Source organism: Dipodomys spectabilis, unplaced genomic scaffold (assembly GCF_019054845.1).
Source record: "Dipodomys spectabilis isolate Male_0828 unplaced genomic scaffold, ASM1905484v1 ptg000125l, whole genome shotgun sequence".
Lineage (NCBI taxonomy): Eukaryota > Metazoa > Chordata > Mammalia > Rodentia > Heteromyidae > Dipodomys > Dipodomys spectabilis.
This window is the reverse complement of record NW_024870802.1, coordinates 13,040,987-13,172,474: the sequence shown is the minus strand read 5'-3', so window position 1 is coordinate 13,172,474 and position 131,488 is coordinate 13,040,987. Positions and strand designations below refer to the sequence as shown.

General features: G+C 43.5%; 2 pseudogenes; both read left to right on the top strand.

Annotated features, from left to right (window-relative positions):
• Positions 1 to 11,128: 11,128 nt before the first annotated feature.
• LOC122115843 lies at positions 11,129 to 55,345 on the top strand (annotated as a pseudogene).
• Positions 55,346 to 91,555: 36,210 nt separating this feature from the next.
• Positions 91,556 to 105,161, top strand: LOC122115842 (annotated as a pseudogene).
• Positions 105,162 to 131,488: the final 26,327 nt, after the last annotated feature.

The window sequence follows — 131,488 nt, the reverse complement described above, 5'->3', positions numbered from 1 at the left end:
CATGCAGAAGGCTGGCTCTGCTCTGTTAGCATGGGGCATGTATATCTACTCTTGAGTCCCTGTTGTGGGAGGAATAGGGACTTTCTTCCTGTGCTAAGTGCAAAGAAGCTATAAGGAGCAGCCTGCACAAAGCTAGCCTTGTCTTTTTTTTTTTTTTTTAATTTAATTTAATTTTATTTGTGAACATACTGTACAGAGGAGTTACAGTTACATGGGCAGGATAATGCGTACATTTCTTACCAAGCATTGCAGCCTCCTCCTTTGTTTATCCTTCACATCCCTTCCCAGCCTCCCCCCTCCCCACCTAATCCCAATCCTTCTCCTTCCCCCCCCCCTCCCCGCACCAACGTTGTAAAGCTCGTTTTGGACATGACAACTTGTACTTCTCATTGTTGCAACAGGTCCACCTGTATCCTTAAACAACTGGTTTTTCCCCATCTCCTCCACAAGTTATACTGACATCAAATATAGTGAAAGCAGGGGTTATACTGTGGAGGAAGGACATACAAAGCAACAAAGAGATAATCTTATAAATGTGTTAGAAACACATGCATGAAAGAAAAAAAAACATTAAAATACACATCTAAGGGTTCATTTTCCTGACATCACATTATCTGACCTTTTCTGCTTGACTCATACATATACTAGATATTACAAATAAGGGAAACCATGGGACCTATGTTTCTTTGGGCCTGGCTTACTTCACTTAATATAATTTTTTCCAAGCCTTTCCATTTCCTAACAAATGGGGCAATGTCATTCTTTCTGATGGAGGCATAGAATTCCATTGTGTATATATACCACATTTTCTTGATCCATTCATCTACTGAGGGGCATCTGGGTTGGTTCCATATCTTAGCTATGGTAAATAATGCTGCAATAAACATAGTTGTGCTGGTAGCTTTAGTGTGGTCTTGTTTGTAAACATTAGGGTAAATGCCCAAAAGTGGGATTGCTGGGTCATAGGGGAGCTCTATGTGAAGTCTTTTGAGGAACCTCCATACTGCTTTCCAAAGTGGTTGAACAAGTTTACATTCCCACCAACAATGAAGTAAGGTTCCCTTCTGTCCACATCCCCTCCAGCATCTGTTGTTGTTAGAGTTCTTGATTTTTGCCGTTCTAACTGGAGTGAGGTGATATCTCAATGTTGTTTTGATTTGCATTTCTTTTATGGCTAGGGATGTTGAACATTTCTTCATGTGTCTATTGGCCATCCTTCTTTCTTCTTCAGAGAAGCTTCTCTTTAAGTCTTTAGCCCACTTACTTATTGGGCAGTTGTTTCTTTGAGGATTTGTTGTTGGGTGGTTTAATTTTTTGAGTTCCAAGTATATTTTAGATATGAGACCCTTGTCCGTTGTATGGCTAGTAAAGATCTTCTCCCAGTCCGTGGGCTTTCTATTGATCTTGAGCTAGCCTTGTCTTTGAGTTATTCATCTTATAGAAAAAATCTCATGGAAGATCAGAGTAGGCCTGCTGAACATAAGGTTCAAGGGCACTGAACCACCAGGAATCGGACAAGTAAAGCTGGGTGCTACTTTTTTTGTTGCCTCCAGTATATGTACTCCAGGGAAATGTCCTATGGGTGATTTTCATGATACGGGTCTTGGATGCTTGCTTTATGATATATGAACAATTTTTACAAGCGACTTTCTCTTCTTTCTTTTAATACTATTCACTGGATCTGATCCATGCCACCCAGGTCCCTACATAACAATGGATGAGTAACTCAGGCTGTGTTGTAAGGTGGAATGTTCTGTTTCAGAAAACAACACTATTTTCACAATTCCAAGGGTTAATTCAAATGACACATTACTGAGAAATACTGATCAAGGATACATTTCTTGTCTGTTGTTTTTTGAGACATGGTCTCACTATTGAGCCCAGAGTAGCCTAGAACTCACTATGCAGCAAACATATGAACATGAACAAAGGGTACATGAAAATATACACTGTTCATTCCTTGGGCGGGACTGTTCTTTTCTTTGTATGTAAAGTAGTAGTTGTCTATGACCTAAGAAGAATTCTGGAATATGTGTATTAATATCTTAGTTGTAAACATGAAGTGAAGCTGATTTTTTTTTTGTCGGTCATGGGGCTTGAACTCTGGGCTTGGGTGTTGTCCTTGCACTCTTCAGCTCAAGGGGAGCTCTCTACCACTTGAGCCACAGCGCCACTTCCGGTTTTCTAGTGGTTTATTGGAGATAAGAGTCTCATGGACTTTCCTGCCCAGGCTGGCTTTGAACCGCGATCCTCAGATCTCAGCCTCCTGATTAGCTAGGATTACAGGTGTGAGCCACCGGTGCCCGGCTGAAGCTGATTTTTTACTGTGTCTGGGAGCTTTAGTGCTTTGGTATAATCTCTTGGGACTAATCTCTCTGGCCCACCAGTCTAGTCATGTCCTATCTTTTGAAAAGCTAAAAGAAGAAAAAGGAGGAGCAGGAGGAGGAGGATGGGGAGGAGGAGGAGGAGATGAGGAAGAGGAGGGGGAGGAGGAGGAAGAGGAGGGGGAGGAGGAGGGGGAGGAGGAGGAGGAAGAGGAGGAGGGGGAGGAGGAGAAAAGGCTGCAAGGGAGGTTGAATCATACCCAAATAACCTGTCCTCCACTTCCTAAGGGTAACTTATTAAACCATTAAAGCAGGAAATAAACTTTCTGTGACATTAAATCAAACACAAATACCAGCTGACACCTTGGTCTGGGGAAGTGTCATGTCTCCATGTGTCTTTGGTCAGTGGCCCAAGATAGAGATCCCATAGGAGGCTGAAAACAGAATAAATTGCCTGGGAAAGTTGATCTTTTACCTTGTGGTCCAGAAAAAACCCAGGTTATTACAGGGCAGAAAAAGAAAAAAAGAGGCATCTTGCTTGGAAAGGAATAAAACTATCACTACTTGCATAGAATGCAACATTGCATATAGAAAATTATAAAGGTATCAGCCAAGCTGACATAGACTAGTAATTCAACCACCTACAAGTTTGGGGCAGGCGTATCAAGAAATCAAGGCTAGCCTAGGTTATATATAAATATTATGACTTGGGGGCTGGGAAGGTGGCTCAGTGGTAGAGTGCTTGCCTTGCATACATGAGGCCTTGGGTTCGATTCCTTACCACCACATAAGCAGAAAAAGGCAGAAGTGGTGCTGTGGTGCAAATGGTAGAGCACTAGCCTTGAGCTAAAGAGCTGAGGGACAGTGCCCCACGCCCAGAGTTCAGGCCCCATGACTGACAATAAATAAATAATAAAATATTATGTCTCGAGAGCAAGACAACCCATTGAGGCACGGTTAAAGTTGACAAAAGAATTTTATTTACACTATTTACACCAGAAAAGGGGCCTGCGACTACCTTATCTTGGGCTAGCTACCCAGGACCAAGAGCAGCCTCAACCTCCAAGCCCCTAATGGGCAGCCCCAACCTTTAGTAGTTGGTCTGCAAACCTCAGTCTGCAAACCTCCAAACCCCAGACCTCTAAAAGTCCCAAAGCTCCAAACTACCAAAGGGGGAGCCTTTTCCCTTTCCTTCCTTCTTCCCTTCTCTGCAGGCCTCTCCACCCTCCGCAGGCCTCTTCCCAGGCCTGTCCATAGGCCTGCCCTGCTCTGCTCTGGTAGAAGCTTTTCCACGGGCCTTTCTACTCTGCACCTCTCCACAGGCCTCTCTAGAGGGCTCAGGCCTTTCCACAGGCCTGCTCTGCTCTGCTCTGCTCCAGTAGGCTCCTCTTGCTGTCTTTCTCCCCACTGTCTTTCCACCCCTCTCCCCACTCCTTGGAACACACAGCCTATATATAGACTATGCCCCTCCCCCACTCCAACGACTCAACTGCCACTCATGCCCCTCCCTCAAGCCACCCACTGTCCAACCACTCCTTGACACCTCTTGACAACCACTCCTTGACACCCCATGAGGTGGTGACCAGCCTCAATACTCTGCCCCCTCCAGTGGCCCAGTCCACAGAACAGTGAGGTTTGGCCAATGGAGCTGTGAGGTCAGCCTCAACACCCCACCTTCTCCAGCAGGCCAGGCCACAGGAGGGTGATGTTAGCATGGGGCAGGCTTCAGTCTCGATGGTTATTACTCCCCACTCTTGTTTTCAAGTCCAATCAAATCGTTGATTTTTACATCCTTCCTTTGAGCCAATCCTAAACTCCTCCCCTCCCCACTGAACAGGCTTAAAATGCAAATTGAACAGGTAACAAGGAGGGGTAACCACAGAAGCACACTAATTGACCCTCGTTAACACTTGGTAAGTCTTATCCCTAAAGGATCCCCTGAGTGCCTCTGAACAGTCCATCTTGCAGCCATCTCTGGATATTGTTCCACTGCCTGTTTCACTTGAGAGTGATGGATCCAGTGCTGTTTACCTGCAACTATAATAGCCAACGGTGTAGTTAGCACTGCCAAGTAAGGTTCTTGTCACTTGAGCTCCAATTCAGGAGCATGATGCCTTTCTACCCACACAGCTGTCTAGATGAGAAAGAGTAGGTGGAGTTTTTCTCAGAAGCCTGGGGGGTCTTGGCTAACAAAGGATAGGTATGTAAAAGAACATGTTGCAAAGCCTACAGGGACTGTACAGGATTGTGGTTAGACATTTCTGTTAATATAGCTTCCTCAAGTTTAGGAACCAAAGGGGTAGACCAAAGGGTCTACCATAAATTATTTGGAAGCGAGTAAATCCTCTAATATTAAAGGGGTGCATCTTGGTCAGAGGAGAGCAAAGGGGAGAGGCTTACCCAGTCATGGCCAGTCTGTGTAATTAACTCAAAGTTTCCTTTAAGGTCCTATTCATTCTTTCCACCTGTTCTGAACTCTGAGGTCTATAAATACAATGTAACTTCCAATTATTCCTAGGGCCTTAGCTAATTTCAGTGACTTGGGCCATGAAGGCCAGGCCAATGTCAGACCCCACTGCTAAGGGCAAGCCGAATCGAGGAATTAACTGTTACCTGAGTGTTTTTGGTTTTTGCCAGGAGTGCCTCAGCCCAGCCTGAAGAAGTGCCCACTAGTACTAACCGATGCCAATACCCGTACTTTCCAGGCTTTACCTCCGTGAAGTCCACTCCCCAAAATTCACCAGACAAGGTTCCGCTCATACATGCCCTTTCCACGTGATCCTTCTTTCCAGCATTTACCTGTTGGTAACTTTCTACATACATTACATAGGCTTCACAGCTGAGGCCCCACTGGTTTTCAAGACAGTTTTAGGCAATGGCCTAAAACAATTTGACAGGGCAACAAATAACCAGATATAAACAGACAGAAGCCTTGAGCTTGTAACCAATTTTTGCAAGTGCAGTCTCCACATTTGCACACCTGTTAACCACTGTTTTTCATGTATCTTCCTTTCATCTAAATGACTAATAACTCTAGAGACCCCACTGGTTTTAGGGCAGCCTCCCAAGCTACTTGATCAGCTTGGTTGTTTTCCTGAACCTCAGGGGTCTCTAATTTCTTTAATACTAACACCTGCTTAGTACTCTGATGCTCCATCTGGAGCTTGGAGATGTCTTCCATGTTATTTTGGCTTTTCTATCAAGCTCACTTTCACAATCCCAACCTCCTTCTCAAAGTCCTCCTCATCCTGCAGTGTTCTGCAGGATAGAAGAATGCCTTTGACTGTCCAACTGCTGCTGCTTCTCCCGGCACCTTTGCTTGCTCTTCAGCTCCTCCTTTTAGGTCTCAACGGAGAGACTTTTTCAGCACCTTCACCTCTTCTACTGGGACATGCTGCTTCTGCATTAGAATTTGTATGGTGAGGAACTTGGCAGAGGAACGTCCTCTCGTACCACCTCTTTCTCATTTTTTACTTCAGTGGATTTTTGTAACCGATCTTTCAACTGTTTGTTTCGCTCTTCTGTTTTTCTGCCTAGTGCTCTTTCCATTTCCCGGGCATTCCTCATCAGAGCATGTGTGGCCTCTAACCCTTTCCAAAGAGTGACAATCTCCTTCTCGAGATTTTCCTGTTCACTTTTCTTAGTCTCTTCTTTTCTGACACGACACTTCTGTGTCTGCTCCACTAACTGTTCTTTCAGTTCTTTCTCTGTTGCTATGAATTTCCACTCACACCCTTCAAAGCTGAGATACTGTGTACTTCAGCCTAATACATTCTTGTATCATGCCCAGCTCCTTCTTCTGGGTCTTGATTTCCACATGCAGCATCACGATCTCCTCTTGGCCTTACTTGTAGTCAGCCAGGATGGCAGCATTGGTGTCCTAGCTTCTTTCAGCCTATGACTCATGGCTCCCAGTTTTGCCTCATGCTTACCCAGGTTGATATACTTGGCTTTCATTTGATCTGTTTTCCAGATTCCTTTTGAGGATTTCATTCCCATCTTTGACTTTTACAAGTTCCTGATTTATGTCTTCAAATTTTTTCTTCACATCCGATAATTCTCTCTTCATTTTCTCCAGCGTTCTGGTTAGTGTGCTTAACCTCTTCATGGGTTTTGACTGGCACATGCTGGAAATTCAGAGTCTTTTTCAAGCCAGTGTTTTCAGACAGGAGTATGTGAGTTTTTTCTTCACCACACTTTAAGTTAAGTTCAGAGAGCTGATTTTTAAGTTCAACAAGGTTGAATTTCAGAATGCCCAGCTCCTTTCCATGTTTCCCAAGAGATATGAACACATTTTCCAGGCAGCTAACATGCTTACTTAACCTGTCATTTTCCATCTTTCTCCTCCTTGGACATTCCTTTTTCCAATGTCCGTTTTGCTCGCAATAAGCACATCGGTCTAGTCCTAGAGGTTCCCTACTGCCATTTGCAAATGAGTTAGGCTGTTGCTGAGGGTTTCTTGATCCCTGTCTTAGTGCTGCTACTAAAACTCGAACTGCCTTTTTCCTCGAACTGTTTTTCCTCCAGGGTATCTCTGTTATCAAACACCTGCTAGGAAACTGCTACCAGTTCAGAAAAAACCTTTCCCTCAAAACCTTCTAATCTTTGAAGTCTTTTTCTAATATCTGGGGCCAGCTGGGTAACATAGGCCACATTTAGGACTCTTCGATTCTCTGGGACCTCAGGATCTATGGGTGTATAGGTCCTATAGGCCTCCAAGATCCATTCCAGAAAAGCAGTGGGGGACTCACTGGGGAGCTGGACAGTCTCACTCACCTTAGATAAATTAGTTGGCTTCCTAGCTGCTGCCTGTATCCCTGCTAACAGTATCTGGAAATAACTGGTAAGTGCCTCCTTACCTTGATCACTGTTGTAGTCCCAACTTGGGTGAGTCTGGGGAAAGACTTGCTCCAAATGGACTAGGTCATCAGTAGGAGAACCATCTGGTCCAAGGACTGCCTACCAGGCACTGTGCATGATGTGCTCCCTTTCCTCTCAGGTGAAAAGTACCTGTAAGAGTTGTTGTCAATCATCCCAGGTGGGCTGTGGTGTGAAAAATACTGTCTCCAATAATGAGATGAGTGAGGCCTGCCCTCGACCTGCCCCATACCCAGGAGCAGCACTGGTGGTGCCCGCACCTTTGCTGGTCTGGGTCAGGAACAGTTCCTGGGCCTCCGGAGGTTTTTAGGGCAAAATTACGCTAAAAGTTCTAGCTTAAGTGTTGGCACTTTTGTGGGAAAAATCACTTAAAATTCAGACTTCCATGTATACCCAGTAATTTAAAATTGTGTGAAATATTTTGAATTTGTGACCTCGTAAGTACTGTTTTAATCATTCAGTTTAAGATTTGTAATTGTGGGCTGGGAAGGTGGCTCAGTGGTAGAGTGCTTGCCTTGCATGCATGAGGCCCTGGGTTCGATTCCTCAGCACCACATAAGCAAAAAGAAAAAAGCTAGAAGTGGCGCTGTGGCTCAAGTGGTAGAGCACTAGCCTTGAACTGAAGAGCTGAGGGATAGCGCCCAGGCCCAGAGTACAGGCCCCATGACCGGACAACCCCCCCCAAAAAAAAGAATAAGATTTGTAATTGTTTGAAAATTCTATTGAAGTTTTATTTTCAATATGATGTACCTATAAACCAGGGGTTTTCCCCCTTGTAAAAAAGACATTGTAGATAATTGAATGTTTGATTATAGAAAGGTCAATAGTTTCTCGTTGCACATTTTGTTAGTCTGGTTTTTGCTGTTTTGGGGGTTTAATATTATTCTTGAAAATAGTTGATGTTATGTTATGTATAACTTTTCTAATAATAGTGGTGTTTATAAGCTATAAAAAATAATGAGATGAGCCCTTGGGGTTTTTCAGAAAAGGACAGATTTTGCTGTTTCCATTTGTACAGGTCACCAGTTGTGAAGGAAACATACACTAAAAAGGGGTCTTGCCCACAGTCTCCCCCAGCATCTCTCTCAAGGGTAGTAAGGGAACTGTACCACTTTGTACCACCTCAGCTGGTACAAGAAACCACTTAAAGTATGGGAGGGGGACTTAATGTCAAAGGTGCTCATTAAACAGAATAAGAGGGAGATTACACCAGTGGGTCATCTTCTGGAGGATCCTGTAACACCAGGGAGATTTTTCAGTTACAGTTTTGCTTACAAGAACCTTAGGACATTGTTTTCCCATCCTGGGAAGGAATAAGCAGAGGTATATACAGGATACAGATAGAACTAGTAATAAACAAAAGCAGACAAGTAGGCACAGACACTTAACCTACATGTCCCACGAGTCCCAGAGATGATCTCCCAAGGAGGTCCCAGATGACTTCTCAAAGAAGCCCCAGATGACCTCTCAAGGAAGTCCCAGATTGACTCTTGAGGAGGACCCAGATGATCTCTTCAGGACATCCCAGATGACCTCTCAAGGAGGTCCCAGATGACCTCTTCAGGAGGTCCCAGGAGGCTTCTCAAGGAAGCCTCAGATGACCTCTAGAGGAAGTCCCACATGGCTTCTCAAGGAAGCTCCAGATGGCCTCTTGAGAAGGCCTCAAATGGCCTCTTGAGGGGGTCCCAGATGCAGGCTAGCAGGATTGCCCAGACTCACCCCTAGAGGGTTTCAAAATGACTCCTGTCCACGTTGGTCCTCAGGAAACAGAAACTTAAAGGAAGCTTTGTCCCCTGAGGGTCAAGGCTCTCAACTACAAGGGCATTTCCCGGGAGCCAGATGGATTATCTCGCTGGAACCTCCTAATATTATGACTTGAGAGAAAGACAATTGATTGAGACAGAGTTAAAAATGACAAAAGAATTTTATTTGGGATGGGGGGAGATGGGAGGGCAGGAATGGTAAGGGGAAACAAAGGAGAAGGCAACAATGCTTGATAAGAAATGTACTCATGTAATTGTAACCCCTCTATACGGTATTTTCACAATAAAAACTTATTAATAATAATTAAAAAAGAATTTTATTTACACTATTTATACCAGAAAAGGGGCTTACGACTAACTTGTCCTGGGCTAGCTACCCAGAACCAAACCTCCAAGCCCCCAATGGGCAGCCCTGAACTTTATTAGATGGTCTGCAAACCTCCAAACCCTAGATCTCCAAAACCTCCAAAGCTCCAACCTTCCAAAAGGGAAGGCTTTGCCTTTTCCTTCTTTGCTCCTTCTCTGCAGGCTTCTCCACCATCCAGAGGCCTCTCCCCAGGCCTCTCCACAGGCCTCAGTCATCTCTACAGGCCTCCCCTCCTCCAGTAGAGGCCTCTCCACAAGACTTGCTACTCTGCTCCAGTAGGCTCCTCTTGCTGTGTTTCTCCCCACCATCTCTCTCCACCCACCCACTAGTCAGAACATGCAGCCTATATATAGGCTGTGACCCTCCCCTACTCCAATGGCTCTAACGGTTTCAACCGCCATTTATGCCCCTTCCCAAAGCCACCCACTGTCCAACCACTCCTTGACACCTCTTGACAACCCTCCCCATGGGGCGTTGATGTCAGCCTCCATGCCCCACCCCCTCCAGTGTCCCAGCTTACTGTGCCAGTGAGGCCTGCCCCGATACCCCACCCCCTCCAGCGGGCCAGGCCACAGGGCGATGATATCAGCATGGGGTGGGATTTGGCCCTACTTGTTATTAAAATATATAAATACACTGTCTCAAAAGCAAACAACAAACAAAAATCCAGCCCAGCACAGCAGCTTATGCTATAATTCTAGCTACTCAGGAGGTAGAAGTCAGGAGGATCATAGTTTGAGGCCAGAAGAGGCAAAAAGTTAGTGAGAAATCATCTTATTGAACAAGTTGAGCATGGTGATGTATACCTGCCATCTTAGGTATGAGGCATATGCAAAATTGCAAGACCCTATCTAAAAAATAAGTAAAGCCAAAAAGTGATGAGAGTGTGGCTCAAGTGATAAAGCATCTACCCAGGAAGTCTAAGGCTCTGTCTTTACATCTCAGTACTCAGTATAACAATAACAAGCATCCTAGAGAGAACTCATATATACAAGCAAACTGTGACCTAGTTTCTGTAAGGTCCATGTCTGGATGGCAGGTAGACACCTTCCTCAACTGTGCCACGTCTCTGCACAGTACCTGCGTTACCTAGGTAACTTGTATTCCTGGAGGAAGTCACATCCACATCTGCTGAGGTCACATCCAGATCCCACCCCTTCTCCCACCTGGTCAAACCTCCTCTTACATGGTCCCACCTCCCTATACCTGGCCATAACTTCTCCCCACCCCTACTGTAGATAAGGCATGGGCGGGGTCAGATGCTGCTTTGTCCAGCCATATGGAGTGCCAACATAGCCTGCAGCCAGCCATCTGGTGACTAAACCTATCCCTTTCCTTCCCTAAATTCCACACGTGTGTTGTTCTCCTTACTCTGCAGCCTCTTTAATTTCCTAACAATATCAACATACAAAATTGAATTGTAGCCAGGAGCAGTGGCTCATACTTGTAATCCTCGCTATGTAAGAGGCACAGATTAGGAAGATTATATTTAAGGTCAACCCAGGTCAGGAAGAAAAAGAAAAGAAAAAAGATTGGCATACCCAATCTCAATGAAAAAAACTGGGCATACCAGTACATGTCTATTATCATGGCTACACAAGGGGCATAAACTAGGAGGGCTGCAGTTCAGGCTGGACTCAGAAAAAACAGGGAGACTTTCCTTAAAAAACAACTAAAATACGGAGGGCTGGGAGTATGACTCAAGTGGTAGAACCCCTACATACTCAATGCAAGACCTTGGGTTCATCACCTAGGACTGCCAAAATAAAAATCAGTTGTATTTATCTTAAGTAACAATGAGTAATAGGAAATTTGGAATGGGAAATATTAGTTTTCAGTCTTATGGATGGATGGAAGGATCTAGTGATAATGCCAATAACTACATTTCTCCAGTCAGACATTGCATTTGCAGGCTGGAGGATGCATCATCTCCCTGTGGCATCAGCAGATGCTGTTACTGTTCAAACCTCATTTATGAAGAGCCAGAGAAAGAAGCAGTGAGAGAATGGGTAGTGGTGTAGTGATCAGGCGATAGAACTGTAGCCCTATCTCCTGATATCCTGGGTGTGGAACAAAGGACAAAGTAGTTGAACCAGAATATCTAAATACCTAAGTACATGTGGTGATATCCAGTTACATTGCTGGTGTGACTCTCTTCTCTGGCTGGCAATAGTAGGAAACTGAATTTGTGTCCAGTTAACCTACACAAACATCCTTTGTTCTCAAGAACCCACCTTACTCCTCCTAGAGATTCATCTTAACTTCCAACCACATCTGCTCATGAGGCTCTGCATAGACCATTGAAGCTGATCTGACCTTTCCTGTTTACTTTTCAATCATAGCTACCCTCCTTTAAAGCTCTGAGCTCCTTAAAGCAGCTTTCCCTGTTGGAAATGTCTCCCTGAACTAAATCATCTGTTCTTAGTAAAACGGAAAGATCTGTGTTTAAAGGTCTGTCTCTGCTAAAAACTGTGGTGTCACAGTGAGTGGGAGTCCTGTTCTATAACCTACAGTTAGCTTTCTTTGTGGTAGATTTTTGTACAATGAATTTTGGGAAAATGACTCAGGCAATACTCATAGGCCACAAGGAGCTGACACTATCCTGCAATTGCTAGAGGCAGACAGAACCCTCCTCCTTTGGGTACTCAGATCTGTTCTTTCTCACTGTCCTCCCAAGTTTCTAAACCCAGGCAACGGAGAGTCACAAAAGGGCAGCCTGTGCTGTGTTGACTCATGGAGGTTTTGGATCCAGAAAAGACCCTGCTGAGAAAGGGTAAACAGGTTATTTTACAGAGCCATCTCTCTGGCAGGAGTGAGTAACCAGGCTATAGCAACCTTTATGAATAATTACAGGAAATCAGTGAACAATTAGAAGAAACGTGAGGAATGTGAATGGAAGCAGAAGGCCACCCAGGATTGCTCATGATTCTATTTCTGTTTCTGTTTTAGAGAATTCTGGATGGCCATCTCTCCTTTCAGTTAGTTTCATTCATATATATACATATATATATGTATATATCTATACATACACATACATGCACACATAGATACGAATTTTCTATGCATATATGTGTGTATACATTATATATGTACGGAAAAACGCATTTATTTGCCATTTTATCAAAACTAGGAATGAGATCATCTCAAGCCATTTCTACCTTATTCATTACAGTGTCATGGAAGGAAGAAACAAAAGCCTGGAGATAATCTACCTGCATCAAGGCTCCTGCAGGTAGCCCTTCTTCACACAACAGAGGATTTCCTGGGGCAGTCCTATCTGGAGCCCGTGTTACATGATGACTACCAATTGTTCTCCTGTTCTACAGATTAATCAAAAATAAAATCATACAATATGCCACCTTATCTCTGGATTCTTTCTCTTACATTTTTTGGGGCACTCATGGCACTGCAGCCCAAATCACTACTTTATTGTCTTATCTGCTGATTAAGATCTCACTGCCTGTGTAACTCACAACCAATTTATCCATTCATGAATTGATGTTCACTCACCTTCTGGTGAGTGTGAATATTAACCTTGTGCACAAACCTTCAGCACCAGTTTTAAATTCATTTGGGTGCATAACTAGAGTGGCATTGCTTGGTAAAATGTTTCCACTGTGAAGGGACCTATTTTCCTTTAATTAACAAGAAGAGTTAATTTTGTTTTGTTTTAATGTGCATGCTAGTCCTAGATCTTGAACACAGGGCCTGTGCACTGTCCTTTAGCTCTTTTGCTCAAGACTAGCACTCTATTACTTGAACTACAGCTCCATTTGAGGCTTTCTGCTGGATAATAGAGAAAAGAGTTTCACAGACTGTCCTGTCCCAGCTAGCTTTGAACCACAATCATCAGCAATCAGTAGCTAGGCCTAAGCATCCACTTAAAGGGGGAGTTTTAAAAATGTCATAGAACAGCCAGGCGCTGGTGGCTCACGCCTGTAATCTTAGCTACTCAGGAGGCTGAGATCTGAGGATCGTGGTTCAAAGCCAGCCCAGGCAGGAGAGACCGTGAGACTCCTATCTCCAATAAACCACCAGAAAACTGGAAGTGGCGATGTAGCTCAAGTGGTAGAGCGCTCGCCTTGAGCTGAAGAGCTGAGGGACAGTGCCCAGGCCCAGAGTTCAAGCCCCACGACCGACCAAAAAAAAAAAAAAAAAAAAAAAAAAATTTCATAGAACAAGAAGTCTTCAGTTAGAATGTATTCAAAATTGGTGTGTACAGATGCTAAGAGTTTTGGAGTGTCCTTGAGCTGTTCAACTAACTTCTTTCATTACTCCATTTTGTCATCTTTAGGACAGTGATTATTCTTCTCATAGTAGTGAGACGGCCAGGACATTTCCAAGCATCCACAAGGCCTTTACCAGGTGTCAATCCACAAGGCCTTTACAAGGTGTGTGTGTATGTGTGTATGTGTGTGTGCATGTGTGCATGTGTATGTATAAAACATGCATGTTTTATTTCTGTCAGCTTGGAGAGTGAACAGGAAGATCAAGAGTTCCAGCATAGTCTGGGCTATATGGTAAAGTTCCAGGCCAACCTGGGCTACATAGCAAGGTCTCATTTTGAAAACTAACAAACGACAAATGTTGATGCTGTGCTACTAGGTCAGCCAGCCACACAGCAAAAAAACTTTACTGTTACTCTCCTAAGTCTGGGTGAGAACAGACAGCTTGCTGAAAAACCCCTGTGTTCCAGAAATGCTTCTCCATCTGACCAGTACATGCACCTCACAGTGCAGTACTTTTATTAGTAGGAGGAAGAAAAGGAGGAGGACGAGGAAACTAGTCCTCTGGGAAACAAATAGAGCTAGGGCAAATTCCCAAGTGCATGAGATTCAAAGGCCACAAGATCCCTGGAGTTAGGGTCTGCTGCAAAGCAGACCTGTCATGAACTTTGCTGAAAACAGATTCTGTTTAGCAAATTAAGTGGCATCCTCTACCACACAGACCAGGGCAGACAATAGGTTAGACGTCTAGAAGAACACATTTGTTGTTGCTATTGTTGTTGGTTGTAGGGCTTGAACTCTGGTCCTCAGTGCTGTCTCTGAACTCTTTTCCTCAAGGCAAACACTCTACCAATTTAAGCCACACCCCACTTCCTGTTTTCTAGTGGTTAATTGGAGATAAGTCTCAGGGACATTCCTGCCTGGGCAAGGTTTGAAGTGGGATTCTCATACCTCAGCCTCCTGAGTAGCTAAGATTACAGGAGTGAAAACACAATGTTTTGAAGATTAGGAATTCTACTGTCCTTCTGGTACAGTCATCAATGCAGAAGATTGGCTCTCTTCTGTTAGGACTGGCATGTGTAACACCAAATGTTCTGTCACTCTTGAGCCCAAGTTGTTGAGCAATGCTTTTCTTCCTGTACTAAGTGAAAAGAAGCTATAAGGAACAGCTTGCACTAAGCTAGCCTTATCTTTGAGCTATTCATCTCATACAAATGAATCTCATGGAAGATCAGACTAGGCCTGCTGAACTGTGTATGTACTCCAGAGAAATGTCCTGGGTGATTTTCATGGTACAGGCCTTGGAATGCTTGCTTTATTATATAGAAACAATTTTTTTCAAGCAACTTTCTCTTCTTTGCTTTTAATACTGAATCTGATCCATGCGCTGTGGGAAGCTCAGTAGCTGAGCTATGAGTTTTGAAGTGGCTCAGTAAAGCTCTCAGATCACTGTGGGCTGAAGCCCTGGAAAGATCAAATGGTCTTGGCATAACATAGACTCAGACCTCTAAAAGTCTAGGCTCCTGAGGTAGACTAAGACTTTGTGCAAATTGCTGAAATGTTTACTACTTGCCTCCAATTCCTAAGATAAGGAAACCATTTCTCACAATACAAGTATAGGTCATATGTGGGTGTTTATAACTCCAAAGATATTGGTACCATGTTTCCTGCATGTACCTGTAAACACCCTCCCCTGCACTGTACTAATAAAAAGATTTGTTGAGGGTATCTTGGACTCATATGCTGGTGATGAGCTTTTGAGTCTCCAACTTTCCTATCCTCTTTGATATCTTGGTTCTTTGGCCCCATACCCCATTGTCCTGCTGTTCCAAGGTCAACTAAGATTGAGACATTTGGTGCCCAAAGTGGGGCACACTAAGGGCAGGTAAACCAAAGTGGTAAGAAAGGTTAACCAAAGAACTGAAGGATTGAGACCTGCCTTATTCCCCAGGGTCAAGCAAAGCACCAAGTGCTTGTCAGCAGGAGGGTCATTCTGACCTTGGCCCCCCAGGAGTCAATAGCCCCAACCTCCAGCTACCACTGTGGACCTGGCCAAAGACATCACCCTTAATCTCAAGGAGATTATAGCCCATTTTTTATTCTCTGCTTCCTTGTTAAGCCCTGTATAAGCCCACCCCAAAATCCAGTCCCTTGTGTAATCTCCAATCTTGAGAAGGTGTGTACTCAACACTGTTCATCAATAAACAGTCCTCATTGGGCTGGGAAGGTGGCTCAGTGGTAGAGCGCTTGCCTTGCATGCCTGAGGCCCTGGGTTCGATTCCTCAGCACCACATAAGCAAAAAGAAAAAAGCCAGAAGTGGTGCTGTGGCTCAAGTGATAGAGTGCTAGTCTTGAGCTGAAGAGCTGAGGGACAGCACCCAGGCCCAGAGTTCAGGCCCCACAATTGGACCAAAAAAGGAAAGTTTCTTTACAGCTTTTGAAAATCTATAGTTATAAAGTCAGTGAGACTCTTGTCTCCAATAGACCACTCAGAAAATGGAAGTGGCACGGTGGCTCAAATGGTAGAGCGCTAGCCTTGAGCTGAAGAGCTGAGGGACACCGCCCAGGCCCAGAGTTCAGGGCCCACAACCGGACCCAAAATAAAAAATAAACAGTCCTCACCTGTTGTGATAGAGTAAGCCTATGCCTTTTCCATTTTCCCTACACAAACTAAGAGCAAAAGGACTGAGTGTTTTAAGTCAATAAGAATGTTAATAGCAGCAACCAGAGCAAAAGTCAAGAAAAAAGATTCTAAGAGTTTAGTTACATGAAAAAGTATGGTTGCTAGCTTTCTCCACAGGAAATGCTGAAAATGCAGCAATGGAAGGAGATTTGAGGTCATTAAAAAGGCTCCAAACCTAGCTGCAAAGGTGACTTTGTTTATTGTGTTTGCTTAGCATGCCTGAAACCCTGGGTTCCATTCCCCATTACCACATAAACAGAAACAACAAGAAGTGACACTGTGACACTGTGGCTCAAGTGGCAGAGTGCTAGCCTTGAGCAAAAGAAGCTAAGGGACCGTGCCCAGAGTTCAGGTTTCAAGAAAGGCAAAACAAAAAAAGGCCCAAAATCAAGGGCAAATTGTCCCATTAAAAATTAGATACTTATGTAATTTAATTATAATGGTGTTACAGACTTTCCAAACTCCTCTGTTATCAGAGTGTGTGTCTGTGCAAGGGAAAATCCTCACCTAGCCAGTATCTGTCAGTCAGAATATGGTAAAATGAGGAAGTCCACAGCCAAACTTTAAGAAATCAGCATGCCCACTCCCCTAGCCCCCATACAAACTGGGGCTGATTGACTTAGGTGGCAGGCAGCTTGACTGGGAGTGGATAGACAAGTACTGTACAATTACCAAACAATTAATCAGGTACTAGGTGTATGGGAAAGGGAGATCAGCCAGGATACGTATATTAAAGCTTATAATCATGGCTGTAGCCATAATTGGACTCAAAATAAAAGGTTACAAAATGTTTTAGATGTGGATAAATGGGATACAAAAAAATTGCACAAACAACAACAACAAAAACCAAACTCTAGGGGCTGGGAAGGTGACTCAGTGGTAGAGGGCTTGCCTTGCATGCATGAGGCCCTGGGTTCGATTCCTCAGCACCACATAAGCAAAAAGAAAAAAGCTGGAAGTGGTACGGTGGCTCAAGTGGTAGAGAGCTAGCCTTGAGCTGAAGAGCTGAGGGACAGCGTGCAGACCCAGAGTTCAAGCCCCATGACTAGACCCCCCCCCCCAAAAAAAAACTCTAAGCAAATCCAGAGCCTTGTATAAGTAAAATAACCCTCTTCCTGTAGGATGCAGGGTGATAGACCCATCAACAGATCTCTATTACATTCATAAAATAATTCAGGAAAGATTCCTCCCTTTTCTCAGATTCTCTTTACAGACCCTGAAGACTAAAACTTATCTAAAAGATACTCAGATCAATTCATATGCTAATATGCCTTGCTAACAAAGTTATCTAAACATATTCTGTTCTATGCCATCTAGATCTTAATTATCTGTGAGAAATGCTGTGTATTGTTAGCAAGAGATTTGGGTTTTACATTTTGTCTTCTAATTTGCTTTGTGTTGTCTAACACCAATCAGATGGATCCATCATATTAGGCAAAATAATGTCACTTGCCAATGGAATTCAAAAGAATTTATGTTCAATTTTAATTTTTAAACCTTAGATCACCTTAAAACTTTTGTGGAAATGCATGTATATGTGAAGAAGTTGAAAATAATCTGATATTTTAATACATGAAAACTGTCATCATGGTGTGAAAAAAGTAGTCTTCCCTATCAAACTAAATTGTTCCTGTTTTGTACGGTAATATTTTTGGTACTGATATTTCCTAAAATTATTGGCCTTTTGACTACAAGTGTAACTATTATCTATTAAGGAAGAACCAATCAGGAAATTAGGAAATGTAAAGAAAGAGCAGATTTAGTAAAGAAAGCATTGAAAAGGAAAATTGAGGAAACAAAAAACAATTTCCTTTAGATAAGAAATCAGCTAGAAAGTAAGAATTGTCTTCAATGTTTGTTCCTTCCAAAATAGAAAAAGACAGTAGTTAACACAAATTCAGAAGGTCCAAGTAAGATGAGATGATATGTCTTGAAAGATAGAGCTTATGAGTAAAGCTGGTAAAGTTGATGTATAATTAAGTGGGCTGTGATTTAAAAAGATCAGAACGAATACACTGTAAAACCAACATCTCGTCCAGTATTCCCATTCCATGAAGGTGCTTCTCTTCCTCTTCCCTACACACAGACACTAAAAACCTGACAGTAAGATGGGTAATGTGATTAGTATTCCTAAAAGCTGACCCTTGGAATGCATTAAAAATTGGAAAAGCTTTACAAGGAGGATTGAAAAGGAAAAAAATCTGTGAATTCCCCAGGGTGACAGCCAAACATTCTCCATTCCCCCACACTGAAGGAGTATTGGTCATCAGTGGACACAGAGGAGGCTTAGTCAACATTTAATCCCCGGGGAGGTGGGGGCGGTGGGAGCATGTTGGCACAGAGGGACTGTATGAAAGAAGCAGACTCCTGGTCGGGAAACACTCTTAGGCCATGGCCAGCTGCCCTCTGGCTCTTGCAGCCACACTGTGGTCAGTACAGAGTTATATCAGAGCAAAGCAAGGGTGGTATCCGTGCACATGAGGTAACTGTAAGATGGGGGAGAGGCAGTAGGACACAGCAAAGTAGGTTCAAGTAAGCAGCTAAGGAGGGAAAAAAATCAAAAAGAGAATGGCAGAGGGAGCAGGAATGGGTTAGATCTGTTTCTTGTACCTGAGGGAGAGAGGAAGGCACTGGTCAGGACTCTGGGGGACAGCTAGCAGCTCCTCTGGGTACTCTTAGCCAATGGTACTCTACCACAAAGGCAGCCATTGGGAAAATCCCACTCATCTCCCACATTGGCCTAGAAGCAGAATCAGAGCAAGGACTTCCTTTCTGTTCATTAATTTGTCATTGGAGGCTCAGGACCGGTGTCAGCCTATTCTTCTGTGTGTCTGCCTTTCCATATAAATGCAGGTATGGGGCTGAGTCTCAGTCTGGAGAAGGTCACCTGTAGAACTCCACAGTGGGGGTGAGGGTAGGGGTGGGGTGAGGGAGAGACAGAGAGACAGAGATCAATCTAGAGAGAGCTATCCTTACAGAGTCAAGCCACCACAGAAAGTTCCAGCCCTGCTAGAGCCCTGAGACTTTGGCTCCATGTGTCAGTTTCCCAGGCTATCACACTTATCACACACCCTGCCTGTCACGCTCTGCCCTGTGAGGTGAAGAGTCACAGCCACACCAGCCACACTCACTCTCTGATCTGCAGGACTTCCACCATATCCTCAAGATAGATAGTCATACAATTTGCCTTGTGAAGGCTAAAATGTGTTTGTGACATTAAGTATCACTATTCCACAATACTGTGGAATTTATGTAATCACCTAATCTCAATTTTTTTTTTAAAAAAAGTGAAAGGATGGGTTAGGAGCAATGGGTGACAATGTTGTCAGACAGACACCTTGTACTCATAAACTGTTTTTAGAATGGGAACTTCTTTGTACAACTACTTAAAGATATAATAACAAAAAATGTAAAAATAAAAACATAAAATAAATAAAATGGAATATCTGCGACTAAAATATTTAAAAGATCACAAAAAAAAGTCATAGCCACAGTTGAGACCTCTCCTCTAGACACATACCTGTGCCTGTACACAGGCCTGAGTTCTTTCTCACTCTGCATTTCTCTCTTTCTCTCTGTGTGTCTCTGTCTTTCCCTTTTTCTTTCTCTCTGTGTTGGATACAGGATACACAGGAGGGAAGGGTTGGAGTGAAAGGGAGGTCAGGCTCATTCTGTGCATAGTATGGACAGATACATGTGGGAAACCTAGAGAACTGGCCTGGACAACTGCATTGGCCTCTTCTCCAACAAGGGCCACACAGTGAAGATGGCCAGCGCTGTCTCTCAGGGAGGAACACCATGGAACCGAGGCACCATGGTGGGTGGACCATGGCTTTCCCATTCTTCCCGTGGAACCGTCCCACTGCCCAACCTTCACCATGTTCCCCGGGAATCTCTAGGCTTGGGCCTAACCCTTACTGGACCAGTAGGTCTTCTCTCTTGTACAGAAAGAAATCTTCCTAGTATCTTCTAAGGCCAAAGAGTGCCAGGGAAAGCCCAAGCAGCCCATGGGAATGAAGCCTAGAAGAATTGTGGGAGAAGGAACATAATGGTGGTAATATAGAGAATAGATTGCACTGAGCCAGAGGCAATGTTGGGTAGAGGTGACACTAAGCTCTCTTTGGCAAAATTGATAGAATTTTCTCAGGGCAAGTACAGAGGATGGATAGGTGTTTGTTTGTAACATCTTTAGGCCCCAGCTTAATCCCTGCCTACCTCCACCTTCTCTTATCTCCTTTCTACCACTCTTACCTCTGGTGAGGGATGATTGGACCAGCCTGCTCTGCTCACTTTGCCCTTGTTGGCAGTGGAAGAATTATGTGTGGTATATATAAGACATTGGTTAGTCCTCAGCTGCTATAGCCTTCAAATGCCAAGCTTAGGGAGATACATACACAAAGATGTAGCCTATAGTGCAGAGTGAAGGGCTCTGAGTACAGCACCTAGTTGTGGCACTCCAGCAGGCTCTGGAGAAGCCATCTTCTGTTCTGGCAATACCACACTCCAGGCTGCAGCCTCAGTCCTGGGAAAAGTCTTCCTAGTATCTGAACCAAAATGTTTCTGCCCTGGTGCAAGAGAAGGTAAGTTTCCAAGAAGTGGCTCTGCAGCTATGTTTGAAGCTCCGTTTGGGCTTGTAGCAAAGTAGTTGTTGGGTAAGAGAGTTGAGAACATCTTGGACAACTTTTCATCTCATTAATGTTGTATTGCTTTCTAGGATTTGGGAATCAGAACTCTAATTTGGGAATGTATGTGTACATATTTGTTCTTTATTGACATAAATTAGCAGTAGGAGGATGCCTCATTTTAACAAGTCATATATATATATATGCATATATATATATTGCATATATATATATATATATATGCAATCCTTTTTTCTTTTCTTTCTTTTTTTTTTGCAAGCTGGTCTTGAACTCAGGGACTGGGTGCTGTCCCTGTGTGCTGTTCTTTTGTACTTGATGCTAGTACTCTATAACTTGAGCCACAGGTCCTCTTCCAACTTTTTGGTGGTGAACTGGAAATGAGTCTCACAGACTTTCTTATCCAGGCTGGCTTCAAAATGGAATCCTCACCTCTCAGTCTCCTGAGCAATAAGGATTACAAGTGTGAGCCAGCAGAGCCTGGCTCAACTTACAAATACTATAACTGCAGCAAATTTGTTAAAGATCTAATTGACTTTGTTCATGGAAGGGGTTATCTTCCATTCCTCAAAACAAAAATGAAAGCTCCATTTGAGTAACTGTGTAATCCTGAGTTTTATAAGGTAAGAATAAAGAAACAATTTTAAAAATAACCTGATTGAATAGCACCACAAAAACGTAAGTATACCAGTAGCTGTTTGTACACTGATTTCATTCCTTTTGGATGTATACCTAGAATTGAGATAGCTGGATCCTATGGTGGTTCTATTTGTGGAAAAATTCTACCATTTCCCATAGAAACTGCACTAGCCTACATTATTATCAACATCATAAGAGTTCATTGCTCTCTGTATCCTCCCCAGTATTAATTTTTGGTTAATATTTTGGCTGATAACTTATTTTTATCATAGCTAATATTATTAGGACAAATTAGAATCTCCGTATAGTTTTGATTTGCATCTCTCTAATCTCTAAAGATATTTAGATATTTTTCACATATCTATTGGTCATTTGTACTTTCGAAAAAGTATCCATTTAGAATATGTGAACATTTTTATTGGATTATTTTTTCTTTTGTTGTTAAGGTTTTTGAGCTTCTTACATGTCCTAGCTATTAATCCTCTGACATAATAACAAATAGAAAACGTTTCTCATTCTGTAGGATGTACCATTACGTTGTTGGCCCTTTCTTTTGCTGTATAAAGCTTTTATACTTGAAACAAACTCGTTTGTCAAGTCCTTCTTTTGTTTCTGAGTGGTTTCTGAGTTTGGAATACTATTCAGGAATCTTTGCCTGGACCAATATCTTGAAGTATTTCCTTAATAATCCAGCTCTGAGCCTATTTGTCACTTTGTATAAAAATCAACACAAATCAGGCACTCATGGCCCACACATTAAATCCTCTCTACTCAGGAGGCTGAGATCTGAGGATCATGGCTTAAAGCCATTCTAGCCAGGAAAAGTCTACAAGACTCTTATTTATCTCCAGTTAACTACCGGAAAACAAGAAGTGGCACTATGGTTCAAAGTGATAGATTGGTAGCTTTGAGTGAAAAAGCTCAGGGTCTGAGTTCAAGTGCTGAGATCAAGCTCCATGACTGACAGAGAACACAAAAAACAAACAAACAAAAAAGGTAGAGACAGGAATCTATCTTCAGTCTTTCGAATGTAGATATTCAGCTTTCTCAAAAGAGTTTATTGAAGAAGTTTTCTTCTCTCAATCCTATGCTTTTGGCTGTAGATATCTAAGCTTGTTTCCAGGTCTTCTATCTCATTCATCTAATGTTAACATGGCTCTCCCTCTCCCTTCTCTTCACTTGTATCTGAACAAGTACATTGAAAATGATGGCTCATGAGACTTGAAAGTTTAGATAGAGCTGGTGCTCAGCATGGGCCAGGTCCTGGGTTCAATCCCCAGCATAGGAAAAAAAGTCTCCTGTTGAGGCACAACGAAAGATGGCTGTAGAATAGCAGTAGCTTCTGAAAAGATATTTTTTCCTCGTTGGGGGAGGAAATTCAGGGCTTCATATTCACTAGCACTCTAAAAAGTATTCAAACTGAATTTTCTATTTTTCTTTTTGAATGCTGGTCCTGGGGCTTGAACTCAGGACATTGGCACTGTCCCTGAGCTTTCTTTTGCCAAAAGCTAGTGCTTTTAGTTCTACTTCCAGCTTTTCCTACCTAAACTATTTTGAATCATGAACCTCAGATGTCAGCCTTATGAGCAGCTAAGATGGTAGGCATGAGCCACAGGTTCCTGATTTCTAACAAAAATTTGATTGCCTACTTTTGTTTTTAATAGAGGAGTTGTAGCCCAGGAATGCCTCCAACTCATGATCCTTCTGCTTTAGCCTTATAGTACTCAGATTATATGTATATGCTACCACTCCTATTCTGTAAGTTTTAAATAATAAGTCATTCTGAGTAGTCATTGTCTTATTGTTGCCATTGTAAGGGGCTGGGGAAGTGTCAATGACAAATAGTGAGAACAGGACTTCCATCCAGTGTTTCTAGGTCTTAACACTGTCAGAGAAAGAATCCAGAGACAAAAAAAAAAGGAATTGCAAGAGAGCTTTTATTCAAAGGAAAATCCATGCTCAAAAGAGGTAAGTGTGGAGCTGAGTGCCAGTGGTTCACCCTGGAATGCTAGCTACTCATGAGGCTGAGATCTAAGGCTTGTGGTTTGAAGCCTCCTGGGCAGAAAAGTCTGTGAGACTTTTTTGTTTGTTTTGTTCTGGTTGTGGGTCTTGAACTCTGGGCCTGGGTGCTATCCCTGAGTTTTTTATGCTGATAGCTAGTGGTTTACCACTTGAGTCACAGTGCCACTTCCAGATTTTTCGGTTTATAAAGAATCAAAACCAGGGTTTCATGCATGCTAAGCAAGCACTCTACCACTAAGCCACATTCCCAGTAAGCTATGAGACTCTTATCTCCAACAAACTACCAAAAAGAGCAGGAAGTGGAGCTGTGACTCAAATGATAGAACACTCACCTTGAACAAAAAAGCTAAGAGAGGGCTGGGAAGGTGGCTCAGTGGTAGAGCGCTTGCCTTGCATGCCTGAGGCCCTGGGTTCGATTCCTCAGCACCACATACGCAAAAAGAAAAAAGCCAGAAGTGGCGCTGTGGCTCAAGTGGTAGAGTGCTAGCTGAAGAGCTGAGGCACAGCACCCAGGCCCATAGTTCAGGCCCCACGACCAGACCCCCCCCAAAAAAGAAAAAAAAAAAAAAAGCTAAGAGATAGCACCCAGGCCCTGAGTTCAAGGCCCAGCACTAACAACAACAAAAACAAAAAGAGGTAAATGTAGGTGTTCTCATCCTAAGTTGCACACTTTTGGGTTTTGTTTGCCCCTTTTCTTTTTTCTTTTTTTTGGGGGGGGGGAAGGAGAGGGGGTCCAGTCATGGGGCCTGAACTCTGGGCCTGGGTGCTGTGCCTCAGCTCTTCAGCTAGCACTCTACCACTTGAGCCACAGCGCCACTTCCGGCTTTTTTCTTTTTGCTTATGTGGTGCTGAGGAATTGAACCCAGGGCCTCATGCATGCAAGGCGAGCGCTCTACCACTGAGCCACCTTCCCAGCCCCCACACTTTTGGGTTTTGGACAGCAGATGTTATTGTCAAGCTTAGAGAGGAGGAACAAGGTGGGCTGAGGAGAGGTAGGGAATTCCCAGAATGGGAGTACATAGTTTCCAAAATACAGTCTATTCCATGTTCTGTTCTATAGGGTGTGTTTGCTTATTGTCATTAGATAGAGTTTTCAGATGTGTCATGGTGTCAGAAACAGAATGGAAATTATAATAATGACAATAGGAAATGTTATAATAATAACAATGAGGACAGATAGTGATCTTCCTTACTTATGTTGGTTAAAGCTGGTTTGGGCAAGTTCTTGATTTTCTGTTTCAGTGGTCACATGATGCCCTGTTGAAAGGCAGCTCTTCTGTTTCCGAAGTTGATTGATCAAGGTCCTCCTGCCTATTATTGCATAAATTTAGGGCAAAAGCTGAAGCTCCCAGGGTTCAAGCAGAGTATACCATGACACCTACCCAAACCACCAATCAGAGTCCAGTACTAGAAAAGGGCAGAGAAAGGTAAAGGCAAAGAAAGGATTTTTAATCCATGTAGCAACCTTGGGAAGAAGAGATAAAGGGCTTCAGTGTTACAAAATGTACTGACAAGAACTTTTGAAAGTTTATAGGAGACAAAGGGATGTTTGTGTTGTACACATCTGACAAAGAAGATAATCATAATTAGGTCAATGGTGGGGTGCATCATTATCTTAATTTTGATTTTGCCAGGAGTTTTGGAGAAGCTAGCACCACTGTCATCACTTGAGAAGAGCAATCTTGATGCCATAAGCTGATTATCCCGGTTCTGGTGTGAAGCCTCTGCACCATAGGTAATTGTTCTCATTCAGGGTGATTTCACCCTGAGGTGATTTGTCCTGAGGCTTGCTGCTGCTTGGAGGTAGTTTTGGTTCCTTGCCAAGCAGATGTTGATTCTGCAATCTGTGGTTCCTAGATCCAAGATAACTATGGAAGAGAGTGACTCAAGAGGGAAAGTAAACATGCAAAATAGAGCTAAAGAGAAAAAAAGGAAGTTAGTCTGTCAGTAACTGATACCCTTTTTCACTACTTCATCCTATTTGGAAGAATCTTCCTTTTGCTCAGAATATTCATGCTAGATATGTTACCCATCTGGATGTCATGTGGCAATTATCTTGGTTATCAGATTGCCTATTGTCATGGCACACTGTTTATATATAGGGTTTGATACTAGCGGTAGCTTCAGGCATCTTCTGGGGTCTTGGAGCACATTTCCTGTGGATGAGGAAGTAGAGTAGTGTAATTGCCACTGATGCTACTTTCTGTCAGTCCTAGTCAGATACCTGAGGTCTTCCTACAGGACCCAGTCCTGTGTCTGCCACAATTTCTGCTCTTGATGAGGACTTGTCAGCCACTTGAACACTTAAAAGGTCATATGATCTCTTATACCACAAACTAACCCTTGGCATGAAGCCTGTAGTTCATAGGCTGTGTGTGTGCATATAGATGTGTGCACACACATGCAGATATGAGGTGCTGTGGATTCAACCCAAGGCCTGCCAGGCAAATGCTCTACCTCTGAGCTATATCATATGCATTTTCATGGCAAACTAACTATGGGTGCAAAGCAAAAAACATATATAATGCAGTAAGTGCAAAAATGAACAGAGTTCAACAGAAAGGAACTTACAAGCCTTGAGACTCACTGAGAAGTACAGGGCATCTCAGTGTGACCAACAGCTTTTTCTGTATGCCTCAGCATTTCTTTTTATTTTTTTTTTTTGGGCGGGGGGAGGGAAGGTGTCTGGTCATGGGGCCTGAACTCTGGGCCTGGGCGCTGTCCCTCAGCTCTTCAGCTCAAGGCTAGCGCTCTACCACTTGAGCCACAGCGCCACTTCCGGCTTTTTTCTTTTTGCTTATGTGGTGCTGAGGAATCGAACCCAGGGCCTCAGGCATGCAAGGCAAGCGCTCTACCACTGAGCCACCTTCCCAGCCCCCTCAGCATTTCTTAAATGAAATCACTTCACTATGTTTTTCTGAAGTCGTTTATCTAACAATTTACATAATTTACAACATACTCTCTGTTACACTTTTTATTTTTTTAAAGAATTCATGTTGGAAGTAGTTTCTCCTTGAAAATGTAAATCTAAATTACGCAATGAGTTTATTTGGGTACAGCACAGGGTAACCACTGCTAAATGGAAACCAGAGTAGCCAAAGGAGCAAACTAAACATTAGTACACTTGTAACAAGAACAAATACATAGAACTATACTGAATCCTCTGTGTTTCTGTTGGGACAACAACTATATGAGGTGAGGCAGCATGAGGCCAATGCTGGGTTTGTCCTCAGGGCCTTGCTGGGCGTGTATGCCCCAATGTTCTACCTTTTGATCCATGTGTCCTGATAAGGCTTCTGTTAGATACAAATTGTGTGCCAGGTAGAAATAAGACAGTATCTGAAAGTTATATCACATTGTCCTACAATAAAACATCTAGTTTTTAATTCAATAGAACATCCTATTTTTACTGGCATAAGAGGTTGACAGTGCTATTATGGTATACATTTTTTTTTTTTGTCGGTCATGGAGCTTGAATACTGGCCCTGGGTGCTGTCCCTCAGCTCTTCAGCTCAAGGCTAGCACTCTACCACTTGAGCCACAGTGCTACTTCTGGTTTTCTGGTGGTTTATTGGAGATAAGAGTCTCAAGGACATTCCTGCCCAGGCTGGCTTTGAATCCTGACCCTTGGGAAAGCTTCCAAGATGACAAAGAAAGAGTAGGGAAATACCACAGCTCTCTCTAACCAAATAGTTAAAGTCCCAACACTCAGTTCCCCAAAGAGATCAACAACAGCAAAATTGTGAACAACCAGAGAAATACAAGAACTGAAAAAAGTAATGAAAAAACCTCAGAACCTGCACAAAGATGGAAAAGCATGAAGACCCCTCCCCCACCCCTGGCCAGCAGCATGGCTCCATCCCACCAATCTGCAAAAGCTGGCCTGGGGCTGCCTGGGACCTCAGAAGTAGGGCTGGGAATGCAGCCTAGTAGTAGAGTGGACCAAGAGAACCATTGAGCCCAAATGCAGAAAAGTTCCACAGTACTGGACCTGAACAGTGTAGAGAGACAGAGACCAGAGTAAGGTACTGTGAAACCCAGACCTAAAGTTCCACCACCGCACTGATTATTCCACAATCATTGCAGCAGAGCAGGTTGGTGGCAGCTATTTGCCACAGCACTGCTAGACAGCCCTTAACCAGTTCCAGCACCAGTGAGTACTCCACAGGGGATACCCCTCTCCCCTGCCACAGGAGCCCAGCACTGGCAGTGACTCGCAGAGCTTTACCTGGACGCCTCCCCCTCCCATCTGGACTACTGAAGCTTGGAATTGTGCATGCACACCACCCTCCAGGTTTTGCCAAGAGCAACCCTGGGAGGGAGCTCCAGAAATCTAGGTTGCCAGTCCCTGGCTGAAGTTGGGATCTGAGCAGATCTGAGCATAGGCTTCACAACTGGTGTGACCTGGCCAGGAGCCCAAGCAGCCTGAGCTACTCATCCCTGACTGAAGCCAGGAACTGCGCATGCAGGAGCAACAGGCAGAGTTTCTCCCCACCAGAATTTATCAAGAGTGTGCCCTATGTGGGTCAGCCTAGCAGCCAGAGGACACCCCCTCCCTGACAAAGCAAGCCTGGAAACTGAGACCAGGTAAAGTCCCTATCAGCCAGCCCAGGGCTGAGAGCTGACTTCAGCAACTGACCAGGGAACCAACCCAGATCCAAGCAAAGACAGCCCCATATTGACCAAAAACAGCCAGAGCTCAGCATTTGACTCTGATAATCCCTGAATCCTCATGTGAAAATCACGGCAAAAAAATTACAAGATTCATCAACAGCCAAGGTAGCAAACTATCCCCAAAGGCCAGCAGCCACCCAAGGAATAACTCAGTGAAGGCAAAGAGATGATGAAGGAAATGGCCAAAGATATAAAGCGAGAAATTGGCCAGTAATTCAAAGAACACAGAGAAGAAATATCAAAAGAATTTCAAGATCTAAAAAAGATGCAGTCAAGAATAGACACAGTACACACCTTGTGAAAAGATGAAATTAACACTTTGGGAACCTATATAGAAATAATAAATGGTTCAATTTCCACCATGCAAACCATAATGAAATCCTTGCTTAACAAAATGGATGAGATGGAAAATACAGTATCAGGAACTGAAGACATAACAGAGCAGCTGGAAAAAAAAAAGTCACAGATTTGGGGGAAAAACCCTCAGAATTTACCAAAGGGAAGTCAATTTTTGGCAGACAATGCCAAAAAAATTTAATCTTCCTATAACTGGGATCGATGAAGGAGAGGATTGCCAGAATAGAGGAATGCAACACTTATTCAATAAGATTATCCCTGAACTGCAATCCTCAGATCTTAGCCTCCTGAGTAGCTAGAATTACAGGCATGAGCTACTGGTGCCCAACTATGGCACATATTCTAAAAGGCTTTGTCTTTTACTATTCTGCAATGGTTGGCTTTGCACCTCATGTATATGTAACATTTTGATGACATAAACCTAGGTACACAGACAGTCTGTATTTTGAAGTAACTTGAAGGTTTTCAAATAGGTGAATATTGATGTTAAGGTTTTCATTCATTGGAGCACAAATAAGTGATGCAGGACTACCTAACCATCTATTTCACACCCGACATATTTTAGGTAATTAAGAGTGCTAAAGTCATATCAAGAAAATAGAGATCGATCAAGTAAATAATCTCAGGTTGCAACTAAAACTGCTAAAAAAAAAAAAAAAAAAAAAAAAAAGCATGAAAAAAATTAAACCTAGAGTTACTAGACAGAGTGAGATAACCAAAATAAGAGCTGAAATCAATGAGATAGAGGAAAACTATAAATAAAATTAATAAAGCAAAAAGCTGCTTTTTGAAGAGCAACTATAAAAAGGAGACCCAAATCAATAAGATCAAGGATGCCACCGGAAAAATTACAACAAATACCTAAAACATCCAAACAATTATGAAGAATTATTTCCAGAAACTATACTAAGGAAAGAAAACCTAGTAGAAATGGATAAATTTTTAGAGAAATACAAATTTCCCAAACTGAACCAAGAAGAAATAAATCAATTAAAGAGGAAGCCATCAGAAGTCTTCCAACAAGGAAAAGCCCAGGACTAAATGTATTCACAACGTAATTCTATAAGACCTTTAAAGAGGAACTGATACCCATACTCCTCAGACTCTTCCAAGAAATAGAAACAGAGGGAGCTATCCCAAACTCATTCTACGGTGCCAATATCACACTCATCCCCAAACCAGGCAAAGATCCAACAAAAAAAGAGAACTTCAGACCAATCTCCTTGATGAACACAGATGCAAAGATCCTTAACAAAAATTCTAGCTAACAGAATCCAGAAACACATAAAAAATATCATACATTATGATCAAGTACGCTTCATCCCAGAGATGCAGGGATGGTTTACATATGTAAATCAATAAATGTAATCCATCACATCAACAGATCCAAGGTCAAGAACCACATGATTATCTCCATTGATGCACAAAAGGCTTTTGATACAACATTCATTCATGTTAAAAGCTCTGGAGAAAATAGGAATAAAAGGAACATTTCTTAAAACAATGAAAGCCATATAGGACAGACCAATAGCCAATATTATACTTAATGGGGAAAAACTATAACCAATTCCCCTAAAAACAGGAACAAGGCAAGGATGCCCACTCTCTCCACTCCTCTTCAATATAGTTCTGTGATCCTTAGCCAGAGCAATAAGGCAAGAAAAAGACAATAAAGGGATCTGCATAGGGAAGGAAGAAGTTAAACTATCCCTTTTTGCAGATCATATGATACTATACCTCCATGATCCCAAAAAATCCACCCCCAAACTCTTGGAACTTATAAACCACTTTGACAAAGTAGCAGGATACAAAATTAACACACAAAAATCAGTTGCCTTTCTGTACACCAATAATGTACAAGCAGAAAGGGAAATCAAGGAAACAACCCAATTCACAATAACCAAAAAAAAAATTAGGAATTAACCTAAGCAACGATGTAAAAGAACTATTTAATGAAAACTATAAAAACTTAAAGGAAAAAATTATAGAGGACAACAGGAAATGGAAAGACCTTCCATGTTCTTGGATAGGCAGACTTAATATAGTGAAAATGGCCATACTGCCAAAATTGATATACAAATTCAAGGCAATTCCTATTAAAATACCAATGATGTTCATTACTGAAATACAGAAAAACTCCAAAAATTTATATGGAACAACAAAAGACCTCAAATAGCCAAAACAATTGTAGTCAAAAAAGACAACACAGGAGGGATCTCAATGCCAGACTTCAAACTCTATAATACAGCCATAATAACAAAGACAGCTTGGTACTGGCACAAAAACAGACCTGAAGACCAATGGAATAGAATAGAAGATCCAGAAATAAAACCACACACTTACAGTCAGCTGATATTTGACAAAGGAGCCAAAGACATACATACTACTGGTGCTGGGAAAACTGGGTAACCACATGCAGAAAACTCAAAGTGGACCCCAGCTTGTCATCATGCACCAACATCAACTCAAAATGGATTAAAGACCTTAACATCAAACCTGAAACTCTGAAACTACTGCAGGACAGAGGAGAGACACTTGAACCTTAGGCACAGGCAGGAACTTCCTGAACAGAGTCCGAGGGTCACAACAAATTGGAGACTCAACAAATAGGACTACCTTAAAATAAAAACTTTCTGCACAGCTAAAGCTATAGCAACAAAGCTAGAAAGACAACCAACTAACTGGTTAAAAAAAAAAAAAAAAAATATATATATATATATATATATATATATATATATATATATATCAGACAAGGGGTTAATATCCAGTATATACAGGGAACTCAAGAAACTAATCCCTCCCAAACCCAACAAACCAATTACTAAATAGGCAAGGTAACTAAAGAGAGACCTCTAAGAAGAAGAGATAAAAATGGCAAAGAAACACATGAAGAAATGTTCACCATCACTGGTTGTAAAGGAAATGCAAATAAAGACAACCTTGAGATACCACCTTACCCCAGTCAGAATGGCCCACATCCTAACTTCAGCCAACAAAAAATTCTGGAGGCGGGGCTGGGAAGGTGGCTCAGTGGTAGAGCGCTTGCCTTGCATGCCTGAGGCCCTGGGTTCAATTCCTCAGCACCACATAAGAAAAAAGCCAGAAGTGGCGCTGTGGCTCAAGTGGTAGAGTGCTAGCCTTGAGCTGAAGAGCTGAGGGACAGCGCCCAGGCCCAGAGTTCAGGCCCCACGACCAGACCCCCCCAAAAAAAATTCTGGAGGGGATGTGGAAAAAGAGGAACCCTATTATACTGCTGGTGGGAATGTATATTTATACAACACTTTGGAAAGCAGTCTGGAGGGTTCTCAGAAAGCTAAATATAGACCTCCCCTATGACCCAGCCATATCACCCCTAGGCATCTTCCTGAACAACAGGAACCAGGATACAAAGACTAAATGACCCCATGCTGCTGACCACATATATGGTATATATGTACACATTGAAGGGAAACTAGACACAGAAACAGAGGGAAACAGGGGAAAACATACAACAGCAAGACCCATCAGCTGCACTAGTCATTGATCAAAACAAACTGGGCAACTCAGTGGCAGTGCTAGGAGGGAGGGAATGATTGGGAAAGAGGGCACAGCTGACACTAAGCAAAAGGAAAGAAATGTACTTACCACCCGATGTGAAAGAAATAGCTGTACTGTCAAAACTCATAGAACTCATAAACTTTATAGACCATGATAAAGACAATTTGCCCCATACTCTAAGTGTCACTATCCCACAATACTGTGAAATTTATGTAATCACTTAATCACGATTTAAAAAATGCTAAAAAAAAGTGCTAAAGTGTTTATCAACATTCATTCCAAGTGAAGTAAGTTACTGCATTTGCACATTGTAGGAATTAGCAAACAGCGACTAGTTTTAATACCTGTCATGTTTATAGTTAAAGTCAATGAAAATTGTATTTGGAGCAACTGGAGTGCCTGAGGCAGGAAATCCTTGGGCTTCCAGGAGTTTGTCAGCCTGGGCAGCCTAGACCTTGACTCAAAAAAGACCGCTGGGGTAGAGCCCTTGCTTAGTGTATGCTACTCACCAAACAAAAGGTTGTGTTTTTGGGCTTGGTAGTGTTTAAGTCTTGTCAATCCAGTCAGTTCTTAGACAGAAAAAAAAACATTTCTAGCAGTTATGGTGTGACATTCTCAACTTTCTTTGATAGCACATGTCAGTAAACAACTTGTACTTTCCTGCCTGGTGTTCATCCACTATGCTGATACAGAAGTACCATCAATTAATCTTACATTCATGAACTCTGAAGAGAAGCCTTTGAAATGCAGTTCTCCTAACTGGAATTGGGACAGAGTAGGAGTTTTGGTTCAGTGTCCATGAACTCCTAAGTTGATTTGCTTTTGTAAGCTCCAAATGGGCTGCTTGTGGGCCACTGTTTCTAGGTTAGATGAGGGAATGCTCTTGGCCCCCACACATCATTCATTGAAAGTGGATAAATAAAGTTTTATTCAGGGAACTAGTTCTTAAGGTCTTGCTGAGGGCTGGGAAGGTGGCTCAGTGGTATAGCGCTTGCCTTGCATGCCTGAGGCCCTGGGTTCGATTCCTCAGCACCACATAAGCAAAAGGAAAAAAGCCGGAAGTGGCGATGTGGCTCAAGGGGTAGAGCACTAGCGTTGAGCTGAAGAGCTGAGGGACAGTGCCCAGGCCCAGAGTACAGGCCCCACGACCGGACCCAAAAAAAAAAAAAAAAAAAAAAATGGTCTTGCTGAGAACAGATCTGATAACTTAAGATTATAGCCTTAAGTCAATTTATGCTCAGAAGCAGATTAGCCCAATTATATCAACTTTTATAAGAGTTTAATGGCTATGTTCCATTAAGATATAGATACTAAGCTGGCACTGGTGGCTCAACCTATAATCCTGGCTTCTAAGGAGACTCAGATCTGAGTTTCACAGTTCAAAGCCAATTGGGGAAGCAAAGTCTGTGAGACTCTTATCTCCAATTCACCACTCAAAATTCAGAAGTGGCACTGTGGCTCAAAGTGCTAGCCTTGAGCAAAAAGAGCTAAGGGACAATATTCAAGCCCTAAGTTCAAGCCCATGACTGACCAAAAAAAAAGAAAAAATGATCTTAATCTTTGATACTTGAGGAGGGTATTAGCCTCACAGGGCTCATGTAAATCCATGTATTTCCTTAGGGTTTATTAGGGTGTTTTTTTTTTTTTACCAGTAAGATTTATTGATAAAATCAAAGCATATGCTTCTTGGTGCCATTTTAGGATTGACAGTATTTCCTTAACTTGTTAGAAATTAATGTTTTGATAAGTATTGAAGTAGCTGATCCTTAATCATTGTGTTTTATACTTCACTGTGATGACATTGTAAAGTCTATAATCTAGAACTTTTTTTTTTTTTGTCGGTCATGGGGCTTGAACTCTTGGGCTTGGGCGCTGTCCCTCAGCTCTTCAGCTCAAGGCTAGCACTCTACCACTTGAGCTACAGCGCCACTTCCGGTTTTCTAGTAGTTTATTGGAGATAGGAGTCTCACAGTCTTTCCTGCCTGGGCTGGCTTTGAACCGCAATCCTAGATCTCAGCCTCCTGAGTAGCTAGGATTACAGGTGTGAGCCACCAGCGCCCGGCCATAATAATCTAGAACTTTTACGTGTAGTGAAACTTTAATAAATTCCTTTTGCTATTTAAAAAAATGTGATAGATTAGAGTTAGCTACATCTTTTTAAAAACTCAGCCATAGTAATCAAAACAGCTTGGTATTGGCATAAGAACAGACCTCAGGACCAATGGAATAGAATTGAAAACCCAGAAATGAACCTACAGACCTATAGCCATCTAATCTTCGATAAGGTAGCTAAAACAATAGAATGGAAGAAAGACAGCCTCTTCAGTAAATGGTGCTGGCAAAATTGGTTAACTACTTGTAGAAAACTAAAGCTAGATCCTTATATATCACCCTGCACCAGAATCAACTCCAAATGGATCAAAGACCTCGAAGTCAAAGCAGACACTCTGAAAACATTACAGGATGGAATAGGAGAAACCCTAGGTCTCCTTGGCTCAGGCCGAAATTTTCTGAATAGAGACCCGGAAACACAACAAATCAAAGAAAGGTTGGACAAATGGGATTGCATGAAGTTGCAGAGCTTCTGCATGGCAAAGGACATAGCTAGCAAGATCAATAGAAAGCCCATGGATTGGGAGAAGATCTTCACTAGCCATACAACAGACAAGGGTCTCATATCTAAAATATACTTGGAACTCAAAAAATTAAATGCCCCAACAACAAATCCTCAAAGAAACAACTGCCCAATAAATAAGTGGGCCAAAGACTTAAAGAGAAACTTCTCTGAAGAAAAAAGAAGGATGGCCAATAGACACATGAAGAAATGCTCAACATCCCTAGCCATAAAAGAAATGCAAATCAAAACAACATTGAGATACCACCTCACCCCAGTTAGAATGGCAAAAATCAAGAACTCTAACAACAACAGATGCTGGAGGGGATGTGGACAGAAGGGAACCTTACTTCATTGTTGGTGGGAATGTAAACATGTTCAACCACTTTGGAAAGCAGTATGGAGGTTCCTCAAAAGACTTCACATAGAGCTCCCCTATGACCCAGCAATCCCACTTTTGGGCATTTACCCAAATGTTTACAAACAAGACCACACTAAAGCTACTAGCACAACTATGTTTATTGCAGCATTATTTACCATAGCTAAGATATGGAACCAACCCAGATGCCCCTCAGTAGATGAATGGATCAAGAAAATGTGGTATATATACACAATGGAATTCTATGCCTCCATCAGAAAGAATGACATTGCCCCATTTGTTAGGAAATGGAAAAAATTATATTAAGTGAAGTAAGCCAGGCCCAAAGAAACATAGGTCCCATGGTTTCCCTTATTTGCAATATCTAGTATATGTCTGAGTCAAGCAGAAAAGGTCAGATAATGTGATGTTAGGAAAATGAACCCTTAGATATGTATTCTAATGTTTTTTTCTTCCATGCATTTGTTTCTAACGCATTTATAAGATTATCTCTTTGTTGCTTTCTATGTCCCTCCCCCACAGTATAACCCCTGCTTTCACTATATTTGATGTCAGTATAACTTGTGGAGGAGATGGGGAAAAACAAGTCGTTTAAGGATACAGGTGGACCTGTTGCAACAATGAGAAGTACAAGTTGTCATGTCGAAAATGAGCTTTACAACGTCAGTGGGGGGGGGGGGGAAGCTGGGGAAGGGATGTGAAGGGTAAACAAAGGAGGAGGCTGCAATGCTTGATAACATTATCCTGCCCATGTAATTGTAACCCCTCTGTACAGTACGTTCACAAAAAAAAAATTAAATTAAAAAAAACTCATTAAGAAAAAAATACTCTGGCTTTTTATATGACTTACATAGTAATATTTTTTTGGGGGGGTCCGGTCGTAGGGCCTGAACTCTGGGCCTACAAAATGTCATGTCAAAACCAGCTTTACAATGTCGGAGGGGGGGGAGGGGGGGTATGATTGGGTGGGGGGGAGGGGGGAGGCTGGGAAGGGAGGTGAAGGGTAAACAAAGGAGGAGGCTGCAATGCTTGGTAAGAAATGTATGCATTATCCTGACCATGTAATTGTAACCCCTCTGTACAGTATGTTCTCAAATAAAATAAAATAAAATTAAAAAAAAAATGGTTTATGGGACTGGGGGGTTAGCTCAGCGGAAGAGCACCCACCTGGCGAGCACAAGGCCCTGGGTTCAGTCCTCAGCTCTGGAAAAAAAAATTGGTTTATTATTATTTTTGATATGATGGTCTCATATCAAGATGCTGTAGGATGCTGTTTTGTAAGGCACGGAACTTCTTATTAGGCTAAGGGGAATGCACTGGAACTTCCTCTTTTGTGCAAAACTTTGTGTTTGGAGAATTAGACATTTAGAATCAGACATTTCAAAGGAGTGAATGCTTTTTGGATTTGTATTGTCTCAAGGCTTAGTACAAGAATCTTTGTTCTTTGACAGGGATCCCTAGATTCTAAATTTCCTGACTGAGGGTGACTTGCGCACAGGGAGACAGTTAAGAGTTTCAGAGTACTTGATGTGCTGCCATTTATTAGTGAAGACGTGAGTTGCAGTTTGAGCACCAACTTTTGTTTCACATGGTTTAAAGAAAATGCAGGGAGTCAGTCACTGAGTCTACCCTGAGGCTTTGTCACCATCTACCTGCACAATTTCAAGAGACTTCCTCTTTTAATCATGTCACCTAAAGCACTAGGGCAAGGTCTGTGCCTCTAATGTACCCTAACCACAGTGCAGCACAGAGCCCAGTGCTCCCAGTCACCTACCAGGCATCTGCTCTCTCCTCACACACTATGCTCTCTCCTTGTAGAGCTCTGATTCCTCTACAGCCACCATCACGGCACCTCTTTCTATGGACCTGCAGAATAAAAGAGAGAAGCTGAAGGACCTGGCCCTCCACTTAGTAGAAGACATCCGCCCCGAAATGAAAGAGAACATACATGACCCCACCTACCAGGATGAGGTGGGCCCCGCACCGAAGCTTGAGTATGTGTGGAGAACCATCATCATCATGGCTCTGCTGCACCTGGGAGCCCTCTATGGGATCACCCTGGTTCCTGGCTGCAAGGCCTACACCTGGCTCTGGGGTAAGCAGCTTCCTTCATCGTGAACCAGTGCCCAGGTTTTTCCCTGCTCTTTAATGAGGTGCAGTCCCATATATGACAGTGTCCCCTGTCTGGTTTCCCAGCTATTTCTCTGGTTCCTGGGAGGCTGGCTGAGCCTGATGCAATTGGGATCCACAGAGGACATCATCCCCTCTCAGTCTGGGTTTCCAGCTATTTCTCTTTGCTTCCAGGGAGGCTGACTAGTCTTGAAATGGAGCCTAGTGTCTTCTTTCCAAAAGACAGGAGTAGGAGCAGTCTAGTGTGAGGGGACTCTTATACATCTCGTGGAGGGTGTCCAGGAGGTGCCACCACCACCTAAGTATTCTAGGTGATGGGATCTGATCCCTGGGGTGTGTCCTGGAAAATCTTTCCAGTGCCCTAGAGAAATGCAGCCAATATCACCAATCTTCAGGAAAACAGTTTTCCTGAGTATCAAATGGAAGGTAACAGCACAAATTCAAACTATGTTTCTTCGGGCACCTGGTTTTATCACTGCCACTGAAGCAAACTTCACCTATAGACCAGGATAAGTTAGTTTGTGCTATGGAGAAGATTTCCAGAGGGACAGATGTGTTCTTTTCCATGTGTACTCTAAGAGCTTGAACTGTAGCATCATGAATCCAGAAGAAGAATGGATTTCATTCTCCAACCCTTCTGCTCAGGTTCATCAGCCAGGACACTCCTTATAGGCCTGTCAATTCCTAGTTTGACCAGTCTGTGATTAGCAATCTGTAAAATACACAGGGATCATAATGCCACCCTAATATCAAGCTGATGTCAGCTCTCTTTTTCAGTGTCTTGCTTTTGTGGATATGCTGTGATTTGGACAGAAATTGGTACACAGAGCTAAAATGCTGACCTAGTCTACTCAAGATTTGGAGCCTTTTGATGAGTGAATAGGCTTATATAATGTCTGTGGTGAGATGTGATAGCAAATTTCCTCTATGATTAAAAAAATAAAAACCTGGGTCGAGTCTTAGTCTGGGCTTTTTCTCCTCCCACATGGAGACTTTAGGTGCTTTTCCTATTTTATCCCAAAGGAACCTGAAAATTTTCAGATTTTAAGTGTCCCTGTGTTTTTGGAGCTGCTCAGAAGAGCCCTTCAGGCAGGGCTGAGAAATTTTTTTGTCAATCGTGGGGCTTGAACTCAGGGCCTGGGCACTGTCCCTCAGCTCTTCAGCTCAAGGCTAGTGCTCTACCACTTGAGCCACAGCGCCACTTCTGTATTTTTTTATGTGGTGCTGAAGAGTCGAACCCAGGGCCTCATGCATCCTCATGCATGCGAGGCAAGCACTCTATCCCTGAGCCACCTTCCCAGCCCCCTGAGAAATATTTCTGACATCACTGAAGGTTTGAAAGCTAAAAGCTCTCCAGTCCACTTCTCAGGGAAAATCTACAAGATGTTCCTTTACTATCAGTGTAGGTACTGACAGTCCTTCCTTGATGACAGAGAATGAATACAAGTGACTTCAGCTGGGTACATGATAAATAATGGAAGGGGCACCTAGTGCCTGGGTTCTGGTTCCAATTCCGCTGCTACTGGGATATGCATGTTCTTTCAGAACCAATATGTCTGTAGCATGAAACAAATGTACATGATTTCTTGACTCTGAGCTGAGGGTGTCTGCTCTTCCTGAATCCAGGTCCTTCCTTCTGGATGACTATAGGGCTTGGAACTCACTATACTTTTCCTAATTACATGCATAGTATTGTATGTGGGAAGATGGTATCAGTCACTACATGGCCTGGCCCCATGTCACCTGGTGTCTCAATCCCAGATCTGAAGAACTGTGGCCAAAAATTTTGTTAGCATAGTACTGAAGTAGGCCCTGAGAGGAGACTTGAGCTGGTACAGCTTCTTTCCAAGCTTTGCCTTTGTTTTAGGGATTTTAGAAAAACAAGGTTAACTAGACCTTGGCTCCAACCAGCCCAGTTCCTGGAATGGAAAGAATGCCTCTAGGTCCCCCTCTCCTTAACAACCTAACCCACCTTGATTGTTCAGTTAAGGACTGACCTAAACCAGACAGGATGTAATCTGGTCTAACTGGTAACGTCACAAGCTTACTGTACACTCCACTAATCTCCTCCTTTTGCCGTGCTTACCATAAGCTCTGCCTTACCCGCTGTATTTGTGAATCATTTAAACCAAAAGTGATAGGCTGGTTTAAACAGCCATTATGTGACAAACTATAACCTCATTGGCCACCTGTGTGTAGTCTGGTATGACTGTGCAATCTTTTGTGTGTGTGACAATCTCATTGGTCACCTCATGACCAGACTTGACCTCGTGAATTTTGCCTTTAAAAACCAATGTATGGCCGGGCGCTGGTGGCTCACGCCTGTAATCCTAGCTACTCAGGAGGCTGAAATCTGAGGATCGCAGTTCAAAGCCAGCCCAGGCAGGAGAGACCGTGAGACTCCTATCTCCAATAAAACCACCAGAAAACCGGAAGTGGCGCTGTAGCTCAAGTGGTAGAGTGCTCGCCTTGAGCTGAAGAGCTAAGGGACAGCGCACACGACCGACCAAAAAAAAAAAAAAAAAAACCTATGTATGTGGGCCACTAGGGGTCGTAGTATCAGCTCCCGAGTCTGTGCTGTGGCCTTGACTGATCAGTGTAGGAACCTTCTCAATAAAGTTGCTTCTTGGGACATACAAAGCAACAAAGAAATAATCTTATAAATGCGTTAGAAACAATCACATGAAAGAAAAAAACATTTGAATACATATCTTAGGGTTCATTTCCCTAACATCACCTTATCTGACCTTTTCTGCTTGACTCAGACATATACTAGATATTGCAAATAAGGGAAACCATGGGATCTATGTTTCTTTGGGCTTGGCTTACTTCACAATATAATTTTTTCCAAGTCTTTCCATTTCTAACAAATGGGGCAATGTCATTCTTTCTGATGAAGGCATAGAATTCCATTGTGTATATATACCACATTTTCTTGATCCATTCATCTACTGAGGGGCATCTGGGTTGGTTCCATATCTTAGCTATAGTAGATAATGCTGCAATAAACACAGTTATGCTGGTAGCTTTAGTGTGGTCTTGTTTGTAAACATTTGGGTAAATGCCCAAAAGTGGGATTGCTGGGTCATAGGGGAGCTCTATGTGGAGTCTTTTGAGGAACCTCCATACTACTTTCCAAAGTGGTTGAACAAGTTTACACTCTCACCAACAATGAAGTAAGGTTCCCTTCTGTCCACAGTATAACCCCTGGTTTCACTGTATTTGATGTCGGTATAATTTGTGGAGGGGAAGGGGAAAAACAAGTCGTGTAAATAAGGATACAGGTGGACCCGTTGCAACAATGAGAAGTACAAGTTGTTATGTCAAAAACGAACTTTACAACTTTGGTGGGGGGCGGAGAGGGGCGGGGAGGATTGGGTTGGGGGGCAGGGGTGGATGGGAAGGGATGGGAAGAGGAAACAAAGGAGGAGGCTACAATGCTTGATAAGAAATGTACTCATTATCTTGCCCATGTAATTGTAACGCCTCTGTACAGTATTTTCACAATTAAAAAAAAATAAACATTTTTTTAAAAGTTGCTTCTTGGTTAACAACTTTGTTGCAGTGGGCTTGTCACTCCGGTCGACAAGGTGGGCTTGCCTGCCTGAGTAGGGGGTCTTCCTACTACAATAGCACTCCTGGGGATATGAAGGACAATGTAAGATGAAGGAGATAGGGGACAGGAGAGAAAGCTGTTTAGAAATCTCTTCTTGCTTCAGTAGAACAGGAAAAATTATAAATTGTATGATGACTTTCATGGAGTTCTATAACCACAGACAATCTCTTGTTTCAATCTGTTTTCCCAGCATAAGTTATAAATTGTTAACCAAGGCCTCTCATGCTGTCCTCCTAGTGCTGCTGAACAAAGGGAAAGATAAGTATGGAAAGGAACCCTCCCCGACTAGAGCTCATGTGTGGCACCTCCTGAGCCTGCAACCCTTCAGGATAGCAGGGAAAGCATTCCCGAAGTTCTCTAGAACGAAAGAAGGTGGTTCTGGCATCACAGGAATGCTTGACATACCTTGCCTCGCTGTATTCTCATCAGGTGCTGAGAATTCTACTGTTTGCCTCTAATTATTTAAAATTTCATTGTAAAGGTGATGCACAGAGGGGTTATAGTTACCTAAGTCACATAATGACTCAGATAATTTCCTTTTGGTCAGTGACACCCCTTATTCTCTTCTACTGTTCTATCCTGGCAGCTTTGCTGTGCTATGTAGTCAGTGGCCTGGGCATCACAGCAGGGGCTCATCGCCTGTGGAGCCACCGGACCTACAAAGCACGGCTGCCTCTGAGGCTCTTCCTCATCATTGCCAACACCATGGCATTCCAGGTGAGCAGCTGGCAGGGCTCCGCTCTGTGTCTCCATTCTATCAACGATCCAGGATAGAGTGAAGGGGACTGGCACCTGGAGAGGCGTCCCAGCAGGTCAGACATGGCCTTTTCCAATCTCATCTGGTCACTTCAACTGGAGTCACTGAGAAGAAAGTAGAGAGGAAAGGCTCACCAGGTATATGGTCATTTTCATCCAAGGTCTATGTTTTATGAAACTGCATGGCCATTGTGGTTCTTCAGAATAGAGGACCATAGTATAAGAGCCAGGCCCTGACCTTGGTTTCCAGGGCAGACAGTGGACACTAAACTTAAACTTTAACATGAGTAGCTTAGGACTCAACATAATGGGATTAACGGTTAAATGGAACATAGTCTAGAAGTTTGTTGTTGCTGATAACTAGGGTGAGGACAGCCAGACACTGTTGGCTCATATCTGTAATCCTAGCTATTCAATATGCTGAGATCTGAGAATCACAGTTTGAAGCCAGGTTGGACATTACAGTCTTTGAGATTCTTATCTCTAATTAACTACCAAAAATACAGAAGTGGAAATGTGATTCATGTGGTAGAACCTTGAGCAAAAAAGCTAAGGGACAACACCCAAGCCCTGAGTTCACAATCCAGGACCAGATCATGTATGCATACATGCATGCACACATGCACACACACACATGAGTGAATACTTCTGTAGCAATGACTATGTGCCCAGAACTTTGGTAAAAAGACATATAAGCTGGCTGCTGGTGGCTCACACCTGTAATCCTAGCTACTCAGGAGGCTGAGATCTGAGGATTGCAGTTTGAAGCCAGCTCAGGCAGTAAAGTCCATGACCCTCTGATCTCCAATAAACCACCAGAAAACCGGAAGTGGCACTGTGGCTCAAGTGGTAGAGTGCTAGCCTTGAGCTGAAGAGATGAGGGACAGCAACCAGGCCCAGGTTCACTCCCCATAGCCAACAACAACAACAAAAAGATGATATTGACTAACTCACTGAAAACTCACAGAAGTCTTAGGAGGTAGATGGCAATTTTACACCTATTGTACAGAGAAGAAAATGAGTCAGAGAGAGGTGAGGTAGAATAGGGATGCCATGCTGACCAAATCAAGTACTGAGTTTGGTTCCGGCCACAAGCTTTTAACAGAAAGATTAAGGTAATTAGGGAACAGGAACTTGCCTAGCTATAGTTGTTATGTGAGACATAATTTAGAGAAGAGAAAAAAATGAGCCCAAATTAGTCTCCACTGTCCTGGCAATATCTGAAGAGCTCCCTACATATGCCTAATCATCCCTGCCTGCACAACTTCTTCTTGAGGTTCCCAACGTCCTCATGAAGCAAAGGGAAGGAAGAGACAGACTGACAAATTTTGGAAGGATGGATAGAGTCTCTAAAAAGACAAAAAGGCCTTTGGAAATGTGCTCATGGTCATGACCACATAGTTACTGTGTTAGGTACCTATCATGTGGGAAAGCATCAGGATGAAGCTTCTTGAAGATTTATCCAGAGAACAGCACCTAAGGGCCCATGCCATCTGGCTTGTAGTCTGTGCACAGGGATTTCACTCCCAAGAGTACCCTTCTTTTCATCATAGCCTGATGAAGAATTGCAGTTCTTGGCTAATGAAAGTCATTGGGTGCTGCCACATAACCTTCAGGAAGCATCAGTGCTATTCCAGGGCTTGGGAACTGGAAGTTGATTTTCCACACTCGTGACAGGAGCAAATGCTGAGAAAAAGGCTGGTCCATATGCCCTCCTTGGAGGAAAGTCCTGGGAACTGTGATGTAAGGCTGAGAGCTCTGGGCCCTTGTGGGTATTGGAGCACTCCAATGCTCCCGAGAGGACATCTCTCTTCAGGCCTGGTTTCCTCCTCTTCTGTCCCTACAGACTTACGTGGGCCTGAGATCATCGTGAGCACCACAAGTTCACAGAGACTCATGCTGATCCTCACAATTCCCGTCGTGGATTTTTCTTCTCTCACGTGGGTTGGCTGCTTGTGCGCAAACACCCAGCTGTCAGAGAGAAGGGTGGTTCGCTGGACCTGTCTGACCTCAAAGCTGAGAAACTGCTGATGTTCCAGAGGAAGGGAAGATAGCACTGGGGTGTGGCCTTGGAAACGTGGAATTTGTGGACACTACCTCTCTCTTAGGACATGTGATTTAATACCTGAGTAATTTCCTAATTTTCCATATTCAAAGAATTTCCATATTCAAAGAATTCAAGAATCGTTACCCCCTCCTTTGTTTTTCTCTTACCATCCCTTCCCTCCCCAACTCCTCCTCTTCCCCTCCCCCCCCACCCCCCGCCCCCAAGTTGTAAAGTTTGTTTTCAATATAGTGTCTTATACATTTCATTGTTACAATGAGCCAACCTGTATCTTTCTTTCAGCATTTAGTTATTTACCTTCCCCTCCCCAAATTAGAAAAAAGTATATACAAGATGTAGGGCACTGAAATCAAATACAGTGAAAACAGGGTTATACCATGGGGGGAAGAACATACAAAAAAAATCACATAGTGCATTATAAGTACATTAAAAACAACAGCAACAAAGATAAAACCTCTTGTGTCCATATCTTGGGATTCATTTCGCTTAGCATCATCTTATATGGTCATATGTACATAGCTTTTGACCTTTCTGCTTGTCTGGCAAGATTATCTTAGACACATACTAGCTATTGCAAATAAGAGAAACCATGGGACCTATGTTTCTTTGGGCCTGGCTTACTTCACTTAATATAATTTTTTCCAAGTCTTTCCATTTCCTAAAAAATGGGGCAGTGTCATTCTTTCTGATGGAGACATACAATTTTATTGTGTGTATATATATAAATATATATACCACATTTTCTTGATCCATTCATCTACTGAGGGGCATCTGGGTTGGTTCCGTATCTTAGCTATGATGAATAATGCTGCGATAAACATAGTTGTACTGGTAGCTTTAGTATGGCCTTGTTTGTGATCGTTTGGGTAAATGCCCAAAAGTGAGATTTCTGGGTCATAGGGAAGCTCTATGTATAGCCTTTTTTTTTTTTTTTTTTTGGTCTGTCATGGGGCCAGAACTCTAGGCCTGGGCACTGTCTCTTAGGTCTTCAGCTCAAGGCTAGCATTCTACCACTTGACCACAGCATCACTTCCAGCTTTTTCTGCTTATGTGGCACTGAGGAATCGAACCCAGGGCCTCATGCATGCAAGGCAAGCACTCTACCACTTACCTACCTTCCCAGCCTCTATGTATAGTCTTTTGATGAACCTCCATACTGCTTGCCAAAGTGGTTGAACACATTTACACTCCCACCAACAATGCAGGAGGATTCCCTTTTGGCCACATCCTCTCCAACATCTGTTAGTATTAGATTTCTTGATTATAGACATTTGGGCCTGGCTTACTTCACTTAATATAATTTTTTCCAAGTCTTTCCATTTCCTAAAAAATGGGGCAGTGTCATTCTTTCTGATGGAGACATACAATTTTATTGTATGTCTCACTCCAGTGAGGTAGAATCTCAAAGTTGTCTTGATTCACATTTCTTTTATGGCTAGAGAAGTTGAGCATTTCTTTATGTGTCTGTTGGCCATTCTTATTTACTCTTCAGAGAAGTCTCTTTAAGACTTTAGCCCACTTATTAATTGGGCAGTTGCTTCTTTGAGGATTTGTTGTTGGGAGATTTAATTTTTTGAGTTCTAAGTATTTTTTAGATATGAGACCCTTGTCCATTGTATGGCTAGTGAAGATCTTCTCCCAATCCATGGGCTTTCTATTGATCTTGCTATGTCCTTTGCCATGCAGAAGCTCTGCAGTTTCATGCAATCCCATTTGTCCAAACTTTCTTTGATTTGTTGTGTTTCTGGGTCTTTATTAAGAACATTTTGGCCTGTGCCAAGGAGCCCTAGAGTTTCTCCTATTCCTTCCTGTAAAGTTTTCAATGTCTGCTTTGACTTCGAGGTCTTTGACGTATTTGGAGTTGATTCTGGTGCAGGGTGATATATAAGGATCTAGCTTTAGTTTTCTACAGGTATTTAACCAATTTTGTCAGCATTACTGAAAAGGCTGTCTTTTTTCCATTCTATTTTTTTAGCTCCCTTATTGAGATTAGGTAGATATAAGTAAGTAGGTTCATTTCTGAGTCTTCAGTTCTATTCTATTGGTCCTCATGTCTGTTCTTGTGCCAGTACCTAGCTGTTTTGATTACTATGGCTTTGTGGTAGAGTTTGAAATTTGGTCATTGATATTCCTCCAGTACTGTTCTTTCTACTAAGGATTGTTTTTGCTATTTGAGTTCTTTTATTGTTTATTATGAATTTTTGGATGCTTTTCCTGTTTCATTGAAGAATGAAGTTGGGATGTTGATAGGTATCACATTGAATTTGTAGATAGCTTTTGGCAATATTGCCATTTTCACCAAGTTAATCCTCCCAATCCAGGAACATGGGAGGTTTTTCCACTTCCTTAGTTCTGCTTTAATTTCTTTTTTCAGGTTTTTAAGGTTTTCATCATAGCAGTCCTTCACTTCTTTAGTTAACTCCTTGGTATTTTTGTGGGGGGGGGGGGGCTATTACAAAAGGGGTTGCTTTCCTGATTTCAGCCATGCTTTTCTTGCTATTGGCATACAGAAAAAGCATTGATTTTTTTTTTTTTTTTTTTACGGTTGTGGGGCTTGAACTCTGGGCCTGGGCACTGTCCCTCAGCTCTTCAGCTCAAGGCTAGCGCTCTACCACTTGAGCCACAGAACCACTTCTGGATTTTTTTGCTTATGTGATACTGAGGAATCGAACCCAGGGCCTCATGCATGCAAGGCAAGCACTCTACCACTGAGCCACCTTCCCAGCCCAAAAGAATTGATTTTTGAGGGTTAATTTTATACCCTGCTATTTTGCCAAAGTTCTGGGTCAGCTCGAGTAACTTGGGAGTGGAGTCCATGGAGTTTTTTAAATACAAGATCATGTTATCTGCAAAGAGGAAGAATTTTACCTCATCTTTCCCCAGTTGGATCCCCTTTATGTTTTCACCTTATCTTATTGCTCTAGCTAGGCATTCTAATACTAAATTGAAGAGAAATGAAGAGAGTGAACATCCTTGTTTCATTCCTGAGTTTAGAGGAAATGGCTTTAACTTTTTGCCATTAAGTATAACACTGGCCATAGGTTTGTCATATACAGCCTTTATTATATTGAGGAATGTTCCGTGGATTCCTAGTTTTTCCAGAGCTTTCATCATAAAGAGGTGTTGGATCTTGTCAAATGCTTTTTCTGCCTCTATTTAGGTAATCATGTGGTTCTTAACCTTGCCTTTCTTGATGTGATGAATTATATTGATTTGCGAATATTGAACCAGCTTTGCATCCCTGAAATGAATCCTGCCTGATTATAGTGTATGAGTTTTTTGATGAGTTGCTGAAGTCAATTGGCCAAAATTTTGTTGAGCTGTTTTGCATTGATGTTCATCAAAGAAATGGATCTATATTACTTTTTCCTTAATGAGTCCTTGACTGGTTTTGGGATAAGGGTTATGATGGCTTCACAGAAAGAGTTTGGTAGTGAACTTTCACTTTCAATTAAATTGAAGAGTTGGAGGAGTATTGGTGTGAGTTCTGCTTTGAAGGCCTTGTAGAATTCAGCTGTAAATTCATCTGGTCCTGGGCTTTTCTTGAATGGGAGGTCTCTTATTGCTGTTTCTATTTTGATGCTTCATATGGGTCCATTAAGTTAGTTTAAATCAACTTGTTTTAGTTTGGGCATGTCAATCTTTGCTAGAAATTTGTCCATTTCTTCCAGATTCTCAAACTTATTAGCATAAAGATTTGAGAAGTACTCCTTATACTCTGAATCTTGGTTGTTTCTGTGGTGATGTTTCCATTCTCATCTCTGAGTTTATTTATTTGGGTGTGTTCTCTTCTTTTTCTGAGAAGATTTGCTAAGGGTCTGTCAATTTTGTTAATTTTTTTTCGAAGAAACAACTCTCTGTTTTGTTGATTCTTTCCATTTTTTTGGACTCTAATTCATTTAACTCTGATTTCATTTTAATTATTTGTTTCCATCTACTGGATTAGTGTTTAGTTTGTGGCTCTTTTTCAAGGAGCTTTAGGTGCCTCATTAAATTGTTAGTTTCAGATCTCTCCAATTTGTTGATGTAGGAACTTAGAGCTATAAACTTGCCTCTCAGTACTGCTTTTGTTGTGTCACAGAGGAACTGCTAATTTGTGTGTTCATTTTTGTTACGTATCATGAATACTTGAATTTCCTTTCTAATCTCTTCCATGACCCACTGTAGGTTCAACAGTGTGTTGTTCAGCCTCCATATTTTACAGGAGTTTCTTTGGTGGCTTTTGGTGTTGAATTCTAATTTTATTCCCTTGTGGTCTAAGAGAATGCAGGGCATAATTTCAATGTTTCTGAATTTGGACACATTTACTTTGTCACCTTAATGTGGTCTATTTTGGAGAATGTTCTGTGTGCTGCTGAGAAGAACATGTATTCTGATTCTGCTGGGTGAAATATTTGGTAGATGTCTGTTGAGTCTAGTTGGTCTATGCAGTTGTTTATATCTGAGGTTTCTCTGTTGAGTTATTGCCAGGTTGATCTATCCAGTGGGGATAGTGGTGTGTGAAATTCCCCAACAATTAATGTCTTTGGATCTATGTGAGATTTTAGGGAAAGTAGTGTTTCTTGGATAAATTTGGGTGTTCCGTTATCTGGTGAATAGATACTTAGAATTGTAATATCCTCCAGAAGGAGAGATCCTTTAATTAGGATGTAATGACCTTCTTTATCTCTTCTCACTAATTTTTAACTTGAAGTCTATTTTATCTGATATTAAGATTTCATCTCCTGCCTGTTTATGGGGCCGTTTACTTGGTAGATTTTATTCCAGCCTTTCACTTTCAGGATATATGGGCAAGGTGTGTCTCTTGAAGGCAGAAAATAGAAGGATCTTGCTTTTTGATCCAACTAGACAATCTATATGTCACTTAATTAGAGAGTTAAATCCATTAATAATGAGAGTTAGGACTGAGAGGTGTTTGGTAGTTCCTTCTTAGGGGCTGTGCCAACTGGGTTCTTCCTATATTTCTTGGATTGTCTGGAGGCTGTTTCTTGGCCTTTATCATGCTTTTGTTCATTTTCTTTTTTTTTTTTGTTGGGGGGGGGTCTGGTCGTGGGGCCTGAACTCTGGGCCTGGGCACTGTCCCTCAGCTCTTCAGCTCAAGGCTAGCACTCTACCACTTGAGCCACAGCACCACTTCTGGCTTATTTTGTTTTTCAATGCAATTCCCATCAAAATTCCAATGACATTCTTTACTGAAACAGAGAAATCAATCCAAAAATTCATATGGATCAGCAAAAGACCTAAAATAGACAAGCAATTCTAGACAAAAGAAGAAATGCAGGAGGTATCACAATACCAGATTTCAAGCTCTACTATAGAGCCGTAATAACAAAAACAGCTTAGTATTGGCATAAAAATAGATCCGAAGACCAATGAAATTGATTAGAAGATCCAGAAATAAAACCACGTACTTACAGTCAACTAATATTCAACAAAGGAGCCAAAGATATAGTGTAATAAATATAGCCTCTTCAACTACTGGTGCTGGGAAAACTGGGCAGCCACATGCAGAAAATTAAAAGTGGATCCCAGCTTATAACCATGCACTAACATAAACTCAAACCTGAAACTCTGAAACTACTGCAGGACAGAGTAGGAGAGACCCTTGAATTTATAGGCACAGGCAGGAACTTCCTGAACAGAGTCCCAGGGTCACAACAAATTGGAGAGAGACTCAACAAATGGACTACCTTAAAATAAATAGTTTCTGCATAGCTAAAGACATAGCTACCATCAAGAAAGACAGCCAACCAATCAGGAAAAGATATTTACCAACAACATATCAGACAAAGGCCTAATATTCATTATATACAAGGAACTCAAGAAACTAATCCCTCCCAAATCTAACAAAACAATCATTAAGTGGGCAAGGGAGCTAGCTAAAGAGAAACTTTTCAAAGAAGAGATAAAAATGGCAAAGAAACACATGAGGAAATGTTCATCATCCCTGGCAGTAAAGGAAATGCAAATAAAAACAAACCTGAGATACCACCTTACCCCAGTCAGAATGGCCTATATCCTAAATTCTAACAATGACAAATGCCTGCTGGAGAAAAAGGAACCCTACTGCACTGCTGGTGGGAATGGAAACTAATATAACCACTCTGGAAAGCAGTCTGGAGGTTCCTCAGAAAACTAAACATAGACCTTCCATAAGACCCAGCCATACTACTCCTGAGCATCTACCTGACCAACAGGAATCAGGATACAGGGACAAATGTACCTCCATGTTCATTGCTGCACTGTTCACAATAACCAAAATATGGAAACAACCCAGATGCCCCACTACAGATGAATGGATCCACCCATGTACCTATATACAATGGAATATTATGCAACCATTAGAAAGAACAAAATAATGGCATTCACAGGGAAATGAATGGAACAAGAGCAAATCATGTTGAGTGAAATAAGCCAAGATCAGAGAGACAAAGAGCACATGGTCTCCCTGATATGCTGATGTTAAATTCAAAACTCAATAAGATAGGACAAAATAAACAGGACTCAAGAAACAAAGAACCTCTTCTTAATTTGTCATATTGTTTTTAGATGACTCTATGTTCTTGACCCCACATGATCACATATGAGGGAAGCTAGGAGTAGCGCACAGAATTAGAGGGAAATGGGTGAAAAAATACAGCAGAGGGGTTCATCAGCTGCACAGGACATTGATGAAAGTGAACTAAGCAACTCAAGGGAAGCAATGGGCGGGAGGGAATGAGAGAGAAAGAGGGAACAGCTTACATTAAGCAAAAGGAAAGAAATGTAGGTATCACCCTATTTGGAAGAAATAGTTGTATGTCAAAGTTTGTAGAGTTCATAAGCTTTATAGACCGATAATGACAATTCATCTTGTGAAGGTTAAAATGTGTTTGTGACTTTAGCTAAATAGCACTGTCCCACAATATTGTGAAGTTTATGTAATCAATTTCAATATAGAAATTTTTATTTAAAAAAGGTCACAGACAATGCCCATACCCTGAGTTCAAGCCCTAGGTTCAGCACGCACACACACACACACACACACACAAGCCAATGCATTATAATCTTATCCTTGTCCTCTGCATGACTAATGGGAAGCTCTTAGAACATTTATTTAATACATTCATATAACACTACTTAAAAAGTGAGAGAACAAGTCTGTCTTCTCAAAAGCTTTTCCACCCATTCCCTTTGGATTGTTTGCCCCTGTATTCACAGTGTAGGAGGGAATGCTGGGCCTGGGTTTGTGTAAAAATCCTCTGTCCATACTCTCACTGTGTGGTCTCTCATGTAGGTACTACAAGCCCAGTGTCCTGTTGATGTGCTTCATCCTGCCCACACTAGTGCCCTGGTACTGTTGGGGTGAAACTTTTCAACATAGCTTGTGTGTTGCTACTTTCCTGCGATCCATTCTAACACACAATGTGACCTGGCTTGTGACAGCGCTGCTCACTTCTATGGATATCGCCCTTATGACAAGAACATTGATGCCCATGAAAATGCCCTGGTTTTGCTGGGAACTCTGGGTAAGTCAGCAGTGTGCAACATGACCACATTCAGTAGTGTGCTAATTATCAAATTTGGTTAGGAGCTGGAAATACCAAGTAAGTCTGTTTTTAAGACACTTTGTATCTCAAATTATTCACCACAAAACTAGTGGGTACAAAATGGAGATAAACTTGTAAGCCATGCAACAAGTTTAAGGCAAAAAGCCGGGGTGTGGGGGGGGGGCGGGGAGGGGGCAGGGAAGAACACTTCCTCCAGTTCCAGGTTTCCAAATCCATTTCCAAATGGCATGCCTATTGAACCTTTCTAAACTTTCCTTTTGCCAATCACCTCTATCTGGACTACAGTCTTGTTTTGGGCAGATGATACATAATAAGAAGAGTCAGGACAATAGAGATGCCGATGAGTATTTTATATTTACTGATTTTGTAATATGAACTAAGTTTCTACACTTCAAGTTGTGAAGGAATGTGTAATCTCGCTATGATTTCATATGCTTTACTCAGCCCCTTCCACCATCATACATGTTTTAACTTTGATTTCACATTTGAAATAAATCACTTAGGCTTGATAGTTCTTAATTTTATTTTCTTTTTCTTCCTTTTTTCTTTCTTTCTATTTTTTTTTTTTTTTTTTGCCAGTCCTGGTGCCTGATCTTAGGACCTAAGCACTGTCCCTGAGCTTCTTCTACTCAAGGCTAGCATTTGAAACACAGTGCCACTTCCAAACTTTTCTCAGTAGTTTTTTGGAGATGATAGTCTCATGGACTTTTCTGCCTGGGCTATCATTGAACCACAGTCCTCAGATCTCAGCCTCCTGATCATCCAGGCATCAGTACAGGTGACTAGTACAGGTGTTCTTACGCTTTTATTAAAACAATGATCTGGATGAAGATGTGTCCAGCATTATATACAATTATAATGACCTCCAACCAATTTCAACTCCCTTGTGACAGGCCTTTTAAAATTGATGCCAGTCTCCTACTTGGTCTCTATTGCTACTTTCTTATGTATACTTGATTATTCCTGCATTTTATCCCTCCAGCTCTGTTCCTGCTGTTCTAATTCTTTTGCTTCTTGAATCGCTGCTCTCAGTCACACTTTCTTCTCTCTGGCCACACTGACTCTCCTTTAAGTCTGCATTGACCTGCCTCTTCCTGCCCAGGTTGCCACACATGATCCTCCTCCTTTTCAATCTGACACCTGATGAATGCCCACTCAGAGCCTGGCTATGAACACCAGTATGCAAATTAATGGTCTTCTACCAGTACTTAGCCTTGGCCTTATTCCCCAATATCCAACCTGCTTCTTAGTTCATATTATGGACCACCTACATACAGAGTAATGACATATCTTCAGTGTCCTAGCTAGAGGCTAATTTGGTAGCACTTAACAATTACCTTGCTATTTAGATCATTCTCACTCTATATGGGGGCACTTTTGTTGTCGTTATGTATGTATTTATGTATGCATTTATTTTTTGTTTGTTTATTATATATATTTTAAGACCATGTCTGTAGGGAACTGGAGCCAAGCTATGAGACCTAGAAAGGGTTAAGAAAGGGCTGGGATGGTGGCTCAGTGGTAGAGCGCTTGCCTTGCATGCCTGAGGCCCTGGGTTCGATTCCTCAGCACCACATAAGCAAAAAGAAAAAAAAAGCCAGAAGTGGCGCTGTGGCTCAAGTGGTAGAGCACTAGCCTTGAGCTGAAGAGCTGAGGGACAGCGCCAGGCCCAGAGTTCAGGCCCCACAACCGGACCCAAAAACAAAACAAAACAAAACAAAAGGGTTAAGAGATTGGAAGGCCATCTCAAACAGCCAAACAGCTGCCCTCCATCCACGTCAAGGGGCTGGGAAGTTGGCTCAGTGGTAGAGCACTTGCCTTGCATGTCTGAGGCCCTGGGTTCAATTCCTCAGCACCACATAAGCAAAAAGAAAAAAGCCGGAAGTGGTGCTGTAGCTCAAGTGGTAGAGCGCTAGCCTTGAGCTGAAGAGCTAAAGGACAGCGCCCAGGCCCAGAGTTCAGGCCCCACGACCAGACCGCCCCCCCAAAAAAAAAATCAGTCAAGGCAAAACAGAGGTCCAGTTCCTACCATAGGTGTGACTTGCTTTGGCTCTAAAAATATGAGACCTTGGAGATATGATGAAAGTCTATTGTAATGTTGAAGGGTTTACAGCTTTCCTCCACTTCCTAGGGTTAGGATGTCAATTAATATATGGATCAAACTCTCTCATGTTAGTAATCGTAACTTCCAAAACAGATTGATACCCTAGTCTCTAAATGTGCCTGTAGTTACCTGCCCTATCCTGAACTGAATCAAAAGACTTGTTAGTGGGATCTAAGAACTCAAGAACTGGGATGCAATTGTGTCCCCTGATGCTACCTTTTCCTATTTTTTCTCCATTCTCAGTTCGTAGGCCTGGTATCCCCTCGTTGTGCTGTTCTAGGTCTCAGTTACTGACAAGTGTCCCATTATGTAACCTAGATGAGCCAGGAACTCACAATTCTCTCCAGGGCTGGGATTACAATCATGAACCACTATGCCTAGGTTATATGTAGATGCTTTCATCCTCAAAAAGATTTATTTATTTATTTTTCATTTATGTCCATCATGGGGCTTGAATTCAGGACCTGGGTGCTGTCCCTGAGCTCTTTTTTGCTATACCACTATAAGGCTAGTGCTATATCACTTTAAGCCACAGAACCACTTCGTGTTTTCTGGTAGTCAATTGGCTATGAGAGTCTCATGGAATTTCCAGCCCAGACAGACTTTGAACAGCAATCAGCTAAGTTTACAGGCCTGAGGCACCAGCACTGGGAAAACCCATCTTTTAAGATGGTTCTTACAGGGCTGGGAAGGTGGCTCAGAGGTAGAGTGCTCGCCACACATGCATGAAGCCCTAGGTTCGATTCCTCAGCACCACATAAGCAGAAAAAGCCAGAAGTGGTGCTGTGGCTCAAGTGGGAGAGCGCTAGCCTTGAGCTGAAGAGCTGAGGGACAGTGCCCAGGCCCAGAGTTCAGGCCCCATGACTGACCAAAAAAAAAAAAAAAGAAAGAAAGATGGTTCTTACAGAATGTTCATCCCAAGAGTTTTCAGAACCTCTGAGGATGAAGGTAATCTCTAAGTATTTTCACAGGGTTCTGATTTATCAGCACCTCTCATCCCAGGCTCAAAGGTCAGAAAATTAGAAGCACAAACAGCCCACTGTGGAGCTGGGAAGGTGGCTCAGTGGTAGAGCGCTTGCCTTGCATGCCTGAGTCTCTGGGTTCGATTCCTCAGCACCACATAAGCAAAAAGAAAAAAGCCGGAAGTGGCACTGTGGCTCAAGTGGTAGAGCGCTAGCCTTGAGCTGAAGAGCTGAGGGACAGCGCCCAGCCCCAGAGTTCAGGCCCCACCATGGGACCCCCAAAAAAAACAACAACAAAAAAAAAACAGCCCACTGTGAACCAGCAATGGGTGAGGAATCTCTACTCCCAGATGGGCCTCCTTTTCTCTGACTTCTGCCTGCTGTTCCCCACCCCCCTCCATCTCCTCCACCCCCTACCCTTACAGAGAGTATGACCTCAGTGGGGAAGGTGTGTTGCTTACTCTCCACTGTAGGAAACACAGTCATTCTTCTCCCTAGGTGCCCCCTTCCTCATCAAAACACATGCACATATGCACACAGCCTGTGAGATCTCAGGCCAGTACTACCAAATCTCTGGCATTTCACAAGGTATTTCCTTGCTTCTTTCTTGACCCTCTGAGAGACAAGTTTTTCCCAAAAAAAACACTTCCAATCCTGGAAGTTTGAGTAGAATGTCTTAGTTCATTGCTAACGATGCCACTGAGGGCATCTGTTTACAGTAGAAGACCCTGGGTTTGCCATTCACTCAATAGCAGCAAGATTCTCCAAGGTTCACAGGACCTGCTAGGTGAGAAATGTTGAAAGATGACAAATCACAATCTGCTTAGTTCCCTAACTGTTCTTCTTGCTTCTCTTCCAGGTGAAGGCTTCCATAACTACCACCACACCTTCCCCTATGACTATTCTACCAGTGAGTACCGCTGGAGCCTCAACTTCACCACATTCTTCATTGACTGCATGGCTGCCATTGGGTTGGCTTATGACCTGAAGAAAGTACCCAAGGCCTCCATCTTGGCCAGGATTAAGAGAACTGGAGATGGAAGCTATAAGAGTGGCTGAGGTTGTTGGTCCAGGCTCCTTTTCCAAAAGCCATCTGATGAGATGCTCTGATTATTAACTACTGATTAATGCTTCATTAATAAACTACTGACCAATGGTAAAAGCAATGACCTAAATCCATTCTAGTTTTCTTGTGAACTACTCATTTTAAAAGGCAACAATTCTCCTTTATGATGCTACGCAAATATTTGTATCTTCTTTTATATTCATTTGTCTCCTTATTGCTTGGTCCTTATTTCCTCTCTTTCCATTCTCTCTACCTGCCTCCTAGCCAAGCAGCTGGTTTTGTTAGCTAGCTTGGTTGAGAACAAGTGGTTAGTGTCTACCTTCCAAAACCTGGCTGCCTTTTTCAGGTCTAAATCTCTCTCCTTGAGCTGTACTTGGTCAGGAAGGTGGCTCAATCTAGATGTAACAACTTCTGAGAAATTGTTGGTTCATTATCATCAGCCTGTGTTTGGTTAAATGGGAGCAAAAAATAACTTCCTTTGGCACAGAGCTTCCAAAGCAGGTAAATTACCAGGGAAGACAGTCTGTATGCAGTTATAATTCTGAAGTCAGGATAATTTTTGGAAGGAAATAGCCAACAGAATGTCCTTTCTGAGATCAGATCTGGTAGACTATGTAGCAAAGAAATGGAGCCCTTCACATAGTGTGTTTTCTTTCTCTTCTGACTAAGCAAGCAATGGCCAAACACAACAGCAAATATAAAAGGAGCCTGTACTTAATATGAAAAATAGTCTAATGCTATAATATGAAAAATAGCTTCTGCTAGGAAAGAGCTTTATTCTTTGTTAATAACAAGAAGATTTCTTACTGCATAATTCAAGAAGTCTTCAGATAGAGCATGTCTAGAATTCATGAGCCCAGCCACATAAAGCAACAATGCATGAGTTGGTCATTCAACTTCTATCATCAGCCTATACTACCATCTTCAGCATATCAAGTGATCCTCTTATAGAAATAAGACAACTATGACATTTCTAAACAACCAGTCCAACAAGTGTTTCCAAAGGTAGAGTTGAGTGAATCAGAATACAGATAGAAAAACACATATACTATACTTGGATCTTCAAAGGATATTTCAGAATATTTAGCCCTGAACACTGATCTCTGACGACCTCTACTTGAATAGAGGAGGACCTAGTTGAGTTGCTTATTCATTTCTTGGCAGGAGAGAAAGAGTCTGAGAGGCTGTGTCTATAGGCATCTCAAAGAGATGCTGGTCCTTAGAGGGTCTCTCTCTCTCTCTCTCTCTCTCTCTCTCTCTCTCTCTCTCTCTCTCTCTCTCTCTTCTGTGTGTGTGTGCCTGTCCCCGTGTCTGTATCTCTGTCTCTCTTTCCTTCTTCTCTCCCTCCATACCTTCATCCCCCTTCTCTCTCTCTCAATTCCTCCCCCCTCTCTTTATAAATATGGATTTGTGTGTGTGTGTGTGTGTGTGTGTGTGTGTGTGTGTGTGTGTGTGTGTGTGTGTAATGAGACATATGTCTCATTAATCATGGCCAATTGGCCAGTCCAAATGCTAATAATGTGCCTCTGATTCTGCCATGGAACAAAAAAGTTTCTTATTAAGTCTCCTCTGTCTGGGTGAGATCAGAACATGCTGAATGCCCTCTGTGTATTGAGAAAAGCTGCTCCAGATGATCAGAATAGGCAGCTCTCAGTGCAAGGTTCTTGAGAAGAGAAGGAGGAACAGGAGGAGGAAGAGGAAGAAAGCTAGTGCCCTAGGAAACACACAGCAAGAAAAAGCTCCCAACTGCATCATATTAGAATGCCAATCCATGAAGTCTATAGCTTTGACTCACACTTAAGGACTGAGAGTCCATGAACTGAAAGAGCTGTTCAGCAAACTGACTAACATCCCTACCACATAGATCAGGACATACAATAGGCTAAAAGTCTGTAAAAAATAATGGTTTGAAAATTAGAAATTGTATTACCCTTCTGGTACAGTCATCAATGCAGAAGGCTGGCTCTGCTCTGTTAGCATGGGGCATGTGTAACACCAAATGTTCTGTCTACTCTTGAGTCCCAGTTGTGGAAGGGAACAGGGCCTTTCTTCCTGTGCTAAGTGAAAAGAGGCTATAAGGAGCAGCCTGTACTAAGCCACACTTGTCTTTGAGCAATTCATCTCATAGAAAGGAATCTCATGGAAGATCAGAGTAGGCCTAATGAATTGTGTATGTACTCCAGGGAAATATCCTATGGGTGATTTTCATGGTACCAGTCTTAGAATTCTTGCATTATGATATATGAATAACAATTACAAACTACTTTTTCTTCTTTTAGTACTGTTTACTAGATCTGATCCATGCCATGTGGGGAGCCCAATAGGTCATGTATGAGATCTGAAGTGGCTCAGTAAAGCTCCCAGGTCACTGTGGGCTGAACCCCTGGAAAAATCAAATGGTCTTGTTATACCAGAGACTCAGGCCTCCAAAAGTCTGGGCCCCTAGGGCAGACAAGGCTTTATGCCAATTGTTGAAATGTTTACTACTTGCCTCCACTCCCTAAGATAAGTAAGTCATTTATCACCTAAATACAAGAATAGGTCACATGTGGGTGTTTCAAACTTCAAAGATAACACTACCATTTTTTCTGCATGTTCCTGTAGCCCCCTCCTCTGCACTGTAATAATAAAAAGATTTGTTAAGAAGATACCCAAGAATCCAGATAATTATATTAAGCAATTTAACTCCAAACTTACAAACATAAAAATTATATACTTTATTTCACACAAAAATATAAAAAATAATTGGAGATATGGAAGGAGAAAAGCAAGAGGTAAAACAGATTAAAAGAATAATGGGAGTAGATTATGATATTAACATTTCTATCTGAAAGAAAATATTTAAATTTTTTAGGTTCTGTAGTTTATCCCCCAAAATATGAAAGTAGTAATCATAAAAGACTCTTTGTCATTATAAAATGGAAGTACTAATTTCGATTAAATTTCAGGTTTACATAGACATTGTTAAAATGTGCAAATAAGCCATATAAACTTTTATTTACTAGTACATCTTGGTTTTTCCTAGTCAAAATTTGGGCTCTCAAAATACCATGGAAGAAGCCAGGCTCTGGTGACTCATGCTTGTAGCTCTATCTACTCAGGAGTCTGAGATCTGAGAATTGTGGTTCAAAGGTAAGACAAGTAAGCCAGGCCCAAAGAAACATAGGTCCCATGGTTTCCCTTATTTGCAATAACTAGTATATGTCTGAGACAAGCAGCAAAGGTCAGATAAGATGATGTTAAGTGAAATGAACCCCAAGATAAGGACACAAGTGTCTTTTTCTTTCTTGTTATTGTGATATTTCTTTTTTTTTTAATTTTATTTTATTTTATTTGTGAACATACTGTACAGAGGGGTTACAATTACATGGGCAGGATAATGCGTACATTTCTTACCAAGCATTGCAGCCTCCTCCTTTGGTTTACCCTTCACATCCCTTCCCAGCCTCCCCCCTCCCCACTGTGATATTTCTTGTTATACATGATATTTTGTTGCTTTGTATGTCCCTCCCCCACAGTATAACCCCTGTTTTCACTGTATTTGATGTTGGTATAATTTGGGGAGGAGAAGGGAAAAAACAAATTGTTTAAATAGGGATACAGGTTGATCCATGGCAACAATAAGATGTACAAGCCGCTATGTGGGAAAACAAACTTTACAATTTAGGTGGGGGAGGAAGGGAGTGTATTTGCGGAGATGGAAGGGAAGGGATGGTAGGGGAAAATCAAAGGAGGAGGCAACAATCCTTGATAAGAAATGTACTCATTACCTTGCTCATGTAATTGTAACCCCTCTGTACAGTATTTTCACAATAAAAACTTATTTTAAAAAAAAGGTATCAGGACTCAGAAGTTGGCGATGAACTTTTTTGTGGGAGGAGGGGAAGGCTGGTTGTGGGGCTTGATCTCTGGGCCTGGGCACTGTCCCTGAGCTCTTCAGCTCAAGGCAAGTGCTCTACCACTTGAGCCACAGTGCCACTCCCAGCAATGAGCTTTTGGGTCTCCAACTTTCCTATCCTCTGTGATATCTTGGTTCTTTTCCCCTGTACCCCATCGCCCTGCTATTCCATGGTCACCTCAGATTAAGACATCTGGCACCCAAAGTGGGGCACAATAAAGGCAGGTGAACCACAATGTTTAGAAGAGTCAACCAAAGAACAGCTCACAGAGGGATTGAGGCCTGCCTATTCCCCAGGGCCAAGCAAAGCACCAGGTGTAAATGCTCAGGCGCTTGTCAGCAGGAAGGTCATTCCAACCTTGGTCCCCAGGAGACAATAGCCCCCACACCCAGCTTCCACTGTGGGCCCAGCCAAGGACATCACCCTGGATCCCAAGGTGATCATAGCCCATTTTTTAATCTCTCCTTCCTTGTTAAGCCCTATTTAAACCCACAGCAAAATACAGTCCCTTGCCCAACTTCCAATCCTGCTGTTCTTCAATAAGTAGTCCTCATCTGTTGATGATCAAATCTAGTCTGTGTTTTCCATTTTTCTTATACAAACTAAGAGCAAAAGTGGTGACTGTTTTAAGTCAATAAGAATGTTAATAGCAGCATCCAGAGGGAAAGTACAGAAAAAAGATTCTGAGAGTTTTGTTATATGAAAAAGTATAGTATTTGGCTGTCTCCACAGGGAACGCTGAAAATACAGCAATGGAAGGAGATTGTAAGGTGCTTTAAAGAGGCTCCAAACTGGGCTGGGAATGAGGATTAGTGGTAGTAAAGTGGACTGACCCCTTGGACAAAGCCATGCACACTGATCAGTATCTTAAAAGATAGAGTTTATTTGATTGACCAGCCAGGGCTAACTCAATTCAGGAGTGAGCAGCCCCAAACTCAAATTGCTCAGGGTTTATAAAGGCAAAACATGCATTCTTTTAGAGCAGATGCAAGCAAGCTGGTGTACAGAAGCAGAACTTAGCAATTAGCAATTATTTTTCAAGCCCATGAATCACAAACATTCCTGAAACAATTAAAACCATAAATACTCCTGTAACAATTTCTTGACCTAAAGCAGTGGGCAGTTCTTGGTTTCAACGACAGGTGTTTTGCCTTTATGAAACTAGGAATTACAGTAGAAGGGGCAGCCCGGGTGGGGAGAGGGAGGGGGGATTGGGCCAGTTGCAGCAAAAGGGGTGGCCAGGGGGCAACTGGGCCTTGTCTTTCCTTCAGAACTAGTTGTTCCAGTTCATTCCCCACTGGTCTTAGTACCTAATTAAATCTTTAATTAACCAGCCTCATTCTGTATTGGGTTATAATGGGTCCACAGAATCATTATTTTTACTGCTTGTATTCTGTCTTTAACGTATTTGATTAAAGCATTAAAAATGCATGGCCCCACCAAAAGTCCAATAAGCATTAGTATTAAAGGTCCCACTATAGCTGAAAGAAAAGTAGTGAGCCAGGGGGACCAAGAGAAAAGACTCTCATACCAGTTTTGCTGTTTACTTCGAGCTTCGCCTCTTTCTGCTGGTCTCTTGCGCACTAAGGATAAACTCTCTCTTATCACCCCACAGTAGTTTGTATAGAAACAGCAAGTCTCTCCTCGTAGCTGCCCCAGAAGTGTGCCTCTCAGGAAAAAAAAAGGCGGGGAGGGACATTGAAAGCTGATTATTTATTGCCTTTACTAAATGGGCCAAATGTTGCCTAGAAAGGAGCACGCTAAGCTGTGGGAAGGAAGCTTATTGGGGTAACATTCCCCACTCTTTGGTTTCATAATTGGATGAGGGCACCAGGTAGGGAGCATGGGCAAAGGTCCTTTTTTCCTGGAGCATCTTCCTGCTGAGAAGGGGGAGACGTGGTCAACGGAGGACTCTTGACCAAGTGCCCTCCTAGGAGCATGTGATTGATGGACCAATTGGTGAGAAGTCTCATCTTTCCCATGAGGATGTTCTGCATGCACCTGAAGAGGCAAGACACAATCAGTTTAAGGCAAAATTTTCACTTAAGGGACCCATGATAGGAATGAGCCAGGGAGCAGGCCGGCCGAATAGATCCCATCCCCCTTTCTTTTCTTGGATTTTTTTTTTTTGCAAGTTTGCTGAGTTGTTTGACTTGTTCCTTTATGGCATAGCTCTTAGATCATGGCAGCACATGTTTTTAACATCCTCACACGCTTGGTGGTGGAGTAAGAGTAATCAATGGCAGCGCAATTGTCAAGGATAGCCTGCCTTTTTTCCTGTTGTTCTTGATTTAACAGTGCAATGGCATAGGAGGTGCTTTTTTTTTTAATGCTTTTTGCCACTATGCATGCATAACACCCTAATAGGCTCCTACCGCCAGCCCTGGTATCCCACCAAAAATCAAGACAGGGCAATGTACTCTGTCTCAGACAGTAAGTGTAATTTATCAATACAAGTCTCATCTACAACTAGACCTTTTTCATGGATTTTTTTAGACTGGAAAAGCTCTTTGTGGGGTAGTACAACAGCTAGATGGCTTAGGCAGCATCGGGAATTATGAGGCAGATTGGCAGGGATATAGTTAAAAGTATAACTCCCACAGGTGAAAAAACAAAAGAACAACAAAAAAATAGCCATTAGTTAAGGAAATGTGGGTCTTCACATAGAAGATGTATTCATAGTTGGCACAAATAATGTTGCCCCTTTTTAGTTCTATACAGACATGGGTGCAATTTTGAACCTGGCACAAGTGTTATTCTCCGGCATTGTAACCCAGGGTAGTGTATACATCAGAGAATCTGCCAGTCTTTCTTTTTTTCCCCCTTGTTCATGGGGCTTGACTCTGGGCCTGGACACTGTTCCTGAGCTCAAGGCAATTGCTCTACCACTTGAGTCACAGCGCCACTTCTGGTTTTCTCTTGATTAATTGGAGATAAGAGTCTGAAGGTCTTTCCTGCCTGGGCTGGCTTTGAACCACGATCCTCAGATCTCAGCCTCCCGAAAAGCTAGGATTACAGTTGTAGCCACGGGTGCCCAGCTCATCTGCTGAACTTTCATGTAAAGTCTTTCCCCAAATTTAGGAGCCAGCATAGATAGTATTTATATTTGGCCCTGGTTTGCTCAGCGAAAGTAAGCAGGACCAGAGCACATGTCCCATCTCCAGTTCCTGACAGACAAAAGTTAGAGGTATTAGTCATTTGGGCCAGGCAATACCAGATGTTATCATGCATGCAGTCTCACAAGGACTCCTAGGAAGAGGATCCTCCATAGTGGTATTTTAGGTTACCAATATCTGATGAGACAGAGGCGAGCCTGGTGGGGGTGCTATTCCTAAACCCACCCCAAGAGGAAATGCATGAAGTGTTACTTGTTTGGGTGGATAGGATGGCTGGTGATGTTTCTGCCCTGGATATCCTTAGTGACTGATGTTTCTGTGACTCGAAAGGTGACTGAATGTGAGTTGGCTTGTCTGGTCTAGTAGATTCAGGAGTGAGAAAGTTGGTTAGGCTGGCAGCACACAATGTGCTGAGATGAGTCCAGTAGGGGAGCAGCCTTAAACCTATACAGACAGGGACTTCCACAGAGCTCTTCCTGGGAGGATCTAACACCTCAAGCCCTTTTATATGAAAGAGGACACAGATTCTTTCTGCTGGCAAAGAGATATGGTCCTCTCCAAGAGAAGGCAGCAGGCCATCCCTTGGTGGTAGATGTGAGTCCTCCAATGAAGTCTCAAAGGAGTCTCATGAGGCAAGGGCTGGGCAATAAAAATATTAGAAAGCAAAAAATGGCAAATAGAAAGGTTCAGGGCAGAAAATAAAAATTGGATGACTTGGCTAGATCGGCTAGTTCTTATCTCCTGTGTTCCAGGCCCTTCTGGAGTGGGTGGAAAATGTCCCTAGCTACTTCTGGCATGACAACTAGGTAAGGGAGAACATGGTCAGCAGTTAGAAGTCGGGCCTGGGTTAGGGTGGTTAAGGGACTTGATAGGAGGCCTTGGTAAATGTCTGCGCTACAGAGTATGTATAGGAGACCCAGGAAGCTGCCAAGGCTAACAGCCCTGAATCTAAGATGCATATAAATGCACATAGTAGGTACAAAGGCAAGAATGTAAGTTCCTGTCCAGTTAGAAGGTAGACAGGTATGGGCATTAGTTGGACAAACTCCTTATTTCCTTTGATCTCCTGGCTCTGGTTAATTTTGAGAGGGCAGGCACAAAGTGGCTGTGGGATGTGACATCATATCCTCTTACTCCTGTCCATGGTTCCTCCTTGTCTGGATTGGCTTCATCTTGGGGTCTAGGTGCTCATTGCTGGGATATCTCATCCCATCTGGCATTCATGGGCTTTGAACTCAAGGCCTGGGCACTGTCCTTGAGCACTTCTGCTTGAAGCTAGCACTCTACCACTTTGAGTCACAGTGCTACTTCCAACATTTGGCTAGTTAATTGGAAATAAGAGTCTCTTGAGTCATGCTTCCAGACTGACTCTTTCCTGGTGAGTTGGGAGATGGAATCTTAGAGGGATATTTCTGCCCAGGCTGGCTTGGAACTGCAATCTTTGCCACAAAACCCTTTTTCTTTATGTTCAATTAAAGCAACAAGGAGACCAATGGGAATAAGTAGAGCTTACCTGCACCTCGTCAAGAATTGACCAACAAACACTTGACAGAATTCTGTAGTAACAGAACTCAATAAATGGGATAAGAGTTTTTAGCACAGAGATAGTATAGCTTGGCTGCCTGGTAAACCTGATAATCAAAGTTCATAAAAGGCTCTCCTGGCTTACACCGTTTCACTAGCATAACAACATAGCCAGCTTTTTCCAGTGAGGTCAGGTAATGTTTACAGTGTCCCACCAGAGTCTTAGATTTTGCAAATCCAAAGCAGTCTTTCTCTAGGAATCAGCTGCATGTGATGAAGTCAGGCCAGTGTCCAGTCAACTTTTACCATTGTGGAGATGGTCAGGATGGTTCAGGCAGGAGTGAGGCCATCTTCCAGGTTGGAAGAGATGGACTGGATCTGGGCTAGGCTATGTCCCTTGGATGGATTGTCATACCTCCTTTTGAGTTGCCTGCAAATTTTTACAGACTGGTTAAAGATATTTGACTTTAGATGGACATAAATAACGACATGTTAGTTTTATATCACTGTTTAAATCACGGCTAACTTAACAATATGCCTATTTTAATAAGCTTTATATTATCCATTTTGGAACAAGCATTTGAGACAATTCTCACTTTCCAAATCCTTTCTTATCCAATGGTGTTTTCTCTGTTTGCCTTTTCAAGGCCTTTTAACTAACTATTCTTCTGATTTACATTTATCCTTAGTGCTTTTCTTCATCACAGCTAGTTGGGCTCCCTCTTTTTCACATCATGCTGACAGTTTTATCTTGAACATGTACAATTATCTTGATATCTCTCTCTCGCTCTCTCTCTCTCTATATATATATGTATATATATATATATATACAATACTTGATATATTTTATCTTAACCATGAATAATTTTTTAGTGGCAAGAGATCTTTTTGCCAGTCTTACTCTTGCAGATGACCAAGATTTAAGACAAAACTTTCTAACACAGCACTTTACCTAGGGCTCATTTTTTAGGGCTTGCATGTGTTAGCAAGGCATTTGGTATATAAGAGGGAGGGTTACCTGAAACTGATCTCTTAGCCCACCAGGTGGCCTGACCATCTTTTGACAATTTTGGCCAGGAGCACTTTACAAATTTCAAATTGTGGGCTGGGAAGTTGGCTCAGTGGTAGAGCGCTTGCCTTGCATGCCTGAGGACCTGGGTTCAATTCCTCAGCACCACATAAGCAAAAAGAAAAAAAGTCGGAAGTGGTGCTGTGGTTCAAGTGGTAGAGCGCTAGCCTTGAGCTGAAGAGCTGAGGGACAGTGCTCAGGCCCAGAGTTCAGGTCCCACGACTGGACCCCAAAAAAAAAAAAAAATTCAAATTGTTCTAAGATTAGCTAGTTGTCTGAACCAGGTTCTCAGCTGCCTGCACACTTCCAAGTGCCTTTTTACAGAAGACAGCACATATATTAGGCTCTGATTTCCTACCTAGATATAAGACCAAACAGAAGGATCCACAGGTCTCAGAAAAACATACAAACTTAAAACAAGACAGAGAAACAGATTTCCAGAAGATTTTTGAGTGACTCCAAAAAGATGTTTGGATGGCATGTCTGTTGTCAATGAGCTGTTGGCATCAGTGTGGTGGAAAGACCACAGGGTTCTGGAACTTCTCAGGGGGCACACCTCCCCTTTAGGGGTTTCGGTCACTTGGCCGCTGGCCCATCGAGGCCATCTGCCAGAGGCTTCAAAGAACCCAAATGCCCTCCTTGGCATTGGGACCTTGGCAGGACCTCTATATGTAAGGTGGGAAAATGGAGAAGCCACATTTTGAAGGATGGAATCTTGGAGTCTTTATTAGAAGGCTAGAAGTCTGCAGCCTACAAATACACTTAACATGGGAAACAGGCCAGAGAAGACAGAAAGAACAAAACAATACCAACAAACCAGTTCAACTCCAATGGAGAGCTGAAGTGGGATGCGAAGTTGACCAGAGAAGGGCCAGAAGACACGTCATAGAACGCACGGAGACACATGGCATGGCATCCTGGTATCTGAGTTGTTCCAGGTCAGGGCAGGGCGCAGGGTCATGGGAAATTCCCAGTCCCACTCACTGGACTAACAGGTCCAGCAACTTATCAGCCAATTGCCTGCCCTTGTCTCCAGGAATCCAGGTACACCCATCACCTGAGAAGGGGGGCACCTTCACCCTTCCCTACAAGGAAGACAAGATGCCAGACCTTAAATGGACATACTCAGGTACCAGCAGAACTTTACCATGTAGGGAAGAGAGGGTATGCTAAGAGGCTACCCAGAGGCTAGTGATTTCAGCCATTTAGGGAGTTAATCAATGCAGAATCAGAACATCCTCTATATGCAAAGCTTTGCTATGGCTATGATTTCTGCATTTCTCTGAAGCAGTTTTCCTAGCTCAAAGTAAGCTAGGCATCTGCATTCAATGAGGCTTTTGAGCACTGGTTGAATTCCCTCTCCCCAGCAAGAGGTACCGGGATGGCTGCAACAAGTTACTTACACTCAAGCCTCCTACTGCATTAACAGTTTTTATGTATTACAATGACATTATTTTGAATATGGTTTTACACTTAGACATTTGTGCACAAGAGTTTGAGGCACACTTAGGTTTAAAAAATTGAAAAATCGCAGGGCGCCGGTGGCTCCTAGCTACTCAGGAGGCTGAGATCTGAGGATCGCAGTTCAAAGCCAGCCCAGGCAGGAAAGACCGTGAGACTCCTATCTCCAATAAACCACCAGAAAACCAGAAGTGGTGCTGTAGCTCAAGTGGTAGAGCGCTTGCCTTGAGCTGAAGAGCTGAGGGACAGCGCCCAGGCCCAGAGTTCAAGCCCCACGACCGACAAAAAAAAAAAATTGAAAAATCAACCATGTAAGTTTTCTGGAATTCCAGGGGCAAAATGGTACTATTTTGCCTAATAGGATAGACTCATGTGGTCATGCTAGAAAAATGCATGCTTAAACAAACCTTGATAACAAGAACAGAAAACCTTTCAAGCAGTTTTGGTAATGAGGCATATTAGTTTATGAATTGAATATTTTAATACCTAGAAGAGTAAAGAAGAGTAAGCTTCCTGGAAGGGGGCGGGGCAATACAGAAAACCCAACCTGTGGCCTTTGTCTATTCCTAGGTGTCAGTCTCCAAGGCCTGTAGAGAGAATTGGGGGAGGGGCTGGCCAAACAGTTTTCTAAGGAGAGGAGGAAATTGAAGAGAGCTATCCAATAGGAAAGGGGTGGTAGGGAGTGGTTTTTATCTGAAGCCTCCTAGGAGTTTGGTTTAAGGAAGAAATTAAGAATCCAGACAGTAAAGTAAGTAGACTCAGGAAAGAGAAAAGAATTTTGTTATTATCTGCGTCCCAAAGACAAGAAGGATTGGTTTGTAATGAAAGAGTCAGGACAGGGGCCCATTTGGTTTGGGTCTAGAAGGGAAGCCAGAGAAGGGGGTTGGGAAATGTAAGGTTTATGCCCACCCCCACCCTGTGTCAGCCACACAGGCAGGCAGGTAGGCAGGCAGGGACAATGGTTAACAGAAGCAGTACAAGAGCAAGGATGGAGAAAAGACTTGGGCTTAAGGAGGAATCGATGGAGTACAAAGAGGAGACTGAGGAGTGGTTGGGCTTGGAGTGGAGATGGGTGCAGTAGTTGTGATATAGTGGAGGATGTAAAAATGGAAGATGATATTTGACTTGGATTGTGTAAACTGGATAATGAATGATTTTAAGATATAAATGTAAGTGTGCTGTGGATAAGACTTCCCTGGTAGCTCATTACTTTAGCTAGTAACTGTAATTATAACTCTGTAACTCCGTAACTCTGTAACTCCGCTTCTGCTGTTTTCTGAGCAATGCTCACCCTAACCCAGCGGAACCATCACCACCCTTTGTTCTATTCCCCTGCTTCCCACCAACAAAACCTTGATGGGAAATTTAAACTTAAGGTGCGCATTTCTTGTAACAATCATTGGCTAAAACCAACACCCAGCCCCCCCCCCCCTTTCCCTGCCCTAGCCCAAAATGCTTAAAAGCCTATGTGGGCTGGCCCTCAGGGCCGTTTCTTGGGATCCCAACTCCAGGTGCAGTCCTAGCTCAAAATCTTTTACATTTTCACTGGGAACTGAGTGGTCTCACTGCTCCTCCCACTACCTTCAGAGAGATTGGATTTGGAGTGGAGGAAAGTGTTATAGTGGCAGAGTCAGGGAAGGGAGGAGTTTTAGGAGAAAGCAAGAGACCTGCTCAACAGGGATTGGCTGTGAAGTTGGAAGGAGCTGGAGCAGGGTGGGGCTGTGTCAGTGGTCACAGTGAAAGGAGGAGCAGAGGGGATGACCCAAGGAGAAGGGTGGGAAGAGAGAAGTTGTGGACAGTTTGGCCTTGAGAGGGAGAATTCAACACACAACTTTGGCCTTGAGAGGGAGAATTCAACACCCAACTTGTAAGGGTGTAGTACCACAATTTCCCAACAAGACACCCCAACACTTGGTCAATTAGGCTAGGAGGCTTTATTGCCATGGTAGCTGCCCCTCACTATACTAAGACAGTTGAAGAATAGCAATAAAGTCAAATAGCTCAGGCTATATGAAGGGAAGATCCATGGGGGAGTGGTGCACCACTCACGGGTGGCCAGTGGTAGTTTTGCAATTGGCAAAGAAGCAAGGTACAGAAGCAGAGCTAGCATTAGTGATTACAAAATGGCGATTATAATTCCAGTCATTCCAATAACCAAGGCCATGAGTCACAAGGCAAAGTCCTTATCCCAAATCTTCCCATCAAAGAAGCAAATCAGCAAAATAGCAACTACAGTTTCTATAAGCAAAGTGTTTGAAGCAAAAACCACATTCCAAATTTCTTACTTATCACAACCCAAAATCAAACCACTTTCCAGGTCTTCTGGCTCTTTCTAAGTTTCACTGTTACTTACCAAATTCCAGTAACCTGGTGCTTAACTCACAATTTACTTCAAGTCTTTATCTTTGGAATTTTTCATTTTAATGACTATCCTGGAGTTTTTCTCTACAGGGAGATCCTGCCCTTCAAGTTTGGCCCAATTCTTCCTTGCTTTGCAAATTTCAGTAAATGCCAGGCCTCATTTGTTCTATTTCTAGGGTCTGTACTTAACATTTCTCAGGTTACCTGGGACTTGTTTGTGCCAGTTAAATTTCATTTTCCTTCATCTAATGAATACTCTATTTAAGTTAACCTGGTTCTAACAAGGATGTAAGTAGAGTGGCAAGGAAAGAGTTGATTTTTTTAGTGTGGTGGTAGTAAGAAAGAGAGTGAAGAAACGAGAAGTCCTAGAAGTGCTCTATTTTTCTGAGCACTCACAATAGTTGTATGAATCCCGAATAATGATGGGGTGAAAGGTGCTATTAAGCGGCTATTTAGATTGACTCCCTAGGTTGTTTGTCCAGGAGCCAAGTAGAATGAGAGCATATTTGCCAGTATGCACCTGGGGTGGGGAGTTAGACCTATTGGTGATGGGGATCTAAAGGCAAAACAATTCAGGCATCCCCAAATTTCTCAGTCTTAGGGAGACTGTGGTGGGAGACAGTGAGTGGTGAGGTTGTGTCCCAGAGCCTCAAGTCTAGGTCCTAGGTTCTTGTCTCAAACCCTAGGCCTTCAGCTGGAGACTTAAAGCAGCCTAATACTGGTGGCTTTTGTGTGTGTTAAAAAAGAGTTGGCATTGCGAGTCTGGATAAACGAGAAAAGAACGTCACCATAGGAATCCCAAGTCCACTTACCCTGTGCAGATGAATGAAGGCCAGTGAATTGGAGAGTGCTCTGTGGCAAGAGGAGGCTGCAAGGTGGCTGTGTGGGTCTGGCAGAAGTCCCTGCCTCTGGGGTCACAACTCTTTGGGTGAGAAGGCAACTTGCACAGAGGCGATTGTGAACCAGGCTCCTGGGACAGCTCAGATGAACAAATTCAGCAAGAAAAACCTAATTCCCAGCCAATGCATGAATGTTAGATTAAATTAGACTTCATTTTCCCAGAGCTTGCTTGTTTAGCAAGGCATTTCACCAATTGATCTTTTGAATACCTTTAGTTGGAGGAAGGCTGGGGTGGGGGGGGGGTATCTGAAACTAAACAGGACCAGCTGAATGTATCAGAACCAGGCTCCCAGTGGTCTATACCCTCCCCTCAGGCAGCCTCCACAGGGAGAAAATTCAGCCTGAGGCTTGAAGGGGACCAAACTAGTCCTGCAACCTTCTGGGCCTCACAGGGAGGGGGACATAGCAGGTCTGTGACCAAGCCTAGCTGGAGGCTGGAACTTTTATTCCCCCAGAGATGTTCAAATAAATAACAAAAACATAAATAAATACAAAAACCAAGGATCCACATTTAAAACTGGTATGAATTCTAAAACAGGACAAGACAAGAACCAAAGGCTCATTTGGGGACTAATGGGCCCCCAGCTCATCCTTACCAGACTCTGTGCTGTTCTCACTCAGCAAGCTGGATCCAGAGTCTGCTGAGTGAGCCTGCCACTCTCACCTAGAACTTCCCTACCTCAGAAAACATAGAACAGAAAACACACCAAAGTAAACAAGACAGACAAGTGGCCACAAATACAAAATCAGGTCTCAGTGAATGGGGCAACATCTTACCACCATTCACTTACCAGGAAACTCAAACACCCTCTACTCACCTCCGGAGTATTTTTCTTTTAGATTCTTGCGAACATTGACCCAGGGGCCTTCCAAGGCAGAGGAGAATTCCCAGTCATCTTGGGGCAAGGAAAAGAAGTCCTTAGCTGTCCTCTCAGACTGGCAGGTTCACCCCCATGCTCAGACCCCCTGGGCCAAGGCCTGAGGCTAAGATCTTGCTGGGCCACTTGCAGGTGGTCAGTGGCAGTTTCATAATTGACAAAGAAGCAAGTTACAAAAGCAGAACTATCAGATTTTGTTTTGTTTTGTTTTGAAATCTTTAAAATGAAGTAGAACAAGGTCTAGAGGTGTCCCGGGAGTGGACACACTTTGTCCCATATTTTTCCTGTAAAGTAAATCCAATTACAAACATGACAAGCAAAAGCAAAAGCAAAATGAGACACCAACAGACAGGATTATACACAGAATGAGGAGGGATCCCAAAACCAAAAGTTACTTTTTCTCTCAACCTATTTTCTCCACAAGCAAGCCCCCATCCAACTAGGACTACTAGGACTGGTGGAATTGAGGGTTCCAGGGTCCCTGGACCTCCTCGACTGTAGGAGACTCTGCTGCGTCCAGCCTCACCCTACTTTTGGCCTCACTCTGGCGCCTTCTTTACCTAGGTCAACCGTGTTTACCTCGAGGCTTTTCTCGGAACTTCTCTCCAACAGCCAAGTGCCCGTATACTGTCCCCCCAGCCGGGGACTTCAATCCTCCTCAGGTTAGAGCCACTAAGAGCTATATCCCGGATGAGCCCCCATTAAATGTAGTAGGAAGGCCCCTACTCAGGCAGGCAAGAGCCCACCACAACAAAGTTGTTAACAAAGAAGCAACTTTATTGAGAAGGTTCTTACACTAACTGGTCAGGGCTGTAGCACAGGCTTGGGAGCTGATTCTGTGATCCTGAGCAGCACATATACTTCGGTTTTTGTTTTTGTTTTTATGGTCCAGTCGTAGGGCCTGAACTCTGGGCCTGGGCATTGTCCCTCAGCTAGTCAGCTCAAGGCTAGTGCTCTACCACTTGAGCCACAGTGCCACTTCCGGCTTTTTTCTTTTTGCTTATGTGCTGCTGAGGAATCGAACCCAGGACTTCATGCATGCAAGGCAAGCACTCTACCATTGAGCCACCTTCCCAGCCCCTATACTTTGGTTTTTAAAGGCAAAATTCATGAGGTCAAGCCTAGTCACCAGGTGACCAATAAGATTGTCATACACACAAAAGATTGCACAGTCACACCAGACTATATACAGGTGGCCAGTGAGGTTATAGTTTCTCACATAATGGCTGTTTAAACCAGCCTATCACTTTTGGTTTAAATGACTCACAAATTCAGTGGGTAAGGTGGAGCTTACAGTAAGCAAGCACAAAGGAGAAGTTTACTGTTTACAGTAAGCATGTGAAAAAGGTGAAGTTTACAGTTTGAGCCAGATTACAACCTATCTGTTATATCAGTCAGTCCTTAACTGAACAATCAAGATGGGTTAGGTTGTTCCGGAGAGAGGGACCTAGAGGCATTCTTTTTTTGGGGGGAGGGGGTCCGGTCGTGGGGCCTGAACTCTGGGCCTGGGCACTGTCCCTCAGCTCTTCAGCTCAAGGCTAGCACTCTACCGCTTTAGCCACAGCGCCACTTCCGCTTTTTTCTTTTTGCTTACGTGATGTTGAGGAATCGAACCCAGGGCCTCAGGCATGCAAGGCAAGCGCTCTACCATTGAGCCACCTTCCCAGCCCCAGGCATTCTTTCCATTCCAGGAACTAGGCTGGTTAGAGCCAAGGTCTAGTTAACCTTGTTTAAAGTTTTTTTTTTTCTTCTATAATCCCTAAAACAAAGGCTCAAGCCTCCTCTCAGGGCCTACTTCAAAAGAAAGGTTTATTGCCAGGGAAAGGGGGCTGGCAATACTCCTTCTCACAAGGTAGGAATGAGAAGAAGCTCCGGCTATTGTCTGGGGTAACCTATATAACCTAGGAGGTTTAGAAGGGGTTAGGAGGCAGAAACCCGGGTGTGGACCTGTGAGCCAGGGGCTTCATCATGTCAGACTAGGATTTATGGCTGCTATCCAAATCGTAGATAAGGGTCCTGCAACTGCCCAGACCTGAAGCTCACTCTAAGGGGCTCTTGTTGCCTTATATGGTGGTAGCTGCCCCAGAGGAGTGCCATTCCAAAGCAAAGGGGGTTGGAGGTTGATTATTTACTGCTTTTTACTTGGGCCTAGTGCTGCCTAGGAAGAGAGCATGCTAAGCTGTGGAGAAGGGAAGGAGTAGACTAAGCTATGGGAAGGGATTCATTTTGCTAACAGTGACCTTTTATAATCTACAAGGTTTAGGAGGTAGACCCTGGTGTAGACTTATGGGTCAGGGGCTTCATAAGCCTAAGTGTCTTATGTAAAATAATATATGTACTGAAACAAATGCCAAGATATGAAAACAAAACTTTTTTTCTTTCTTTTTTAGTTTTTGATAGTTCTGCCTTCTTTATCTTTGTTTGTGTTTTGGGGGGTTTTTTGGGGGGTCCAGTCATGGGGTCTGAACTCTGGGCCTGTGTGCTAACCCTCAGCTATTCAGCACAAAGCTAGCCTCTACCCCTTGAGCCACAGTGCCACTTCCGGCTTTTTTTTTTCTGCTTATGTGGTGCTGAGGAATCAAACCCAGGGCCTCATGCATGTAAGGCAAGTGCTCTACCACTGAGCCACCTTCCCAGCCCCTGCCTTCTTTATCTTATGTATGGTATATTCATGTGTATCTTTGGGAGGGCTTGGGGAGGGCATAGAACTCGAGCAAAAAGGGATGAAAAGGTGTAGCAGTAGTGCTCACTGGACATTGATGAAAGTGAACTATATAAGTTGTAGGTAGAGACAGAAGGGAGGGACTGGAAGAAATTGAGGGAACAGAAGACTCTGTATGAGGTCTGGGATTGTAGCTTAGTAGCAGACTGCTGCCCAGCATGCATGAAGCCCTGAGTTCGGTTCCTCAGTAGCACATAAACCGAAAAATCCAGAAGTGGGGCTGTGGCTCCAATGGTAGAATGCTAGCCTTGAGGAAAAGAAACTCAGGGACAGTGCCCAGACCCTGAGTTCAAGCCCCAGGACTAGCAAAAAATAAAGAATACACTATATGAAAGGAAATGCAATCATTATCTGACTCATGTAATTGCAATCCTCCTGTAGATCACCTATATAATAACAGTAAAGTAAATTAATTACAAAAATTTTTAAACCTGCTGCCACCGTGATCTGTAACATAGAAACATTATTATCAGTGTACCACATTCTATAATTTTCAAGGCTTTTTCCTTAGACTATCTCCATTCACCCTGTCAGACATGTCTGCTGATTTGACCTTTCCAGAGCAAAGTTCTCAGTGAGTCAAGTTCAGTTTCTATGATCTGCTCAGGTCCATCAGCTGGTGAGAGGCAGAGCCAGTACTTAGGTTGTATAAAATGAGCTACCTTCCCTTCTCTATCCACTTACACCAGCCAGGCCAGAGCCTGATCACATCTATATGGGATGATTTTTCAAAACTTCTCTTATTTGTATTTTCATGTAGCATGGCAATGTGTACTTACTGAGAGCCACTAAGTATCTTCTGTTTTCTACTGACCTCACGAAGTTCAAGTATTTTGGGGGAGACTTAAGTATCTTCACCAAAAATGCCTCACATATAACTGGTGGCCTTCTTCCAGGCATCATGTGCTTTCTGTTCTACCACTATACCTTCATTAACATCATGGTTTTATGTGGCCAGTCACCTTCATTCATCTTTACAGACACATAGGGGCTCAGTCACCTGGACCTCCAATATGCATTCTCTTCCTTCCCTTATAAGGTCTAGATCTGTCAGAAAAGACAATTTATTCCTAATCTCCAAGCTCATTCATTCTCTTCTGATGATATAATATCCTGCCAAACTGTGTCCAAACCCTGAAATCCATTAAAAGAAAGCAGAGTGAATAGGCACAGGCATTTTTAAGTTTATACCTAGAGATAGACAAAGATCATCAATTGCGGGGCTGGGAAGGTGGCTCAGTGGTAGAGCGCTTGCCTTGCATGCCTGAGGCCCTGGGTTCGATTCCTCAGCACCACATAAGCAAAAAGAAAAAAGCCGGAAGTGGCACTGTGGCTCAAGTGGTAGAACGCTAGCATTAAGCTGAAGAGCTGAGGGACAGTGCCCAGGCCCAGAGTTCAGGCCCCACGACCGGACTCAAAAAAAAAAAAAAAAAGATCATCAATTGCTATTAATTTATGGGCAAGGGGAGTCATCAAAGGCTGAGGGTCTCTACTGTCTCGCCTGACTCCATGGTGACCAGATGTAGCTTGGTCATGGCTCACAGCATCTCATACACAGGCCCAGTCCCACATGCACCTTTGAGATAACAATAATATCTCCTAAAACAAACAGCCATTGATTCTACACAAAGACCTTCAATGTTTCCTCCAGCAACAAAAGGCCACAACCAGTGTTAGGAAAATGGAGGAGAATGGAAAAGGAATAGGCCGGATTTGATCATCAACAGGCGAGGACTGTTTATTGAGGGACAGCGAGGGGCACAGACCTTCCCGCAGGGTTGGAGGTTGTGCCAGAGAATTGGGACAGGAGCTGGGTTTTTATAGGAGGTCTGAGCAAGGAGGCAGAGGTTAATGAAAAAGCCACTAAGTCAAGGAAGGTGGGGGCCTCTCAGTTGGGCCCAAAATGGGATATTTATAGTTGGGTTTAGGTGGATTGCCCTGCCTGCACTTCAAACAACCCCACACATACCTGGGATTATGCCTGGTGTCTGTATGGGCCTGGGACAATAGGGTGGGGGTCAATCCTTCATATTCCATCTTTAGCTACATAAAATAATCGGACCAAGAGGGGAGAGGCAAGTTCTTCAACCAGTCCTCCAAGAGTACAGGGGCCAGAAGGCTTTCATAAAGATCATGATGGCAGGGGGAAAGGGAGGGGAAGGAGAAGAAAGAAGAAGAGGACATAATCATTCCTGATTATATGTAATCATAATAGTGACATTGTCCTAAGATATAAATAATACCTATCTCTTACAGTACTACTGTCAGGAACAAAGGAGATCATAGGCCTCAAGGGCTTTGTAGTCAGTGTTGTTATGGGAAGTTGGACGATTCCTGTACATCATCTACCTAAAAACATGATAGCTCTATTTTAGCCAAATGAGTCCCAAATAGCCCTGGTTTCTAGGCCTACCAAGTCCCTAGAATAAAGCATGAGTAAGAAACAAGTCAGAGGACTGGGAAGTTGGCTCAGTGGTAGAGCGCTTGCCTTGCATGCCTGAGGCCCTGGGTTCGATTCCTCAGTACCACATAAGCAAAAAGAAAAAAGCCGGAAGTGGCGCTGTGGCTCAAGTGGTAGAGCGCTAGCCTTGAGCTGAAGAGCTGAGGGACAGCGCCCAGGCCCAGAGTTCAGGCCCCACAACCGGACCCAAAAAAAAAAAAAAAAAAAAGAAACAAGTCAGAATGTATGTCAGTGATAGTTTACTGTGGCCCATCCGAGGCAAAATCTTTAACCATGAGATGTTGAACCTCGTGAGCTATTATTTCTCCTTTCAAAACTCCAGTGGTGGAAATGGAGATAGTAAATATTGTCAGTGGTTGGCAGGATTGAACAGAGAGAATGATAAACTGGTGATGATCAGAATATTTTAAGACTTTTTTGTGGGTATTGGTGGGGGGAGGTGGGAGGGGGGGCTAGTCCTGGGGTACAAACTCTCAGGGCCTAGGTCCTGTTCTTGTTACCCAAGTCAGTAGCTATATTTGCAGACACTGGGATTCTACATAGATGACCTAAGTAACTGCATCAAGACTAGAGTTGTCTAAGGAAAAAGACTTGGCATTGGCTTGTCTTTCTTATGTGGAGGAAAGGCATATCATCATGCTTTGAAGAAAAATTATTCAGGACTCTGCTATGTTGGGAGAATGGTGCCTCTTTTACTTAGTAATTTGACCCATCAGAATAGGGGACCCCTTATTCTGATCCCCCCTCCAGAATTGTGATGGCAACCTGGTGCTGTTAAATACTGCCAATATGACTGTGGTTACAGCCTTTATTCTCTGTGCCGCTGGACTTGTAGTAAGTGTCCAGAAAGAACTTAGTAAGCTAGCTTGTATTTTCAACAAAGTGACAGATGTCACTGCTATAATTTGGGAAGAAATAAATCAGGAAATTTTACAAATGTGAGCCTCCATCGATTACTTACTGATAAAAAATCATTTTGGGTGTGAACAGTGTGAAGGATTGTGTTGTTTTAATATAACTGACAACTCTCAGAAGATTCAGAACCAGTTAGAGCAGCTCAAAAAGGAATTAAGCAAGTGAAAAATCAGCAATAACCCAGCCTCCCAGAATGGCTATCTTGGCTTTGGCACCTTCTGGGCCAATACCTTCTATCTTAGGGATCATCCTGCTGCCTCCCAGCCTCTTTCAATGTTTATCCTCTAGCATTCAGCATGTGTTAGTTCAAACAGAAATGAGAGTCATGCTGTTTCAATTAACAGACTAGGGGGAATTGTGAGGAGCCCTGTAGCAGAGGGCTGAAATCTGAAGGGACTGAGAGATTGGTGTGCAATCTCTCAGTAAAGCTCCCAGAATGCTGGGGGCTGGGGCCCTAGGAAGATCAAATGGTCCTGGCATAACAGAGGCTCAGGTGCCCAAAAGTTAAGGCCAATGGGGATAGACAAAGGCCTTATGTGAATTGCTGAAGTGTTTATTGCTTGCCTCCACTTCCTAAGATAAGAAAGTTATTTATCACTTAAATACAAAATTATGTCACATGTCAGTATTTGTAACTGCAAAGATGTTGCTACCTTGTTTCCTACATATACCTGCAGCCCCCTCCACTGCACTGTACTAATAAAAAGATTCGTTAATAGGATCTCAGGACTCAGAAGCCAGTGAGGAGCTTTTGAGCCTCCTGGCCGCCAACTTTCCTATCCTCTCTAATTTCTCAGTTCTTCACCCTGTGTTGTTGCATGGTCACCCCAGATGGCCACATATTGATGAACTTAGAGTCTGCGTCATTTTTTCTCAAAATTTCATCCTTGGGAATCCTTTTTAACTTAAAATGTTTAAGAACTCCCAGGTTTTCTTTGTTTGTTTTAAATTTATATCTATCAGCCTTAGAAATTGAAACTGAGGGGAAAAAATTATCAGTTTTTAATTAATTAATCAATTAATAATAAAAAAAGATATTAACAAGCTGGAGATTTAGCTGCAGTGGTAGAGAAAGTGTTAAATATGCACCAGGCCCTGGGATTCAATCCTAAGAATAAAAATAAAAAATTTTAAAAATCCAAAACATCTAAAACAGGGATACAGGAGGACCCATGGCAACAATGAGATGTACAAGTCATTATATCAAAAAACAAACTTTACAACTTTGGGGATGGGGGGGGGATGATGGGAAGGGATGGGAAGGGGAAACAAAGCAGGAGGCTACAATGCTTGGTAAGAAATATGCTCATTATCTTACCCCTGTAATTGTAACCCCTCTGTACGGTATTTTCACAATAAAAATATATTTTAAAAAATAAATAAAGGAGGAAAAAAAGAAAAAAAATCCAAAACATCTAAAAAGATGACAGTCATAGTCTGTGTAAACATACATTTCTTATTTAACTTTTTTATTTAAAAAATTAAAATATTTTACACTTTTTCACCTTTTTACTTTGTGTGTGTGTGTGTGTGTGTGTGTGTGTGTGGTTATGGCATTTTAATCCAGTGTTTCATCCTTGTGAGTTAGATACTCTGCCACTTGTGTCACACCCCAAGTCCTTTTGTGTTTTTTTTTCTTTTTTTATTGTGAAAATACTGTACAGAGTGGTTACAATTACATGGGCAAGATAATGAGTACATTTCTTATCAAGCATTGTAGCCTCCTCCTTTGTTTCCCCTTCCCATCCTCCTCCCCCCCCCCCCTTTTTGTGCTTTATTTTTCAGAAGGGTCACTGTTTTTTGCCCAAGGCCAGCTTGACATGTGATTCTCCTACCTATGTTTCCTGCAGAGCTGAGACCACAGGTACATCGTACCAGTCAACTTTGTAGTTGAGATGCTGAAAAATTGGGATTAAAGGCCACCACAGCTGGCCCTGTATTTTGTTTTTGGAAACAGAGACTTGGCATATGTGAGGCAGCCCAGGCTAACCTCAAACTTGTGACCCTTCTGCCTTTGTCTCCTTGGTGCTGAAATTACAATTATGCCAGACCCAAATTACTATATGTGGAATGTCTATCTGTGTATGTGTGAGTCCTGTGTGCATGCTGATTCTGGAGCTTAAACTCAGAGACTGGGTGTTGTCCCTGAATTTTTTTGCTCAAGGCTAGAACTCTACCACTTGAGCCATAACGCTACTTCTGGCTATTCTTTTCTTTCTTTTATTTTTGGAGGGGACTAGGGAGGGTAGTGAACTAGAAATAGGAATCTTGCAGGTTTTGTTGCCTGGGCTGGCTTTGAACCTTGATCCTCAGATCTGAGCCTTCTGAGCAGCTAGAATTACAGGCATGAGTCACCAGTGCCCAGCTCAAAAATCACTATATTTCTTTTAAAAAAATACCTTGACACATGGCATGTGTTATACATTTGCAAATCTTCTTAATGTTTGGCTTGATTTTCATAACTACTTCTATGGTCAATCTGTTGTAATGTATTGCTTTGGTCGAAGTAAACAAAGGAGAGTAGGAATACAAATATGCAACTGGGTAAATGAGGCATTTAACATCCCTTTAAGTAATAAGAAGCCCCCCAGGTTCCTCACAGTACACATTAAAGAACATTGCCCTAGGCCTTATTTCTGGGATTAGAATGTCTACCCAGGCTTGAGTTGCTGCCTGAACTTAAAACCTGCTGCCCCCCCCACAAAAAAAGTGGCACCTATACACAAAGGAATTTCACACAGCCATTAGAAACAATAAAATAATGCCATTTGCAGGGAAAATGGATGGAACTGGAACATGTCATGTTGCGTGAGGTAAGCCAAGTTGAGAGAGACTAATGGGCATGTTCTCTCTGATATGTGAAAGTTAGGTGTAAAATTCACTGGCATATGACAAATTATACAGGACTCTAGACACTCTCACATAGTGAGACCAAAAGATGACACTTTTTAGGAGAGTAACACAAAGGTGCAATGTGTAAGTGCCTTATATAAAATAATATACATGGGGGCTGGGAAGGTGGGAAAAAAGTGAACAAGTATAGCAGCAGAGCTCACTGGACATTGATGAAAGTGAACTACACAAGTTGTGGGTAGAAATGAGAGGGAGGGACTGGGAGAGAATAAGGGCACAGAAGATACTATCTGAGGATTGCAAATGGGCTTCGTGGGAAAGCACTTGCCAAGCATGAATAAAGCCCAGAGTTTGGGTACTTAGTACCATATAAATAGAAAAAGCCAGAAGGGGTAACGTGGCTCAAGTAGTAGAGTGCTAGACTGAGGAAAAGTAGCTCAGGGACAGTGCCCAGACTCTGAGTTCAAGCCCCAGGATTGGCACATGCACAAAAAAAAGACACTGTAAAAAAGGAAATGTACTTATTACCTGACTCATGTAAATGTAATCCCCCTGTATATCACCTCTATATTAATAAAGTAAATTAATTTAAAAAATTTTAAACCTCCTGCCACCATGACCTATAACATAGAAACATTATTATCAGTATGCCGTATTTCATAATTTTCAAGTCTTTTTCCTTAGACTATCTCTATTTACCCTGTCAGACATGTCTGCTGATTCAACTTTGCCCAAAACAAAGTTCTCCATGAGTCATGTCCAGTTTCTATGTTCAGGGCCATTCAGCTGGTGAGAGGCAGAGCAAGTACTCAGATTATGCTGTATAAAATGAGCTACCTTCATGTCTCTACTTACACCAGCCAGGCCTGAGCCTGATCACATCTATAGCAATCTAGAGTACTGGGGTGATTTTTCAGAACTTCCCTTATTTGTACTTTCATGAAGATGGCAATAGGCACTTAATGAGAGCCTACTATCAAAACTAAGTATCTGCTGTTTTCTACCAACCTCACAAAGCTCAAGTATCTTCAGGGAGACTTAAGTATCTTCACCAAAAATGCCTCACATATAACTGGTGGCCTAATCCCAGGAATCTTGTGCTTTCTATTCTACCACTGTGCCTTCATTAATGTCATGGTTTTATGTGACCAGTCAACTTCACTCATCTTTATAGACACATAGGGGTTCAGTCACCTGCCTGTCCAATATATATTCTGTTCCTTCCCTTGTCAGATCTAGAAATAGTCTGTCAGAAAAGACAATTTATTCCTAATCTCCAAGCATTCATTCTCTTCTGATGATATAAGATCCTGCCAATCTGCGACCAAACCTTGAAACCCATTAAAAGAAAGCAGAGTGAATAGGGACAGGCATTTTTTGTTTACAGCCAGAGATAGACAAAGATCACCCAATTGCTATTAATTTATGGGCAAGAGGAGTCATCAAAGGCTGAGGGTCCCTACTGTCCCGCCTGACTCCATGGTGACCAGATCCAGCCTGGTCATGGCTCACAGCGTCTCCTACACAGGCCCAGTCCCAGGTGCACCTTTGAGATAACAATAATATCTCCTAAAACAAGCAGCCATTGTTTCTATACAATGACCTTCAATATTTCCTCCATTAACAAAAGGACACAACTGGAGGGCAATCTGGCTGCGACATCTGTCACCCCATTGATCGCCAGGGTTGATTCGGCTGATCTGGCTCCCTCAGCCCTCCAAGAGCGTCCCTCCCGAAGCTGCACGCTTGGTCCAAGAGGACAATCATCCCCGATAGAGGAGTACGGGTCTTCAGTCAAGGGTATACGAGTAGCTGTGCTCCCCTGGGCTAGAACCTCCAAACAAGCTCTCAAGGTCCATTTGTAGGGTAGTCAAGCTTCCAAGACTCCAGACACATTCAAATGAGGCACTGTGCGGGGCAGTCTGCCTTTCTTTTGAAATCGAAGAGCAGTTTAAATTCAAGCTCAGTGAATTTTGTAATGAAATTGAAATTTTCACTTTTTCCTGCTTTCTGCTGGGCGCGTGGCAGTCTGCCTTGCCTCTGAGGGTTGGCTTCTAAAAAAAAAAGCCACAACCAGTTTTCCAAGAGTACTGGGTCAGAGGGCTTTCATAAAGATCAGGATGGCAGGGGGAAAGGGAGGAGAAGGGACCAAAGGAAGAAGATACAATCCTTCCTGAGTATGTGTAATCATAATAGTGAGATTTTCCTAAGATATGAATAATAATATCTACCTTTTACAGTACTACTGTCAGGAACAAAGGAGATCATGGTTTCAATGAATTTTATAGACAATATTATTACAGGAAGATGGACAATTCCTGCACATCATCTGCCTAAAAAATGATAGCTGTATTTTAGTCAAATGAGTCCCAAATAGCCCTGGTTTCTAGGCCTACCAAGTCCCTAGAATAAAGCATGAGTAAGAAACAAGTCAGCGGGCTGGGAAGGTGGCTCAGTGGTAGAGCGCTTGCCTTGCATGCCTGAGGCCCTGGGTTCGATTCCTTAGCACCACATAAGCAAAAAGAAAAAACTGGAAGTGGCGCTGTGGCTCAAGTGGTAGAGTGCTAGCCTTGAGCTGAAGAGCTGAGGGACAGCGCCCAGGCCCAGAGTTCAGGCCCCACGACCGGACCCAAAAAAAAAAAAAAAAAAAAGAAACAAGTCAGAACGTATGTCAGTGTTTTGTTTTGTTTGTTTTGTCGGTATGGGACTTGAACTCTGGGCTTGGGCACTGTCCTTGCGCTCTTCAGCTCAAGGAGAGCGCTCTACCGCTTGAGCCACAGTGCTACTTCTGGTTTTCAAGTAGTTTATTGGAGATAAGAGTCTCATGGACTTTCCTGCCCCGACTGGCTTTGAACAGTGATTCTCAGATCTCAGTCTCCTGAGTAGCTAGGATTACAAGCGTGAGCCACCGGCGCCCGGCCAGAACGTATGTCAGTGATAGTTTACTATTGACCATCCAAAGCAAAATCCTTAATCAGAAGATGTTGAATTTCATGAGCTATTATTTCTCCTTTCAAAACTAATAACAGATCCTGGAGGGGATGTGGACAGAAGGGAACCTTACTGCATTGTTGGTGGGAGTGTAAACTTGTTCAACCACTTTGGAAAGTAGTATGGAGGTTCCTCAAAAGACTCCACATAGAGCTCCCCTATGACCCAGCAATCCCACTTTTGGGCATTTACCCAAATGATCACAAACAAGACCGTACTAAAGCTACCAGCACAACTATGTTTATTGCAGAATTATTTACCATAGCTAAGATATAGAATCAACCCAGATGCCCCTCAGTGGATGAATGGATCAAGAAAATGTGGTCTGTATACACAGTAGAATTCTATGCCTCCATCAGAAAGAATGACATTGCCCCATTTGTTAGGAAATGGAAAGACTTGGAAAAAAATTTTATTAAGTGAAGTAAGCCAGGCCCAAAGAAACATAGGTCCCATGGTTTCCCTTATTTGCAATAACTAGTATAGGTCTGAAACAAGCAGAAAAAGTCAGATAAGTTGATGTTAGGTGAACTGAACCCCAAGATAAGTATGTAAATGTTTTTTCTTTTTGTGTGTGCCCCTGTTTTTTCTTTCATGCGATTGTTTCTAACGTATTTATAAGATGAATTCTTTGTTGCTTTGTATGTCCCTTCCCCACGGTATAACCCCTGCTTTCACTATATTTGATGTTGGTATAATTTGTGGAGGGGAAGGGAAAAAAAATCGTTTAAATAGGGATACAGGTGGACCCATCGCAACAATGAAATGTACAAGTTGTTATGTTGGAAAACGAACTTTACAACTTTGGCCGGGGAGGGGGAGAAAAGGAGAGGGGGGAGATGGGAAGGGACGGGAAGGGGAAACAAAGAGGAGGCAACAATGCTTGATAAGAAATGTACTCATGGGCTGGGAAGGTGGCTCAGTGGTAGAGCACCTGCCTTGCATGCCTGAGGCCCTGGGTTCAATTCCTCAGCACCACATAAGCAAAAAGAAAAAAGCCGGAAGTGGCGCTGTGGCTCAAGTGGTAGAGCACTAGCCTTGAGCTGAAGAGCTGAGGGACAGTGCCCAGGCCCAGAGTTCAGGCCCCACAACCGGACCCAAAAAAAGAAAAAGAAATGTACTCATTATCTTGCCCATGTAATTGTAACCTCTGTACGGTATTTTCACAATTAAAAAAAAAAAAAACTCCAGTGATAGAAATGGAGATAGTAAATATTAGCCGTGGTTGCTAGAATTGAGCAGAGAGAATGATAAACAGGTAATGGTCAGAAGATTTTAAGAATTGTTTTTTTTCTTTTGGGGTAGAGGGGTGGTCAGGAGGCCAATCCTGGGGTTTGAATTCAAGGTCTGGGTTCTGTTCCTGAAATTTTTTGTTCAAAGGTAGTGCTCTAACATTTGAACCACAACTCCACTTCCAGTATTTTTTTGGTATTTTGTTTGGGTGGCCTTATTTTTTTTTTTTAAGACAGAGACTTGGTATATGTGAAGTGGCCTAGGCTAGCCTCAAACTTGTGATTCTTCTGCCTTTGTCTTCCTGGTGCTAAAATTACAAACATATACCAACTTGCCAGACCCAAATCACTATATATGGAGTATGTGTCTCTGTGTGTGTATCCCCTGTGCATTCTGATCCTGGAGCTTAAACTAAGAGCCTGGGTGCTGTCCCTGAGCTTTTTTGCTAAAATATAGTGCTCTAGCATTTGAGCCACAACTCAACTTCTAGCATTTTTTGGTAGTTTATTGGCTTTCCTGACCTGGTTGCCTTTGAACTACAATCCTCAAATCTCAGTTTCCTAGGCAGCTAGGATTACAAGCGTGATCCACCATTGTCCAGCAAGATTTTAAGATTTGAAAGTACTCTATATGATACCATTATGATAGAACTATGACAATTTACACTTGTCTTAATCTATAGAAAAAAACCAAGAGTGAACCCTATTGTGTACTATTGGCATTGGGCGATAATGATGTGTCAATGTTGTTCCATTGTTTAACATGTAGTATAGCATTTTAATATTGGTAGAAGTAATTCCTATGTGGAATTACAGATATGTACTACCAGGCCCATCTTTATTACTGAGATAAAGTCTCAACATTTTTTTATCCTGGCTGGCCTCTTATCTGTGGATACCAAGTATCTAGGATTATAAGCATGAGCCACTAAGCCTAGTTATTGAATCCTAGTTCAGAATGCATAACATTATGCTATCTCATTGGAATACTCTAAATAGCTCTACAATATTTGTTCTGTTATCCCTCCCATTCCACAAATCAAGAGTTTTAGGTCTTTCAGATAGTTTGGCCAACACACATAAGAAGTAAGGATGAAGCAACAAGCCAATTTGACAACTTTTGGGCTAACCCCAATTCTGAGGCTCTTAACTACTATGGTTAGCCAGAGCTGAAGGCTTGCAAATGTGTTGGACATTACTTTATTCCCACCCCTGACACCCTAGCAGAAACAACACTGTTTCTCACCCTAGCAGAAGCAGAATCATAAGAGAATCTTCCTGTTATATTTTTACCTTTTAAATGCTTCATTTAAAATTTAATGTAATAGCCAGGCATTGGAGGCTCTGCCTGTAATTCTAGCTACTCAGAAGGATGACATCTGAAGTTCATGGTTCAAAGCCAGCCTGGTCAGGAAAGTCCATGAGACCCTTACATCCAATTAACTACTAAAAAGCTGGAAGTGGAGCTATCACTGAAGTGTTAGAGTGTCAGTCATGAGGGGGAATAAAAGCTCAGAGACAGTGCCCATGCCCTGAATTCAAACCTCAGGAAAACCAAAAGAAAAAAGAAGTTGATATCATAATATGTAATGTATAATATATACACATACATACAACATATAACAATATATATACAATGTGATATATACACAATGATAAATATGTATATATGTGCATGTATATGTATATTTACCATATTTTCTTGATCCATTGTGGAGCACCTAAACTGTTTCCTTAACTGGGCAAGTATAAAATGAAAGATTGAAAATTGACCATTACCATTACTAACTTGCTAACTGCTGATTCTGCTTCTGTAAACTTGCTTACGCTAGCATTGACCCTTCCCTTCCCAGAAATGAGTGAAGAAGTTTCAGGGACCAGATGCCGGCCCCAGGACAAGGTCAGTGGTCGTAGATAAAAAAAAAAAAAACAGACAGTACGTGTTCCTCAGTTCCCATTTAGAAATTCCCCAGACAGGACCTTGAGATAACGACCACCTGGCAAGACCACAAGCTAAGCCAAATGTCAACCAATCATAGGCCTGTAACCATGAAAACCCCCCTTAAACCAACCATGGGCCAGTCATTTTACAAAGTGTTACAAAATTTCCCACGTGGCAAAGTGATTGTTGGCGTATATGATGACCTTTAAATGGACCAATCATGGGATGCTTTGTGTTATGTGTTAATCTTGTGGTTTTTGCCTTTTAAAAAGAGCTTGTAACCACTGCTCGGGGCTCCCTGTCTGCTCGGGACAGAGAGTCCGTTTGCGCAAACGTCAAATAAACTCCTCTTGCTTATTGCATCTCCCGGCCTGGAGTCTGAGTTTCTGGGGCGCCCTCCCGTTGACGAACGTATCCTAGGAGTCTGGGGACTTTCAGAATATGCTGTGTCAATTTTTAAGGAAAGAATTATCACCATCACTCATAGATGTCCTTGTTCAACTTCACTATTCCCTACTGTTCCTGGACTCTCCTTCCATAATCTATTTTTTCATCTTTCTATTTGCTTCACTTATCCAACTCAGAGACCAAATCTTTACGGTGTGCTGGTACAGCGAGAGCCTCAGGGTGCTCCCTTGAAACTTGTGGGTTGAGCTCCATCACAAGATACCACCATACCTCCTAACCTGCAAATGGAATCATTTTCTTCTTGCCTCTAAAGGCTCACAGATGAGATATTGTACAGTAAGCACACACAGGAAACCTACCACACAGAAATGATCCCCACTCTTTAGAGAGGATAAAATTGCCACCTGCCAACAGAAAACCATGGCCACTGGCTCAAAGTCATGATCTTGAACTTAAAAAGTGGCTTTCCCTAGTAATTCTAAATACTTCCCTTAATAGTCTTCCTAATGATCTGTCTTCTTCCACTGAATTCTATGCCAAAATCTTAAGCTAAAAAGGGAATGAATAGGAGTTGAAATGGATATATAGAGTTTCCAGAACACACGCTTCCCACAAATGGATGCTGCCCAGCAGGTGTTGCCTGCACACAGGTGTATACACATGTCACCACATTCATGCTTCTCACAGACAGCCAAAGAGACAGAGGCAACTCACACAGACAGATGTCCACCATGAAGGCAATGTATACCAGAAGCTCCCGTAGGGGAAATGTAAGTGTTCTCAACGTAAGTTACACATTTCTGGGTTATGGACAGAAGATCGTATTGTCAAGCTTAATAAAGGGGAGAAATAATGTGGGCTGAGGAGAGGTAGGGAATTCCCAGAATGGGAGTACATAGTTTCCAAAATACAGTCTATTCCATGTTCTGTTCTATAGGGTGTGTTGGTTGTCATTAGATAGAGTTTTCAGATGTGTCATGGTGTCAGAAACAGAATGGAAATTATAATAATGACAATAGGAAATGTTATAATAATAACAGTGAGGACAGATAGTGATCTTCCTTACTTATGTTGGTTAAAGCTGGTTTGGGCAAGTTCTTGATTTTCTATTTCAGTGGTCACATGATGTCCTGTTGAAAGGCAGCTCTTCTGTTTCAGAAGCTTTTTGTTACCATACAGTTGATTGATCAAGGTCCTCCTGCCTATTATTGCATAAATTTAGGGCAAAAGCTGAAGCTCCCAGGGTTCAAGCAGAGTATACCATGACAGAGTACACCTACCTAATACACCAATCAGAGTCCAGTACTAGACAAGGGCAAAGAAAGGCCAGGGCAAAGAAAGGATTTTTAATCAATGTATCAACATTGGGAAGAACAGATAAAGGGCTTCAGTGTTAAAAAATGTACTGACAAGAACTTTTGAAAGTTTATAGGAGACAAAGGGGATGTTTGTGTTGTACACAACTGACAAAGAAAATAATCATAATTAGGTCAATGGTGGGATGCATCATTATCTTAATTTTAATTTTGCAACGGGTTTTGGAGAAGCTAGCACCAACTGTCATCACTTGAGAAGAGCAATCTTCATGCCATAAGCTGATTATCCCGGTTCTGGCGTGGAGCCTCAGCACCATAGGTAACTGCTCTCATTCAGAGTGATTTCACCCTGAGGTGATCTGTCCAGAGGCTTGCTGCTGCTTGGAGGTAGTTTTGGTTCCTTGCCAAGCAGATGTTGATTCTGCAATCTGTGGTTCCTAGATCCAAGATAACTATGGAAGAGAGTGACTCAAGAGGGAAAGTAAACATGCAAAATAGAGCTAAAGAGAAAAAAAGGAAGTTAGTCTGTCAGTAACTAGAACCTTTTTTCTACTAGTTCATCCTATTTGGAAGAATGTTCCTTTTGCTCAGAATATTCATGCTAGATATGTTACCCATCTGTATGTCATGTGGCAATTATCTTGGTTATCAGATTGCCTATTGTCATGGCACACTGTTTATATATAGGGTTTGATACTAGCTGTAGCTTCCGGTATCTTCTGGGGTCTTGGAACACATTTCTTGTGGATGAGGAAGTCGTGTAATTACCACTGATGCTAGTTTCTGTCTGTCCTAATCAGATACCTGAGGTCTTTCTACAGGACCCAGTCCTGTTTTTGTCTCAAATTCTGCTCTTGAGGAGGACTTGGCAGTCACTTGAAAACCGAAAAGGTCATATGATCTCTTATACCACAAACTAACCCTTGACATGAAGCCTGGACTTCATAGGCGTGTACAAGGTGCTGTGGATTGGACCCAGGTCCCGCTAGGCAAGTGCTCTACCTCTGAGCTATATCATATGCATTTCCATGGCATACTAACTTGGGATGCAAAGCAAAAAACAAAACTAATATATCATGGCGTAAGTGCAAAAATGAATAGAGTTCAACAGAAAAGAATTTACAACCCTTCAGGTTCGCTGAGAAGAACAGGGCATCGCAGTGTGACCAACAGCCTTTTTTGTACCCCTCAGCATTTCTCAAATGAAATCACTTCACTATGTTTTTCTGAAGTCATTTATCTAACAATTTACAGGATTTACAACATATACTCTGTCACATTTTGTATTTTTTAAGGGAATTCATGGGGAGTAGTTTATCATTGAAAAATGTGAATCTGAATTGTGAAATGAGTTAAATGAGTTTATTTGGGAACAGCAGAAGCTCACCACTGCTAAATGAAACCCAGAGTAGCCAAAGAGCAAACTAAACTTTAGTACACTTGCAACAAACATAAATATATAGAAATATCTTAAGTTCTCTGTGTTTCTGTTGGGACAATAACTTTTGAGGCAAGGGGTGGGCAAGGAGTGGGGTGAGGCCAACACCTGGGTTTGTCCTCAGGGCCTTGCTAGGCATGTGTCCTACCACTTCAGGTGCTCTACCATTTGAGCCATGCCTCCATCCCAGGCTTGGGTTGGATACAAATTATGTGCCACATAGAAATAAGACAATATCTGAAAGTTAATTCACATTGTCATTTCAGAAAACTACAATAAAACATCTAGTATTTAATTCAATAAAACATCCCATTTTTACTGGCAGAAAAGGTTGTCAATGCTTCTCTTACATACATTTTTAATGGATTTTGTCATTTACTATTCTCCAATGGCTGTCTTTGCACCTCATGTATATGTAACTTTACGATGAAAAGAAATTGCAAAATCTTAGGTGCACGGGCAGGCCTATATTTTGAAGTAACTTGAAGGTTTTTAAATAGGTGAATAGTGATGTTAAAAATATTTTAGGGGCTGGGAAGGTGGCTCAGTGGTAGAGCGCTTGCCTTGAGGCCCTGAGTTCGATTCCTCAGTATCACATAAGCAAAAAGAAAAAAGTGGAAGTGGCACTGTGGTAGAGCGCTAGCCTTGAGCTGAAGAGCTGAGGGACAGCGCCCAGACCCAGAGTTCAGGCCCCACGACCGGACCCAAAAAATAAATAAAATAAAATAAAAATATTTTATACAGGGCTGGGGAGGTGGCTCAGTGGTAGAATGCTTGCCTTGTATGCATGAGGCCCTGGGTTCAATTCCTCAGCACCACATAAGCAGAAAAAGCCAGAAGTGGCGCTGAGGCTCAAGTGGTAGAGGGCTAACCTTGAGTTGAAGAGCTGAGGAACAGCACCCAGGCCCAGAGTTCAGGCCCACAACCAACCAAAAAAAAAAAAAAATGTTTTATACATGACCTAGTCATGCCCTTGCTCTTCCTGCACAGCGACTTGCAGGAAAAAGGGACCAAGCTGCTGTTCCTGTTAGGCCTTGCCCTTGCCCCTGCCTTCTGCTCATGTTAGTTGCCATGAATGGGTCTGTTTTCCACGTCCTCACTCACTGTGCCCTTGTCCTCCTTACTCGAAGTTGATGAGCAGCTGAGCAGGCTCTGCAGGATTATCAGTGCCCTGCCCCACCCACATTGCCTTTCCTAGTGGTCTTGCAGGTCTGTCTTGACAACATGTGCATTGCTCTTTTTTTTTGGCACTTATTGTGCAGTCAGTACTATAAAATTTGAGTTTTGTAGCTTTGTAACATTTTAGGTAAGGTTGTGTTTGTACTTTGTTGTGTAGAATGAAGAATTGTATTGAATAAACCTGAGATTGGAATGCAATTTTTTTTCTTTAATCAGGGAGCAACTAAGTGATGCCGGACTACCTAAACATCTGTTTCCCACCCAACACATTTTAGGTAATTAAGAGTGCTAAAGTGTTTATCAACATTCATTCCAAGTGAAGTAAGTTACTGCATTTGCACATTGTAGGAAGTAGCAAACAGCGACTAGTTTTAATACCTGTCATGTTTATAGTTAATGTCAATGAAGATTGTATTTGGAAGCAACTAGAGCGCCTGAGGCAGGAAATCCTTGGGCTTCCAGGAGTTTGTCAGCCTGGGCAGCCTAGACTTTGTCTCAAAAAGACCAGGGTGGGGGGGCAGGGGGAGGGGGAACTCTTGGGAATGAAAGAAGTATCACTTCTTTCTCAGGTGGAGTGTTTACACCTTGCTGTAACATTTGAACTTTCACAAGAGATGTAATGATTTTGATAATAAAATTCTTAACCATAATTTAAAAAAAAAAAACTGTTGGGGTAGAGCCCTTGTTTAGTGTACACTACTCACCAAACAAAAGGTTGTGTTTTGGGCTTGCTAGTGTTTAAGTCTTGTCAATCCAGTCAGTTCTTGGACAGAAAAAAATGGTTTCTAGCAGTTATGGTGTGACATTCTCAACTTTCTTTGATAGCGCATGTCAGTAAACAACTTGTACTTTCCTGCCTGGTGTTCGTCCACTATGCAGATACAGAAGTACCATCAATTAATCTTACATTCATGAACTCTGAAGGGAAGCTTTTGAAATGTAGTTCTCCTAACTGGAATTGGGATACAGTAGGAGTTTTGGTTCAGTGTCCATGAATTCCTAAGTTGATTTGCTTTTGTAAGCCCCAAATGGGCTGCTTGTGGGTCACTGTTTCTAGGTTAGATGAGGGAATGCTCTTGGCCCACACATCATTCATTGAAAGTGGATAAATAGAGTTTTATTCAGGGAACTAGTTCTTAAGGTCTTGCTGAGAACAGATCTTATCACTTAAGATTATAGCATTAAGTCAATTTATGCTCAGAACCAAACTAGCCCAATTATGTCAACTTTTTAAAAGGTATAATGGCTATGTCCCATAAAGACATATGTACTAAGCTGAGTGCTGGTGGCTCAACCTATAATCCTAACTTCTCAGGAGGCTGGGATCTGAATGAAGATCACAGTTCAAAGCCAATGGGGCAGACAAGTCTCCAATTAACCACTCGAAATTCAGAAGTGACACTGTGGCTGCCTCCCTCCTTCCCTCCCTCCCTCCCTCCCTCCCTTCCTTCCTTCCTTCCTTCCTTCCAGGGATCCCTACATTCTAAGTTTCCTGATTCAGGGCAACTTGCAGGCAAAGGAGACAGTTAAGAGCTTCAATGTACTTGATGTGCTGCCATCAGTTGGTGAAAATGTGAATTGCAGTTTGAACAGTTGATTCACCAACTTTTCTTTAACAAAGTTTAGAGAAAATGCAGTGAGTCAGTCATTGAGTTCTACCCCTTCACCTTGAGGTTTCACCACTATCTACCTGCACAGTTTCGAAAGACTTCCTCTTTTAATCTTGTCACCTAAAGCACTGGGGCAAGGTCTGTGCCTCTAATGTACCCTAACCACAGTGCAGCACAGAGCCCAGTGCTTCCAGGCACCTACCAGGCATCTGCTCTCTCCTCACACACTATGCTCTCTCCTTGTAGATTTCTGATTCCTCTACAACCACCATCATAAAACCTCTTTCTATGGACCTGCAGAATAAAAGAGAGAAGCTGAAGAAGATGGCCCTGTCGCTTAGTAGACGACATCTGCCCCGAAATGAAAGAGGACATCTATGACCCCTCCTACCAGGATGAGGTGGGCCCCCCACCGAAGCTTGAGTATATGTGGAGAAACCTTATCCCCATGATTCTGCTGCACCTGCGAGCTCTTTATGGGATCACCCTGGTTCCTGGCTGCAAGGCCTACACCTGGCTCTGGGGTAAGCAGCTCTCCTCTTCCTGAGCCAGTACCCAGGTTTTTTTCCCTGCTCTTTAATGAGGTGCAGTCCCACAAAGGGCAGTGTCCCCTGTCTGGTTTCCCAGCTATTTCTCTGGTTCCTGGGAAGCTGGCTCAGCTGGAATAGAGCCTGCTGGGATTAGGATCCACACAGGACATCATCCCCTCTCAGTCTGGGTTTCCAGCCATTTGTCTTTGTTTCCAGGGAGGCTGACTAGTCTGGGAGCGGAGACTAGTGTCTTCTCTCCAGAAGACAAGAGGAGGAAACAGTCCACTGTGAGGGGATTAGTAGGTAGCTCTCTTGTATGGTAGTAATATAGGACTGATCAGCGAGGAGGTGTCACCACCACCTGAGCTTTTTAGGTATTCTAGGTGGTGAGATCTGATTCCTGATTTTGTCTTGGGAAATCCTTCCAGTTACCAGGAGAAATGCAACTAAGATCTTTGAACCTCAGGAAAACAGTTTTGCTGAGTACCCAGTAGAGGATAACAACACATGTTTAGGCTATGTTTCTTGTTTTTTTTCGTTTTGTTGTTGTTGTTGTTGTTGTTGTTTTGGTCTGGTCATGGGGCCTGAACTCTGGGCCTGGGTGCTGTCCCTCAGCTCTTCAGCTCAAGGCTAGCGCTCTACCGCTTGAGCCACAGCGCCACTTCCGGCTTTTTTCTTTTTGCTTATGTGGTGCTGAGGAATCGAACCCAGGGCCTCAGGCATGCAAGGCAAGCGCTCTACCACTAAGCCACCTTCCCAGCCCCTAGGCTATGTTTCTTGGTTACACAGTTTCATCACTGCTACTGAAGCAAACTTCTACTATAGACCAGGAAAAATTAGTTTGTTTATTGGGGAAACAGATGTAGAGGGACACTTGAGCTGCATTATGTATTATGAGCTATAGCATAATGAATCCAAGGGAAGAATGGGTTTCATTCCCTACCTCTTCTTCCCAGGAGATTATAACAGGTTCCTCACCTACAAGTCCCTTCTAGTTAGAATACTCCTTGTAAGCCTCAGTTCCTAGTTTGATCAGCATGTGATGAGCTACCCTGGAAATTATGTAGGGATCATAATGCCACCCTAGCATTAAGGCTGTGCTTTCTAGCCTTTTAGTGTCTTGCTTTTGCGGATCTGTTGAGACTCTGAACAGAAATTGGTACACAGAGCTAAAATGCTGACTTATTCTGCTCTTGATCAAGGCCTTTTGATGAATGACTAGGACAACAGAGTGTCTATGGTGAAATGTGGATTAAAAAAAAGAAGGGTAGAGGTCTTAGTTTGGGCATTTTCTCCTTCCACCTGTAGACTTTAGGTGCTTTTTATATTTTATCCCAAAGGAAACTGAAATTTTTCAGGTTTGGAGATATCCCTTTACTTTTGGAGCTGTTCAAAAGAGCCCATCAGGCAGGGTTGAGAAATAGTTCTGATATCATTGAGGGTCAGAAAGTAAAATCTCTCCAGCCTACTTCTCAAATCTACCAGATATTCCTTCACCATCAGTGGAGGTACTGACAGTCCTTCCTTGGTGACAAAGAATGAATACAAGTGACTTCAGCTGGGTACATGATTATTACTAGAATGGGCACCTGGGTTCTGGTTCTAATTCTTCTGCTAATGGGCATTGCATGTTCTTTCAGAACCAATATGTTGCAGCATGAAACAAGTGTACATGCTTTTTTAGCTCTGAGCTGAGGGTTTCTGCTTTTCCTGAATCCAGGTCCTTCCTTATCATAGGGCTCTGAATTACATGTGTAATATTGTATTGGGAAGATGGTATCGGTCACTACATGGCTGGACCACATATGACCTGGGTGGGATATCAATCTCAGAACTGAAGAATTGTGGCCAGAACTTTTGTTAGGATAATACTGATCCTATGGCACTCCTGGGCATCATGAAGGACAGGGTAAGATGAAAGAGATAGAGAGAGAGGAGAGAAAGCTGTTTAAAAATCTCCTCTTGCGTCAGTAGAGTAGGACAACTTACAAACTGTCTGGTACCTTTCATGAAGTTCTATAATCACAATCTGTTGTTCCCAGTGTAAGTCATGAATTTTTAACTGAAAAATTAAAAATTAGAGTTACATTTTACAATTGCTAACTGCTGGTTTTGCTTTTGTAAACTTGCTCGCCCTAGCACTAACCCGTTACCCTCCCTTCTGGAAATAAGTAATTGAGTAAAAAGTCTCTCAGAGCCCAGATGCCGGCACCGGCCCCTGGGACAAGGTTTGTGGTCATAGATAAAGAACAAACAGGTATGTTTTACTGGTTCCTGTTTGAAAATTCCCTAAGTGGCCAAATGGAACCCAAGATAGGGACCCAAGATAGGGACCCAAGATAGGGACCCAAGATAGGGACCCAAGATAAGGACCACTGGGCAAGTCCAGCAAACTAGGCCAAATGTTAATCAATCACAAGCCTGTAATTATGTAAACTCCCTGACCCTTATCTCCCAGAGTGACTATCTCCGTTTGAGCATCCGCGCCAATTGTTTTATTACAAAGAGTGTTATAAACTTCCCCGCATAGTAAAAATGATTGCTGGGGTACATAGTGACTTTTAAATGGGCCAATCCCGGGGACACCTGGTGCTATATGCTAATCTTGTGGTTTTTGCCTTTAAAAATGCCTGTAACCTCGGTTCGGGGCTCCCTCCCTTGCTGGGGCAGAGAGACCGTTTGCGCAAACGTCAAATAAACTCCTCTTGCTTATTGCATCTCCTGGCCTGGAGTCTGAGTGTTCTGGGGCGCCCTCCCGTAGACGAAAGTATCCCAGAAGTCTGGGGTCTTTCATAACCAAGGCCGCATCCCATCTTCCTAGTACCACTGAACAAAGGGAAGGATGGGTATGCCAAGGAACCCCTTTTCCCAATAGAGATCATGTGTGGCACCTCCTGAGCCTGAAATCCTTGGATGGCAGGGAAGGCATTCCTGAAATCCCTCCAATTCTTGGGTACTCCATCATCAGAGAAAGATAACTTACCTTGAGACATGGCTTTACTTTTACTAGCCCTGTGGCCCTAAATAACATAGCTCTCACTTCATGTGTTTCCAACTGTGACATGCAATATTAATACTATTTACCCTGTTCAAGCTGTATGGTAAATATGAGATTATTAACATTTTTTGGGGGGGGTCCGATTGTGGGGCCTGAACTCTGGCCCTCAGCTCTTCAGCTCAAGGCTAGCGCTCTACCACTGGAGCCACAGCGCCACTTCCGGCTTTTTTCTTTTTGCTTATGTGGTGCTGGGAAATCGAACCCAGGGCCTCATGCGTTGCAAGGCAAGTGCTCTACCACTGAGCCACCTTCCCAGCCCATTATTAACAATTTTGATAAAGCTTGAGCCATTATGCAAATATGACTGTGGAAGGCCCCTCATGGGCCCATAGTGCCCGCTATAATACTGAAATGCTGTTGTACCAGTTGGCAGATCGAAATGTAAGGCACTTTCAATTGAACAGTGTCTTAACTGCTTTGATTACTATATTCAGTACACATTTAGAAATTATATTCTGCCCTAAACACTTCAGGAAAGACAGCTGAAGGCCAAAGAGATGGAACTATATGCCTATGGTTTGACAATTACAGGTGAATGAGAGCCCTATTCCTTTGCATGTCTTTATGTCTTCTTAACTCCTGGGACTCCTTATGTCTGTCCACTCTTAGAAGGAGGAGGTAAGTGATGAGCACAGATTTTCAAGCGGTGAGAGCTTGGAATCCCAAGACCAAGGCATTCCTAGGGTTCAAGGTAAAGCAGATCTTCTCCTAAAGTCTAAAGAAGCTGGCTCTGGCATCACAGGAGTGCTTTGACATGCCTCCCCTGGCTCTACTCCCATCAGGTGGTGACTCTTTACTGTTCTATCCTGGCAGCTTTTCTGTGCCATGTAGTCAGTGGCCTGGGCATCACAGCAGGGGCTCATCGCCTGTGGAGCCACCGGACCTACAAAGCACGGCTGCCTCTGCATTCCTAATGGGAAGATTTGAGAACATTTATTTAACATTGATTTAATGGTAAGCATTACTTAAAAAGTGAGAGGACAACTCTGTCTTCTCAAAAGGTGTTCCACCCATTCCCTTTGGCTTGTTTGTCTCTGTCTTCACAGTGTAGAAGGGAATGATGGACCCAGCCCAGAAAGACTGAGTAATCCAAGTCTGTGTGAAAATCCTCTGTCCATCTCTCACTGTGTGGTCTCTCATATAGGTACTATAATCCCAACGTCCTGTTAATATCCTTCATCCTGCCCACACTAGTGCCCTGGTCTTATTGGGGTGAAACTTTTCGACACAGCTTTTATGTTGCTACTTTCCTGCAATACACTGTAGTGCTCAATGTGATCTGGCTTGTGAACAGCGCTGCTCACCTCTATGGATATCACCCTTATGACAAGAACATTGAGGGCCGTGAAAATGTCCTGCTTTCGCTGGGAACTCTGGGTAAGTGAGCAGTGTACAACATGACCACGTTTAGTATTTGGTTAGGAGCTGGCAATATCAACTAAGTTCATTTTTAAGACATTTTGTGCCCCAGATTTTTCACCACAAAACTAGTGGTTACTAAATAGGCATGTACTTGCAAGTCATGAAACAAGTTTTGTGCAAAACGGGAAAAATAACAATTCCACTAGTTGCAGGTTTCCAAATCCATTTCCAAATGGCATGCCTGTTGAACCATTCCAAGCTTTCCTTTCTCCAGTCACCTCTGGTCTGGGCTACAGTCTTGTTTTGGGCAGGTGATACATAATTAGAACAATCAGGTCAATAGAGAGACCAGTAAGATGAGTTTTTTTTGTTGTTGTTAGTCGTGGGGCTTGAACTCGGCCTGGGCGCTGTCCCTCAGCTCTTCAGTTCAAGGAGAGTGCTCTACCACTTGAGCCACAACACCACTTCTGGTTTTCCAGTAGTTTATTGGAGATAAGAGTCTCACGGATGGGCTGGGAAGGTAGCTCAGTGGTAGAATGCTTGCCTTGCATGCATGAGGCCCTGGGTTCAATTCCTCAGCACCATATAAGCAGAAAAAGCTAGAAGTGGTGCTGTGGCTCAAGTGGTAGAGCTCTAGTCTTGAGCTGAAGAGCTGAGGGACAGCGCCTAGGCCCAGAGTTCAGGCCCCACGACTGGCAAAAAAAAAAAAAAAGAGTCTCACGGACTTTCCTGCCCCAGCTGGCTTTGAACCTCGATCCTCAGATCTCAGCCTCCTGAGTAGCTAGGATTACAGGCGTGAGCCACCGGCGCCCAGCTTAAGATAAGGTTTTTTTTGTTGTTGCTTTTTTTCTGGTTTTTTTTTTTTTTTTGGAGGGGGGGGGGTCCGGTCGTGGGGCCTGAACTCTGGGCCTGGGCGCTGTCCCTCAGCTCTTCAGCTCAAGGCTAGCACTCTACCACTTGAGCCACAGCGCCACTTCTGGCTTTTTTCTTTTTGCTTATGTGGTGCTGAGGAATCGAACCCAGGGCCTCATGCATGCAAGGCAAGCGCTCTACCACTGAGCCACCTTCCCAGCCCAAGATGAGTATTTTCTGTTTAATGACTCTGTAATATGAGCTAGGCTGACACACTTCAAGTGTGTGTCATCTCCTTGCTATGGATTTATGTGGGTCTCTTGGTCCCTTCCACCACTGTGCATGTTCTAACTTTGATTCATGTTTGAAATAAATCACCTAGGCTTGATAATCCTTACATTTCCTTTTTTTTTTTTTTTTCTGGTCCTGGGACTTAAACTTACTGCCTAAGCACTATTCCTGAACTTGCTCTGTTCAAGGCTTGAGCTCTACCACTTGAGTCCACTTGAGTCACAGCACCACTTCCAACCTTTTCTCAGTAGTTTATTGGAGTTGAGTCTCATGGACTTTACTGACTGGGCTGTCATTGAACCACAACCAGAGTAGCTAGGATTACATGCATGAGCCATCAGCACCCCGGGTAGGTCTTACATTTTCCTGAATAGAATAATTTGTACTGAGATGTGGTTAGCATTATAAATAATTATAATGACTTCCCCCTAATTTCAACTGCATGACTAACTTTTTAAAATGGCTGCCAATCTCCTACTTGGTCTCTATTGTTATTCTCTTCTGTATACCTCATCTTTTCTGCATTTTTCCCACCATGTCTCTCCTCTAGCTCTGTTTCCTACCATTTTAATTCTTTTGCTTCTTGGAATGCAGCTCTCAATCACATTTTCTTCTCTCTGACCACACTAACCTTCCTTTTGTTTTAAGGTGTAATTATTCCAGAAGCCACATTTTGGAAGGTTACAATATTGGAGTCTTTAGTATACAGTTAGCAGGCTTCAGGAAGCCAGTTGTTACAAAGGCCCGCAGCCCACAAATACACATAACACAGCTAGGAAACAGGCTAAAGAGGAAAATTGTGGTACCTATATACAATGGAATATTATGCAGCCATTAGAAAGAACAAAATAATGGCATTCACAGGGAAATGGATGGAACTAGAAAAATTTTAAGCGAGGTAAGCCAAGAGCAAAGAGACAAATGGCACATTGTCTCCCTGATATATGAATGCTAAATCCAAAATGCAAGGAGATATGACAAAAATAAACAGGACTCAAGAAACAAAGGACCTCCACTCATCTTGCCATATCATTACTAACTGAACCAATATTGTTGAGCATATATATATAGTATGTATGTATGTGTGTGTGTGTGTGTGTGTGTGTGTGTGTGTGTGTGCGTGTGTGCATATCTGAGGGAAGCTAGGAGAAGGACACAGAAACAGAGGTAAACAGGGGAAAACATACAACAGAGGGGCCCATCAGCTACACTGGACATTGATGAAAATGAGCTAAGCAACTCAAGGGCAATGATGGGAGGGAGAGAATGAAAGAGGGAACAGCTTACACTAAACAAAAGGAGAGAAATGTACTTATCACCCGACGTAGAAGAAATAGTTGTATTGTCAAAGCTCATAGAATTCACAAACTTTATAAACCACAATAATGACAATTTGCCTCATGAAGGTTAAAACGTGTTTGTGACTTTAAATATCACTATCTCACAATACTGTGAAAGTTATGTAATCACTTAAAAATTATTTTAAAAAAATACCACCAATACCAACAAACCAATTCAGCTGCAGTGGAGAGCGTAATTGAGACACCATGATGACTGGAGACTGTAAGGTTTTAGGCAAGGAAAGAACATACAGGAGGTGGTAAAGGTGAAGAAAGGCAAAGTGTATTGGGGTACGCTCTCAACTGAACTCCCTGGTCAGGATCAGAGAGGTGGCACAAAGTCTGGTTGTAGCAGGGCTCAGGCCGGGGTCAGCAGGAATTTTTAGCACGTAACTTGTTTTGTAAGTTTGAGCAGTTTCAGGCTAGTGCCCACACACAACAATTGTGACAGACGGTGTATAAGAAAGTGGCTTTTCTCAGCTGCCTGTGCCCTCCAGAGGCCTGTCATTCTGGCAACCTTGGTTTGGAAAAACAGGGTGTTGATGGTCATCTGGCTACTTCCTGCTGGCCAGGGGCATCATGGGGCTGTATGTAGGTTGTCTAGAACACCGGAGGGGTAGTTGGCAGGTGAGTTTACAGGTGGAGAAGAAGCTGATTATCTGTCCCTCTGGTCATTTTTTAGATGTGGCTCTGGATGAGCCTCAAGAGGCATGGGGCAAATAAAAAGACAAATTAAAATTAATGGGCCTACTAAGGGTAGTAACCATCCAGTGAGGGGGCTATGGCACCAGTCCAGCATAGGCCCCTGAACTGCTGATGTTTGAGCTCCTCCTTTAGGTTGTTTAGGATCTAGATATTTTGTCCTACCAAACCTGATTCATTAATATAATAACAACATTGTTCCTACAAGAATAGGCAGGTCCTTCCTTTTTCAGCCATTAGAAGGTCCAAGGCTCAGTGGTTTTGAAGAGCAACCTGTGCCATGGAGGTAAGTTGGTGCTGGAAGGGGGCTAGAGATACCAAGGTGGATTCCATGGCCACCTGGGGTTTATCTGAAAATTCCTGAGCTGAGGCTAGGCTGGTTCCTAGGGCTAAGGACAGCTGTTGTACTACTTGGGAAATAAAGGCCAGGCCGTTACCAGATTGAAGGGAATAAGGGAGGCCAAATCGAGGAATCATTTCTGAAAGTAAAAATGAGGTTACAATTCCTGCCACCTCTTTGGGAGTTGGAAAGGCCTCGATAGACACCCTTTGAAGGTGTCTATCAGGACAAGAAGGTACCTCATCCTTTTTTGGGTGGACATCTGGGTGAGATCAACCTGCCAATCCTGTCCAGGCAGATAGCCCCGCATCTGAAGGGTTGGAAAAGCTGGCCTGAGTCAGCCTTGAGGGATGGCGGCAGTGGAGCATGTAAAACATGCCCAAAAGGCAGACTCAACTATGTTTTTTTTTTGTTTTTTGTTTTTTTTTTTTGGGTCCAGTCATGGGGCCTGAACTCTGGGCTTGAGCACTGTCCCTCAGCTCTTCAGCTCAAGACTAGCGCTCTACCACTTGAGCCACAGCACCACTTCTGGCTTTTTTCTTTTTGCTTATGTGGTGCTGAGGAATCGAACCCAGGGCCTCGAGCATGCAAGGCAAGCGCTCTACCACTGAGCCACCTTCCCAGCCCCAGACTCAACTATGATGGAAAGCTGAGGGTGATAAAAGAGGGGCTTTAAAAACTGAAGCAGTGCCTTGGGCCCAATATGAAGTGAGGCACGAACCTGCTGTATGAGAGTTGTAGCCTGGGCCAGAAGCAAGGCCAACTTATTTCCCACAAAGATCCATCCCTGTTCTCCATCCATGCCGTCCTTCTCCTAGAGAAGAGTTTTTTCAGACAGTGAATACTGAGGGGCCAAGTCTGGGACCTGTAAAAATAAAATGGGGGCTGGAGCCACTGATTGTTGAGTGAGCTGGCGTGCCACTGCACTGGCCTTATTGTTACCTTGGGAAACAAGGGAATCATCCATCTTGATGTCCTTTACCATGGACAATAGCCATAGCAGATGGGTGGGAAAGGGCCTGAATTAGTTTTAAAATACGGCAGGCATTAACAATAGGGTTCCCTTTTGTAGATAGGAACCCCCGTTCTTTCCAGATTGCCGTGTGACAATGGGCAATGAGGAAGGCATACTTAGAGTTAGTATAATGGTTACCTTTTTTCCTCTAGCTAGATGGATGGCCCTAGTGAGGGCCACCAATTCAGCCTTTTGAGATGTTGTTCCCTCAGGGAGGCACTGAGCCTAGTATACCCATCTCCCCTTAGCTGTAGACTTTATCATAGGAGGCCTGACTTTTTCCCTGTGAATCCACGCCTTTACTTTTAAGGCAATTAATAATGGGCAACAGACCCTGTCGGTGTTTTACCGAGATGGGAAACTGAGATCAAGCAGGGAAAGAGGAGGGGTCTTTGGGGTGGGTAAGGACGGACTAATGGTGTTTTACCACCACAGGGGAGGAGGTATCCCATACAATGGGATCCACCAAATCAGGGGGAAGGGGGAAGGAGGAGGAGGAGGAGGGAGGCTCATTGAAGACAGAAATAATAACAGAGGGGCTGCCAGGGCCAAATTAGGAGGTCCCCAGGTCAAGGTGGCATGTAACTTACACCCCATAAGGGGAGTACGACAGGAGGGCATAAACAGGAAGGAATGAAAAATGGCCAGTTATGGATTAGGTGCTAGGAGGTAAGTTGGCGCTGGAGTGAGGCTAGAGATCATGGGATAGGAACCAACTCACCTCGCCCTTCAGTGCACCAGTCCTGACTCTCCAAAGGAAACCATTTTTTCCCAATTCCTTTCCCAAGACTTTCTTTACTTCCCTCTTTACAATTCCTTGAATTCCTTTGTGCCTAGAGTTTAAAACTGCCCATTTTTCCTTCGGAACTGGGTTATCTCAGAACTGCCTCAAGGCACCACTTGGGTGGAGAAGTTTGCTAGATTTTTAAGGCTGAGAGCAGGGCTGGGTCTCATTCCTCTCACGACCTCCATTGCAGATATCAGGCATGCAAGAGGGCCCCCTGATGGTAGCTGGGAGAAAAGGCTGTCAACTCCCATGACTGAGACCTGGGAAGGAATTAAGGCGCCTGAGTAGGAAGGGAGAACCGAATAGGTGGCCCCAGTATGGTCCAAAAAGGAAATGGCCTTACCCGCTACCTGGATTGTTACCTTAGGCTTGACAAGGGGGATCGGGGTCGATGAGGCAGGGCATCCTCAGTCTTCAGCGGCCCGGCCCAGAATCTATGATGGCAAGTCAAGGGGAGGAAGGGCTGTACTTCCACCACTAGGCACAGAGGGGCAGTGGTCCTTCCAGTGTCCCTTCTGATTGCACGGAGGACGGGGTTTTAGGGGAGGACGGGGTTTAGGGCACGTCTTTGCCCAGTGCCCCTCCTGGCTGCACTTGAAGCAAGGTCCAGGTGGTTGATGCTTTTCTCCAGAGCCGCGTGTGGAAGAGGGCCTTAGGGCAGCGATCAGAGCTTGGGCTTGGTAGGCCGCCTTTTGGTGAGAGCAGGCTTCCCTATCAGCCTGTTCCTATTCCTCACAGACATGAAAAACTTTAAAAGCCATGTTTACCAGGTAACAGCAAGGGGTTTGAGGGCCATCCTGCACCTTCTTGAGTTTATTCTTTCTATCTGAAGCTGACTGAAAGAAAGTGAGAGGCCTAAAAACTGACCCCAGCTGGGGAGGTGGGGTCCAGGTGGATGTATTTAGTTCGGGCCTTGGCAAGTCTAGCTAGGAGAGCAGCAGGGTTTTCATCTCACAGATGAATAATTTCCCTCAATTTATCAAAGGTAACAACCTTGTGGGAGCCTGCCTGTAAACCAGCCAAGAGGCACTGACTCATTTTGTCCCTCCACAAGCCCAGCCATGCCTGCCTGTGTGTTGACCTGGTATTCCCAGCGGGGGTCCTGTCTGGGGACTGCCCGGGTTCCCACAGGCATGGTGGCATCTATAAGGTGGATTTCATCTCCATGAGCCTAGGCAGCCTGATAGACTCAATCACGGCCTCCATAGTAAGGGGGGGGGGGGGGGGAGTCTAACATGGAAGTCATGCCAGGTGAGGTATTAGACCCTCGGCCCAGTGGGTCAGATGGTGCATAGGGCGGGGAGGATAGACTAGGAATTGCAGCCCACTTCACCATCCACTCACAAAAATTGTGGAGATGGGTCAGTATGTTAAAATCCAAAGTCCCATTTTCAGGCCAGCGTGACTGGTTATCGAGCTGACCCATAGGCCTTTCCTGTTACAGAGGAAGATCAGTCTTCTTAGAGAGGGGAAGAGAGGGAGAGAGGGGGAGGAGGAGGGGGAGGGAGACAGTGCACAGAGGTAGAGGCCGCAGCTGCGTTTACACAGATGACCGATAATCTCCCAAGCCACCTGGTGGCCGTCCACGGGATATGCACCGCTTACCAGGGCAGAGGCCACAAGGCTTGTCAAGTGTCTGTTTAGCCCAAAGTAAGCTGGGGGCTTCGTGCTCCCGATGGAGGAGGCCTCAGGAAAAGGAGGAGAGGAAAAGAGAGACTGAGAAGGGGCAGTGCCCGTCGGTTGCCCAAGGACGAAGCGAAGCACTACCACCTTCCCAGGTTTCGGCAACAGGTGTTAGGCAAAAAAGGACCACACAGAGAGGAATAAAAAGATTGACAGGAAAATTTATTGGGGTATGCTTCCCTGCGAACTCCCTGGTCGAGATCAGAGAGGTGGAGCTGAGTTTGGTTGTACCAGCGCTTTTACAGGCAGGGTTAAAGCAGAACTTGTAGAAAGCAGGGACTTGCAGCACATAGCTTGTTTTGCCCGTTTGAATGGTTTTAGGCCAGTGCACTCAAAGAATGGTTGACTCCGATGGTGTTTTTGATACGGTCGTGTCTTTCTCGGTAACAGCCTGTTTCTCACCCCTCCCCGTTCCCCCATCCCACCCCCTCCATGGCCTGATATTCTCCCCCACAGACACACACTTTCTCCAGTGGCCTGACACTTCCTTTTTTTTGGCGGGGGTGGGGGTCATTCAGGGGCTTGAACTCAGGGCCTAGGCACTTGAGCCACAGCTACAGCTCCACTCTGGCTTTTGGATTATTAATTGGAAATACTGGCTGTGAATCTAGATCTTCAGCTCTCTGCCTCCTGAATAGCTAGGATTACAAGCATTAGCCTCCAGCACTGGTAAAACCATCTATTAAGATGCTTCTTACAAAACATTCATCCCAAGAGTTTTCATAACCTCTGAGGATGAAGAGAGGAGTTCTGATTTATCAGCACCTCTCATCCCAGGCTCAAAGGTCAGAAAATTAGAAGCACAAACAGCCCACTGTGAACCAGCAATGGGTGAGGAATCTCTACTCCCAGATGGAGCCTCCTTTTCTCTGACTTCTGCCTGCTGTTCCCCAACCCCCTCCATCTCCCCCACCCCCTACCCTTACAGAGAGTATGACCTCAGTGGGGAAGGTGTGTTGCTTACTCTCCACTGTAGGAAACACAGTCATTCTTCTCCCTAGGTGCCCCCTTCCTCATCAAAACACATGCACATACGCACACAGCCTGTGAGATCTCAGGCCAGTACTACCAAATCTCTGATATTTTACAAGGTATTTCCTGTATTTTCTCAGAAGAACCTACTTCTTTCATGACCCTCTGAGACACAAGTTTTTCTCAAAAAACACTCTCAATCCTGGAAGTTTGAGTAGAATGTCTCAGTTCATTGCTAAGGATGCCACTGAGGGCATCTGTTTACAGTAGAAGACACTGGGTTTGCCACTCAATAACAGCAAGATTCTCCAAGGTTCACAGGACCTGTGAGGTGAGAAATGTTGAAAGATGACAAATCACAATCTACTGAGTTCCCTAACTGCTTTCCTTGCTTCTCTTCCAGGTAAAGGCTTCCATAACTACCACCACACCTTCCCCTACAATTACTCTACCAGTGAGTACCGCTGGAGCCTCAACTTCACCACATTCTTCATTGACTGCATGGCTGCCATTAGGTTGGCTTATGACCTGAGAAAGTACCCAAGGCCTCCATCTTGGCCAGGATTAAGAGAACTGGAGATGGAAGCTATAAGAGTGGCTGAGGTGGTTGGTCCAGGCTCCTTTTCCAAAAGCCATCTGATAAGATGCTCTGATTATCAACTACTGCTTAATGCTTTGTTAATAAACTACTGAGTAATGCTAAAGGCAATGACCTTAACTCATTCTAGTTTTCTTGTAAACTACTCATTTTGAAAAGCAACAATTCTCCTTTATGATGCTATACAAATATTTGTATCTTCTTTTATGTTCATTTGCCTTCCTAGTGGTTGGTCCTTATTCCTGTCTCTCCTTTCTCTCTACCTGGCTCCAACCAAGCAGCTGGTCTTGCTAGCTAGCTTGGTTAGTGTCTAGCTTCCAACGTCTGGCTGCCCTTTTAGAGTCTAAATCTCTCTCTTTGAGCTATACTTGGGCAGGAAGGTGGTTCAAGCTTGACATATGACAACTTCTAATAAATTGTTGGTTCATTATTATCAGCCTGTGTTTTGTTAAATGGAAGCAGAAAGTAACTTTCTGTGGCACAGAGTTGGAAAGCAGATAAATTACAGGGAAGACATCACTATGCAGTTATAATTCTGAAGTCAGGATAATCTTGAGAAAGAAGCCAAAAGACTCTCCTTTCTGAGATCAGATCTGGTAATCTATGTAGCAAAGAAATGGAGCCCCTCAGCATAGTGTGTTTTCTTTCTCTCCTGACTGAGCAGGCAATGGCCAAATGCAACAGCAAATCATAATGTCTAAATATAGCTTGAGGTAAAAATATAACAGGAGCATGTACTTAATATGAAAAATAGTCTAATACTTAAATATGAAAAATAGTTTCTGCAAGGAAGGAATTATATTCTTTGTTCATAACAAGCAGATTTCTTATTACATAATTCAAGAAGTCTTCAGATAGAGCATGTCTAGAATTCATGAGCCCAGCCACATGAAGCAACAATGTATGAATTGGTCATTCAACTTCTATCATCAGCCTATACTACCATCTTCCACATACCAAGTGATCCTCTTCTAGAACTAAGATATCTATGACATTTCTAAACAGCCAATTCAACAAGTGTTTCCAAAGGTAGAGTTGGAAGAATCAGAAGACAGATAGAAAACTTATGTACTATACTTGGATCTTGAAAAGGCTATTTCATAGTATTTAGCCCTGAACATTGATCTCTGAAGACCTCTACTTGAATAGAGGAGAATCTAGCTGGGCTGCTTATTCACTTTTTTTGGGGGGGGGGGGGGCGGGGGGGTCTGGTCGTGGGGCCTGAACTCTGGGCCTGGGCACTGTCCCTCAGCTCTTCAGCTCAAGGCTAGTGCTCTACCACTTGAGATACAGTGCCACTTCCAGCTTTTTTCTTATGTGGTGCTGAGGAATCGAACCCAGGGCCTCATGCATGCAAGGCAAGCGCTCTACCACTGAGCCACCTTCCCAGCCCCTGCTTATTCACTTGGAGAGAAAGAGACTATTGGTATCTCCAAAGAGTTAACTTTACAGGGAAAGGGGCTCTGGAAGATATCCAGGGGATTCAGAAGATAGAGTAAGCTATTAAATGTCATCAAGAAACAAATGTGAAGTTGAGTTGTTTTATTTGTTTCAACTGCTCCTTGGATTATGTAATAATTAGGTTCTCTCTATGGTGGTGTTTTCCCTTCACACTTCCCTTCCCTTGTAACCAAACAGCCTAGGTGTAAGAGGGCAAAGTGGGAGAAGTAGGAATCTTGCTTCTGAATTTTTAGCTCTCTCCCACATTTCTGTTCTCTTAACCTATTCTTCTTATTCCTTGACTTTTTTTTTCTCCCTGGTTGCACAGGCAGCTCTTGTGTGTATATTCAGGACAGGAAAGACATGCTTGTAAACATAATGTTCATGGGCACTGAAGCACCAGGAGTCGGGCAAGTAAATGTGGATGCTGCTTTCCTGTTGCCTCCAGATCTTCACCATCATGCCTGGGACTTCTGCCACACTAATGAATCCAAACAAGGACACCAGCTTCTGAAAAACTCCTGGCCCTTAGAGGTTGGCTTGTGTGCTCTCTCGCTCTCTCTCTCTCTCCTTCCTTCCCTCCCTCCCTCCCTCCCTCCAATCCTCCCTCCCTCCGGTATATTTAGTATACAGAAGCAGCAGCTGCTGCAAGCAGGATTGAGTCATACCCAACTAACCTGTCCTCTACTTCCTAAGGGTAACTTGTTAAACCATTAAAGCAGGAAACCAAGTATCAGTGACATTAAATCAAACACAAACTCAGCTGACACCCTGGCCTGGGGAAGTGTCATGTCTCCACATGTCTTTAGTCGTAGGTTGAAGATAGAGATCCCTTAGGAGACTGAAAGCAGCAACAAGAAATTGCCTGGGAAAGTTGTTCTTTTATCTTGGGATACAGACCAGAAGCCCAGGTTATTCCAGGGCAGAAAAAGAAAACATAGGGCATCTTGCTTGGAAAGGAATAAAACCATCCCCACTTGCAAAGCATGACACATGGTATATAGAAAGTTATAAAGATGTCAGCCAAACTGACACAGGCTAGTAATTTGACCACCTGGCAGTCTGCAGCAGCAGTATCAAGAAATCAAGAATAGCCTAGGTTATATATAAATACTCTGTCTCAAAAGTAAACAACAAACAAAAATCCAGCCCAGCACAGGAGTTAATGCTACAATCCTAGCTACTCGGGAGGCAAAAGTAAGAAGGATCATGTTTTGAGGCCAGAGCAGGCAAAAAGTTAGTGAGACATCATCTTAATGAACAAGCTGAGCATGGTGATACATACCTGCCATCTCAGGTATGAGGGAAACCTAGTTTGGAGTATTATGGCCTAAGGCTAGTCTAGGCAAAAATGCAAGACCCTATTAAAAAATAAGTAAAGCCAAAAAGTGATGAGAGTGAGGCTCAAGTGATAAAGCACCTGTCCAGCAACACCAACGCTCTGTCTTTAAATCTTAGTACCCAGTATAACAATAACAACTATTCTAAAGAACTCAGATATACAAGCAAACTGTAACCCAATATCAATATACAAAATTGAATTGAAGCCAGGAGCAGTGGCTCACACTTGTAATTTTGACTAGATGAGAGGCACAGATTGGGAAGATTATATTTGAGGTCAACCCAGGTCAAAAAGTAAAAGAAGATAAAAAAGACTGGTAGGCCCAATCTGGAAAAAGCTGGGCATATAGTACATGCCTATTATCCAAGCTACATAGAGGGCATAAACTAGGAGGTCTGCAGTTCAGGCTGGCCTCAGAAAGAAAAGTGGGATGGGAGTATGGTTCAAGTGGGTTCATCACCTAGTACTGCCAAAATAAAAAGCAGTTGTATTTTTCTTAACTAACAATGAGTAATATGAAATTTTGAGTGGGAAATATGTTTTCATTCTAATGAATGGAAGGATCCAGTGATAATGCCAATAACTACATTTCTCCAGTCAGACATTGCATATTGCAAGCTGGAGGATGCATCATCTCACTGGGTCACCAGTAGATGCTGTTACTGTTCAAACCCCATTCACAAAAGAGACAGTGAGAAAAGCAGTGAGAGAATGGATAGTGGTGATGTGGTCTGGCTACAGAACGGTGGCCTTATCTCTTGATATCCTGGATGTGGAATAGAAGACAACAGGGCTGTACCAGAATATCTAAATACCTGGGTACATGTGGTGCTATCCAGTTATTTTGGTGGTATGACTCTCTTCTCTGACTGGCAATAGTAGGAAACTGAACTTGTGTCCAGCTAATCTGTACAAGCATCCTTTGTTCTCAAGAATCCAACTTACTCCCCCAGGGTGACTCATCTTAACTTTCAACCACACCTGTGCATAAGGCTCTGCTCAGACCATTGAAGCTGATCTGATCTTTCCTCTTTACTTTTTTTTAATATATATTTTTATTGTAAAGATACTGTAGTACCTTTTACTTTTCAATCATAACTACCTTCCTTTAAAGCTCTGAGCTCCTTAAAGCAGCTTTCCCTGTTGGAAATATCCCCCTGAACCTAAATCATCTGTTCTTAGTAAAATGGAAAGATCTCCTGTGTTTGAAGGTCTGTCTCTGCTAAAAAAATGTGGTGTCACAGTGAGTGGAGTCCTATTCTATAACCTACAGTTAGCTTTCTATGTACAATGAATTTTGGGAAAATGACTCAGGCAATACTCATAGGCCACAAGGAGCTGACACTACCCTGCAACTGCTGGCAGCAGAAAACAAACCTCCCTCTTTGGGTACTCAGATTTGTTCCTCCTCACTGTCTTCCCCAAGTTTCTATACCCAGGCCACAGAGAATGACAAAAGGGTGGCCTATGCTGTGTTGACTCATGGAGATTCTGGGTCCAGGAAAGACCCTGCTGAGAAAGGGCAAACAGATTCTTTTATAGAGCCATCTCTCTGGTAGGAGTGAGTAACCAGGTTATAGAAACCTTACTGAACAATTAGAAGAAATGTGAGGAATGTGAAAGGCAGCAGAAGGCTGCCCAGGACTACTCATAGCTCTATTTCTATTTCTGTTTTAGATAATACTGGATGGCAGCTTCTCCTTTGGGGTGTGTGTGTGTGTGTGTGTGTGTGTGTGTGTGTGTGTGTGTGTGTGTGTGTGTGTGTGTCACATGTAGGAAGGAAGGAACAAAAGCCTGAAAATAGTCTATCTGCCTGCATCAGGGCTCCTGAAGGTAGCCCTTCTTCATACAACAGAGGATTTCCTGGGGCAGTCCTACCTGGAGCCCCTGTTACATGATGACAAGCAATTGTTCTCCTGTTCTACAGATTACACAGAAATAAAATCACAATATGCAACTTCCGTCTCTAGTTTCCTTCTCTCAGCATATTGTTTTGGGGTACTCATGGACACTGTAGCCTAATTTACTACCTTATTTCTTTATATGCTGATTAAGATCTCAATGTTTGTGTAGGTCATAATCAATTTATTCACTCATTAATTGCTGTTCACTTGAGTTGTTTCCACCTTCTGGTGAGCGTGAATATTACCCATTGAGCACGAGGCTGGGAATGTGGCTTAGTAGTAGAGGGCTTGCCTAGCGCATACATGAAACCCTGGATTCATTTTTTCATAAGCAGAAAAAGCCAAAAGTAGTGCTGTGGCTCAAGTGTTAGAGTGCTACCCTTGAGCAAATGAAGCTCAGGGGCAGTGCCCGGGCCCTGAGTTTAAGACCTAGGACTGCCAAAAAAAAAAAAAAATTAAATTAAATTGAGTACCAGCTTTTGATTGATTTACGTGCATAACTAGGATGATGTTGCTTACTAAAGGGCATTATTGTTTTACTTTTAGGGTGACCGCCAAACTGTTTCCCCAGTGGTTGCAACCCTTTAACATTCTCACCAGCATGTGTGAGAGTCAGCTTCGATCCTTCACGAGTACTTGGTCCTTTTCCTTCTCCTTTTCCCAGGAAAGTCGTCTCCACAGACCCGCTATCCCCGGGACGGAAGCCAGAGCCCTCCTAGGAGAAGGACTCTTGTCAGCAGCTACAGCCTCCATCCAGCCTTGCCTTTCCAGAGCAGGGCTGTAGGAGCAGGAGCAGGGCGGATAGGCTGCCACCTCCTGGAGTCCTGAGACACACCGGCCACAGCCATTCCAGGACCCAGTAAACTACTACCCTAGTGACCTAGGACTCTGTCCTCTGTTACTCTCGGCTGAAAGAAGCCATCCCCTTGAGGCCACAGACCTGGCAACCTCGTGTTGAATTCTCAGCCCCAGCTAAAAAGCTCCCGCCCCTCTTTTCCACCAGGTCTGAAGCAACTAGAAGGAGAAGCCGGCTCAGCATTTCCCCTCTCTCCCGCTGGGGTTACTGCCGGTCACTCACTGGGCCTCGGGGTTACTTTCGTTCACTCAGCCCACAGCGCCTGACCCCACACAGCCAATCAGCAGCCGCCTGGCTCTGGTGTCCAACCCTGCTCCAATCAGGAGGCGTGGCCTCTGCAGCCCGATCCAGAGCACCCAGCCTGCTGCGATTTTCCCTTGAGGTGTCCAGACTCTGGCAGTACTGGCCTGTGTGTGGTACCTACAGTCGGGAAATGCAAGGGAGCATTTTAGGTCGAGCCCAGTGAACACTAGAATAGAGTTTTCCAGAGAATTGCAGGCCGGTCCTCCACAGCTTGTGTGGGCTTGGGTTCCCCAGCTGCCTTGGAGGTGGAGAAGACCTGGCTAAGCCGGGCAGGCGGTGGGAAGGGCGGATTTCTATTCTTATCTGCCTTGTAGGACGTCCATCATGCAGGAAGTAGTGTGCCAGGAGTCAGCGAAACGGAGAGTAGCGTGCAGGAAAGCACACACGGAGAAAGTGTTCAGGAACGTTTTAGGCTGACGTCACCCGGCACGAAGCCGAGTAAAGAATAGGGAAAACTGAAGAGGAGCCCCTAGCGAGAGGGGAGGTGGCTTTCCTTCACCCTACTCTGTACTTGGACCTCGCTCCCACCGCCCTAGGTTTCCATATCTTCAAGCCTAAGTGGAAAGTTACTGTTCAGGAAGTTACAGTGCTGGTAACAGCAGAACACGGGCGCAGAGAGGCTTTGATGTAACTCAAAGAAGTGTCAGATGTAGAAATGTCTTAGAATGCTCCAAAGGGTGTGAAAAAAATAATTCCAGAAGAGGACAAAACACCGTGCTAAAAATAGGTAGATGTCTATATATTAATATCGTGTTTTAAACTGGGTAGCAAAAACTATATTGCTAGCTAGCAAAATGTATTCACCGCATTTTTAGACAAAATATTTAGGTAAAAAAATTGCAGGTCAAGGGCTGGGAAGGTGGCTCAGTGGTAGAGCACTTGCCTTGCGTGCATGAGGCCTTGGGTTCGATTCCTCAGCACCACATAAGCAAAAAGAAAAAATCCGGAAGTGGTGCTGTGGCTCAAGTGGTAGAGCGCTAGCCTTGAGCTGAAGAGCTGAGGGACAGCGCCCAGGCCCAGAGTTCAGGCTCCACAGCCGGACCCAAAAAAAAAAAAATTGCAGGTCAAAACAGATTTTTTTTTTTCAGGGGCTGGGAAGGTGGCTCAGTGGTAGAGTGCCTCCCATGCATGAGGCCCTGGGTTCCATTCCTCAGCACCACACAAACAGAAAAGGCCAGAAGTGGGCGCTGCGGCACAAATGGTAGAGCACTAATCTTGAACTGAAGAGCTGAGGCCCAGCGCCTAGGCCCACAACACACACACACACAAGATTTTCAGCCTGTATGAGAATAGAATAATGAAACCTCTTGAAATTCTATTAGGAATAGGGAGAGGCTAAGGGAGAGTAATGGTGGAGCTGGTTATAACAACCTGGAAAATAACACCATGAAATCCCCCTGCTATAAATAATGTATGCTGATAAAAAATAGTGTGTATACTACTTTTTTTCTTTGAAAAATATTACATATGTAACTTCAAAAGGTCATGAAGGAAACTAGTGTGAGAGACCTATTCTGTGTCTTGAAAAGGAGGAGGATATACAGCTGACACAGTGACTCCAGTCCTCAAAGAAGGAATTGTTGATAGTTCCCACTTCATAGGGTGGTGCTGGGGATTAAATGGCAGAAGGGAGCTCAATGCCTGGGATACAAGAAATCCTCAGTCAGTGTACAATGGAAGGATGACCCAAGAGTACTGAATGCAGAAGAAGGGACTGGGAATGGGGCCTTGAAGAATGAGAACAGATTGTGTTTGACCTTCCCAAATTAGCCACACCCTAAAAGACACTGTATGCGTCTATAATAAAAAGAAAGTAGAAGAAATTACTTTCAAAATGAAAAAAAAGGCTTTGAAGCAGATGGGACAAGATGATCTGACAGCTGATTGAAAATACGCCTTCCTAGCTTGGTGCAGGTGGATCCTAGCTACTCAGCGAGTTGAGCCCCAGAGGACTGAGATTGGAAGCAGCCCAGGCACAAAAGTCTGTGAAACTTCATCTCCAATTAACCAGAAAAATGCCAGATTGGAGGTGTGGTCCAAGTGGTAAAGCTCCAGCTATGATCAAGAAGCCAAAGGAGAGTGCGAGAGTATGAGGCCCTGAGTTCCAATGCCAGTGCCAGCGCAAATAAAACATGCCACAGAAGGACAAATAGATCTTTTCTTTATTTCTGCAGAGATTTGAATAAAGCAGTCAAAGTATATATGAATGTCAGTGTGATTGTGGAAAGATAAAGAGAATGGCTGATTTAGGGTCAAAATAATTTAAGCTTTTCACTTTGTCCTTTGTACCTCACCAGATTTGTTCATCCTGTCCCAGATGCTGAGAAGGTTCTTTCATAGTATAAGATAATGAAGAGATTTCCTCTAGGATCTACATGTTGTAAGATGGATTTGAAAAGAAAAACAAAAAACAAAAAAGATGGAATAGATGTTAATTTTGTGTTTTGATCTTTAGGTATGTTTCATTTCTTCATTCTCTTTTTTTTTCTTTTTTAATAAGTTTTTAATTGCAAAAATAATGTACAGAGAGGTTACAGTTACATGAGCAAGGTAATGAATACATTTCCGATCAAGCATTGTTGCCTCCTTCTTTGCTTTTCCCCTACCATTCCTTCCCTCCCACCTCCACAACACTCCCCCTCCCCTCCCTTTCCCTCACCAGTCTCCCCACCTAAATTGTAAAGTTCGTTTTTCAACATAGTGTCTTGTACATCTCATTGTTACAATGGGTCAACACGTATCCCTATTTAAACATTTTGTTTTGTCCTTTCCCCTCCCCAAATTAGATACAATGAAAACAGGGGTTATACCATGGGGGAGAAACACACAAAGCAACAAAAAAATCACATGGTACATTATAAATACGTTAGAAACAATAGCAAGAAAAAAAACTACTTGTGTCCCTATCTTGGGGTTCGTTTTGCTTAACATCATCTTATCTAGTCATATGTACATAGCTTTTGACCTTTTCTGCTTGTCCCAGACATATATTAGTTATTGCAAATAATGGAAACCATGGAGGGCTGGGAAGGTGGCTCAGTGGTAGAGTGCTTGCCTTGCATGCAAGAGGCCCTGGGTTCGATTCCTTACCACATAAGCAGAAAATGCCGCAAGTGGGCTGAGGTTCAAGTGGTAGAGCCCTAGTCTACAGCTGAAGAGCTGAGGGACAGCGCCCAGGCCCAGAGTTCAGCCCCCAGGACTGACAAAAAAAAAGGGAGGGGGGAATCATGGGACCTATATTTCTTTTTTGCGGGGGGGGGGGGGGGGGGGGGGGGGGGGGGGGGGGGCGGGGTCCGGTCATGGGGCCTGAACTCTGGGCCTGGGCGCTGTCCTGAACTCTGGGCCTGGGCGCTGTCCCTCAGTCTTCACCTCAAGGCTAGCACTCTACCACTTGAGCCACAGCGCCACTTCCGGCTTTTTTGATTTTGCTTATGTGGTGCTGAGGAATCGAACCCAGAGCCTCTTGCAGGCAAGGCAAGCGCTCTACCACTGAGCCACCTTCCCGCGCCCCCAGCACTGTTTTGTTTTGAGGAGGAGGAGGGGGAGGAGGGGGAAGGAAGAGTGGGGGAAGGAGGGGGAGGAGAGGGAGGAGGAGGAGGAGGAGAAGAAGAAGCTGGGTGCAGAGATCTGAGGATTGAGGTTCAAAGCCAGCCCGGGCAAGAAAGTTCATGAGACTCTTATCTCCAATAAAAGCCACTAGAAAAGTGGAAGTGGCGCAGTGGCTCAAGTGGTAGAGCGCTCGCCTTGAGCTGAAGAGCTGAGGGACAGCGCCCAAGCCCTGAGTTCAAGCCCCATGACTGAACAAAAAAAAAAAAGAACTTTGCTTAACTTGCCTTCAGGGTTGAGAGTTCTTTTTGGCAATAGCCTGCTCTGGACCCCTGCTTTAATAAAGAAACTTCAGGGGCTAGGAAGGTGACTCAGTGGTAGAACGCTTGCCTTGCATGCCTGAGGCCCTGGGTTTGATTCCTCAGCACCACATAAGAAAAAAGCTGGAAGTAGTGCTGTGTCTCAAGTGGTAGAGAGCTAGCCTTGAGCTGAAGAGCTGAGGGACAGCGCCCAGGCCCCGAGTTCAGGCCCCACCACCAGACCCAAAAAAAAAAAAGAAAGAAAGAAACTTCAAATTTCTCAGTGCTTGGCATTCCTCTGTTTCCACTCTTGTGGTATAACAGGATAAATTTCTTTTCTGTTATTTTTTTTTTTTTTTTTGGGTCCGGTCGTGGGGCCTGAACTCAGGGCCTGGGCGCTGTCCCTCAGCTCTTCAGCTCAAGGCTAGCGCTCTACCACTTGAGCCACAGTGCCACTTCCGGCTTTTTTCTTTTTGCTTATGTGGTGCTGAGGAATCGAACCCAGGGCCTCATGCATGCAAGGCAAGCACTCTACCACTGAGCCACCTTCCCAGCCCTTTTCTGTTATTTTTTTGAAACATGGTCTCCCTCTGTAGCCCAGAAAAACCTAGAACTCATTGGGTAGCAAAGTTATGAACAGTAACAAAGTATACATGAAGATGTATATTGTTCTTTTCTATGTATAGCCTGTAACCTAAGAATAATTTGGAATTATGTTAATATCAATTCTGAAGCTCGTTCTATGAGATATGAGATTGAGATTTTTCTTTTTTTTTTTTTTTTGGTCGGTCGTGGGGCTTGAACTCTGGGCCTGGACGCTATCCCTCAGCTCTTCAGCTCAAGGCGAGCGCTCTACCATTTGAGCTACAGCGCCACTTCCGGTTTTCTGGTGGTTTATTGGAGATAAGAGTCTCACAGTCTCTCTTGCCCGGGCTGGCTTTGAACCGCGATCCTCAGATCTCAGCCTCCTGAGTAGCTAGGATTACAGGCGTGAGCCACCAGCGCCCGGCTTGAGATTGTGATTTTTCTTAATGAAAGTGAAGTGAATCTCGTTTTACTGTGTCTGGGAGCTTTAGGGCTGTGGTAAAGTACCCTGAGATATGTGACCCATCACCTTAGCCATGTCCTATGACTTTAAAAGTGAAAAAGTTGAAGTAGAAGCTTCAGGGTTGAGTCATACCCCAGTAACCTGCTCCTGCTTCCTAACAGTAACCAGAGGTTAAACTCTGGTAAGCAGGAAGTCAAGTATCTGGTGGCATTAAATCAAACACAAAGCACCAGCTGACACCTCGGCCTGGGGCAGTGCCAAGCCTCCATGTGTCACATGGCACAGACCCAAGATAGAGATTCCAGAACAGGCTGAAAGCAGCAACAGGAACTGCCTAAAAAAAAACAATTCTTTTTTTTTTCTTTTTGTCAGTCATGGGGCGTGAACTCTGAGCCTGGGGGCTGTCCCTCAGCTCTTCAACTCAAGGCTAGTGCTCTACCACTTGAGCATAGTGCCACTTCTGGTTTTTTCTGCTTATGTGGTGCTGAGGAATCAAACCCAGGGCCTCATGCATGCAAGGCAAGCACTCTACCACTAAGCCACCTTCTTAGCCCTAAAAAAGCAATTCTTAACCTTGGGATCCAGACTGGGCAGTCCAGCTCATTTCTGTCCCTGGATTGTTCCTGACAATGCTGATGCACAACAGCAGGAAGAAAAAGAATACAGTCTTTTGCAGGTTTGTAAGCATCTGGAATAGAGAGAGCTGCATGATCATTACATGGGAAAGGTAGGCTGTTTTGCTTTGTTCTTTTGTTTGGCTACACCATGTTTTTCTTGGTCTGAGAATAATCACACAAAAAGAGCAAGACAGGGCTGGGAATGTGGCATAGTGGTAAAGTGTTTGCCTAGTATGCATGACGCCCTGGGTTTGATTCCTCAGTACCACATACACAGAAAAAAAGCTGGAAGTGATGCTGTGGCTCAAGTGGTAGAGTGCTAGACTTAAGCAAAAGATGCTCAGGGATAGTGTCCAGGCCCTGAGTTCCAGTTCCAAGATTGGCCCAAAAAAAAGAAAAAAAAAGTAAAACAGGCTTTATTCAGTAAGACCCTCCTTGACCAATGCCTAGGACTCAGAGTTCCTAGAATCAGTTCTACCAATCATATATTGTCTAATTCTATTTATATAAAATGTCTAGAATAGACAAATAACTCAATGAACGGATTGGCAATTGCCAGGTGATGCTAATGTCAGGTGACTTTTCACTGCTGACCAAATTTAGTTTGTCTGATGGTTTCACAAGTTTCAGGTCATAGTCTTGGTCCATTACTATAGCTCATACTGACTGGAACATCATAGTAGAGCAGCTACTTTCTTTATGATGATGTTGGGAAGCAGAGACTGATAGGGAGGAATAGGGTACAAGGTATATCCTTCACAGTCCTAACTACGGTGGCCTACTTCCTCCTCTGTCCAGCTCCTAATTCCCCACTTAGCGATGAAGCTAGTATCCTTGCTTTTCAATAACCTCACAATGATACCACCAGCTGGGGTCCGAGACTTCAATTCATAACTCTTTTGGGGTGAACACTTCATATCCAAATTGTAACATTTGATCCCTGGATTCCCAAGAGGCTCAAAATCATACCATCTCATATCATATCATACCACCATACCAAAATATCATACTATCTCATAATGAAAATTACATTCAGCTCTACCTCCAAGAATCCCCAAAACAATTCTAGCATGGCTCAAAAATCCAGTTTTTCTTTAAGACCCAAGGTAAATGCTTAGCTGTAAGTTCATATATATACATACAGAGAGAAATATATATATATATATATATATATATATAATTTTTGTTGTTGTTGTGGGGCTTGAACTCTGGGCCTGAGTGTTGTCCCTTAGCTCTTCAGCTCAAGGCTATGGCTCTACCACTTGAGCCACAGCGCCACTTCTGGTTTTCTGGTGGTTTACTAGAGATAAGAGTCTCATTGACTTTTCCTGCCCAGGCTGACTTTGAACTGTGATCCTCAGATCTGAGCCTCCTGAGTAGCTAGGATTACAGTGAGCCACTGGCACCAGTCCCATATGTATATATAAATACTTCCAAGGAGAACTGGCAAAGGGTAAACATTTCCATTACAAAATATTGGACTACAACTGCAAGGAAGGATTGGACCAAAGCAAAACTAAAAGCCAGCAGAGCAAATAATAAATCTGTAATTGCAACACCCATGGCATGTGGTTGCATAATGTGAGATCCTAGTCTCAGGATCTCCTGGCAGCCCACCCCTATGGACTTGCCATCTGTAGCCTACATGGCCTCTCTTATGGACTGGCTCTGCTATAGCATGGAACTTTTCTGAACAGATATTCCAGGTTCCTGGCACATCTAACTTGCTCAAGGTCCACTGATTTAGCCTCACTCTCACAGCCTCACACACTGCCCTCTAGAGGGCTGCCTTGAAGTAACTCCAATCCTCCCATGTACTGCCCCGGCCTCCCAGGCTTTCCTTTGAAATGTGAGCTGAAGTCCATGACACTGCAACTCTTGTACTCTTTTTTTTTTTTTCTTTGTCGGTTGGTGGGGCCTGAACTCTGGGCCTGTACACTGTCCCTCAGCTCTTCATCTCAAGGCTAGCGCTCTACCACTTGAGCCACAGCACCACTTCTGGTTTTTTCTGCTTAAGTGGTGCTGAGAAATTGAACCCAGAGCCTCATGCATGCAAGGCAAGCACTCTACCACTGAGCTACCGTCCCAGCCCCAACTCTTATACTCTTTATGCCTGCAGAACTAGCTAGCTGTACATGGATAGACAAAGGTTGCAACAGCAATTGAGTACTTGGATGGCTAAACACAAGGAAACACTTCCCTATGCAACCCTGCCCTTTTCCAAATGAGTTCACATCTCTTCATACTAAAGCCTATGATAGGTGGGGTCTAGCCAATTCTTGAGATGTCTCCAGGCACACTTTCTATCATCATTGATATATAGTATTTAACATTGTTTTGTTTTGCTTTTAAGTCAAGGCTTTGTACTTGCTAGGCTGTCAAGATGCCATTGAGCCACCTAGACACACCTCAAACCCTGTGATTCTCTGATCAAAGTACATTCTCACTTCTACCCCCTAGCTCCAATCCCCACCCCCTTGTACACCTAAACCACAATCTGCTTACTTCAGGCTTCCTGGATCACAGATGTATATCACTGTTTCCAGTTTTCTTCAGTGGAGAACAATCTCATGGACTTTTCTTCCCAGGTGGGCCTGGAACTATGATACTCCCAATCTTGGACTTCCATGTAATTTGGGATGATAGGTGCATGCCACTGTGCCTAGCTATGGGCTGAAAAGGGATCTCATGAATTTTTCTGCCCTGGCTTCCTCCCATTGGGTCTCCCAAGCAGCCAGGATTATAGGCCAAAAACACTGTTGGCTTCTCTCTACAGTTGTTAATTTCTTCAGAAGACACACTTTTCCTAGAGCCCAATGTTACATATGATTCTTTTTATTTTTGTTGTTGTAGGGCTTGAACTCAGAGCCTGTCCTTGAGATCTTTTGCTCAAGGCTGGTGCTCTACCACTTTGAGCCACAGCACCACTTCAAGTTTTCTAGTAGTTAATTGGAGACTTTCCTTCCTGGGCTGGCTTCCAACTGAAATAATCAGATCTCAGTCTCCTGAGTAGCTAGGATTACAAGCATGAGTCACTGGCACCTGGCTACATAGGACTTTTTTCTGGCCAAACTGCAAGCCTCCCAAATCCTTCTGGTCTGTTTTTTACTCCTATTTCACATTGTGAATCTGTCTAAAAGCAGCCAATAATACTAATAATACTTATCGCTCTTTCTAAATTCTAGGCTGCATTGGGATTTCAATTCAATTTCAGATCAGTTAGTCCATCACCTTAAATTCACCTTCACCTTTCTAAGTGCATGGCAAAACTCAAACAAAATTTTTGCCACAATGTCACATAAATGAGCTAGTCCAATTCTCAATAGAATTCTCATTTCCATCTGAAACCTTATTCTCTATATTCCTATTCAGTATTGTGGTTTTCTGAGCTTACACATCAGAATCTTCCAATAATCACTTATATTCAGCATTATTCTTAGCAAAATTAAGATTAATAGACTTTGCCAGAGAACCACAGAGACATCCAAGTACAGAGAGCAAAGAGGTTTCTTGCCTGGAAAGGGGGCCGGCAAGACTCCTTCTCACAAGGGAGGAATGAGAAGTAGCACCGGCTATTGTCAGGGGTGATCTATATAACCTAGGAGGTTTAGGAGGGGCTAGAAGGGACTAGGAGGTGGAGATCCTAATGTGGACATGTGGGCCAGGGGCTGCATCATGTCGGACTAGGATTTATGGCTGCTGTCCAAATAGTAGATAAGGGTCCTGCAACTGCCCAGACCCGAAGGTCACTCTAAGGGGTTCTTGTTGCCTTATATGGTCGTAGCTGCCCCAGAGAAGTGCCATCCCAAGGTAAAGGGGGTTGGAGGCTGATTTACTGCCTTTACTACACGGGTCTAGTGTTGCTTAGGAAAGGAGCATGCTAAGCTGTAGAGAAGGAAAGGGAGTCATTTCACTAACAATTACAAATTTCAAATTCCACTCACAAAGCAATTCCAAAGGCTTTTGAACTATATGGTCAAAAATAGGCAAAGCAAGCTGGGCACTTGTGGCTCACATCAGTAATCCTAGCTACTCAAAAGCTGAGATCTGAGGATCATGGTTCAAAGCCAGCCTAGACGGAAAGTCCGTGAAACTCTTATCTCCAATTAACCACCTGAAAACCAGAAGTGAAGCTATGGCTCAAAATGGTGGAGTGCCAGCCTTGTGCAAAAGAATCTCAGGGACAGCACCCGGGCCCTGAGTTCAAACCCCACAATTGACTGAAAAAAAAAAAAGTCAAAACAATAACCTCAATTTTCTGTGTGAATTAAGGTTCCTTAGAGGAACAGAACCAACAGAATACCCACATTCCATAACTATCTATATATGTACTATAAGAAGATTAGGTCGACTTAGATGATTGAAGTCTGCATAGTCCCACAATGACCACCTGAATGTCAAAGACACCAGTTCCTGCACAGTCCAAGAAGATGAAAACCTTAGCATAAGAAGGATCAGTGAGGTATGTCCATTCCAACTGTGAAGACCTAGACACTCTCTGGGAAACTGCAGGTACAAGTTTATGTTGGAAGGCTGAAGACCCTGGAGTCTGATGTCCATGGATGATAGCAGCAATGGATTAACCTATTCAGGAAGAATTGAGCTTGCACAGTAGATATGCTTCTTCCTCCATCACTTTCAAGCCCCCAGTGTACTGGATGGTGCCACCCACATCCAGAGAAATTCTTCCTTATTACTTGCTATCCCACATGCCAATCATATCTGTGAATGCTTTCACAGACACACCCAGAAGTTGTGCTGTAACAGGCTCTCAATCTAATCAAGTTCACAATCAAGATCAATATTACAATATTATTTATGGGGAGTGATGAAAATGCTCAAAAGTTAAGATTGTGATGATGGCTTCATGACTGTGAAATACTAAAAAATAACTAATTGCACATTTTCAAAAGGTGATTTTTCTGATTGCCATTCCACCAGGCTTCGCCTCTATGTAAAAGATCATATGATGAAAAAGTACACTATATTTTATTACTTTCACCCTGTGTAGTAGCTGAGATTCAGATTTAAATCTGAGTAGATTAACGAGCACTGATGAAATTCAAGTCTTTAATTAATGAAAACACTCTATATTTTCTTAATTCCACTGTGATATGGTCTCCAGTTGCAAAGTTAAAGAAGGCAAAGACTAACCACATGACAAGAGACAGTTGCTATAAGCCAGAATCTAAGTTTATAATCTTGATATATCAAATTATAGTAACTGAACATCTAGATAGCATGTTTTAAATATAGAACAAGTATATGAAAGGGGTGTAGGCAAGAACATAGAACCAAACCTAACTTTCTTTTCATTAGGAAAGTCTAGTTCTAAGTCTACCTGGCTGGAAGTCCTAATGCTAATACCAATAATGCCATTTTTTTTTCTGTTCAGTACTACGTAGAGGCTAGAGGATGCATCATCTCGAGAATCAGGGGCAGGTGCTGCTGATAAGGGGGCTGAGTATTCCTAAACAGAAGCAGATGAGAGCATGGATAGTGGTATGGTGGACTGGCTCCAGATTTGTAGTCTTTAGCTCTTGGCTATCCTGGGTGTGAAGAGGACAAAAGGGTCATATCAGAGTGTTCCTTATACCCAAGTACCTGTCCAGTGATCATATATACTTAAGAGTAAAGCCTGGTGCTGTAGCTCTCCTCCCTGACTGGCAATGACTAGGAGCTGAACTCAGGCACAGTGAACCGGCTCAAGCTGCTTTTTATTCTTCAATCATATGACTTACTGCACCTTGTTTATTCAACAACCACGCCTGACTTTTAAGCCTTTCTCTCAAATCATAGAAATGCCTAACATTTTCTCTCTACATTTCCATCCTCCTTTAAAGTTTTGAGCTCCTCAAAGGCATTTTCATCTTTTAGAAATGTCTCCATACCTCTAAACAGTCAGTCCTGGATGCAATGCTGGAAAGCTCTTGTGTGTTTTAATTTCTATCTGCTCTACAACTTGTGTAAAATGTGGTAAGAACTGATCACCAAAACAAAACAATACAAAAAAAAAAAAAGTGGCAATGTGTGTTATGTTGATTCACAGTGACTCTGGTCTTAATGAAGACTGTCTCTGAGGGTCCAAATGGCCATTTCACATTGGAAGCCATGAATGAGTAGCCATGTCCAGGCTGTTTAAGAATTTGCAAACAAGCAGAGGAAATGAGGAAAGTGAATGTAGAAAGAAGCATAGAGCCCAGGCAATATCAGGCAGCCGAACCCATGCACCACCAATTTATACAAGTTTCTAATTACCCAGGAGGACAAAATTCCCTTTTTATTTGTTGATTTTGCACTCTCCTCCCTCCCTCCCCATCCCTCCCCCCCAAATGTAAGAGGAATTCCTGAACATAAAAATAACCATATTAAGCCAGATGCTGTTGGTTCATGCCTGTAATCCTAGCTACTCAGGAGGCCAAGATCTGAGGATCATGGTCCAAGCCAGCCCAGGCAGGAAAGTCAGTGAGACTCTTATCTCCAATTAATCACAGAAAAAGCTGTAGGTTGGAGTGTGGCTCAAATGGTAGAGTGCTAGCCCTTGAACAAAAAGAACTCAGGGACAGTGCCCAGGGTCAAGCCCCAGGGGTAGCAAAAATAATGTTAGACAATTCTGTGGCATGTAGGATATTCACAATATTGTGCAAGCACAATCTTTATTTCCAAAACTCAACCCTAAAAACCCATAACAATTTCACAATGACTTATTATTTTCTGTTTTCCAAAACCCCAGTCCCAAAATGGTTCCTTTTCTCCTTGCAGCAACAAATGTGCTATCTCTAGGAGTTAGTGTTAGGAAACTGAGTCCTGGGAGTATTAGAAGAAAGAACAGAAAGTGAACTCAACAAGGGAGAACTGAGGAGAGTCAGGAGAGGAGAGATATAATGGGGACAGGTGGAAGGACTTAAGTAGCAACCTAGATGGTGGCAATGTTGAAGGTACCTGGAGACTTGCAGGAGTGTCAGGAGTGTCTTGAGGATTTGTGGAACTGGCTTGATTCTGGGAACCTATTGTGTAGGTTAATGGCCAGGTGTGGACCTGGTGAGCAGACTGAGGTGCTTGTTATCTGAGGGGTGTGGGTAGGTGGGGGAGTGGGCTTTCATATTTAGATTAAGAACTGGGCTGGAGAATGGGAGTAGTCAGCCTCAGGAGAATATTGAGTTATGAGAACAAAGCAGATTCCTGTCACTTACTAGTCATGATTCACAGAAAGAAAAAAAAAATCCTGTGAAATATGACCTTGTGTGTCTGGCTTCCTTCTTCAATATATTTTGAGCATTTATTCACACTGTAGCATAAATCATTACATCATTCCCTTTTACTGATGAATAACCCCTGTCTGTATATACCACAAATGGTTTAGCGTTTCATCTACTGATGAACATGTTTTCCATCATCCATAGTGCTGATAGGAACCTTCAGGTCACCCTTATTTTGTGGCACCCTTATTTGGGTGCACAGCCAGGAGGGATTATGCTTGATCAAACAGTAATTCTGTTTTACTTCTGGAGGTCAACAAACTTTTCCACAGAGATGGGAACCTTTCACATTCCCATTAGCAACGTGAGAGCGGAGCCCTTGTTCCTTCCGTGTCCTTTTCCTTCTAGCTCCTTCCAGGGAAGCATATCCTCACAGTCTCAGAACAGGGCAGTGTGAGAAGCAAGGCCAGGCTGCCACTCCTTGGAGTCAATAAGAAACACATCGGCAACCAATCCCATAAACTATCGACCCAGACACCTCCCCGTCACCTGAACCCCCTCCACGAAACAGCTGAGGGCTGATGGAAACATCTCGGTTGGAGGCCTCAGCCCTGCCCACCAGGCCCGGCTAGAATTCGGAGGAGCTTTAGGGCCCCTGCGTTTTAGCTCCTCCCGCCTAGGTTGCGCAGCCTGGGCCGGCCGCAGCCAGCGGCGCCGACGCGCCCTGAAGGAGTGGCCCCCTAGGCCCCGCCCCCAGGGTTACTGCCGGTCATTCACCAGGGCTTGGGGTTATTTTCGTTCACTCGGACCACAGCGCCTGACCCCGCACAGCCAATCAGCAGCTGCCCTCCTTGGGCGCCGGCGCCCGCTCCAATCAGGAGGCGTGACCGTTGCAGCCTAGTCCCGCAGGGCCCAGGCCGCGCCGGTGTTGCGGACCTGAGTTGCAGTCCGCGCTCCCACCGCTTTGTCCTCTCTGCCTTAGTCTCAGCCCCTTGAGCTCTAGATTAGAGAGCTTCCTCTGAGTGCGGGCGGTTTAACCCCCACCCCCCCAGCACCCGCTCTCCTTTGAGGAGAAGAAAATCAAAGAGCGGCCTATCCCTCCCCCTGCTCCCCGGGGAGCGGTGGGGGGGGGGCAGCATGGGTGGGCTCGGGTTTCCCAGCTGTCCGGGGGAGACCTGGCCCAGCAGAGCGGTAGGAGGGCGGAAGCGTTTCTGCGCTTATCTGCAAACACCCGTCACGTAGGAGGCCAATCGCTGGGAGTCAGCAAAACGAGCCCAAGTTTGGGTTGTGGCCGGGGAGAGCCAGTGAGAAAGAACAGGAAAGAAAGTACCAGAACGTTCCACGCTGATGTCATGAGGGGTATGGAGTGGAGAGTTGAAGCGAATAGTGAAAGGGAGTCTGTGAAGATTGTTTCTTATGTGATAAGGAATTATCAAATATGTTCACGCAATACAAGAAAATCTGTTTAAGAAAGTTACTATGTTGGCGAAAGCAGAGAACAGGCTGGAAGGTCAGATCAAAGCTTCGAGGCAAGGACACCCCAAATCTGGGAGAATGCTGGTGGGAATGGAAAGGGAGAACGTACGTGAGAGGCTCTTTGGAGCAGAATCGATGGGCTTTTGTTGATTGGATCTGTGGGATGGGGGAGAATTACAGAGTGACAAAGTGTGTAGCCTGAGTGCACCAATAGATGTTGGGTTTTTAAAAAAAGAAACATTTGAAAGGAATTAGAAACGGAATTTTTCTTTTTTTTGGGGGGGTCGGGTTGGGGGTGTCAATCGTAGGGCTTCAATTCAAGGCCTGGGCACTGTCCATGAGCTCTTTTGCTCAAAGCTAGCTCTCTACAACTTTGAGCCACAGCTCCACTTCGGTTTTCTAGTGGTTAATTGGAGATAATGAGTCTCAGAAACTTTCTTACCAGAGCTAGCTTTGAACTGCAATCCTCAGAACTTTGGTTTTTGAGTAGCTAGGATTACAGGCATGAGCCAGTGAAGTTGAATTTTTGACATTACAGTTGGAGTTGCAAGATATGAACCTGAAATGTTACCCAGTAGGCTGTTGGGAGCCAGTTTGGGGGTGGGGGGAGTACAATGACTTCTAAAGAGTTTGTAGTGAAGTTATGGAGAAACTATCAGAAAACTATGGGAAAATAGTCATATAAAAAAACTGTCAGAGGGCTGGGAAGGTGCTCAGTGGTAGAGTGCTTGCCTTGCATGCATGAGGCCTTGGGTTTAATTCCTCAGTACCACATAAGCAAAAAGGAAAAAACCAGAAGTGGCGCTGTGGCTCAAGTGGTAGAGCAGCACTAGCCTTGAGCTGAAGAGCTGAGGGACAGCGCCCAAGCCCAGAGTTCAGGCCCCACGACCAGACCCCCCCCAAAAAACAAAAAACTGTCAGGGCTGGGAATGTGGCTTAGTGGCAGAGTGCTTGCCTAGCTAGCATGCATGAAGCCCTGGGTTTCATTCCTCAGTACCACATAAACAAAAAGCTGGAAGTGGTGCTGTGCTCAATTGGTAGAGTGCTAGCCTTGGGCAAAAAGAAGCTGAAGGACTGTTCCCAGGCCCTGTGTTCAAGCCCCAGAACTGGCAAAGGGGGGGGGGGGGGGGAGGAAAGAAGGACGGAAGAAAGGAAAGGAAGGAAGGAAAAAGAAAAAAGAAGTACCATAAATAGTTCCAGCCTGAACTCTGGGCCTGGGGGCTGTCCCTCAGCTGTTCAAGGCTAGCGCTGTAGCATTTGAGCCAGAGCGTCACTTCCTGCTTTTTTTTTTTTCCTGCTTATGTGGTGCTGAGGAATCGAATCCAGGGCCTCAGGCATGCAAGGCAAGCGCTCTACCACTGAGCCACCTTCCCAGCCCGTAGACCAACATTTAAAATGCTGGGTTTTAAAAAAATTGTTACTGCTTTAGTTTTTTTGGTGCTAGTAGTGGAGCTTGAACCCAGGGCTTCACCCTCTTACTTGGCTTTTTCACTTAAGGTGTCTCTCTACCACTTAAGCTACTATTCTACTTCTGGCATTTTGCTGATTCATTGAATATAAGAGTTTCTCATAGTGGCTGGGAAGGTGGCTCAGTGGTAGAGCGCTTACCTTGCATGCGTGAGGCCCTGGGTTCCCCCCGCACCACATACGCAAAAAAAAAGAAAGAAAGCTGGAAGTGGTGCTGTGGCTCAAGTGGTAGAGCGCTAGCCTTGAGCCAAAGAAGCACAGGGACAGCACCCAAGCCCTGAATTCAGGACCAGTTTTAAAAAAAAAACAGGCAGGGGGTGGGGGGGGGGAGGATGGGAAGGAATGGGAAGGGGAAACAAAGGAGGAGGCTACAATGCTTGATAAGAAATGTACTCATTATCTTGTCCATGTAATTGTAACCCCTCTGTGCAGTATTTTCACAATAAAAAATAAAAAACAAAAAAACAACCTGCATTGTCATCCAAAGATACTCATTGCAGCCAGGTTCTGGTGGCTCATGCCTGTAATTCTAGCTACTCAGGAAGCTGAAATCTAAGGGTAGTGGTTCAAAACCAGCCTAGGCCTAGGCAGGAAACTCCCTAAGACTCCTATCTCCAATTAATCACCAAAAATCTAGAAGTGGATCTGTGGTGCAAGTGATAGAGTGCTAGCCATGAGCCAAAATGCTCAGGACAGTGCCCAGGCCCTCAGTTCAAACCGCAGGACTGGCAGAAAAGACAAAAACTTGTCAGTCATGATTCCCATCTAAGGAAGATGGACCATAGGGCCATTCTACCCAATGAGGAGGAGAACCTAGAGAAAGGAAAAGGAGATTTGCATTTAAAATTAATTATTTGGAATCAAGATATTCAGTGGAAAGTTAAAAAAAATGGAAATAGGGGGGCTGGGAAGGTGGCTCAGTGGTAGAGCGCTTGCCTTGCATTCCTGAGGCCCTGGGTTCGATTCCTCAGCACCACATAAGCAAAAAGAAAAAAGCTGGGAGTGGCGCTATGGCTCAAGTAGTAGAGCACTAGCCTTGAGCTGAAGAGCTGAGGGACAGCGCCCAGGCCCAGAGTTCAGGCCCCATGACTGGACCCAAAAAAAAAAAAAAAAAACGGAAACAGGTGAGGTCTGAGGATTGGGTTTAATATTTGAACATTCAGTAGTAAAACCTTGAAATAGCCTCAGAAGGAAGTCATGACAATACACTACATCTGACCTAGGGCCTCAAACAGGATTTTAATAGAGCAGATCCCAGACTTATCCTATGTGACTCTTTTTTTCTCTATTGTTTGAGTGGGAGAGAATTGGGGTGAAGGAAGGTGGTACAATGTGATCTGTTCCCTGATGCATCCCAGTGCAAAGACAAAGAATAGCACAAAAGATGAAGAAACAACGCTTGAAGAGGATATGATGGGAGGCAACCCTAATAAACTTTCTAGAGACTAGAAGAGGAGAAGGTAGTGTATTATAAACAAATGTTGGTGAAATACTTAAGACTTCTTATTTGCCGCTCACCTACTAGTTCTTTTTTTTTTTTTTTTTGGGTCCGGTTGTGGGGCCTGAACTCTGGGCCTGAGCGCTGTCCCTCAGCTCTTCAGCTCAAGGCTAGCGCTCTACCACTTGAGCCACAGCGCCACTTCCGGCTTTTTTTCTTTTTGCTTATGTGGTGCTGAGGAATCGAACTCAGGGCCTCAGGCATGCAAGGCAAGCGCTCTACCACTGAGCCAACTTCCCAGCCCCACCTACTAGTTCTTAATACAAAGCATCATTATTTCCCATAATCCCATACAGCTTTATTTTGTGTACAGTTATAAACTCCTGAAATTTAAAAGTAGTGGGTGACACAGCTGAAACAGGATAGCTTAAGCAAACAGGCCTGGTGTAGGCAACTCAGAACTATGGTATTTAGAAACATAGAAGTGCCATATTGCCTCAAAGAGAGACATCAGGATGCATTCCTTCCTGAGAAAATTGCTTCCCCAAACTTAAGCCCCTCCTGCCCCAAATGCAGATAACAGGGTGCCACTTTATCTCAAGGACAAGGATCTATTTTATGACAAAATCCATTCTTACCTAGAAACTCAGAAAGTAACACCAAGTGTGATTAGAACAAAGAAAAAACACCTCTCTTTACATAACTTTGAAGCCAGACCCCCCTGCCTTACCATAAATACCTCAAAGTCAGAGGAGTTGTGTGCTCTGCCCCCCCCCCCCCCCCCCGTGTGTGAGGTGTGTGTGTGTGTGTGTGTGTCCTTTATCTCCTTGTGAGAGCACTCACACTCTGCTAGAGTGTGCCCCTGCCCTTCTGCTTGTCTGTCTGCTTTTTTATCTGTTTGTCTGCTTGCCTGCTTGCTTACTTAGAAAACTCCACCAAGTTTTCTTACCATCATGACTTGTGCAGAAATTCTTATTCTGCAATCGAAGTCAAGGACCCTAATTGAAGAGTCCCTACCATTAGTGAAAAAGTTCACTAAACCCTAACCTGCATCCAGTGACACAGCTACCTTCATCTGACATGCATAGGATGAACTAGCTGCTATTCTATCCCTATAATCAACTGAAAATGAGGGCTCTACCTCCCTAACCCAGACCTCTAGACTCCCAAGGCTTTTCCTACAGGGCAGCAGCCTGTATTTGGAGAGAAATTCAACACTTCCGTTCTACAGTATTTGTTTTGGCAGATCTCCCCTGGCTTTCTCTGACACAAAATGAATGCCAAACTGATCCATCCAAGAAACACTATCAGCCTAGGTCATTATTCTAGCAGAGTTAGGGACCAGAGGCAAAGTAGAAGGGCAGGTTGCAGGGGACCCTGATATTTCAGACTGTTCCCTGATGATGTCTGAAAAACTTCATTTGGTAAAGGAATTAAGCAGATTTGGCATTGTAGAGAGAACCAAAAGAAGAGCAACACTGGCAGACTTTGTGTGTGTGTGTTGGTTGTGGGGCTTGAACTCCGGGCCTGGGCCCAGTCCTTCAGCTCTTCAGTTCAAGGCTAGCTCTCTACCACTTGAACCACAGCACCATTTCTGGTTTTCTGGTAGTTTATTGGAGATAAGAGTTTCACAGACTTTCCTGCCTGGGATGGCTTTTGAACTGTGATCCTCAGATCTCAGCTTCCGGAGTAGCTAGGATTAAGGAGTGAGCTACAGGCTCCCGGCAAATTTTTTTTTTTTGGGGTCTGGTCATGGGGCCTGAACTCTGGGCCTGGGTGCTGTCCCTCAGCTCTTCAGCTCAAGGCTAGCACTCTACCACTTGAGCCACAGCGCCACTTCCAGCTTTTTTCTTATGTGGTGCTGAGGAATCGAACCCAGGGCCTCGAGCATGCAAGGCAAGTGCTCTACCACTGAGCCACCTTCCCAGCCCTCCGGGCAAATTTTTTAAACTGTATTTTTTTGTCCTTTCTTTTTTGGTATTGGGTATGGAACCCAGGATGTTGCACTTGCTAGGCAAGCAATTTGCTATTGAGCTACATCCCAGCACACCTGCAGATTTCTATTTCATGTTATCATGACTGAGCCTTCACCATATGAGCTATCCATTTCTGAGGACTAGTTGCATTCAGCACTTTTCCCACTGACCAAGGAACCAGGTTTGGAACGGTGTGCCTGATCACTGGCTAGGGAGTCAGCTTGCCTCTGAGACCAGAGCACAGAATTCTGCCAGGCAATGCCAGGTGCCTCTGTTCTTGAGAAGCTAGTTATTGCCCAGAAGTCCTTATCTCCTCCTCTTCCCACAGCAAGACATAATGGGAGACCTGAGTATGTGGGCAGACTGGATTAATGTATAGTTCTCCTAGTCGGGCTAAAACAAACCCAGAGATGGGGTCATAAGGAAAAGGTTAAATGGGCACTTCGGGTTCCTAGGCGAGTAAAGTCCTGAGAAGGGTTAAGAGCTTAGCCAGGATCACAATTGTGCACAATTCTTACTCCACCCCTTAATGGCTGCTTTGACTAGAGCAAGTCCTTTGATCTCGATATCTTCTCTTTAAAATGGAACCATGAAGGCCACCTTCCAGGGTCGTGTGGGAGTTCAACAAAAATCAGTGTTGTGAATTGGCTTGCAGAAATCTCCATTCAGTTCTTGCTCATTATTCTTAAAACAACTCTCTGCAACTACCTTTTTTTTCCTTGTGGAAGGTCTAAAGTCTAATCTGTCAAGTAGAAAAAAATCTCCCAAATGCCACTCCCTTCCCCCCAACCCCCATTGTTCTAGAGGTGAGGTCAGAGGATGGGCCTGGTGACTGGTGGCCTTCACAGTGTGCAAGAGGAACACTGATCCGTGTGAGAGTTAAGACACTAGAGCTAGGGGCTGGGAAGGTGGCTCAGTGGTAGAGTGCTTGCCTTGCATGCTTGAGGCCCTGGGTTTAATTCCTCAATACCACATAAGCAGAAAAAGCTGGAAGTGGCACTGTGCCTCAAGTAGTAGAGTGTTGGCCTTGAGCTGAAGAGTTCAGGGACAGCGCCCAGGCCCAGAGTTCAGGCCCCACGACCGACCAAAAAAAAAAAAAAAGGCACTAGAGCTCCCCAATCTTGAGGTCAAAAATCTTGAAGCCAATGGGAAGGGCTGAGCCTTTGCTGGCATAGGGCTTGCTTTGGAGCGCAGCGGGGTGTCACCACCTTCTCAGCTTCGCTCTCGATGGTGGTAGTCTATCTTTCCCTCCCATGCGCAAGGAGAAATGCGAAGAGAGGTTGTTGTGAGTGGTCCGCCAATGTGGCTTCCCTACTGTTTCCTGTGCAACTGCTCCGCAGGTCCCTGGGTCCGGCTGGCTTTGGACCCAACCCCCACTGCAGAATTGGGTCCTCTCTCCCAGAGAGATCTCAAGAGCGCC